We start from the raw sequence: 122707 nt of genomic DNA on the forward strand, positions 1-122707 counted from the left end.
GAACCAGGACACTTTATAGAGAGATGAAGATCCAGTGGTCAGCGCAGGGGATTGGACGTGAGGACCAGTGAGCTCTGCTACTGACTAGCTAGGTAACCCATGGACAAGCCGCCATCTCAGAGCTTACAGTGATTAATGTTTGTTGTAAGTGAGTCTCTAGAGGCTGGTGAAGTGACGACAGACCAGATTCTTTCTACTTTGAAACATTAGACCATAAACCATTTAACTACTTAGCGATGTGGATCATTCCCCTTCAGTGTATCAGATACCACAAGTAGATGAAGTATACATCTCTGAATCCTTTCAGCTCTCTAGAGCTGGATGGCCTTATGCTACATCTTCCCTTGCATGCACAGGGGATGTGAGGTGTGTGATGTACCGGTAGTAGGAGGTGAAGGTCTGAGGCTTTGAGGACATTTCTCTTAAATATCCCCTAGGGTAAAGAAAGGACATACAGCATGGGTTCAGATCACTGTAAATGGGTATGTACTGTCCCTCAAGAAGGACGGTAAATTCCCCCACACAGGAACTGTCAGCAGGATCAGCCCAAGCTAGTCAGAAGCTCTGGTTCACATGAAAACTGGGGAACTCAGTCTTGTAAAGTAGGTTGTTAGCTGGGAATACACCAAAATCCACAGATCTAACATGAGATGAAGGTGCACTTAATGGAAACCATTCTCATGAGCATTTGACTGTCCTAAATGAAATGAAGGGGGCAAGAAGAGGGCGAAAAAGCAGGCTAGGGAGAGGGGTGTTAACCATCAAGGACAGACCGACCATCTGAGCAGACTGCAAGAAGCTGCTGCTTTTTTGGGTTTTGTTTTTAAGTAGGAGGAAAAAAGCGGGATTGTTGGAATGCATTTTCTTCACCCAAACGCAGAAGGCAAAAGGTGCCTGCAGCTCTCACAGTGCCCAGTATTTGCAGCCGTCAGGACGCACGCAGGTTGTTCTGCTGCGGACACCTCCACGTAAAAACAAGTATAATTCTTACACTCTGGATTCAGGGACAGGGTATTTCTGAAACTATCAACAAATGAGGAATCAGTTCAGATGTGATGTTTGTGTTCGTTAAGGAGCGGATGAAGCAGAAATTAACAGTTTGTAAATAAACTCAAATTTTGACAAGCCTCAAATGCCATTAAGTTTGAAAAGAATGAAAAAAGAGTCCAGCAAGAAAATAAACAAGTCACCAATAATTTTTATTGATAAATAACATTTTACTTAATCTGAATTTTCATCCCAACATTCTAACGCTACACTAGTGAACAAAGTGCAAGTTCTCTGAAAGTCAATTCAAAGAAAACAGAAACTTCTGTTAAATACAAGCATCAGATTTTTCAAACTTACTGCATTCATATATTCAAGATCATGTAAACAGCTAAATTTCTCTTTAAAAGCCTGCTACAGTTTTTATTGCTAAAGAATCTGAATTAGTTGCTATAGTGTCAGAAGCAGTGATTAATTAACCTTTGAAAGCTCCACAAAATATTGAGACATAAAGTCATGAATCCATATATCAGTATCTGGTAGTGCGGTGTCCACTAAGTAGGTAACTATTTTTCGATCCCAAGATCTTGTGCTTTCATTAACTGCTTGTATCAGTGCCACTAGGGGTTTCTTCTCTACATGGTTTCGAAACACTATTGATGCTTCTTCTGACCACTGTTTGCATTTCACTCCTAGGAAAAATATAAAGCAAATAAGGCCATTTAAAGAAAAGACTGATTTAAGTGACAAACTCCCAAAACCAACGAAAGCTTATGCTCAAATACATTTGTTAGTCTCTAACGTGCCAGAAGTACTCCTGTTCTTTTTCCCCAAAATCAAGATTCTTAGTAATTCTACACTTGAAGTGGAAGACACTCAAAGTAGTGCTATTAAAGAAAGTGAAGCTAACAAAGTTCTGTAAAAACATTTCAATCCTTACTCTTGTTTCAATGGCTGTTTAGCCTCCCATGTAAGGATCATCAACTGTGTCACATTGTGGAAAAAAATGGTTACTAACCTTTCTGTAACTGCTCTTTGAGATGTGTTGCACACGTCCGTTCCAATGTAGGTGTGTGCATGCCCCAAGAACAGTTGCTGGATTTTTTTTTCCCCCCCTTAGTGATGTCTGTCAGGTTGGCTCCAGCGCCCCCCGATGTTGGATGCTCACAGTGCCGGTATAAGGGGCCACGCCAAGCCCACCGACAACTCCAATAGAGGGGGCAGTGGGCAGGACTCAGAAGGGACGTGTGCAACACATCTCGAAGAACAAGTTACAGAAAGGTTAGTAACTGTTTTTGCTTCTAGTGCTTGCACACGTCCATTCCAACGTAGGTGACTCACAAGCAGTTCCACAGGAAGTGGGCTCAGAGTTCAAGTACAAGCTGACTGCAAGACTGTGTGGATGAAGCTGGCATCATCTTGGCCCTGTTGAGTAATGGCATAGAGCACGGAGAACGTGTGCACCAAGGACCAGGTTGCTGCCCTGCAGATATCTTGAATTGGGGCTTGATCTAGGAAAGCAGCCGAAGAGGGCTGAGATCTTGTGGAGTGAGCAGTCAGGTTAGGTGAAAGAGGGACTCCCGTGAGTTTGTAACATGCCTGGATACATGAGGTAATTCAAGACAAAATCCTCTGGGAGGAGATGGGGAGCCCCTTCACTCTCTCAGCTATTGCTATGAACAGCAGAGTCGATCTGCGGAATGGTTTGGTCCTTTGAATATAAGGCTCCACGGCCCGTCTGACATCCAAGGAGTGTAGGCGCTGTTCTTATCTATATGCTTAGGGTAGAATACTGGTAGAAAAATTGCTTGATTGCAGTGGAATTGAGAGACCACTTTCGGGAGGAAATTTGGATGTGGGCACAGCTGTACCTTATCTTATTTGAAGAAGATTGTATACGGAGATTCCAATGTGAGGGCTCAGATCTCCGAAACCCTCCTGGCTGAAGTCACGGCCACTAAAACTGTCACTTTCCAGGAGAGATGCAACAGTCAGCATGTTGCCAGTGGCTCAACGGGCAGGTCCCTCAGCTTTGACAGGATGAGGTTTAGGTCTCAAGAAGGTATTGGGTCCTTCAGCTGAGAGAAACACCTCTCCAGGCCTTTGAGAAAACAGACGACCATTCTGTGTGAAAAGCCTGATCTGTTGTCGACCTTAGGATGGAAGGCTGAAATGGCTGCCAGGTGGACCTTGACGGAAGAAAGGGCCAGACCTTGTTGTTTCAAGAGCAGAAGGCAGTTTAAAATAAGCTGCAGTGAGGACTGTGTAGGGGGAGCCAGGTGGAGAATCGTTTCCACTTTGCCAGGAAAGCTGCTCTGGTGCAGGGTTTTCTGCTGCCTAGTAGGATTCTACGAACCTGCTCCAAACAAGCTTGCTCTTCAGGATTCAGCCATGAAGAATCTAGGCTGTCAGATGAAGAGAGATGAGGTTTGGGTGGAGCAGCTGACTGTGGGATCCTGGGTGATCAGGTATGGATACAATGGGAGCCAGATTGGAGGCTCTACTGAAAGGCATAAGAGGGTGGTGAACCAGTGCTGTCTCGATCATGTTGGGGCTACAAGGATGACATGTGCTCAGTCCTACTTAATCTTTGACAAGTGGAATGGGGAGGGGGGGAGGGAGGTGTAATACAGGAAGGCGTCTGTAAGGGACTCTGGGCTGTGGTCCTACAAGGAGCAAAACTGATGGCATTTCCTGTTGGTATGGGTAGAGAACAGGTCTATAAGGAGAGTCCCACACTTCTGGAAGATGTCTTTTGCAATGTCCAGTTGAAGGGACCACTCATGGTGAATGGAGACGGACCTGCTGAGGTGATCCACAAATTGGTTCTGCGTACCCAGCAGGTAAGATGCTTCTCGGTAGATTGAGTGTGTAATGCAGAACTCCCACTGTCAGATTGCCTCCTGGTATTGGGGGAGCAGGGGAGGAGAGAGAGAGAATGCTCTCCGCTCTGCCTGTTGATGTGGTATATAGTGATTGTATTGGCTGTGAGACCTGAAACTGCCTTGTCTGCAATGTTGGTTAAGAATGTCTGGTAGACCAAGGGGATTGCCCAGAGTGCTCTATGATTGATATGGCGTGAGAGCTCTTCTTGAGACCACAGGCCTTGAGTCCTGAGATGCCCTAGGTGGGCTCCTCAACCCAGCACCGAGGTGTCGGAGACCAGATATACAGATGGTTGGGGCCTCAAAAAAGGTACTCCTACACTGGTTCAGCCACCAAGTCAGTGGGTCAAGAACTTCAGATGGAATGGTAAGTACCATGTCCACATGATGTCATGCGGGTGACTACGCCATGGCCAGCCAGGCCCGGAGAGGTCAGAAATGTATCCTTATGTGTTGTACCACATATGTGCATGATGCCATGTGGCCCAAAAGGCTCAAGCATATCCGGACTATGGTTATCGGAAGTACCTGGAGAGAGCTTATCAGGGTCGAGATTGAACAGAAGCAATCCTGAGGAAGCATGGCCTTCGCCTGTATGAAGTTGAGAACCACCCTGATGAACTCTAGCCTTTGTACAGGGATAAGGGTGGATTTCAGGTTGTTTATTAACAGGCCCAATGCCCAGAAGGTCGATTGGATGAGAGGGATATCAGATTCCACGTGAGTTTTGAACCGGCCCTTGATTAGTCAGTCGTCAAGATATGGGAAGAGGAGAACTCCCTTTCTCTTGAGGAAGGCCGCGGCTACCACCATACACTTGGTGAAGACCAGTGAGGCATCCAACAGCCTGAATGGCAGAACCACAAATTATTAATGAATTGTTTCACAAATCTTAGGAACCTTCTGTGGCTTTGGAAAAGTCAGTATGTGGAAGTATGTGTCTTTTAGGTCAAAGGGAGCATGCCAATCCTCTGGATCCAATGAAGGAATGATGGAAGCCCAGGAGACCATGCATACCTTTAATCTCTTGAGATAGCATTTGAGCAGCCACATGTCTAGGATTGGTCTGAGCCCTCACACTCCCTTGGCTTCTGGGATTAGGAAGTAATGGGAATAAAACCCCTATCCCCATAGATGGTGCAGAACCTCTTCCATGACTCCCACCCAAAGGAGAGATTGGACTTCTTGTTCCAATAGTTGCTCGTGAGAAGGGTCCCTGAAGAGAGACAAGGGAGGATGGGTGGAAAGGTGCAGTGGACAAAAATTGGCAGGTGTAACCTAATTCTATTGTGTTTCTGAGGTAATATGTTTCCAGGCATTGAAGAAGAGGGACAGTTGGCTGGAAAACGAAGGGTAACTGGGTCCAGAATTGAGGGGATTGAAATGTCATCCTTGAGCATCTTGTCAAAACGAGTGCTTCAAGGTGCCTGCATGTCTAGGGGCAGAATGCATAGGCCCTGAGGAGGAGGTTGGGGGAGGGGGATCTAAACCCAAACCCCTTATTTTTCATCCTCCACTGCTCCTGTCTGGGAGGCTGTGTAAAATAGCATCCAGTCTGCTGAGGCCTGTAGTGTCTTCTGGATGCTGTTGGTGTATACAGACTCAGAAATTTCAGGGTTGCCTTAAGGGTTGTTAAGTCTGTGCAATTTGGCATCTGTTTGCTCTGAAAAGAACAAGGACCCTTCGAATGGGAGGTCCTGGAGGATCTGCTGCACCTCTTGGGGAAACCCTGAGGACTATACCCACGAGCTCCTGCACATGGTAACAGCAGTGACCAATGATCTGGCCGCAGAATTAGTGGAGTGTAAGGCTGCCTGCAGGTAGACCCTGCCTACTGTCTTCCCTTCAACAAATGAAGAGAACTCCTATTGGCATCTTGGGGAAGCATGTCCTTAAATTTTTGGATCACCTCCCACATATTAAAATCATAGTGACCTAGCAAAGCTTGCTGGTTTGCTATACAAAGCTATAGCCCACTCGTCGAATAGGCTTTCCTGCCAAACAAGTCCAGCTCTTTGGGGTCGTTTGCCTTGGGCACTTGACCCTGATAGTCCCGGTCATTGGTGGCTGCCACCACTAGGGATCCTGAAAGAGAATGAGAGAACAGAAATTCATACCCTTTAGCTGGCACAAGTATTTTCAGTGTGTGTGTTTAGCTGTAGGTGGAGAGAAGCGGGGGTCTGTCAAAGCGCCTTAACTGAATCCATGATTGCCTTGTTAAGAGGTAGAGCCACTCTTGAGGGACTGGTCCCCTGACAAGATATCTAATAGGCCGTGTGTCACCTCTTGACCACCTTGGCTTGAATACCAAGTTCAAGGCCATCCGCTTTAAAAAGTCCTGGTGAGCACTGTGGTCATCTTGGGGTAGTGATGCACCAGTAGCCACCAGCGCCTCATCTGGGGAAGAGGAGGAGGCTAAAGCTGGTTGAGGGGCCTCTGCCCCTTCCTCTGTCTTGAACGAGACCTGTGGAACCTGCTCTTGAGGTTCGGCACTACAGTCTGGGTCTGGTGTCTCTTAGTGTGGTACCAGAGACATCCTACTTTCCGAGGCCACAGAGTACAAATGCCTTGAGACAGTGCCCTGGCCCAGAGGAAATCCCCACAGGTTCCAGAAAGGCCATTGCATGGGTGTTGGTCCCCATGGTCCCATAGGCCAGCGGTTCTCAACCGGGGGGCTGTGAGCCTTTTCAGGGGGTTGGTGGGGTCCCCCAGCTGAAGCTTGGAGCCCCAATGCCCCCTCCAGGCAACAGCCAGAGAGCTAAAGCCAGCAGCTGGGAGCTGCGAGCCCTGGTGCCACGGCAGGGCAGCAGCCAGGAGCTGCGGGGCTGCAACCCTGAGCCCTGTACCAAATCCCTGAGCCCCGGTGCTGCTGTGGGGCTGAAGCCTCAAGCCTTGGTGCTGCTGTGGGGCAGAAGCCTCAAGCTGAAGCTGGGATCTGTGGCAGAGCCCACCTGCCCCCACAGGGCTAAAACTGGGAGCTAGGGCTGAATCTATGAGACCCAGTGACAGTGCTGAAGCTAGCCAACCCTCTCGGTACTAATGACTGGTGCCGTGGAGAAGTCAGGGGCTATTAGAGGGGGTTTTCCCCACAGAGTGGTCACGGTGCCATGTGAAAGCTGGGGGATGGCTCTCTGCTGCTCATCGGAACTGGCAGTGCCAAGTCCTGGATCTCCGGAGACCCTGGCACAGGCAATGTGAGCAAGTCTCTAGCAGCTGCAAATGCCTCCAGGACTGACAGTACCATGAACTGCTCAGTACAAGGCCTGCTGGAGGATGGTACTTCCCATGTTAGCGTATGCAGAGCTGGCATGGGTGCTGGGGAGAGAGTGCGAGACCCGCATCGGGCCGCTCTCTCTCAGTCCTCTTGCCTGCTTCCTTTTGGCACCAGGGAACGACTTCTCCTGGTGCTTACGGTGCCTCTTAGGCACTGGAAGGAGGACCTGTGCTGGGATTCTCGACTGGCAGGAGGCACGCTCCATACTGAAGCTGAGGTGCTTGGTGCCAAGTCCGAGCGTGGTGCCGATGCTGGTCTCAGGGCTGCCTCCATGAGAAGGCCTCAATCTCACTGTCTAGTCTTTTGGGGTGCGGGGTTTTAAGTCCCTAATGATGTGGCAACGGTCCTTCCTGTGAGCCTCCCCTAAGCATTTAACCCAGGTCTAGTGCGGGTCGCTCAATGGCATCAATCTGCCGCAGGAAGTGCAGGGCTTGAAGCCTGGTGACCAAGGCATGCCCCAGCACTGGGCAGTGGACAAGCCTTGCCAACTAAATGTGGAGGCATCCAAAACACATTAACTACTATTGCTACTATCAAACTACAAGAACTATATACACAAAAAAACAGAAAGAAACCACGAGGTAAGATTGCCTGAGCAACGAGGTAAGTTCCAGCAGCCATCACTGGCAGTAAGGAGGAACTGAAGGGACGCAGGCTTGGTGGGGCCCCTTATACCAGTGCTATGACTGAGCTGCACCTGGAAGTGCTGGAGCCAACCCAATGGATACCACTAAAGGAAAAAAATCCAGCAACTGTACTTGGGATGCGTACACACCTGCATTGGAATGGACATGTGCAAGCACTTGAAAAAGAACTTGGTAGCACGCAGAAAGGGGGTCTAAAAAAAGTATACATTATTTTCAGCTGTGATCATCCACATTTCTGGAAGAGAAAGGCAAGTGCACTGACTCTGAATAACTGCCAGCAGTGGTCTGGATAATGTGATTATTGAACATTTTACACATAACTAAGAACATTCGTAGTACGGCACTTTAAAGAGGGACAGGTACTTTGCTCACTGGCCCCTTTTTCAGGATTCATTGACCCTCCGGCTCGGGGAAGTGACATATCTTATAGCAGCCTTGTATTTTAGTAATTTCAAAATTGTAAAAATATTCTGAATAAAAGTTTATTTCCACCCCTAAAACCACACCATCTAATAAGATGTCTGCCACTTGTCTGAACCCCAAGGTGGCTCCATAGTGCAGAGGAGATGAGCAGTAGTATTCAGCAATGATGCATTCAGTGGCATTCAGCACAATGCAGCTAGCTTTCAAGTGATGAGAAGATGGAGAAGAAGCTATCCTAAAAGTGTTAGTATAGACTGGTTACCTGCTGACTGTCCCTAACCTCTTGCACAGTCGTTGATGAATTCAGCACATTACCTCACTATTCGCTAACTTTTTTATGAAATCTCTGCAGGTCACCAGGGCTACACTTCGTGGCCCATGAAGCCTAGTATGATGTTCCTCGTACTCAGTAAGTTTGGAGACCTCTAACTACCTAGGCTCATCTCAGCTTGCATTTTGCAAGTTTGTAGCCTAACAGTGACTTCAAAATTTAAATGAGCTACTCTTACTAGAAGTTTGTCGTGACTGACCTGTAAGTCTAAAATAATTCCTAGACCATGCCATGACCTGGGCCTGCTGAGGGTTGCAAAGATCAAGATCCACACGCTTTTTGAGGGGAAACCACTGCATGGATGTGGCCCCTCACCCCAACCTAGGCAGCTGCCCAGCAAAAAGGGCTACTGTGAGCTCCCTCCAGGACAACAGTTGTCTCCCTGCAGCTGAGATGAGGGACAACCAGTACAATCTCTGGTTGTAAGGAAAGCCAGTTCAGCATTGATCAAAGAGAGCCAGTAAGAAGAGGCTTGCTGCACCGCCAGTATTAACAGCCATAATCTCCCCTCTCTGAGGGACAGGAAGAGCGACATGGAGGACAAAGGACAAGGAACCCATCTCCCACTCTTGTAGCGACTGCCCTATTCCACTGACAGAAGACACATGAAAGGTTTGGGGTAGAAAACAGTAGAAAACAAGTACAGAGGAGAGTAATGGTGCATGGAAACAAGAGGGTAATGTGGGATGCAAAAGAGACAGTATTGCATGAGAGAGCACAATGGAGAAAAGAGCAACTGTTGAAGAATGGGAGGAAAGGAAATACTGACCTAGATAGTCAGATTCTGCTTTGGCCGCACAGTGCAGGCATAACTATCTACTTAGTAAATTCCTCAATGCCAGAAGACTCCTTGGATAGCGTAGGGACATGCTCAACTGGATCATATACAACCCCAACACAGGGGGATGGCCAGAGTGCGACTGCACTCCAACGGTAACCCTATGGGCACCTCAGCCCCTTGGCAACATAGCCAGCTGGAGTAGTTTAGAGCAGTCTCAAAGTCACCCTAAGCTACATGAGAGAACAGACCAGTGGAGAACCAGCTCTACGACTGGACACCCACAAACTGTGCCTTTGTGCCTGATTGCACCCAATACATACTAGGCACAGCTGAAAGTCTGGGCTACTACTTTTCAAATGAAGTGGAGAAGAAAGAAGCAACTGTAATGAAGCAAATAGTGAGAAAATGGTGAGGGTTACAGAATGAGTTGGAAATGGAAGAAGAAAGATGGAAAGGAAAAAGCAACACATTCACTCTTAGGCAAGCAAATGTTTATTTCCACTCATGCATTAGTTGTGCTTCCCTGAAGAAGTTCTGCACTTCTAAACTGGTGGAGAAGAATGGGTTGGATAGTTACTGAGAAAATAGCAATATTACTGAATACTCTACATGCCAGAGATCAGCAACCAGAGAAAGAGAGAAAATTATAATTCACCTAAATAAACTCCATTTAGGCAGGGCACAAAAAAAAAAAAAAAAAGATTGTTGGCCCTCCACAAATCCAAAAATCTGCCCTTCTCCCCTGCTCAGATTTTAAAAAGATGTTTATGAGAGTATAATGGACAATGAGAGCACAAGCTTTGCAGTTAATAGAAACTATATAAACATGGCCTTCTTGCTACATCAAAGGACCTGAAAACAAATTTTATTTCCCTTCTTCCACTCTCCCTTCTAGAAGTCACTTACAGGACTACTATTTCATCTGCCCCACATTTCATATTGCTTGGAATGTGGCTGCTGAGAAAGTTAAATTAAGATGCCTTTCAGTTTCCATAACATGTGGTTAATACAAATTCTCTCTCATTAGAGATTAATTTTTTTTTAAAACAGTAGTAATAAAACTGAATTACTAATCTCTCTTGTACAAAGACGAAGGGTGGAATAAAAAACAATGAAAACAATTCTAATCTATTCATTATTTTGTAAATTTGCAAAATGCTTACTATAAAATTTAAGTGTACACTATGCCACTATCCTCATAGCTTTATACGCCAAATATTCTTACCCACTTGATGCCCCTCTATTGTTTAGAAAATTTTATCCAACAAAATTACAAATACTTGTGACCTACCTGCAAGCTGAGCGGTTATAGCTTGAAATGGTAGTTTTTTGAACATGTCCATTAGAGGCTGTACTTTTCTGATGCTGACAAGCTCATGTTTACCATAGTCCAACTCATATACTGATACCAACCCATTTGTCAGAATTCCTTTTATTAACACCCTGTGCCACCTAAATGGTATTTAAAAAAAAGGGTGAAAAAAGAAAACAAAGGGTAGATTTAAAGTATGATTCACACAAACTGAATGCAATCAGAAAATGCTTTAACTAGAAGAATGGAAAACAATAGAACTGAATAAAAAACTCTGAACGTTTTTGTTTCAGACTGACAAAAAATTGAAATAAGAATTCAAGAGCAGGTGGGTGAGGTAAAAACAGTTCTCTCAAAGAACAATAATTACGAAAGGTAGGTGTGTTGCTCATGTCCGTTCCATTCGTGGACGGATTTTTGCCTTAGCAGTGTCCAAAGGGTTGGCTGTAGCACTCTCGAATGCTACTCCCACGTGTCGGTATATTAGGCACCACCAGCCCTACACCCTCTCAGTTCCTTCTTGCCTGCAACTCTGACAGAGGGGCAGGAGGGTGAGTAATGGAATGGACATGAGTACCAAAGGTAGGTAACCGTTTTTTCTTCTTTGTACGCTTGCTCATGTTGATTCTATTCTAGGTGACTCACAAGCAGTATCTCTGGTGGCAGGGTCAGGGTTCAGAGTCATGTGGCTTGCAGCACTGCTCTGTCAAAGCCAGCATCATCTCGGGCTTGCTGGGTGAGCGCATAATGAGATGCAAACATGTGGACAGACGACCAGGTAACGGCCTGGAGATATCCTGAATCAGCACCTGGCCCAGGAAGGCTGCCGACGAAGCCTGCGCCCTAGTTGAGTGGGTAGTCACGGTCATTGGTGGAGGCATCTTTGCCAGGTCATAGAAGTAATGGATGCAGGCTGTGATCCAGGACGAAATCATATGTGCAGACACTGGGCGACCTCTCATCCTGTCTGCCACCGCAACAAATGTGTTGACTTAGGAAACGGCTTGGTCCTGTCGATGTAGAAAGCAAGCGCCCTTTGACGTCCAGGGCATGCAATCTGCACTCCTCTTCCTATTTATGAGGCTTCAGAAAGAAGACAGGTAAATATATGTCTTGGCCAGTATGAGTGGTAGCCGTGTTAGTCTGTATCAGCAAAAAGACGAGGAGTCCTTGTGGTACCTTAGAGACTAAGAAATTTATTTGGGCATAAGCTTTCATGGGCTCAAACCCACTTCATCAGATGCATGCAGTGGAAGATACAGCAGGAAGATTATATACATACACACACAGAACATGAAAAATGGGTGTTGCCATACCCACTATAACGAGAGTGATCAGTTAAGGTGAGCTATTATAAGCAGAAGAAAAAAACCTTTTGTAGTGATAATCAGGATGGCCCATTTCCAACAGTTGACAAGAAGGTGTGAGTAACAGTAGGGGGAAAAATAAGCATGGGAATGAAGTGAGCTGTAGCTCACGAAAGCTTATGCTCAAATAAATTGGTTAGTCTCTAAGATGCCACACGTCCTCCTTTTCTTTATACATTTTGTAAACACCCTTGGGGCAGACAAGAGACCAAAGGGCAGCACCATGAATTGGAAATGGCGCCTTCCAACCACAAAATAGAGGAATTGTCTGTGACCCTGGAAGATTGAGATATGGAAATAAGAGTCCTTCAGATCAAGGGAGGTGTACCAGTCTCCTAGATCCCGGGAGGGGATGATGGAGGCCAAGGAGACCATGCAGAACTTCAACTTTTTGAGAGGCTTATTGAAGTGCCGCAGGTCCAGAATGAGTCTTAGACCCCCTTTCACTTTCAGGATTAGGAAACAGGAGTAGAACCCTTTTCCCCTCATGTCCCAGGGGACCTCCTCCACTGTCCCCATCTGCATGAGGTTCTTAACCTCTTGAATGAGGAGTAACTCATGAGGAGGGTCCCTGAGAGGGACAGGAAATGGGGGTGGGAAGAGGGGGGCTGAGAATTGAAGGGTGTAGCCCCAAGATACAAGCTCTAGCACATAACAGTCTGAGGTGACCTGCGACCAGGCTGAACGGTAGGGACGAAGATGGTTGAGGAAATGAGGTGGATACGGGGAGTCGACTGGGGCATTGCTCTCGAGCGCACCCTCAAAACAAGTGCTTCTGCCTCCCATGAGGCTTTGATGGGCCAGGTTGTGCACAGGAGCGGGAGGAGGAAGGGCAGCGATGAGACAGACTCGTGTCTATCCCTTCTCCTTGCAGGGCCCTGTCGAGGCTGCCAAGGCCTTGGCAGCGGGGGTGGCTGGAACTGCTTCCTCGTCGATTGCAGCATATGCAGACCCAGTGAGCAAAGGGCGGCCTGAGTGTCCTTCAGTCCATGCAGCCTCGTGTCAGTCTGCTCTGCAAAGACACCATTCCCATTAAAGGGAAGGTCCTGGATTGAGGTCTCCATTTCCTGAGACAGGCCAGTGGTCTGAAGCCAGGAGCTGTGCCTCATGACCACCACTGACGCGACCATGCTAGTTGCTGAATCGGCCATTTCCCACACCATTTGGAGGGAGCACCTTGCAGCTGTCGAACCCTCCTCCACCAGGGCCCCCAATTCCTGGGGCAGTGAGTCCTTGAACTTATGGAGGGAGTCCCATAAGATGAAGTTGTACCTCCCCAAGAGAGCCTGGTGGAACTGAAGGCTGGCCATCAAATAATCTTTCTCCCAAACAGATTCAGCCTCTTTGACACCCCAAAAATAAAGAGGCCAACTGGTTTGCCCATCTGTCATTCTCTTTGGCTGACAAGACGACCAGTGAGCCCATTTGAACCCCTTGGCCAGGATGAAATACTTTTTCTCAGCCATCTTGGAGTTATGGAAGAAGGTGGCCTCGAACTTAGGGAGGAATGGAAGGAAGAGTTTGCCAAAGGGCTTTTGCTACTTTTAGGACCCCATCGTGCACTGGTAGCGCAACAAGGGTGGGGGTAGAGGCCAAGAGCACACTGAACAGGGTGTCCGCCTGTTCAGTCATCTCCTCTACTTCCAAGCCCAAGTTTGTAGCCACCCTATGAAGCAGGGCCTGATGTTCTTTGAAATCATCCGGCGGGCTGGCATGGGAGGGGCCTGCCACGGATCCAGGATGACGACTGGATCACTGTGGGAGGCCACAAGGGATCATCGCCCATGGGGGAAGAGGGTTTCGGGGTGGGCACTTGCTCCTCTACCCTGGCCTCCGAGCGTGCCACATTCACCGAACTTGGTGCTGCTGGTTGATGCTCTGAGGCGGCGGACGCGGAATGGCCGACTGAGGCGTCAGCACCAGAGGCATGCCCCAGGCGCTCCAGTAGGGCCATTGCGCCAGCTACTGGCCTGGCTGCCATGACAGCATTGTGGAGGTCAACGCAGCCTCAGGTGCCCAATCGCACCGGTGTGGTCGCGGGGCAAAGGGCTGAATTCCCTTCCTGAACCAGGGGAAACACCTTCCAGTGACCATGGAGTGGCCATCAAAGCTTGTGTCTTATGGCTAACTGTTGCCGCGGGAGAGCGGTGCCTCAAGGAGCATTGGTTCTGGGGCCGGGGCGGGGCGCGGGGGGAGAGGGGAGGATTGGTACTGCAATAGAGACCGCTCCCACCATCTGGGAGACAGAAATCTGTGCTGAGGAGACAGCCTCCAGGAGGATGATTGGTGCCAGCAATATGGTGACCAGCGCCTTCCTCTAGGTGACCTGCATCAGGCGGGCGGAGACCATGAGCACGGTGCCAGCAATTTAGGACGCCCCACAGAAGACCGAGACCTGGGGCATGGAGACGGAGAGCGCCGTCTTGTCTCCAGAGACCGGCGTCATTTGCCCGCCCTCTGGGGGGTCTTTACTGCTGGTTTGCCCTCATGGGGAGCCTTTGCCGTGACCTGAGACACATGCGGTGCGGACGATGCTACTGGAGGCCTCTGCTCTCTGGGAGCCAGGAGAGCCTGGGAAGGCATCGGCATTGCCACCAGTCTGGGTCCCTTACTGCTCCCTGGAGTCAGTGGCGGATCCCTCGGGGAGAGGGGGCCCCATTTGGCTCCGGCACGGGCTGTCAGCCCGAACTGGGTCCTTTGCCCTTCTTGCTCGGTGCTAGGGAGTCAGTCTTCTTTGACCTCTTCTGAGGCATTGGTGCCAGGGAGAGGTGCTGGGCAGAATCCGGTGCCAGGGGGTGCGCTGTGCGCCAAGGCCGAGGTGCTCAGGGCAGTGTCTGTCCGGGAAGGTTCCAATACCGTGTGTAGAGCAGCCCTCCAGAAGGAGGGCCCTCAAAACGGATGTCTCGCTCTTTCTGAGTTCTGGGATGAAAGTTCTTACAGATGTGACACTTCTTCACATGGGATTCCCCCAAGCATATGAGGCAGCTGATATGAGGGTCACTAATAGGTATAGGCCTGTTACAGTCAGAGCAGGGCTTAAAAACCAGAGACCGGAGCATGCCCCACAGGGACTCTGTCTCTAACTACTTATAACTACTGTAAAAAAACCTATTTACAAGGCCTTAAGGCTCAAAGACTGAAGCAGAAGAAACTCTAGCCCTTGCAAGGCAAGGGAAAGGTGCTTTAACTAACCACCATAGGTGGTAAGAAGGAACTGAGAGAGCATAGGGCCAGTGATACCTAATATACCAATGCATGGGTACTGCACTCCAGAGGGAGCTACAGCTGACTCTGCAGATACTGCTAAGGCAAAAAATCTCACGACATTGACAAAAATCTCATTGGCTTAACAGTGAAATCCTTGATCTTAAACACAAAAAAGAAGCTTACAAGAAGTGGAAGATTGGACAAATGACAAGGGAAGAGTATAAAAATATTGCTCAGGCATGCAGGAGTGAAATCAGGAGGGCCAAATCACACCTGGAGTTGCAGCTAGCAAGAGATGTTAAAAGTAACGAGAAGGGTTTCTTCAGATATGTTAGCAACAAGAAGGTGGTCAAGGAAAGTGTGGGCTCCTTACTGAATGAGGGAGGCAACTTAGTGACAGAGGATGTGGAAAAAGCTAATATACTCAATGCTTTTTTTGCCTCTGTCTTCACGAACAAGGTCAGGTCCCAGACTGCTGCACTGGGCAGCACAGCATGGGGAGAAGGGACTAGCCCTCTGTGGGGAAAGAAGTGGTTCTGGACTATTTAGAAAAGCTGGATGAGCACAAGTCCATGGGGCAGGATGTGCTGCATCCAAGCATGCTAAAGGAGTTGCCAGATGTGATTGCAGAGCCATTGGCCATTATCTTTGAAAACTCATGGCGATCGGGGGAGGTCCCAGATGACTGGAAAAAGGCCAACATAGTGCCCATCTTTAAAAAAGGGAAGGAGGAGGATCTGGGGAACTACAGGCCAGTCAGCCTCACCTCAGTCCCCGGAAATATCATGGAGCAGGTCCTCAAGGAATCAATTCTGAAGCACTTAGAGGAGAGGAAAGTGATCAGGAATAGTCAGCATGGATTCACCAAGGGAAGGTCATGCCTGACTAATCTAATCGCCTTCTATGATGAGATAACTGGCTCTGTGGATGAGGGGAACACAGTGGACATGTTATTCCTTGACTTTAGCAAAGCTTTTGATACAGTCTCCCACAGTATTCTTGCCAGCAAGTTAAAGAAGTATGGGCTAGATGAACGGACTAGAAGGTGGCTAGAAAGCTGGCTAGATCGTCGGGCTCAATGGGTAGTGATCAATGGCTCCATGTCTAGTTGGCAGCCGGTATCAAGCGGAGTGCCCCAAGGGTTGGTCCTGGAACCGGTTTTGTTCAATATCTTCGTTAATGATCTGGAGGATGGTGTGGATTGCACCCTCAGCAAGATTGCACCCTCAGCAACTGAACTGGAAGGAGTGGTAGATATGCTGGAGGATAGGGACAGGATCCAGAGGGACCTAGACAAATTAGAGGATTGGGCCAAAAGAAATCTGATGAGGTTCAACAAGGACAAGTGCAGAGTCTTGCACTTAGGACAGAATAATCCCATGCACCGCTACAGACCAGGGACTGAGCGGCTAGGCAGCAGTTCTGCAGAAAAGGGCCTAGGGGTTAGTGGATGAGAAGCTGGATATGAGTCTACAATGTGCCCTTGTTGCCAAAAAGGCTAAGGGCATTTTGGGCTGTATAAGTAGGAGCATTGCCAGCAGATTGAGGGATGTAATCATTCCCCTCTATTTGGCATTGATGAGGTCTCATCTGGAGTACTGTGTTCAGTTTTGGGCCCCACACTACAAGAAGGATGTGAAAAAATTGGGAAGAGTCCAGCGGAAGTCAACAAAAATGATTAGGGGGCTGGAGCACATGATTTATGAGGATTATTTCGTCTGCAAAAGAGAAGAACGAGGGGGGATCTGATAGCTGCCTTCAACTACCTGAAAGGGGGTTCCAAAGAGGATGGATCTAGACTGTTCTTAGTGGTAGCAGATGACAGAGCAAGGAGTAATGGTCTCAGGTTGCAGTGGGGGAGGTTTAGGTTGGATATTAGGGAAAACTTTTTCACTAGGAGGGTGGTGAACCACTGGAGTGAGTTACCTAGGGAGGTGGTGGAATCTCCTTAGAGGTTTTTAAGGTCAAGCTTGACAAAGCCCTGACTGGAATGATTTAGTTAGGAATTGGTCCTGCTTTGAGCAGGGGGTTGTATTAGATGACCTCCTGAGTTCCCTTCCAACCCTCATATTCTATGATTCTATGAGCAAGCACACAAAGACGAAGATCTTTTATTGGTGCCTCTTCGGATCTGATCTGATCTAAGAGCTCTGTGTGGTTCAAAGTCTTGTCTCTTTTACCAACAGAAGTTGATCCAGTAAAAGATATTACCTCACCCACCCTGCCTCTCTAATATTCTGGGACTAATAAAGCTACAAACAAAACGACAAACATGAAATAAGTATTGTTTTATCAATTCTGGAGTCCTCCTCCTCTCTTTACTCACTCCCTCCCTCACTGGAAAAAGAGGAGAGAGAGAGAGAGAGAACAGAAAAATGTGGTAAAGTGGGTGTTTGGGGGAGGAAAGAAATGAACACTGTCTACCCCTTTCTTTTCTGGTTTGGAATTTAAAAAAAAATGGAGGAGGAATAGAAAAGATCCAAATCCAAAAACTGAAAAATACATTTGAAAAATAGTTTTACAATTTTCTACTGAAAAAATTTAGTAGAAAAATCCATTTTTCAAAAAGCAAAATCTGAAAAAACTTTGATGTTCTAGGAAACAAGTACACACATTACCTAGCCAGTATCAACATGTTATAGTGATATCATGGCAGAGGTGAATTTTTAAGGAGTGATTTGAATGACAAAACAGAGGCTTTGCAGACATTTACAAGGAGCTCCATGGGCAGGAGTTTCAGGCTGTTTTTCTGGCCAGGGTGGAGAATATTTTTGGTGACCCCCACTGAGTGGCAGAACAAAAAACCCCCACAGCTAGCCAATCAGCATTCCCAGGGTGCCCAGGGTCACAGACCTGCCATCTCCCTGGAGCAGCACAGGAATGCAAAGGAGACAGCATGGAAGAACCCTCATGTACAACAGTTAAATTGTTCGAACAGCATGGATGGGCACTGACTGCTTTGTGTCATATAGGAAATGATGGGTAAAATTTTTAGAAGTACTTTAGTGTTTAAGTCACATTTTTTCAAAAAATGACTGGCTAAGTTTCAATGAAAGTCCATGGGACTAAAGTAAAAAGCTTGTGAAGTGCCTAATAGCTTGGATAAAGGTAAGTCACGAATTGCCCTAAAAGGGAAAAACAAGTATGAGGCTGAAAAGGGGGAGCCAGTGGAAGGGGAATAACATGGATGAAACAAGGCAGACAGATTTCTGACTGATGATTTAGATGAATGAAAATGAACCCTCCACGAGAGCTCTAGGCACACGTACAAGATGACTTCCGAAGACTCCCCAACATGTATTTCGGAACAACAGTAGAATCTGTATAAATTGTTCTTCCACTAACTCTTTCTTACCTGGCCTTTTCAATGCTCAGACTGTAATTGTGTGTCACACTACTACTTGAAACAGAGATTTTTGTACGGTATAGCTAAATTAAAACAGCCATTTGACGGAAACAGTTGTGATGAAAAAAATCTTATACTCACAGTGATAAATAAAAAGAAAAGGAGGACTTGTAGCACCTTAGAGACTAACCAATTTATTAGAGCATAAGTCAGCTGTAGCTCACGAAAGCTTATGCTCTAATAAATTGGTTAGTCTCTAAGGTGCTACAAGTCCTCCTTTTCTTTTTGCGAATACAGACTAACACGGCTGTTACTCTGAAACCAGTGATAAATAACTAGCAATCAAGGGGCAAATAATTTTCATGTGAATTTACTGCTGGCAAAAAAGTGCTCGATTGACAGACCTGTGGCTAAACAGAGCATCAGATCAGGTACAGCAGGAACAGAAGCAGTGTTTCAACCATTGTGTTCTAACTCTGACCTGGAGGCACGTAGTCTACAACCTCATTCACCTTCCTTGGTCTCAGATTGCTGACAATCTGAAATGTGGACACTTTCCCTTGTGAACTGGAATGAGGCCAAACATTACCTAGAAATGCATAATTCATGTTAATCCAACTCTGAGAAGATTGAGCACCAATTAAGATTTCTCAGTGCATATCTCTAATACTAGTGCCGGGCATTTGGACCCTGCAAGTATCACCGTAGACAACAGCCTTCCTCAAGATAATACATATCTTTTACAAAAGCATCTACTTACTTATTTTCTACTTTAGCAGCATACAGATTGTTCTTCTTAACGGCAATGGATCTCTCCTCTGCCATGCTGTAGTACAGAATCATTTCTTCCATGAGGACTTCTAGGTTGTGGATCTCTTGCCAAGGCTGGACGACAAAGTGACCAGGGTGGCAGGCCACTGAAACATAGACATCCATGTGCTCACCGGGTTTCGGTAAGGGTAGAAGAAGTGGCATGTCAACAGTAGGCACCACATTGCTGGGTTCTGGAGCAAGCTTGATCGACCCCATGAGGCTTTTCTTGAGGCCTAGGCCAAGTAATTCTGGAGCAAGGATAGTATCACTTTTCCCTTTTATAGGACCAGCTCCACTGGGTGCAACACTCAAGAAGACATCTTTCTGATGCTTCCACAAGTCCTCATTAGTGATCTGCCGATTGATGCTCCGATCAGGGTCTGGGAAGTTCTTGGGAGTAAACAAATAAATATGTGCAATTCCCTTTGAGTCATCCAGTTTAGCAACCTTTGAAGGGAAGAAATAAAGTAAACTCCTATTATTAAATGCATCTGCACCTTCAATTTTATATGAAACAAGATTAAAGCCTTTTACAGGAGGAAAAACTGGAATGGTTATGTTAACAGTAATTTATTTTGAAATAAAAATATTGTCAAAGACTTGGCACAAATAGTTTACTGCTAAGGTAAAGCTAACAAAATATGTGGACAAAGGTTTTCACGATGGCTGAAAACGGCAAGTGCAGCAAACTGCTCAATGTGGAAGAGTAGGAGCAACACCATCGTTGAAGTTAGGCTAGAGTGACCAGACAGCAAATTTGAAAAATCGGGACGGGGTGGGGAGGTAATAAGAGCCTATATAAGAAAAAGAACCCAGAATTGGGACTGTGTCTATAAAATCGGGACATCTGGTCACTCTAGGTTGGGCTCAAATTTTGCACTTACCGCAAGAGTTCAGAGTAGCAGTCATGTTAGTCTGTATCCACAAAAAGAAAATGAGTACTTGTGGCACCTTAGAGACCAAGTTTTGTATGGAAAAATGTGTGCCTGCATCAAATTTACAGTAAAATCTCAGAGTTTAGCATTTCCAAATAAATCTGTATGAGTTCTAAACAATTAAAAATTGATCTTAAAGGTTTCATTTCGAGTCTCAATTTTTCAGACCCCTTGACTAAAAGCGAGACTGCAGAAAGACTGAAGTTTGTAGTTAGTGATAGCTCAATGGGGTGTCTCATGTTAATTTAAAAAAATATTAGTATTTATTATAAGTGAATCCTTACATGCAACAGCTAAACAGAGAACACGGTATGGGTTGGCTGCCATCATTCTCCGACAAGGTACATGGGAGCCTTTCTGAACAGTTATGGGGAGGCACAGTTCTGTATTTTGTCATCTGCCCCCACTTATGACCCCAGTAATGTTCCCTACATCCAAACAGGCAGTTGCCAGCGCATAGGGAACCACTTTTGCTACTCTTCAGGCATTTGTATTGAGATCTTCGACAAAGGAAACAGGGAGAGAAATCTTGTAATGCTAGTATCCCCCTTAGGGAAGAATTAAAGTTATGATGTTCCCTGACATATGGTGGTTGTGCATCTGTGTAGCAGAGTAGAAGGCCGCCACTGTTGTCTGAACTTTTCAATTCCTTACTTTTTAGGTTGTGTGTTAAGTTAGGATTTTGTGTCTGCTTAACATACACTGTTTGAAGTGTTAGGTATGTTTTGTGTCTTAAAGATTATTGACTGAAACACTATATATACCAATACATGGTGCAACTTCGCATCAAGAACTTCAGGGAAATTACTAAATTTTTATGATCACTAGAAGTCTCAAGAATGCTGTAAAACTGGATTAAAAGCTGCTTTTACCATTAACTCAGATTTAGTCAGTGCAGAAAACCCAAGTTATCAACAGATTTCCACTGTGAATCAATGCATCTTTCCAGCTTTTTAAAATAAGTGGAATAAAAGATAAGGTCCACAGGAAGTGAGCATTTTCGGAGGTCTGCAGGAATGGCTTGGACAGAAGTCAGGAGAGTAGAGGGGAATTTCTCCACAGTTAGACAGTGGAAGCCTATTAAATACAGGCCTAGATTTTCCAAAATGAATGCCTATAGTTAGACTTCCAAGTTCATACTTCGGCCCCTAAATAAAACTGCCTAATTTTCAAATACACTGAGAACATAGCAGCTCCCACCAACTTAGAATACCACCTTTGGGCACCCATTTTTAAAGCATTGGTCTAATGATTTTTGCTATGTTACATCAGTAACAATAGTATTCCGGTACAAGTGCTCTGGAGTGTGAATTTGGCAGTGTAGATAACTAATTTCTTACATGTTATTTTAATTTTTCAGAGACCACATATTTCAGGCCAGAAAAGTGGATATTAACACATCATACTAGCAGATGGGAGACAAGAAAAAAGCAATCTATTATGGCTGCAGTATTAATCTTCTAGCCTACTTGATGCATTTCTTCAGCCCTCATGGCATATCTGGATTCTCTAGATACTAAGATTTCATTTACAAGGCCAAGTAGATTCTAGCCTTCATGATAACAATTGCAAGAGTATCTTTGCAAGCTGAGTAATCCAAAGTAACGTTACCTTCATGAATCTGCAGAGATTGACGCAACAGATTTTGATTCTTCTCTTTCATATGCTAGTGTAAATCAGGAGACAAAACCGTGGAAAACCACATCCTCGTGGACTGACAAATGTGAACAGCCCTGCCCCAATTACTCAATGGGATGTTTCAAGCATCAGCATTAAATATTTCATAGCCAGATCACCTTAGCAGATGAAATGGGGAAGGGACTAGGAATCAAGAGTTGTTGCAGGGAGGAAAATGCAGACGGAAGAAAGGGGGTGGGGGGGAAGACCAGAAAGGAAGATATGGAAAGAAAAGATAAAACGCACTGTCCTAAGGTTGAGCATATTTTGCCGTTGAGTGATGCTGAATGCGAATTTGTTCAGAGCCAAGAAATACTAAAAGCTTAGACTGAGATTTTTGAAGACTATAAGGGACTTAGGTACACAAATCCCACTGACTTTCTGTGGGAGTTAAGTATCTAATCTCTTTTGAAAATTCCAACCTTAGTCACTACATGAGGCGGACACTCACACAAATGCATTCCGGAAGTATGGTACAAGTACCCTGATACCAAGTATGGTACAAACACACCCCAAAGATAACGAGAACACACTGACCCCTCCTAAAGAGAAGGTCAAGATGACAGTAATAATGGATAGAGATGTTTTGATCGAACCAACATGTACAAGGTAATGGATGGTAACAACCCACGTCAGGGGGAAGTAACTAACTATGGTCAAAATACTTGTTTGTATTGGTGTATAAAATGGAGTCTCAGAGGGAGTGTCTTTGGCCGGCCTGCTGGGGGTGGGGAATAGAAAGTTCCGCCATTCACAGAGCTGCGTCCACTGTCACAGGCATACATGTCTTAGTATCCCCGTAGAGTCTGCTGGATGCTATTACCTTTCTTTGTTGACAATAAACCTGGCCGGGTGCCTTCGTACCTTAATGAATCTCATGGTCATTGGGCAGTTTGATCGAGGTCTGCTGTGCCAGCTGTCTGCACAGAGCTGGGATGGCACACAGAGGGAACACACGCAGCCACACATTTGACAATATCATTTTACAATATCTACATATGCCAGACTAGACCAGCAGTATTTTAAATGTGCAGTATTCAAGACTAAAGCAGACAAGGGAAAGCTACAAAGCGTGCTTCTCAAAAGGCGCACTCATAGTGGTACCCTGTAATGAAATTAGGGGCAAGATTTTTCAGAAGATCCCCTGTAATGTACTAATCATAGACTCTGAACATTTGTTTCCCTTTGAAGGGTGCTCCCAGACAATTAGGTAAGTAGGTCACACTATAAATGGTTGACATCTACTCAGCACATCCAAAAAAATGAGTCTGTAAATGGACTGTACTAAATTAAACTACATTGTGTTAGGGCCTATTTCCTTGGCTAGTTACTACACTGCAAGCCAGGGTGCGAATCTATGGCACACTGGTTTGCCATGCCGTAACAACTGGTGTGGACACTGCTACAGCGCAGTGAAAATCCCAGAGCGTGGCTTAGTGGGACTTTCACGGCGCTGTAGCAGCATCCACATCGGACGTTACTGAGCAGCAAGCTGGCGCACAGCAGAGCCACAGCCTGGCTTGTGGGTAGTGACTTGTCATATAGAAATAAAAGCAAATAAGAACAGAAAACTAAAAGATTCCTCTCCTAGCCAGCTGGAAGAGTTACCTCCACCTGCTGGAGACATGAAAATAACTGAGCAGGGTCATCCACCCACTTCATTTTTTATGAGGCGGCACAAAAACAAGAGTTTTGCTTTTTTCTTGCCCTCATTTGCTGGTAAGAAGGAATTATACCGAGCTAGCACAGGAGAATTTGGAAGGGGGAAAATTCTCTGTCTTCTTTAAATGCAGATCCAAGAATTGTATAAAAAGGGTTTGCTGGGAAATGCAAACAAATATGCTTTGTATCAAATGTGTCAAAAATGATGAATTCATACAGAATACAAGCGTTAGGGGAGGCTACAAAGCTGTAAGTTGTCTAGTATAATCGCTTTTCAAACAAAACTAATTTAGGTAAACGTTTTTAAGTCTGAAAGAATTTTGTTTTTTGCATCAAAACCTGAATGTCTGGTGGAGGGTGAAGGTACCAAGTTCCTGTAACTTCATGATGACATTTTATTATAACTCTTCATTCATATTGCAACCTGGTCTTCCATATTTTATTGAATTTCAAATGTTTGAGATATTTACATTTACCTTAATGCTGCAATCAGGACAATTTAATACTGTATCTCTCAGCCACAATACAGCATCTGGAGTCCACATGCCAATGTTACGGGGAAGATCTGCTAAACAGCACTTCATAGCCTAAAAGACATGGAGTATGTTAATGGTACAATTTAATTACATGGCACTCTTCAACAGATTATGTTATACTATTGAAGTTTAACTGCACAGAAACTAGGTAGTTTATTACAAGCTTTAACTCAGATGGATTAAAAGATATATGATATTAAAAAAGAGTGAAAGAAGGAACCTATTATGCTGTAAATTACTTCAACCACTAAGAATGCGGTGGTCTGCAGAATGGAGTCCCTTTACCCATACAGTAAGACAACCACCACAGCCTTCTACTGTGAGCACACAAGAACGTAATCTGTATTTATTTAAAACTGTACACTATAAAGAGTTAGAATGCACATCCTAACATTACTTCTAAGGCTACATCTATACTGTGCTCAAGTGTGGTCCACAAGGTAGGTAGGTGGGGGGCAGCGAGAGAGTGTGTAGACCTGCAGAGGGCACCAAAGTGTTGTGTGTTAACTGCCCTGAGTGGATGCTGCTGGAGCAAATGAAAAGGTACATAAGTTCACGTTAATGTAGTCCAGTTTGAAAGAGGACTACGTTAACATGAACTTTGGACTACAGGGGTGTGAATTGCTAACTGCCTCCTGTGGACATTGCTGGCACAAACTAAAAGGAACCATAGTGCAGAACAGGCAATCTTAAAATGTTTTAAAACCACAAATCACTGCAGAGCACACATCTAAAATTATCAAGACTAAGACATGGCCAAGAGAGGTATAGAGGCCATCAGCTTTACTTAAAAATGATGTTTGTACCTGGGGTGGTAGGGTGATTATTTCTCTCAGGAACTGTGATGGAATATCTCGAAGCTCCGATACTTTTACAGAGGCAACTGTTCCGGTATCCATGAACTGCACATCTAGTGCACGACTACTGTGAACGCTTGTTATCTGAAATGAGAATGCGAGTGGTAAGGATAACTTGATACTAGCAAGAGAGCAACAGAGTACCTTTAAAAAGCAAATACATAGTTTAAGGAAACGGAAGAAAATATGTTGCCAGTGCATTTTATTTTCCATGTTATGATGCTATGGCTTGTTAAAATGAAATATGTTAAATGACAACACAAAAACTGTAAGATAGACCTACAGGGATCTATTTCCCATTCCATCAGCTCAAGTAAAAGATTACTTATGTGTGTTTACTATTTGAGTAAGTAGCCAATGTAAAATGATACATATGCCAAAATCAGTGTCAAAGAATTCAATGATCCAGATTTTAGCCAACCCCCAGACCTGCAAAAATAGCAGATGCTATGTGGGAAATCGAAGAAGAGCAGCAATTTTCAATTGACACAGGGAAGTTAGTTCAGTGGTGAAAAAAACATCCAACCAACCACCTGTTTCTTACCTCCACACGAGCCCATTTTCCTTTACAATGGAACACGCAGATTTTGCCACAGAAAGGTAATGAGACGAAACATTCAGGTGCCTGCTGCAATAAAGAAACAAGGGTAAATAATAACGCTGGTTTTGAATTTTTTTTTTTTTTGAAGAATGGCTACTGTTAAATCTGTTCTTGAGTATTCCTGAAGCAGACTTCAAAGAGAAACTGCTGAGCTACAATTCATTTGCAAACGTAACACCATCAATTTGGGCTTCAATAGGGACTGGGAGTGGCTGGCTCACTACAAAAGCAATTTTCCCTCTCTGGGTATTGACACCTCCTCATCAATTATTGGGAGTGGACCACATCCACCCTGACTGAATTGGCCTTCAACATTGGTTCTCCACTTGTAAGGTAACTCCCTTCTCTTCATGTGCCAATATATATTTATACCTGTGTCTGTAAATTTTCACTCCATGCATCTGAAGTGGGTTTTTTACCCATGAAAGCTTATGCCCAAATAAATCGGTTAGTCTTTAAGGTGCCACCGGACTCCTCATTGTTTTTGTAGATATACACTAACACGGACACCCCTCTGATACTTAAATAGTTTCTGTTTATCACTTTGGATCAGTCCTAAGGGGTTTTAAAAAAAATATTCAAGGTTATATTTCCAAGGAGAGAATGAGCACCAGAGCTGCCCTAAACCTTGATAGGCAAAGCTGGAAAAGGTTTAAAAACTGGTCTGCTTAACTGCACTGCCTTTTACTTCAATGTGGCATGTGGGTCTTGCAAGTGCCATGGGGGGCTTGCACCTCACCTCTACAAAAGCCTTGCCCATCAGAAAAGTCAGGCAAGAATGAGAGGCACAAGGGGATCTCTTGGGGGGTGGGGGAGAACATCTTGATTGTTTATTGAGGAGGAAACCTATTGGGTTGGTTGTAAACCGTTTTTATCCAGAGAAGCATAAAAGTGACAGACCAAGAGCAGAGACTACTACAAGAGATGGCTTGCAAAAGCTTTAGCAAGGAGACTAAAACTGAAACATTCATCAAACTGTGTATTAGAATGTCAAGCATCTCCAATATCCTGGAGCCAAAAGGGATGATGATGAAAGCTCTCTTCATTTCCATCTCAGCCCACTACAGATTTGAAAACAGATGCAACCCACATGCTTTATAGTGTAGTTGACTTTTTGGCACAAAGAAAGGAATCACAGGTTTCTGTTTGAAGTCTCTGCCTGCACATCTGCAAACTGCAGGGCAGAGGGACTCACTAAGAGAGGACCAGGAACATTCAGAAATAGGGTGGGGCAGTTGCTACACATGCTCAAGAACGTTTTTTAAGAAGTTGTAGGAGAGGTTTTCATTTAGGGCAAGCAGGCTTGAAGGTCCCATGCTATTTATCATCTGAGAATATAGCCAGATTCTGGGGGGAAAGGTTATAAATACAGGAGTTAAAGATAGCCCTGTGGACTTAATGGCTGACCCATATAGGACCAAGACATGTCTGCTGCAAGGGCTGGGTCCCTATCCCTGTCCCACTTAGGACACAGGTGAGCGCTAGTCCAGCTTTCCTTATTAAGGAAGCAGTCTATTAAATAATGTTTGACTCCAGGGTAGTGTGTTTTACAGACCTAGAGGGAGGATCTGGGAAGGGAGAATTTGTCACACCTAGTGGCTACAGAGACAATGGAACCTACATTTAGCGATTCGCTAATTGAGTTAAACTGCAATCTTGCCCCAGTTAAAGAGAGAACGGGGCAGAGCTCAGTGAGGTGATGGTTTGTATACGCTTACCTGACTTGGCTCATGGGGAAAAGCTCGTGCTCTACAGAATGAGAGTCTTAGAGATCCAGGGAATGGATAGTGGATATGCTGATCCCAAAAGCTGTATGGTACAGACTACAGATTTCTGTCTCACCAACAAGTGAGCCAGTCAACTATTAACTCGAGGGTTGGAACGCTGCTAGCTGGTAGGGTCCCCAGACTTTTGTTTGCTGACAAGGCTCCAAAGAGTTGGGCTGCAACTCAGGTTTTTCCATTTTCAAGCTCAGAAGAGTGCAGACGACACCCTATATAAATCATGGTCACGCTATAAAGACTAAAAAAAATCACCTGAAAAAACATTAGCGTGTTTGTGTGCACCAACGTACAGAAGTGTAAACGTCATGTTGAAACCTTGCATTGAAATATAGAATAGCAACAAAGTGGGGAAGTCTGTATGAGAAAGAACAGGAAATTTACTACATCCAGTTTACTAGCTTTTGTTTAAGAAATTATTCATAAGTATTCCAAAAACTATTTACAATAGTTTTTGTGTTTAATAAAGGTTTTACTAAGAAATTGTATGGTATTCTGAAGTTGGCTGGGAACAGTTACTAACAGCTACATTCAGGGTTTTAGATAACTGCCCTGTTTAATACTAATGCTTTCTGAAACGTCCTGAAAGACAGAATTCCTGCTCAGAGCCTCTGTAAAGAGTTAAGCTGAGATGCAGTGAGTGTAACACAGTAAAAAAAATTACCTCAGCATCTCCCTTCTCCTTACACACCTTGTAATGGAAGTAGTCTTCCAACTTTTGCAAGATCTCGCAGAGTTTGGCTAGGCCCTTCGATGGCACCTGGCAATATAGGGTTCCATCAGAGCAAACGTTGGTGACTCTAACATTTGTATACAAGGCATCTGCCTGCAACAAAATATTTAAAGGAAGACATTTAACAAGTTTCTGGTATTGTGCTCCTTCCCCATGATGGAACACTTCAGAATTTTAAATGAACAAGTATTACCTCATAAATAAAACAGTACCTGAAGGTGTAGTTCAAGCGATTTGTCACATAAGGCCTTCAGACAGGTGACGTTGATATTTATATCATCCTCTCCTGAGGTGTCATACAGAACAACAAGCGGAATATCACTCTTTTCCAGTATTTCCACAGCAAATATCTTGCCACAGGTTTGTGACTCAACAACTTTCACTAGAACAGGATCATCACAGAAGACTTCCAGCCCTGTGAAACAAGCAGTTCAGCATTTCCACACATTTTCCTTGAAACTTCCCACAGGGAAGTATAGTATCTCTGCCAGCAACTGGGAGCTCAGCTCCAAGAATCAGAACACAACAGGAGATGTACTGTATTCGTAAAGAGACCTCCCCCTAGTTTTCTGCAACATTCTTCTTTAGTGTAATTTTTTCCCCCCTAAATGTTTCTGTATTATACACTTTCAAGACTAATAAAGGGGATTTGTAAAGGAAAGCAATATGCCAAAGTACAAATATTCTCCATGGTCACTCATGGCCATTTTCTTATACAAGATCATGAATGCAAGTTACAGTAGGTTCTAAGTTTTAATTGCTCTATAAAAAGGGAAAACAGACCTGGAGCTCTCACTGCGGGAGACAAGACTGGCTAAGGCCAGGAACCAGGGCGGGCTGCTGTCTATCACAGCATCCCTAAAGAAGGGAAGAGTTTACATTCTGTGCATTTACTTGGGCCTTTGGGTATCCTGGAAGGGGTGGAACTCTTACGTGAGCTGGCTGGAAGGCTAAGTCCCCCCACCCTGGAAGGCGCTGGAGGCTGGGTGGAGCAGTGGGAGAGCAGAAATGAAGCATAGGTAGAACCACTGCCACACCACAGGTCGCTGCTGTGAAGAGTTTACATGTAATTTAAGATACGGTGAGAGGCACGAGGTGATCTCGTGGTGAAGGCAACTGGACTGGGATTCATACCTGATTAAATGCCGAGGTCTGCCACAGGCATGCATGACCTAGGTATAGATATTAAGGTCAGAAGGGACCATTATGATCATCTAGTCTGACCTGCACAACGCAGGCCACAGAATCTCCCCCACCCACTCCTGCGGAAAACCTCTCACCTATGTCTGAGCTATTGAAGTCCTCAAATCACCATTTAAAGGTTTCAAGGAGCAGAGAATCCTCCAGCAAGTGGCCTGTTCCACATGCTATAGAGCAAGGCAAAAACCTCCAGGGCCTCTTCCAATCCGCCCTGGAGGAACATTCCTTCCTGACCCCAAATGTGGCAATCAGCTGAACCCTGAGCATATGGGCAAGTCACTTCAGGTCACATTTACAGACGTAAATAACTGACTAAAGATGCAGACCGTCACCTAGTAGAGCTGATCATGAATATTTCCAACAAAAGATTTTTTTTTTTTTTTGTGCTGAAACTAAAATGTTTCAGATACGTATTGTTTCAACAAAATGTTAATTAGAAAGGTTTCTCGGGAACAGGGTGGAATTTGTGGACAAAAGAAAGAGATCCCCTATCCCAGAACAGCATATAGCCCAATGGTTATGGCACTCAAAGATGTGGAAAACGCAGGTTCCAGTCCCTAGTCTGCCTAAACCATGCTATTGGCCATTTTGGGGATAGAGGCCACTCCCAGCCTCTCTTTGCCCCCCTATCCCCCATCCCTTAAATTCAAGGAGTCTTGGGCTTTTTCCAACACACTGGAACAAGTGTCAAAACCTCCAAACTTTTCATGCAACAGAAAAAATGGTTACTTACCTTCTCCAACGCTGTTCTAGATACACTGCGGGCACATATGCCTGCAGTGTGCTGGTGCGCGTGAGTTCTCCCTAGCGATATGTAGAAGGGTGGCCACACCCCCACACAAACTGCACATGCTCTGGAGTGCAGAACCCTCCCCTAGTTCCTTTGCACAGGAAGTCAATGGTAGACTGATGTGTTGGAAGGGGAGGGTAGGTCACGAATGGACATATCCAACACATCTCAAAGAACAGTTACGAGAAGCTAAAGTAACCGTTCTTTCTTCGAGGACTTCCAGGTGTCCATTACACTGTTGGTGTCTCCCAAGCTGTTACCCCAGGCAGTGGGGCCTGGAATCTCATCGGAAGACGGACTGAAGGACTGCTTTCCCTACATTTGTGTCCTCCCTTGATGCAGCAGACTGTGCATACGGTTTGGTGAATGTATGAACAGAAGACCATGTTGCTCCCCTGCAATTGCCCATAACTGGGACATGAACCACAAAGCTGCTAACGTTGAATGTGCTCTAGTTGAGTGTGTTACAAGCTTATCAGGAGGCATTACCAGCACCACCATAATGCATTATCCATTTCAAAAGTCGATGAGCTATGATTGGTTGACCCTCTCACACTCTGCGACAAACAAAGATTGAGAAAGAAACTTGAAAGGGCTTTTTCCTATTGAGCTACAAAGCTAACCATTAATGAATGCCGAAGAGGTGGAGTCTTTGTTCGTTCTAGTGCATATGCACCTTTGGGAAGGACGATGGCGGCTAGATAGACTGATTCATATGGAAATCCAAGATCACATTCAAAAGGAACTTTCAGCGTGGCCTATGCTGAATCTTGCCTTGCAGAAAACTGCCGATCTCCTGCATCAGCACCTGGGCCAGACAAGCTGCCGATGAGGCCTGGGCTATTGTGGAGAGAGCAGTGAGGGGCGGGGTCGGTACACCAGCCAGATCATAGCAAGTGCGGATGCAGGACGTGATTCATGAAGAGACCCGCTGAGAGGAGACCGGGAGGCTCTTCATCCAGTCTGCCACCGCAACAAAGAGCTGGGTCGTCTTCCTGAATGGCTTCATATGCTCAATGAAGAAGGCAAGGGCCCTAAGGACATTGAGGGACTGCAGCCGCTGTTGCTGGTGACTGTCGTGCCGTTTTGCATAAAAATCTGGTTGAAAAATGTCCTGGCTGATATGGAAGGCCAATACCACCTCGGGAAGGAAGGACTGATGAGGCCGAAGCTGCACCTTATCTTTATGAAAGACTGTGTAGGGCGGTTCTGAGGTAAGGGCTCTGAACTCGGAGACACGCCGCACCGACATGATAGCAACAAGGAAAGCAGTTTTCCAGGAGAGATAGAGGAGGAAACAGGTGGCCAGTGGCTCGACCGGGGCCCCATGAATCTGGAGAAGACCAGGTTAAGGTCCCATGTGGGGACTGGCTGTCGAACCTGTGGGTGGAGACGGTCCAGGCCCTTCAGGAACCTGCCAACCATGGGATTGGCGAAGACAGAGCGGCCATTCGCACCTGGGTGAAAAGCCGAGATGGCCGCCAGGTGACCTCTGACAGAGGATGCCACCAGGCCCTGCTGTTTTAGGTCCAGGACATGCTCCAAAATGAGCGGCACGGATGCCTGGAGAGGGGGGTGTTGCGTTGAGTGCACCAGCATGAAAACTGCTTCCACTTAGCCATGTATGTGGCCTGAGTGGAGGGCTTCCTGCTGCCCATCAGCACTTGCCGTACAGACTCCGAACAGAGACATTCTGAAGGGTTTAGCCACGCAGCATCCATGCCGTGAGGTGGAGAGATCGTAGGTCGGGATGGCAGAGGCGACCATGACCCTGAGTCATCAGGTTGGGAAGAAGAGGCAATGGGACTGGTCCATCCACAGAGAGCTCCAACAGCACAGTGTACCAGTGCTGTTGGGCCATGCCGGAGCCACCAGAATCACTCGCGCCCTGTCCCTGCGCACTCTGAGCAGGACCCTATGCAGCAGGGGAAAGGCGTAAAATAGTCAACCCATCCACAGGAGCAAGAAGGCATCTGTGAGAGAGCCCGGGGAGCGGCCTTAGAGGGAGCAGAACACCAGGCATTTCCAATTACTGCGGGAGGCCAACGGGTCGACCTGGGAAAACCCCCACCTTCAGAAGATAGGGTGGATGACATCTGGTCAAAAGTGACCACCCATGGGAGCGGAAGGACCTGCTCGGGTAGTCCGCCAGCGTGTTCTGGACCCCAGGTAGAAAGGACGCCACCAGGTGAATGGAGTGGGCAATGCAGAATTCCCACAGTCGAACGGCCTCCTGACGAAGGGGGTGGAGTGGGCCCCCCTTGTTTGTTGATGTAGAACATGGCCGTGGCCCTGTCTGTGAGGACTGCCACACAATGACCCTGCAGCTGCTCCTGGAAGGCTTGACAGGCAAGGCGCACCACCATCAGCTCCCAGATGTTGATATGAAGGGAGAGCATGGACGGAGGCCATAGGCCTTGTGTCCCTGAGGTGGGCACCCCATCCCAGGGCTGACACATTCGTGACCAGAGACAAGAAGGGCTGCAGGCTGTGAAAAGGGACTCCTTTGTATACCACCCGGGGATTTAGCCACCAGCGGAGGGAGGCCAAGACCCGCTCTGGGACGGTGACCACCAAGTTCAGGCTGTCTCGACCTGGGCGATAGACTGAAGCTAGCCGGGCTTGTAACGGGTGGAGTCAAAGTCTGGTGTGCCTGGTCACGTATGCACAGGAGGCCATGTGGCCAAGAAGACTCAGGCAACTTCTTGCTGACGAGCTTGGGAAGCTTTGAAGGCTCTGGACGAGGCCCACTATAGCCTGGAAACAAGCGTCCGGCAGGAGGGCTTGTGCCTGCACCGAGTCAAGAGCCGCCCCGATAAATTCTATTCTCTGGGTCGGTTCTAGTGTTGACTTTGCCCGTTGAGAAGGAAGCCTAACCGACTAAACATGTCTGTGACCAAGCAGAGGTGGGACTGCACATGTTCTTTGGTGCGTTCCTGGATAAGCCAGTCATCGAGGTAAGGGTAAATCTGCACCCGCCGTCAACGAAGGAAGGCCGCCACGACTGCCATACATTTGGTGAACACTCGGGGGGCTGTGGAAGACCGAAGGGAAGGGCCGTGAACAGATAGCGTTTGCAGTTGACCACAAAGCTGAGGAAGTGTCTGTGTGCCGGATGAATCGCTATGTGGAAATACACGTCCTTCATGTCAAGGGTGGCATACCAGTCTCCAGGAAAGGTATAATGGTACTCAACGAGACCATGTGGAATTTCAACTTTACCATGTACTTGTTGAGACCGCGCAGGTCCAGAATGGGCCAAAGCCCACCCTTTGCCTTGGGGATAAGGAAGTATCAGGAGTAAAACCCCTGCCCCTTAGCTCCCTCAGAACCTCCTCAATTGTCCCCATGGCGAGGAGCATCTGAAATTCCTGAATAAGAAATTGCTCATGAGAAGGGTCCCTGAAGAGGGACGGGGAAGAAGGATGGGAGGAAGGGGGGGGGGGGAGGAAATGAGAGAGTATCCCATTTCCACCGTGCAGAGAACCCAGTGGTCTGTGGTTATGCGAGACCAAGCATGGTGGAAATGGGATAAACTATTCAAGAAAGGTGGGGTAAGATCCTGAACGAGGTCTGGTACACAGTCCTACGGCGGCCCTTCAAAAGGCCTGTTTTGAGCCTGATGAAGGCTTGGACGGGCCCTGGCCTTGCCCAGACTGGGGGTTGGAGGGCTTCCTCCTGCCATTACGCCCCCGCCTCCTATAGAAAGCCTGCCTCGGCTGAGGAGGAGGATAGGAGCATTGTTGTGGCTGCTGGGGTTTGAAGGGTTTCCGCTGGGTAGCCTGTGTGTGCATGCCCAGGGACTTCATTAACGCCCTTGAGTCCTTAAGGCTTTGCAGCCTTGAATTGGTCTTTTCTGAGAACAGGCCTGCTCCATCAAAAGGGGAGGTCCTGCAGTGTTTGCTGAAGTTCCGGTGGCAGGCCGGAGGCTTGCAGCCAGGAGATGGGGATCACTGTGATCCCCGAGGACAAAGTACATGTGGCGGAGTCCACATCATCCAGCGAGGCCTGCAAAGAGGTCTGTGCCACTGTTTTGCCCTCTTCCGCCAAAGCCTCAAACTCCTCTCTGGACTCAGGAGGTACTAACTCCTTAAACTTCAGCATGGAGTTCCAGGAGTTAAAATTGTAATGGCTCAGGAGCGCCTGCTGATTAGTGATCCTGAGCCGAAGGAATAAACTTTGTGCCCAAACAAATCAAGGCGCTTGGCATCCTTTGATTTGGGCGCTGGGGCCTACTGCCCATGCCATTCTTTTTCGTTCACTGATGCCACCACGAGCGAACAGGGCTGTGGGTGGGTGAACAGATAATCATACCCCTTTGAGGGGACAAAGTATTTCCACTCCACTCCTTCAGAAGTTGGGGAGTGGGGGGGGATGGACGTTGGTGTCTGCCAGATTGTCCTGGCGGTGCTTTGGATGGTCCAAATAAGGGGTAAGGCCACCCTTGATGGAGCTTCCGCAGGCAGAATATCCACCACGGGGCCTTCCACCTCTACCACCTCCTCCGCCTGCAGGTTCATATTCCGCGCCACCCTGCGCAGGAGGTCCTGGTGGGCACGGAGGTCTACTGGAGGGGGACCTGAGACTGCAGTGCCTGTCACTGCCTTGTCAGGTGAGGATGAGGTGGCCACGGGGGAAAGAGGGTCATTTAGGGCCTTTTGAGGAGCCGGGGCCAGCTGTCTTGTGCCAGCGACCTCAGGGCCTGGACCAGGAATCTGCATTGGAGGAGGTCTTGTAGCGGGGAGAGAAGCTGCCACAGTCTCCATGCCCCCCGGGGAGGGCAGACTGGCGGTAGCCTCTGGCACTCGTGGCTTGGAGAGAAACCCCAGATGGAGCACCCTGGGCCTGGTGGTACGCCCAGGGCATCGAGAACGGCCACTGAGTGAGCCCTTGAGCGGGACCCTGCTCCTGCGCCTGCCAAGGCCCAGCCCCTGACTCCAGGCGGTTATGGTCCAAATGGCGAAGGTCCAAGAAACACGACCCCGCCTCCGATCCCGAAGAACGAGAAGCAGAACGCGAAGGCCACGGTGGTGCCGAGTGGCTCTGCGCTGGGTCACGTCGATGAGGAATGGTGCCGCGATGCTGGGGAGCGGTGCCGGGACCTGGACCAGTACCGAGACCTGGAACGGTGCCTGGATCTGGGCCGAGATGACGACCGGCGTTGAGAGTGGCGTCGGGTCCGGATCTACTCCTCGATGACAACCGGCAGATAGAGCAGTGCCGCAATCGGGACTGGCGATGGGAGTCCAAGCAGTGCTGCAAGTATGCCTGGTGCTGGGACTGTGAGTGGCGACAGGAGCGGGAACCGTGCCAAGAACAGGAACGGTGCTGCAGCTCAACCGAAGGGTGGAGTAGGGCTGGCTTGCCCCGGAATGGTACTGTTCGTACAGGTACCAGTGCCTTGGCATGTGGCTGAGGGGATGCCGATGCTGTCATGGCAATAAGATCCCTTGCAGCCGCAAAAGTATCCAGGGGAAATGGAAACTGGATCTCAATCACGCTGCAAGTCGGGGAGTCTAGGGGTACCAGACTCCCCTCAGTGCCGGAGTCAATGGTGCCGAAGCCGTAGGCTGTGCCCCTAGATGCTCCCCTGCGGGACGCGTCTCCACAGGTGGTTCCAGGGAGGCTGCTCTCTGTGGAGGTGGGCCACCCTTTTCCGGTGCCGCTTCTGGCCAGGAGAATGGGAGCGCGGCCCGGCCGATAATGTCGGTTGCGGTGCCAAGGAGCACCGGTGCTGTAGGTTTCAACCAGAGTCCAACCACGGTGCTGCTCCGGCTGCTGCTGCTGGAGCGTTGTGCACTGAGGTGCTCGGTGCTGGATCGTGGCTCGCCACAGGAGGCTGAGGGCTACGAGCTGCCTCCATGAGGAGCTGCTTTGAACGGAAGTTCCACTCCTCCTCAGTCCGTGAACAAAACTCTTTGCAGATCCTGCACTTCTCTGCTTGAGACTCTCTCAGACACTTTGGACAAGAGTCATGGGGGTTGCCTGTTGGCCTGGGCTTAGAGCAGGAACCACAGGGCTTGAATCCCGGAGCCTTGGGCATGAGCTCAAGAGAAGAATTGGGAAGCAGGGGAAAGACCCCCCCCCCCAAGTGTAATAAAAGGAATGAAGGAAAGAGGGAGGGAGGATGCGGGTAACTAGCTTTCTCCATTAAAAAATAAATACTAAGAAAACCAGAGAAACTTCAGCTGATCTCTTCCTAGTCTTAAATCAAGCTTCTACCATGAAATATACATTCAAGATCCCTCGAGAATCAAGAAAATAAATTATTTTCTTCTGGTAAAACAAAAGCCTTTTGAAAACAGACCCAGCTTTAATAATCTAACCAAAATAACAGATCAAATTAATGTTTTTATTTTAACTCCATTCCTCCCTATTTCTTACCTTCATTTCCCAGGTTTCTCTGAAGTAGGCAGTAAGGTTTTGGCGGTTCTTTTCCTGCCCCAACCTCTGTTAAGTTACAGGCAAAATTATGGTACTAGATATTTAATAATTCTCTCAAAAAAGTTCATCTTACCTGCTAGTCTACATTTTGCAGCTTGGAATGGAAGCGAATAGAAGCATCTACCTAGTTTGTACACTTTGTTGTTTTCAATAATCTCACTGAAGCCATAATCAACATAGCACACCTAATAATTGAAAGAGAAACATTTATTTTTCATATTACAAGTATGTTAGTATTATTTGAATGATTTATCCAGAATACACACACTTGGTGGACTTATTTAGTGATCACATTTTTATACAGCCAGCTGTTAATATAAATTTGTTTCCCATTAACACAGTATATACTTTGAAATACCATTATATGAAAATTCTTCAAACTAATTTAATGTCAATAAAAAAAGTTTAGAAAGTGCTCCACACCCTTCTTCTCTTTCCTGAAATCACTGCAAGCTCAGCGTTAGCTGTTCCTTGGAACACCAACACTTCAAAGGGTACAAAATGACAGCGCTTCCGAGTACCTATTGTCTCAGAATGGTACAGAAGATGGCAGTAAAGTGGTAATTCTGAATTTTTTGGCTTTTGTGAGTTTAAACCAGACCCTTTAATATTATTTCAGTGCAGTTCTAGGTATTTCCTTTTTGTTTTTATAATGAGAACAGAACCTTTCCGATTCTCATTTCTGATGATTACACGGTTTCAGAATACTGCAGACTTCATACCATCTCGATAAGTAAATTGTTTAGTCAGTGGGAGCAAATGGCTGATGGTGATTGGAACAGAAGAAGCTACAGTGCTGCTTTGTATCAGCTTATACAGATGGTCTCTTGTTTTTCTGAACTATACACAGCACCATGCTAACTTCTTGAAGATCACCAGGCTCAGGGAGAGCGATTTAGAAGCCTTTCTGAAAATCTGATGTGCAAGCCAGACACTCCAGAAAGCCAGACTTCCAGATTTCTTGTTGAAGAGATACTTCAGAAAGCAGGCTATTCTTGCCATGCACCACTGGCCTCCCTACTGTGCAACCAAGTGCAGTTAGCTGAAATCTGGAGAGAAATCAGCGGGACGTTAGCTACTATTGTCCTGGCAGTTTTTCTGCAACTAACGCTAAAGCCTTCGAATACTGGACAGATTCCCCCATCTCATGACTTCCCAGCTGAATGAGAACTCTCAGTTTTGGAACAGATACTTAAAACTGCATGTGTCCACTTGACTAAATTTGTGAAAGGGAGTTGTATTAGAAGTGTGTTTAGCAGATCTTAGTGGAAGTTTGTCATGCTGACTAGGGAAGCAGAGACTGCAAAAAAATAAAAACCTACAATTTAAGGTTACTTAATATAACTACACAGTGACACTAGACATGAAGGACTTGAAATTTTTCTTAAACTCTTCCAGTTCAGTCATGTTCTAATTCTCTAAAAGTAACGCCCCCAAAAATACAACTCTGACTCTAGAGAACACAGAACAAGAAGAGAAACTGCAGCAGTGTGAAAAGTTTAATCATTTTGTTCAAGGTATTTTAGTTACCAGCATGCTGAGTACAACAACAGGAATACCCACTCAGCGTAAGTGAGCCTAAGCACTCGTGTTAACAAGCTGCAAAAGACACAGTAAGGATGGACTTGTGGTAACTGCACTAGGACTTGACTCAGGAGATCGGCATTCTAGTTATCTACTGGCACTTACAGTCTATATCTGGAAGATGGAGATACTACTTCCACGTTTCATAATGATGCACAGGATACATTAGTATATTAGAGATACCAATGAACACAGAAAAGCCTAAAATAAAAATAAGGAAAAAGGCAACAGACCATTTACTTTAGCAGCAGTGCTGTAATTATTTTAAAAGCCACACTTTGTTTTTCATGTAATGAAGAGCAAAAGCAATTTGTTGCTGAGTACTGCAGAGTGATTCTTCTGTGATAAATGCACAGCTATTACCTGTATTATTATTATTTACACTAACACTTTTTCACAAAAAGTGTCAAAAAGAAAGAGTTGCTTGCCTTTATTCGATTGTCTTCCACTGAAATTATCTGAGCACGCAACCAGGCATCTTCCTCGGCATGTACAGCGACAAGTTGTCCAATGCTTACAGACTGCATCAGCAATACTGTCGGATTCTGACTATAATATTCTTTCATCTCATCTTCCATTAGTTCTTGAGCAGCAGAATAGTCTTTGCCCACGTACCTACAGTATGTCACGGGAAACAAATCCACCAAAGGGGTAAGTACAGCAACAGAAAATTTGAGTAGATGCAAAAACAAACAGAAAAGCATACCTGTAGGTATTTAGTCACATCAGCATCTGAACTTTCCTTCTCAAAAAATGAGGATAGAGAAACAGAGTTATAGTTCTTAGAGAAGTAAAGCATTAGTAGTACTGTCTGAAGCTAGGTAAGGATCTAATGATAGACGCAATAACACTGTCTGACACAAATTGGACTCAACTGTAAGTGTCCAAAAAGAAAATTTCTCGTGGCTCAGTCCAATACCGTAAGGGACCTTACTGTACTCTTTAGAACCTGAACTTTTACAGGGAAAGTCCCTAGCACTTCTGGTAGTGAAGGCATGTTTGGTTTTATAAGCTGAGTAGTGTCTGAAGTCAGATATGATGCAACCAGGAAATTGGAACTTGTTATATTTGAAACTTTAAGGGATTGTGACCCTCCACATTCATGGAGACATTAGTTAGATCAGTGTGATTTCACCAGAGTTAAACTTTGTGCAAAGGAAATTTCCCCACCTGAAGCTTAGGGAAACTAGAGCAGCTTTCAACATCAAACTAAAGCTTTAGGCAGCAGACCATCTGCTGCAGTCTCTCTCCTGGATCTCCAGACTTGATCCCTGATACTAGGCTGCTGTCCTCCATCCCTAGACAATTTCTTTCCCAGAACAATCCATTCTTCAACCGTCTCAGATTCTGATCTCCCTGATTCCTGCTCCATCCATTTCCCTTGGCTGGGACTTGTGGAAAAAGTGAAGTTATTTTCTTTAACTGTGTTTAACTCTAATCCTTTACTCATTACTATTCACATGCTAGGCCACTGTTACTGTGCCATCAGCTGTCACACTGCTTCCTTTCACTTGTCAGTGGCAAAATGCAGTGCTGCAGTCTAGTAGACAGACTGCTACAGCAGCCCAGCTCTAAAGACAAAGTTTTCTATAAACCCAAACCAAGGATGGAAGAGTGCCAATTTCATTTAAATAACTATTACAAATTATGCCATATGATCATGCAGGACATCCTTGCTTAACTAGTTTTGGCAATATTCAAACATCCTATTAACAGGGCATTAAATGATTTTCTTCTCTCAAAGCTGGTGAAGTATCAAATTAAAGTTTATACCCAGGAGAGAGATTTCCTTTTCCTGATTCCTTGAAAGCGATCTTTACATGACATTTACTTAGATGGCAGAATCACAATCCTCCACTGTATGCCAGGGTGTCCATCTACATGTTATATATTACAAAATATTTGCTTTGTATTCCATGTAATTCACCTTTGTAAAGAGAGCCCATTACATATCAAGCCATGAAAACAGGAATTATTGCATTTTTAGCTCGAGTTCATTTCAAACATGAAATTCACTTCATTTGAAAACTGAAAATGCAGCTCAATTTTTTAAACATTCACGATAGCAGTGTGCCCCTGCTGTGTTCCTTCCAAAATAGTAAACTAATAGAATTTAAACATCTGTCTACATATAAAGAGAATCAACTCGAGTGATCAGGAAGCTTTAGCTTCAATGAGTGGGTTTTTTCCTAAGGGAAAACAACAAAAGTTACTAACTAGCTATCCTGCTGGAAAGAGTTAAATCACAAACACGTACCTACATTGTAGGCTTTATACCTGTAAATATATGCGCATACCAACCTGCCTCTGGCGGCAATAGCCCTATGATGAAGTTTATCAAGCACTTTAACCACTTCACTTGCATTCTACCCACAAAATCATGCTCACTAGGACTATTTCTAACAGTGCAAAGCTGAATATCTTAAAATCCCCATCCAGCTGCTTCAACTTCTATTCTACCCTGGTTAAATCTCAGACAGCAGGGTATCATCCAAGCACCAATCTACGCTAAACAAAGGAACAGCAGAGACACAGTCATGGTCCAAGCAAATAAAAGAGGAATCGGATCACATTGATAGCATTGCAGCCAATGACAGCATTGTAGCTTCCCTAGTGACTTCATACTCCTCCAGCAGGACAGAGACGTCATGGAATGATGAATATCCCATTGGGGCAGATGCATAATTACATAATTTCTCCCTCTTAAAGAGCAAACTATCCAAAGCACTTTCTTCTTCCTATGGCAAAGACCTGAAATCAAGGAGCAAGTCTATCTAGCTCTGAAAAGTGAATTATCTTGCCCACAAAGAGAAATATTTCACACCATTTCCAAGGTCAGGCAGCTTGGACTCAGCAGGATGTCTACCTCCTGAAACCACTTCATTCATTTACCTCTCAGATATCACTGGGGAGTAGAATGAAACCTCTATCTCCCATGATCACCAATGTGAGATTCCATTATCCCTTCATGACAAGATGGATTAAATTCAGAGGGCAACTTCCACCACTACATTCGAGCTTCTATGCTTCATCTTTTGAAGGGGACAGAAATGGAGATCAATAGTCTAGGTCAAGACTGTTGCAATATCTAGCAAGAGATGTGGTGTTCTGCCTCAGAATTCAAACCCAGCTGGGCTTTTTCACCTTACTTCATACCAGTAAAACGGATCTCATGCATCACCAGGAGCAAAGATGAGCTCTGCTTGTCCTAAACAACAGTCATACCAGGACAAGGTATAAACTCTCACTGCGCACACACCATTTACAGCCTACACTACATCATGTATGGCGGCGCAACTGCACCAATGCAGGTTGGCTACTGCAATGCTTCTGATGAAGACGCTCTAAGCAGACAGATGAGATCTCTCCGATGTAGAAGCCCTCTACACCAACACTGCACACAAAGATGGACAAGCCATCAGGAACAGTATCCCCGATAATGTCACGACAAACCTGGTGGCTGAACTTTGTGACTTGTCCTCACCCACAACTATTACACATTTGGGGACAATGTATACCTTCAAATCAGCGACACTGCTATGGTACTCGCATGGCCCCACAGTATGCCAAAATGTTTATGGTTGACTTAGAACAACGCTTCCTCAGCTCTCGTCCTCTAACGCCCCTACTCTATTTGGACTACATTGATGACATCATCATCTGGACCCATGGGAAGGAGGCCATTGAGGAATTCCACTGGGATTTCAACAATTTCCATTCCACCATAAACCTCAGCCTGGACCAGTCCACACAAGAAATCCAGTTCCTGGACACTACAGTGCAAATAAGCGACGTTCACATAAACACAACCCTATACTGGAAACCTACTGACCACTATAGTTATCTACATGCCTCCAGCTTTCATCAAGACCACACCACACGATCCGTTGTCTACAGCCAAGCTCTAAGATACAACCACATTTGTTCCAATCCCTCAGACAGAGACAAACACCTACAGGATCTCTATCAAGCATTCTTAAAACTACAGTCCCCACCTGCTGAAGGGAAGAAACAGATTGACAGAGCCGGAAGAGTACCCAGAAGTCACCTACTACAGGACAGGCCCAACAAAGAAAACAACAGAACGCCACTAGCCGTTGCCTTCATTCCTCAACTAAAACCTCTCCAGCGCATCATCAAGGATGATCCCTCAGCCTCACAGACCTTGGGAGACAGGCCAATCCTCGCTTACAGACAGCCCCCCAACCTGTAGCAAATACTCACCAGCAACTACACACCACACAATAAAAACAAAAAACCAGGAACCTATCCCCGCAACAAACCCTGTTGCCAACTCTGTCCACATATCATAGGACTCTGACACCATCATAGGACCTAACTGCATCAGCCACACCAGCAGGGGCTCATTCTCCTGCACATCTACCAATGTGATATATGCCATCATGTGCCAGCAATGCCTCTCTGCCATGTACATTGGCCAAACCGGACAGTCTCTACGCAAAAGAACAAATGGACACAAATCAGACGTCAAGAATTATAACATTCAAAAACCAGTCGGAGAACACTTCAACCTCCCTGGACACTCAACAACAGACTTAAAGGTGGCAATTCTTCAACAAAAAAACTTCAAAAACAGACTCCAATGAGAAACTGCAGAACTGGAATTAATTTGCAAACTGGACACCATCAAATTAGGCTTGAATAAAGGCTGGGAGTGGATGAGTCACTACAAAAACTAAAAACTAATTTCCCCATGCTACTTTCTCCCTACTGTTACTCACACATTCTTGTCAACTGTTTGAAATGGGCCACCCTGATTACCACTACACAAAAGGGATTTTTCCTCCTGTTGATAATAGCCCACTTTAATTGAATTGTCTTGTTAGAACTGACCCCCGTTCAGTAAGACAACTCCCATCTTTTCATGTACTTAGTATGTATATCTTCCTACTGTGTTTTCCACTCCACGCATCTGATGAAGTGGGTTTTAGCCCACAAAAGCTTATGCCCAAATACATTTCTTAGTCTCTAAGGTTCCACAAGGACTCCTCGCTGTTTTTACTGAATCTCATGATTGTCACAGTGGCTATGAAATCTTAAATCTAGAAGAGCTACTCAAATAGATATTGAATTCATCCAGAACAAGCTGCCTTAGCAACACCTAACAGCAACTGGGACAGAACTTTGGTCAGCTCAAATAGGATCTGAAATGTATTGAGAGCATCCCACTTCAACAATACCTTAAGTTTAATCCACATTACATACTCCAATGAAGCCAATTCTGGAATGGAGGTCACTCACATCTGAGATCAGAAGCAAAACAGTCATCACTCAAGTAGATTATATAACATTCTCCTCCACCTTCTCTGTGTCAGACATAAGGAATGTTCCTCTGACAAACCATAGGCAAATACAACTGACAGGAGAATGAGCTGCTCATTCACAACCTGAGCCTTCAGGGGAGGTTCTGTAGTATGTACAGGCAATGGAATAAGATTAGCTATAGATATTTCTGTTTCAGGTTGGGAATATGCAGGGCTACATAAGCTGTACTAGAAATGTAACTTTTAAGAACTGGAACAGATATGTGATGGTTGAGCATACACCCAACTTGACAGAGGATACAGGGCATATAATCCAAGACAATGCTTTCAAATTTTGAGTGCAGAAAACTACATTGATAATCAGGGTCATCAAGCAGTCCTTATCGAGAAGAAGAGTAAGTGGGTGGTGTGGATGTCAGCGTGTGTGACAAGCAGAAATTGTGTTAATCTCAGAATGCATTATTCTGATGCTCTTGGAAAGCCTGTGTTCACAGAAGCAGCGATTAAGCAGTGTTGAAGCCTCCCTAACGCTCTCAAACACTGAAGTGTTCTGTCCTGCTTCTTGTTGAGCAGGAATTTTTCCTTGCTCTTCCCACGTTGACTCCATAGAAGGAACCTAAGAAAAGGGGATCATTGATCTGAGCTGATGCAGCAAATCGGACACCCATGTGGAAGTGTGAAATGCACGGAGCCGAAGTGCATGGTGCTAAGTATGAAATGCCTGCTGAAACTGACATTGGCAAAGTGACAAAAATGGCACAACTCTGCCTCTGGAAGAAAAACCCCAAGCTAGACCCAGTACATACAGTGTAGACTTTTTAAACGTAAGCAGTTCCCAAAATTTAATTCTTCATGTCAGAATCCATCCACTTTGAAGAGTTAATCTCAAACAGGTAAAAGCGTAAGCGACACGCTCAGTGTATAATAAATTAATGCTGTCAAAATGAAAAATAAAAAGTGTTCAGCATGGTTCCAGATCTGACAGAACACCATGCGGTGGGGAGAAAGACTGTGCACCCCCCTTACTGATGCGAAGCTTGCAATCTGCATGGGTCGATTAACATTCTAGCATACAAGAACAAGTCCTTGCTTCCACTGGCCATTTCCCCCCGCAAAAAATCATCCCACAGTTGCGGCCACCAGTTCAGATTTACCAGTATCTTTGTTTTTAAATTAATTTATCTGAACAACTGAACTCTTCCAGGGCTCCCTATATTTTCAATTCCCCCGTGTAGTAAGTGTATTGTCATTTTTTAATAACCGAGGCTCAGTCACAAACTCATGTGGCCTTTTCTTTATGTTGATCAGCGATTTTTTCCATTCAGAGAAAGTCTGGTATACCATCTTGGTTAAAAGTTTTGGCACAGACTAGTTTACTGGGTTTAGAGTCAAGTTCAAGATAAAATTACAACCACCCCCTGCAATTGTAGCACTTAAATACAACAGAGTAAGAACTTGCTTGAGGTAAAGGACAATGTGAATGGTGTTAAGGCTCAGACTGAGAAAGAAAAGTGTTGGTCCTCTAGTCACATTTTGCCCATAAACCCAAAATAGATGGCTGTTTCTGATAGAATTAGCAGCATAATGGGTTAATCATCATTAGGCTTCAGAGTCAACATTCATTTAGAACAGTATCCATCTTTCTACATACCAACACCACTGTTTTGAGGCACTTAATTTTCTCTTTAACTAAAAGGATTGGAAATTTACTTTTGAAATTTAGCAGAAATTGCTATAATTGACTATATATATATATATATATATATATATATATATATATATATATATATATATATATATATATATATATATATATATATATATATATACACACACACACACACGATCAATTATACCAATTTCTGCTAAATACTAAAAATGTATAAGGGATTTGGAACCAAATCATGCATAAAGGTAGTCTATTTAAATGTTTCCCCCACCCATCTTTCCTCCTATTGCTCATCATACCTTGCATAATTAGTAAGCTCTTGAGAGACAGTCCTTCCCCCCAAAGTATTTGTAGAGTGCTTAGCACAATAGGGCCCAGATCCTGATTGGGGCTTTTGATGATTACTGGGAAAAAAATTATGAAATGTAAGCTTAAACTCTGCAGAAACAGACAGCCACGAGAGGAGTGCTGATACACCACTCTACCGAGTATCTGTAAAGTAATTTTCAAGGGTTTGTAACTCAACTTTTTTGGATGAAAAGTTGGCCGAGCGGCGGCTGTATCTGTATGTCACAGAGATTTCTACATTCTATCACAGCGTGAAGACGGCTAGTAAACCTGCCGTGGGATTCCCCGACACAAAGCAGCCACTTTAGATAGGGGAGCATAGCAGCAGCCGCCGCCCTTTCTAAAGCAGCGGAGCTATTTTAACGTTGGTCCTTGGTGGACTAACCCACAAACGAACATGCAAACAGTTCAAAGCACTAGTCGATCACTGCGATATTACAGTGCACATTTTAGTGCACAGTCATTGTTCTCATGTTTCCATTACACTGCAGTTTTCCTTTATATTGGAAGAAATACACCTCGACTAAAGGATAAAGAGTCATAGTTTTAAGAGTCAGCTATAATAGGAAGGTGACATCTGAACAGTATGATGAAGAAGAAGAGGACAATTTAAAAACCCTACTTTCCAATGACAGCTGAACAGTCTCAGCCCTTCTCTGCGTCTCACTCTAAAGCTTACGCTGGGATTCGTTCAATGAATCTTCACTGAGCTCATTTCTGTTCAATTTTGCAATCGCAAACTGAATATGTTTTATAGTATTTTAAATGTGTTAGTGTTCTTAGTAACTATTACAGTCTGTTAGTGGAGTTTTCTATTGGTCTGTTTTCTTTTGTAAAATAGCTTTTTGTGAGCAAAGTAGTGAGCAAGTTGATTGTGCAGAATGATCCCTGGATTTTAGAAAAAATGAAGAAAGAGTATGAAGTAAAGACTTGCCTAATAACAACTTCATTCGTGTTGTTCAGTTCTACCACCAATACAGATGGAGATGCTTCCGCCGGAATGATTAAAGGAGGGACCATTATACTTTCTGGACCCTGCTCTTTGGTCTTTTCCATTAACTGAGAGCACTCTTGCTCAACCGTTATCTTCAGATCTTCAGGGATATGGACACGATTGGTGGCATTCAGATTCTCATCCATGTATTTTTGTGGTTTAGCATAGAGGATTGCCTTTTTAGGGCTGTCACTTATCTGGTTGACAGTGCATATATCAGACAATAAGTCAAGATTATTCAGAGCATCCTCAGGAAATTTTACTTTGTATGTGTCTTCATACACCTTGGGAAGTGCATTAGCCCAAAGACCATTGGAATACTTAAACAAAATTTCTGCAACTTTCTGTTTGAAGTCACTATTCAGAGAAGCTGATTTGGTCTCCATAACTGGCTTTAAGAAAGGATCTGCTTTTGAAGAAGTAAGGTTCTGAGATGTTCCTTCATGGTCTATGCCACTCGTCACTAAGTGTTGCATTTTCTTAGCAGGATAAAGGAGTACATCTGTATGCCCACCAGTGCACACTTTTTCCACCTTGAAAAAAGGAAAGCACAGTGAGACATTGACCATTTGTAAGTAATTGAACCAAAATATTTTAAGAATGAACAACTATGCATTTTAGACAGACAATCTTAGGAGGACATCTACAGGGATTTAAGCATGAGCTATTTTGTGCAATGATTTCCCTTAACATCTCCTTTTCCCTTTACAGGGGGCACTGAGCAGGAAAACGGGACACACAGCCTTCCCCAAGTGGGCACTGGATCTACTTACTACATTAGGAGGTGCTTAAAAACAAGTTTCCTCTTCTCCCCCTGTGATAGGCAGAACATAATCCAATCTACTCCAAAACTGATTTTCCCAGCCTTGGACCCGAGAGCCCACTATTTTGCACGACAGTGAAATCAGCACTGATCTCACCTCCTCATTGGCGGTTTTAGCAGAGGACCAACTCAAGCATGAGATATGCTCCTCTGCTCAAGATTAGCTCGGTTCTTGGACTGACTTTTACTAAATCAACAAGTGCACTTTGGAGGCGTACCAAATCTAGAGTAGGGGCCTCAAAACCTCCTCAAAGCATTCCCAGGCAGCTCCAGGGTCTCTGAAATTTGTCCATTAATGACCTCTCCACTTTGTAGGAGGCCCCAAGCCCCTCCACAGGGGAAGAATATTAAAATATGCCAAGTCCCCATTGATGAGGGATTTGGCAGTGCATTTTTAGAGAGATTGGAGCCCTCTGGTGAGGCTCCTCTCTGGAGACTGACTGTTGCCACATAGAGGGGAGGCCCTACCTGTGGGACTGTTGAAGAACTCATTTTCAGAAGCCCAGAGATGCCCTATGCAGGAAGGGGACTGTCTAGCCCAGAGAGCCATCCTATTAATAAGCACACTGGCATTTAGCGCAAGGAAAACCAGGAATGTAGGGAGAAGAGCCAGAGAAGAGATGGAGATGTGAACAAAGAGATTCAGAAGAAGCAGAGATGAGATAGAATTGTAGAGAAAGAAAACAGACTAAGATCACATGCGGATAGATTAACTTGAGGGATTTAAGGAGCTGTTAAAACTCCCATTTGACTGAAGCAGAACCAAATTAAAACAAAGATTAAAACAGAACTGGTAACCACTGCTATACATGCGACTTTGTACAGACTCCCACTTGAAGAACCCACCATTAACAAAACAAAACACACACCAGTGAAAGTCAGCCTCAATTCATAATGGCTGAGCGACCGTGTTGTTACTCGGCAGGCTTCCGCCACCGAATGCAGAGGCTCTAGCAGCGATCCCCTCGTGGAGCATGCTAGGTCTCCGGAAGTGGCTTGCCCATTTCTGTGGGCACCTTTTTAAGGGTAGTGGTCTTAGAGGCCGTTTCCTTTACACTTGAAGTGCCAGGGAGATTTGTACTTCTATTGGAAGAATGAAGAGAATTCACACTTTTTGGAGCTCTTCTCACATTCAGGATTCCGGAAGGAAGGGAAGGTGGATGGAGTAAATCACAACAAAATTAGGTGCTATCTTTCAAAATGAATGCGGTGCAGGGCTTTGGGACCTTATACATGCTTTTCTGAGGCAGTGGCTGTGGTGGCATCTTTAACTACCAGGAGCTGGAGAAAATTTGAGGGGCCATCTGTAATCTGAATAAGGTGGTGTGGATGCAACAACAAACTTCCATCAAGAATGCTGAATTTTTCATGTAGAGTCATCTAAATTTGGCTTTGTTTGAATGACAGAGCCCAAGAATCTTGTTGACTATGGGCAACAAAAGCGCCTAGATTCATTAGTATGGCACTCTGACCTCAGGAACTGCATTTTTGGGCTGTGAAGCCTGGGAATGAGAGACAGATACAGACATATACATCCATCAATGCTTCTCCAAAGGTGCTTACCTTGCAGTGCTACAGGTAGGGCAGAACCCTTAGTGTGGATGTGCCGAGGCAACATACTAAAAAACCCTCCACAGTTACTAGTAAATAGCTTCTCTCTAGCGTTCAAGAGTCTGATTATACCAATATAATTGAGACTGTGTGCAGGTGTGTAACTGTGGTACCTTGAATACCTTGCCTCCATAGATCCATCCTGTAGTGGAAGGCTTTGCCAGCCTTCTAAAAAGACCCTATTTAATAACGGGCTCTTCATTTTAGCAAGGAAAGGTACAACGCAATCCAGTGGCTGGAAGTTGGAAGCTGGACAAATCCAGAAGGGAACTAAGGTGTAAATTTTTAACCAATGGAACAATTTTCCAACGGTGTATCTTCTATCACTGATAAATTTTTAAACCAAGATAGGAAGTTTTTCTAAAAAAGATCTACTCTAGGAATTCTTGTAGGGACGTTCTCCGGCCTGGGCTATACAGGAGGTCAGGCTAGAGGACCGTAACAGTCTCTTTGGGCCTCAGAATCCATAAAAGCAATGGCAATTGGAGATGCTTGAGCACCCCTTTGCAGAGCAGTGGTTTCAGGCCTGCAGGTATAAGACTGAGCACACCCTAAGCTGTCACTGGTTTCTGCAACGCATTGAAATATCTATTACGAAGTCCCGGCTGGGAAAGAAGGCATGGGGATTTGCACAAGCACGTATTTAAACTAATCTTCCTCATTTGACAAGGACTTCTGCAGATCCACATTCAATTTAACAGTACAATACAAGAAAAGGAGGACAGAGAAGTACTAACCGAAGCGTTCAAGAACTTCTCTCCTAAATGAGATGCTGAATTAAGAATAACTTTGCATGAATGGAACTCCAAATTCCATTGTACATCACACAAAGGGCAACACTCCATTAAGCATGCCTTGGAATGGAAGCCTTAGGGCCTCTCAAAGAGGAACCCCAGCTCTAGTGTAACGAGTCTGAACACAAGGTCCAATCCACTTGAACCAGAGTTAATCTTCATCCGAAAAACATTATCTCCAAAAACTAGAGAGCCTAGGCGGCTTTACAGGACACCTTTCCTAAATGGAAATAAAAGCTCTGTGTTCAATAAGTTTACACAAGTCTCAAACTTCTTCAGGAAGTCTTAGATTTAGGAATGAAACTTGGTGCATAAATGGAATAAATAGTTTCCCAACTCAAGATGGTGACTCTTTTCCAGACAAAGTGTTTTATGACTCCCCTCCCCCTCCCTGCATGTCCAACCCTGAACATTGGCAGAAACATTTTTTTTTAAACTATAACCATACCCGGAACTACTACTTATGTAGGTTCTAAAAGCAATTTTGATGATAAAGGTTCAAAATTTTAAAGCTACACTAAATTCCATGTGGTGGATGAGCGCGCTCATCTTGCTGAGGAAAGAAGTTCCACTGTGTTTGAATTGGGTAAATACAGACTTTAGGAATAAACGAATATTACTGAACACACACCTGCCCCAGAGATATGAGAATGTTCAAGGCTTCTGCAACTAAGCAAGGTTTTCCTCCTTCAGAGAAAGGCAAGACCTGCCAAGCTCCTCACTAAAGAAAGTCAGCTGCAAGTTCTTGTCACTGAGGTATCAACTCATCTTGCTTACCAGGCCAGTCAGTACCGTCCAGATAAGTGCACCCTGAATGAAGGTGTTGTTGGACCTACCTCTTCCTTCTGTTGAGACATGAAGGCAACAGTCCCACAGTTCAGTCTGAGGTTCCCTCATACTGACTCATGATCTTCTGATGCCTTCCTGATGAAGTCGATCAACAAGAGGAAATGCCTCCACATTTCCTCTATCAACTTAAAAAAAGCCCAACTGTCAAATTTTCTGAGGAACACTTCTACGCTGTCATGCATGGGGAGGACATTTCCTTCCAGGCCCGGAATAGGAAAAGATTTTCTAAAAATGCATGTACTGTCATGCGAGTTGAAAATACAAAAGGAAATGCCCGAAGATCAATGGCGTTGACATTCCCAGTTTAGGTAACCAGATCTGGTTGATTTTTCAAGACAAGTTTCTTCTGAAAGAAGTCATTGGGTTTATTTTTCATTGACAAGTGTTTAATTTCTAGATATGGCAACAACCTTGCACGCTTTTGGTAGCCAACACTTCAAAACACATTGCGTTTTCAAACCAATATAAGACTGTAAGTCATATTGGTCATTGTATTTTTGCATTTTCTTTTGTCTGAGCCAAAACAAACAGCTTACCACTGTCCTTGTCATTAAAGGATCCATATTTCCAAATAACCCCTTCGCCAGCACAGAGCTACAGATAAAACTGAACATAGGAAGTGTAGTACCCTTAGGCCTTAATGATTCCAGCCAACACATCGTGCACCCCAATTCAATGATGTTGATCACGGATACTTGCACTTTGCGTCATACATAAATGGATGGTTACAAGAATAACTAGTTCTTCCAAGAGACTGTTGTCTCTATATATTCATATAGGAGATGCAATCCCAGTGGGGCTGAACATGGGGCCACCTGAACCCACTCCTACAACATCAAATGACCAGAGCCAAAGTTATAAAGGGTCTTGTGGGTCCAAATGCATCACTTCCTTCTGCCAATTCCAACAGAACTCAGTAGGAGGAAAGGTGGGCAGCCAGTATGAACAAAACATTAGCATGGCTCCTCAGCAACACAGGCTATTATGAGCCCATCAGACCTGTCTTCTGCTTACTTTGCTGGCTCCACATAAGACAAAGTCAACTCAAGCCTTAGTCCCTTACCTTCAAAGCACTCCATGGGCTGTGCCCAGCATATCGGAGACCACTTAAAGCTCCAGGACAATGATTGTGGAGACCTCTGCTCCTCAAGCAAAATAAATCTATCACCAGAGTAAGTTCATCTTCTAAGGAGACAGTTTTCTCAGGGGCTGGTCCAAGATTGCAGCAAGCTTCCATAGGGACTAAGGACAGTCATAAATCTCACCATCTTCTGCTCCAACTGCAAGGCCCCTTCTTCAAGCTTGCCTTTGGTAATATAAGCATATTATACTGGATAAACAATTTTTTAAAAAAATGTTCAGTTTCCCCCAAGAAAGGATTGGAGAAAGAATGAATTACCCATAACAGATGTTGGTCATCTCACTTAATGTACTTTGGGAAAAAGTGTTTGGAACAACACTCCCGATGAGCCACAGTTACTATGGTATTTACCATTTACATCTATTCCTTGAGCTGGCATCAGTATAATCTCAGTTCTGGGTTTCTAGTGAATTATTCAACCACCAGACTAGGAAGGTGGGCTGGGAAGTACTTTAGATTTCAAGAAATGCCTTCCACCTAGGTAGGTTTCAGAGTAGCAGCCGTGTTAGTCTGTATTCGCAAAAAGAAAAGGAGTACTTGTGGCACCTTAGAGACTAACAAATTTATTTGAGCATAAGATAAGCACCTAAATGCTCAGTCAAGAAACTAGTGATGTGTAAATGCACATACAGGAATCTAGGCTGAGCACCCCTGCAGATTTCTATGAACAAGCAGGCCCTGGGACAATAAGCTTCAGACCCTGAAGTACTGACACCCCAATCAACTTCCATTTTCAGTTAGCAACATTTGCCTAGATGGAGTAGGTTGAATGGAAACGGAGTTCCTTTTATATCAACTCCCAAAGGCTACAAAAATTCCAAAGAGTAAAAAAATGCCTTATGTCATATCTCTCAAACTCAGAGCCTTATTGACATGTAAGGTATTAAAGTCTAGCTTCCCTGTGACGTAAGATTTTGGGAAGAGCATTACGAGATTGTTAGTTGCATTACAGTACAGACTTGAGTCTCCAACCAACACCAGGCCTACACACTGTACTAGGTACTACATAAAATGAAAGACAGTCCCTGCCTAAAATGTTTTACACTGCCCTGCTTCCCCAGACCTTGCCAAGGCTGCAGCCGAAACAAAAACTAGAAATCAGAAGATGATGGGCAAGTACAAGCAGGAAGTATAGACCATTTTCTTGGCTGTTTAGCACAGTCCCAGAGATAGACATGATAGGTGAAATGTTGGGGGAAATGAAGGACCCTGCGTTTTTATTTCAAGGTTGATGAAACCCCTTCTCCTCTAACAGGAGGTCTTCCACATGGCCATGAGCTGCAGGTGAAAGGCTCAAGGTTTTCAGGCAGCAGTACTGTCAGAAACAGATGATGCCACCTTATAAGGTGAAGTGTCAAACTAGGTATAGGATATGCACTACACACTCCTCAGTCACCAATTCCTTTTACTGAGTATCAGAACAACTGCAGGCAGGCATAGGGAGCAGCTTTTCCTAAAGACGAAGCTAGTACCTGGCCAGGACAGCTTGACTTTGGGCCATATGACCATTTAGCTGGATCGAGCACATTATAAAGGGATAAAGCATATTTCCCTCTCTCCTCGGACTCCAGGATATCAAACAAAGCAGTGTGTCTTTTCCTGCACAGCTAAAGTTTCCAGTTCCAGACTCTGTTTTATCAACTCCTAGACTTGTCTGAAAACATCAGGTGGTGAGATAGTTTTCTTTTATTTCCTCATGAGAGGCCAAGGAGGAAACAACCCTTCTCTTACCAAAAAGGGAGAGGTCACACATTTCCTACCCCTTCCTCCTCCTCTGAAGAAGTGCATTAGGAATACTGGTCAGAGGGGGATGATGCCACAGATAACGGAGCCATCTTTGATCCACTCTGCCACAGCCTCAGAGTTCATGACAGAGACAATGTCTTAATTTCCTTGAGAGAGAAAGGCAGGGAAAGGAGAGCATCCTGTTTGTTTTAAAGCTGTTATTTTATGAAGTCCAATACCCACCCCAAGTGGGAAAGAGGACCTTCTCAGAAGGGTCACACACCCATGTGTAAAATGAAGGACAAAGCAAAGTGGCCCTAGAAGAGATGCCCCAAATGTTACAGAAACAGAGTACTCCTCTGAGTCCACGGGAGAACAAGAGCCCTGGGATGTCAAAGCACCTCTGCTCTGAAAGCTGACCTGATGAACCTTACAACCTGTGCAAGGGCACAGAGACGGACCAGAACCCAGAGAACCTAGGCACAATATCCACAGGCTCCATTAGCGTCTTCCCAGAAGGCTGCAAGTAATTTACATATATAACATTTACTTGAATTTTGCCAGCTGATATATCCCACATCCTCGTGATATAAGAATATTTCCCCCTTAATTTATATTCTCTTGCTTTTTCTATCATTTATTCTCTTCTCATGTCAGACAGAAGAGAAGGTAGGAGGCCTAAATGCCTCAAGTGGAGGACGAACAAGCCCAAGGAAAACATTTGAAATCCAGGGTAAAACTAAAACTCTTGCTGTTCAACCAGTGAGGCAGGTCACAATTGGAGAGTGTAAAGGGAACCACCAGACAAACTATGTTCGTATTAAAAAGTCTGTCATCCCTTCGGCTACTCATTACTCTAGTTACAACTTTGACCATTTCAAGTATTATCGTTTGCTAATTCTCTCCCCTCACCCCCCATATTCATCTCTTCACACTGCTTTACTGCCCTGATACAAGTTGATTGTTTTTAAATTGGTTCATGAAAGATGATATACATTTATCAGAACTATAAAGTTCTATTATTATAATGATAATCAGGAGCATTAGTTGTCATTTTATGTCTAGTGGGACTTGTCACTTGAGAGAGCATTTTTCTCTGCTTTGTATGAATAGTTGCACTTTTTCAAACAGAGCTAAATATTCATTCACAAATCTCCTAGTGATCAATAGCCAGAAAAGTTTGGAGTATAAGAAAACACTTCCTTGAAAAAAAATCTGTATCCCTCCCTTTATGTTAAAGGAAAAAGCTAAATGTAAGAACTATTAGAAAAGGTGTTTGTCACATAGATGGTTTAAAAAAAAAAGATCAAATATTTCTATTAAAAATATTAGGAGCCTCTGTGGGAAGACCACCAAAAACTTACTGTGCAAATATGAGGCCAGTATTCAAACCGTTGGAGTAAGGCTGTATTAAGTTCCTCTTCGTATATCTCTCTGTAAAACTGTGGCATCTTCGATAGCCAGATACCATTGCTGTACTTATTCAAAACTTCTTTAACACGATTCTGAACTTCGTTTATGTTAGAATTGGAAGGGCCAGTGGGGATTCTGTGCGTTTCTGAAACTGGCTCATTCAAATTATCTGTAAAGATGGAAAAAATGAAAATTTTTAAAGTGGCAATGTTGTTCTACAATTTCCTTTTAAAGAACATAGAATCATAGAATATCAGGATTGGGAGGGACCTCAGGAAGTCATCTAGTCCAAGCCCCTGCTCAAAGCAGAACCAATCCCCCAATTTTTGCCCCAGATCCCTAAATGGCCCCCTCAAGGATTGAACTCACAACCCTGGGTTTAGCAGGCCAATGCTCAAACCACTGAGCTATCCCTCCCCCCGCCCGTAGCATTTAACTTCAGAAAGGGGAACTACATAAAAATGAGGAAGCTAGTTAAACAGAAATTAAAAGGTATAGTTCCAAAAGTGAAATGCCTGCAAGCTGCATGGAAACGTTTTAAAAACACTGTAACAGAGGCTCAAATTAAATGTATGCCCCAAATTAAAAAACAGAGTCAGAGGACCAAAGTGCCACAGTAGCAAAAACAATAAAGTAAAAGAAGCCCTTAGAGGCAAACAGGTATCCTTTAAAAATTGGAAGTTAAATCCTACCGAGGAAAACAGAAAGGAGCATAAACTCTGTCCAGTCAAGTATAATTAGGCAGGCCAAGAAGGAATTTGAAGAGCAACTAGCCAAAGACTCAAAAACTAACAGCAAAACCTTTTTTTAAGTAAATCAGAATCAGGAAGCCTGCTAAACAATCAGCAGGGCCACAGGACGACTGAGGTGTTAAAGGAGCACTCAAGGAAGAGAAAGCCATTGCAGAGAACCTAAACAAATTCGTTGCATCTGTCTTCACAGCAGGGGATGTGAGGGAGATTCCAAAACCTGAGCCACTCTTTTTAGGTGACAAATCTGAGGAACTGTCCCAGACTGAGGTGTTGGAGGTAGTTTTGGAACAAATTGATACACTAAACCAGATAGTATTCACCCAAGAGTTCTGAAGGAACTCAAATATGAAATTGTAGAACTAACAACTGTGGTATGTAACCTATCATTTAAATCATCTTCTGTACCAGGTGACTGGAGGATAATTAATGTGATGCTAATTTTTAAAAAAGGCTCTAGAGGCGATCCCAGCAATTATGGGCCAATTAGCCTAACTTTAGCACCAGCCAAACTGGTTGAAACTACAATAAAGAACAAAATTATCAGACACAGATAAACAAAATTTGCTGGGGGGAAGAGTCAACATGGCTTTAGTAAAGGGAAATCATGACTCACCAATCTATTAGAATTCTTTGAGGGGGGTCAACAAACATGTGGACAAGGGTGATCCAGTACATATAGTGTGCACAGATTTTCAGAAAGCCTGTGACAAGGTCCCTCACCAAATGCTCTTTAGTGAAGTAAGCAGTCTTGGTATAAGAGGGAAGGTCCTCTCAAGGATCAGTAACTGGTTAAAAGACAGAACACGAAGGGTAGGTATAAATGGTCAGTTTTCAGAATGGAGAGAGGTAAGTAGTGGTGTCCCCCAAAGGATCTGAAGTGGGACCAGTGCTGTTCAATATAGTCATAAATGATCTGGGAAAAGGGGTAAACAGTGAGGTGGCAACATTTTCAGGCAATACAAAACTACTCAAGATAGTTGAGTCCAAAGCAGACTGTGAAGAGTTACAAAGGGATCTCACAAAACTGGGTGACTGGGCAACAAAATGGCAGATGAATTTCAGTGTTGACAAATGCAAATAATGCATATTGGAAACATAATCCCAACTATACATACAAAATGATGGGTTCTAAAATAGCTGTTACCACTCAAGAATGATCTTGGAGTCATTGTGGATAGTTCTCTGAAAACATCCACTCGATGTGCAGTGGAATCAAAAAGCTAACAATGTTAGGAAGCATTAGAAAAGGGGATAGAGAAGATAGGAAATATCATAATGCCTCTATATAAACCCATGGTACACCCACATCTTGAATACTGCGTGCAGTTCTGGTCGCCCCATCTCAAAAAAAAGATATATTAAAATTAGAGGAAGTACAGACAAGGTCAACAAAAATGATGAAGGGTTTGGAATAGCTTCCCTATGTGGAGGGAATAAAAAGAATGGGACTTTTCAGCTTGGAGACGAGACAAGTAAAGGATAGGATAGAGGTCCATAAAATCATGAATCGTGTGGAGAAAAAAAAAAAGTGTTATTTACTCCTCCACATTGTTGGGATTTTGTGGTTCCCAATAACCACCAAATGAGTCAGATGGTGGGCAGAATCAAGGGTTCCCAATCCGACAAGACTTTCTTCAATGAGCACAGAGGGAGAGCCCCTGGTACAAACATCAGCCAGAGTCCCCCCCAGCAAGGAGCCCCTCCCATTGCTAGTTTATAGCACACAAGTTACATAACACAAACCTCTAGCCAATCACATTTAACCTTTCTACATATAGCTCTGTTCATCACATGCTTATACTTCTCCACTCCACATGTTGAGCTCGCGCCCCCCCCTTTGGCCTTTTCTAGAATGTTCCTAGGGTGGTGAACCACAGCATGCTTCTTTATGCACACATACCTTCTAAATCACATTTTGCTTAAAATGAACACAAGCATACCCTTCAACGTAACACAAGAACTGGGGTCACCCAATGAAATCAATAGGCAGCAGGTTTAAAACAAACAAAAGGAAGAGGTTACTTACCGGTAACTGGAGGTTCTTAGAGATGTGTGGTCCCTATCTGTATTCCACGTGTGTGACTTGTAGGAAGTAATCAGTGCAGAAGTGGCTGCGGGACGCCAATAGAACCAAGCTGCATCGGTCACTGCTGCATGTTATGGTTTAGTGTGCTTTGAATGTGTGGACAAGTGCCACATCGCTGCTCGACAGATGTCCTGCCAGGACAGACCTGCAAGGGAGACTGAGGCAGCAGTGCAAAATGCACTGCTACCCTGCCAGGGAGGAGGTAGATTGGAGCATTTGTAGCATTTGAGGATGCACCCTGAGACCCATTTGGAGAGTCATTGGGGTGAGGGGGGCTTATCCCTTTGCCCTTTCAGCAATGGTCACAAAGAGATTAGTCAACTTCCAAAATGGGCGAGTCCTGTGGCGGTAGAAGGCTAGTGAGCCTCGAACATCAAGGGAGTGCAGGACTCTTGTCAGCGGGGGAGGTGTGCATCTTTGGATAGAATACTGCCAAGTGGATCAATTGACTGAGGTGGAACTCAGACACCACTTTAGAAAGGAATTTGGGGTGCAGTTGTAGGAACACCTAGTTCTGGTGGAATATACGGGGGCGGGGGGAGAGAGGGAGAGATCTGCCATCATGGCTGCAAGCTCACTGACCCACCTGGCCAAGGTAACGGATACCAAGAATGCCACTTTCATTGAGAGCTGGGAAAGGGAGCCTGTTGTCATTGGTTCAAAGGGAGGTCTTGTGAGGGCAGAGAGAATGAGATTAAGGTCCCATGGGGGTGTGCACTGGTGGAAAGGGTTTGAGTAAACCTTTTAGGAAGCAGGACAGTGGTAGGGTAGGTAAATATAGATGTGCTGTCCATGGGGGTAGAAAGGTGCTAAGTGCTGCTAAATACACATGGAGAACAGAGCCAGACCCAATGTCTTGAGGACTTAGTTGAGAACGATGGCAATGGTCACCATGCTCAGAGAATAGTGGTGGCAGTGGGCCCACTCTAGGAAGCATCTCCATTTAGCTCGGTAACAGGTCCTAGTGAAGTCTCTCCTACTTTGGGTGAAGATTTGCCAAAAGGACAGAGCAAGCACTGTCTACGCTTGATGCCCATCCAAATACCAGGCTGTGAGGTGAAGAGGGTCTGGATTGGGATGGCTGAGTCTCCCCCAATCTTGTGTGAGGAGATTTGGGAGTGTGCAAAGGCAGAGTGCTGTCTGGACGGAGAGTCTGAGGAGGTCTGTGAACCAGAACTGCCGGAGCCAGAAAGATGCTATGAGGACAGTGCCACTGTCCTCGTGAATCTTGCATAGCACCTGCAGTAGCAGGGGAAGGGGGGAGAAGGAGAGAAGGCGTAGCAGAGGTCGCCCATCCAGGGAAGGAGGAGTGTGTCGCCTTGAGAGCTCTCTTCTAGATTCTTTGGAGTAACAGAGCGGGAGCTTTTGATTCCAGGGAATGGCAAAGAGATCCACCAGGGGGTTCCCCACTTTACGACACTTTGTGGCATCGCATAGCTCCCACTTGTGGTCGAGGTAGAGAGTTCTGCTGAGCGTGTCGGCCAGGGAATTCTGGGCCCCTAGTAGGTAAGCAGCCTGAAATGTCACCTCATTGCAGATGCACCAGTTCCATAGCCAGACCAACTTGGAGCAGAGGGAGGAAGACCTGGCACTGTCTTGTTGATGTATAACACTGCCATGATGTTGTCGGAAAGGAGCTGAATGTATAGGAAACGTATGAGCAGGAGGAAGGCCTTGCATGCCAGGACTGTCTGAAGTTCTAGAATGTTTTGTCACACAGCGTTGATTACCCTTGAGCTGCGTGGTGGCTTAAGTGGGCTCCCCATCTGGCGAGGGAGGTGTCTGTCATGATGGTGGCTTGTGGTGTGCCAATCATGATCTTGGAGGGAGCGGACCACCACGTAAGGGGGTCAGCATGGTCTCTGGGATGGGGACCCTGAAGTCAATATGGTCTGTTGAGTTTGTAAATGGAGAGAAGCCAAGCTCGTAGACAGCACATATGGAGCCATGTGTGCAGCATCATGGAAGTGAAGGCCACCATATGCCCAAGGAGGGAGAGAGAGTGGCAGACCATGGTGTGTAGTCTGCAACATAGGTGTGCAATGAGGGCTGTCAGCGCTGCAAAGCAGTCAGGTGAAAGGAAGGCCCAGACCACAATAAGAGCCCAGCTGCACGCAAATGAAATTTATTGTCTTTGTGGGTATCAACAACAACTTGTCCTCGTTGATGCAGATACCCAGAGATGCTAGGAGACATGAGACAGTGGATCATGGAGAGTGCCTGCAATCGAGATAGCACCATCAGGAGCCAATCGTCCTGCTAGGGGAATACTGAGTAGCCAAGGCGTAGCATCTGGGCCGCTACCACAGCAAAGACTTTTGTGAATACTCTTGGCACCATCGCTATGCCAAACAGGAGGACCTGAAATTGGTAATGGTGGTGCCCTACCCTGAAATGGAGGTGAGATGGGTGGATGCCCACATGGAAGAAAGTGTCTTTCATGTCGAGAGCTGCGAACCAGGCTCCCTGGTGCAGGGAGGGCATAATCAATGCCAACGTCACCATGCAGAGTTTGGACTTCCTGAAAAACATATTCAGAAACTGATGATCAAGAATGGGGCGGCATCCTCCACCCTTTTGCGGAATGAGGAAGTATGGTGAGTAGAACCCTCTCTCTCTGTACTGAGGCAGGATGGACTCTATTGCCCCCTCCCCCTAGAGAAGCAGAGCATCTACTTATTGTTGGAGGAGCAAATGATGGGAGGGGTGCCATGGGGGAGGGTTAGGTAAGGAGGCGATGAAATGGGAAGGAAAGGAAAGGAACTCTATGGAGTATCCATGGTGGATGACCTCCAGTACCCAACTGTCTGTGGTGATCTTGCACCCATTGTGGGCAAATAGGGAACGACAGCCCCCAAAGATGACATGGGGTGCTGCGGGTGGTATTGAGCGAGGCTTGCAGGTATCAGCCTTTGGCTGGCAGTTGGAAGAGGGTTGAGGAGGTGGTTGTGGCAGACAATAGTTGTCAGCATGGTGGCTCTTGGGGCAGATAGTAGGCAGGATAGGGTGTGTGCGGCTGTGGGCAGGTTGTATCTGCTGTCTGCGTCTAGGGGTCAGAGTATATATGCCCAGGGACCATAGTGTTGGTCTAGAATCGTTGAGAGTGTAGGAATTCGCCAGTCTTGTCGCTGAAGAGTTTATGCTCATCAAAAGGGAGGTCCTCTTTCATATTTTGGACCTCCCTAGGGAAGCCAGAAGATTGTAGCCACAAGTCCCTTCGCACGACTACTCTGGTGGCTAGAGACAGAGGATGTTGGCCACATCCACTGCTGCCTGGAGGGCCACCTTGGTGACCAGTCTCCCTTAATCTACCAGCACCTGGAATTGCTCCTTGTGTTTGAGCAGGAGTTTGTTCTTGAACTCTGCTAGCATATTGTAGTTATTAAAGTCATACTTGGCTAGCGGATACTGATAATTAGCAATACGGAATTGATGTCCTACAGAGGAACAGACCTTCCTACCCAGCAGATTTAGCCTCTTAGCAGTCTTGTCTGGAGGGGTGGATTTTTGTGGATGCTGTCTTGCCCATTCTGAAGATGCTTGGACACCCAGGGAGCTCAGGGGTGGATGGGTGAACAGGAAAGTTGCCCCCTTAACTGGTAAGTAGCGTCTCTCCACCTCCTTAGGTGTGGGTTCACACGAGGCTGGTGTGTGCCACACCGCATGCGCCAGTTCCAGGATAGCCTCATTGATAGGGAGGACTACACTAGATGGCCTTTGAGGTTGGTGGATGTCCAACAGCAGATGTTGTGAGTCCTGAACTTCTTCCAACAGGACTTCCAAGACTGCAACCACCCTCTGTAGCAAATCCTGATATTGACGGTGATCATCCGGCAGAGAGAGCTGGGAGAGGAACAACCACCTCATCCTGCAGCAAGGATGTGCTGGTTGGGACCAGAGGAGGCGGCGGTACTGGTTCGACGTCCTCCTCTTCTTCAAACACCAGTAGAGCCGGCGGGAGTACAGAGGAACCTGAGATGGTGTGTGGCATCTGTGGTAGGAATCCCAGGTTCCCCAGTATGGCCAGAAGGTGAGGTCGATCAGTGGCAGCGGGTGCCACAGAAGTGGCAACAGGTCTCCTCTGTTGGCTCCTATGCCAAAGAGTAGGGCGGGCTGGGTTGCACATCCGCACTCCGGTGTGGAACCGATGAAAGTGATGCTTCTGCATCAGAGAATTCTTAGGAGATGGAGGCCTGGTCTAGCAATGGTGGAACTGTTGGTATCGGAGGACTGTGGTGTGGTGGCAGTGGGATAGGTTTCTCTAGCAGCAGCAGCAGGGGTTTATCCTCCCGTGTAGGGATGTCATGGGTAAGCAGAGAGCCCGAGAGAAGAGGCAACTGCAAGTAAGGGAGGATTACCTCCACTACCAACAGGAAGGTCTCTGTGCAGCCAGGGGTCTGTGGGGTACCAAGGGAAACACTCAAGGGGCCTGGCAGTATCTGTATGCCCAGCCTGTCTGGCAGATGTGGGTTACCAGCAGAGTGGGTGGTGTTGCATGCACCAGTGAGCGTTCCAGAGGCTTGGATGCTGAGATAAGCGTCGGTACAGGCAGATCCTGTGCGCGTTTGGCCTTACCCTCCATTTGTGGGATCTTGGGTGATGGTTTAGCCAGCTACACGTGCATTGTCTCACCCAACCTGGCTTAGCTCATGGAGGAAACCCTGCACTCGTGAGCAGTCCTCTGCGGGACCTGCTCTTGTGCCTGAGAGAATGTTTTCTGGTCTCATGCCAGGACTTGTCCTTGGCCTTGGGTACTGTCGGTGCGGCACTCTCTGCTAGTGGTGGCTGCTGTACGAGGCAGGTTTGGGGAGGGGGGGGGTGCGGGGAGATGGGGGAGTGTCTCAGATCCTGGCCCAGCTGTGCCTGGGGCTGCATAGCTTCCGCCATAAGGTATTTAAGGAGGCAGAGCTCATGGGCTTCCCTGATCCTGGGCAGGAAAGACTTACAGATGGAGCAGAGTGCCACGATGTGTGCTCCAGAGGGAAGAAGGAGCAGGAGCAGGAGCATGGGCAGGAGGCAGGGTGTCGATCCATGAAAGGGAAAAAAGAACTTCTACATTAAGTACACTGCACAAAAACTTACCTGTAAATCTACCTACAACTATGTACAAAAAAGAGCAACTCTCAGCAGACTAAGAACGCAAAGGAAAAAGGGGGTTCCAACTCAGGCCATGCAGCAGTAAAAGGGAACTGGAGGGGTGAAGACCCACACTACCTCTTATGCCCCTGTGGGAAGCACGAGGAGATGTACTATGCGCGTGCAAGTCAATGGACATTGTTAAGGAACACTTCCAGACTCAGGAGCATGGCGCGCATGCACACACACGTGTGGGAAGACACATGGGGACCATCACTTGAAGTAGTAGTACTTCTTCACACAATGCACAGTCAACCTGTGGACCTTGTTGCCAGGGGATGTTCTGAAGGCAAAAACTAACTGTGTTAAAAAAAGAATTAGATAAGTTAATGCAGGATAGATACATCAGTGGCTATTAGCCAAGATGGCCACGTTCTGAGTGTCTCTAGCCTCTGTTCCCTAGAAGCAGGGAGTGGACAAAAGAACAACATGAGGGGGAAAGGAGTCCAGGAGAGCTGGCTGTATTTTAAAGAATCCTTTATTGAGGTTACAGGGACAAACCATCCCGATGTGTAGAAAGAATAGTAAATGTGGCAGGTGACCAGCTTGGCTTAGCAGTGAAATCCTTGCTGATCTTAAACACAAAAAAGCAGCTTAAAAGAAGTGGAAGATTGGACAAATGACCAGGGAGGAGTATAAAAATATTGCTCGGGCTTGCAGGAGTGAAATCAGGAAAGCCAAATCACATCTGGAGTTGCAGCTAGCAAGAGATGTTAAGAGTAACAAGAAGGGTTTCTTCAGGTATGTTGGCAACAAGAAGAAAGTCAAGGAAAGTGGGGGCCCCTTACTGAATGAGGGAGGCAACCTAGTGACAGAGGATGTGGAAAAAGCTAATGTACTCAATGCTTGTTTGCCTCTGTCTTCACGAACAAGGTCAGCTCCCAGACTACTGCACTGGGCAGCACAGCATGGGGAGGAGGTGACCAGCCCTCTGTGGAGAAAGAAGTGGTTCTGGACTATTTAGAAAAGCTGGACGAGCACAAGTCCATGGGGCCGGATGTGCTGCATCCAAGAGTGCTAAAGGAGTTGGCGGATGTGATTGCAGAGCCATTGGCCATTATCTTTGAAAACTCATGGTGATCGGGGGAGGTCCCGGATGACTGGAAAAAGGCTAATGTAGTGCCCATCTTTAAAAAAGGGAAGAAGGAGGATGCTGGGAACTACAGGCCAGTCAGCCTCACCTCAGTCCCTGGAAAAATCATGGAGCAGGTCCTCAAGGAATCAATTCTGAAGCACTTAGAGGAAAGGAAAGTGATCAGGAACAGTCATGGATTCACCAAGGGCAAGTCATGCCTGACTAATCTAATTGCCTTCTATGACGAGATAACCAGCTCTGTGGATGAAAGCAGTGGATGTGTTGTTCTTTGACTTTAGCAAAGCTTTTGACACAGTCTCTCACAGTATTCTTGCCAGCAAGTTAAAGTATGGGCTGGATGAACGGATGATAAGGTGGACAGAAAGCTGGCTAGATTGTCGGGCTCAATGGGTAGTGATCAATGGCTCCATGTCTAGTTGGCAGCCGGTATCAAGTGGAGCGCCCCAAGGGTTGGTCCTCGGGCCGATTTTGTTCAGTATCTTCATTAATGATCTGGAGGATGGCGTGGATTGCACCCTCAGCAAGTTTGCAGATGACACTAAACTGGGAGGAGAGATAGATACGCTGGAGAGTAGGGATAGGATACAGAGGGACCTAGACAAATTAGAGGATTGGGCCAAAAGAAATCTGATGAGGTTCAACAAGGACAAGTGCAGTTAGGACGCAAGAATCCCATGCACCTCTACAGACTAGGGACCAAATGGCTAGGCAGCAGTTCTGCAGAAAAGGACCTAGGGGTTATAGTGGATAAGAAGCTGGATATGAGTCAACAGAGTGCCCTTGTTGCCAAGACCAATGGCATTTTGGGATGTATAAGTAGGGGCATTGCCAGCAGATCGAGGGACGTGATCGTTCCCCTCTATTCGACATTGGTGAGGCCTCATCTGGAGTACCATGTCCAGTTTTGGGCCCCACACTACAAGACGGATGCGAAAAAATTGGAAAACATCCAGCGGAGGGCAACAAAAATTATTAGGGGACTGGAACACATGACTTATGAGGAGAGGCTGAGGGAACTGGGATTGTTTAGTCTGCAGAAGAGAAGAATGAGGGGGGATTTGATAGCTGCTTTCAACTATCTGAAAGGGAGTTCCAAAGAGGATGGATCTAGACTGTTCACAGTGGTAGTGGATGACAGAACGAGGAGTAACAGTCTCAAGTTGCGGGGGGGGGGGGGGGGGGAAGGTTTAGGTTGGATATTAGGAAAACCTTTTTCACTAGGAGGGTGGTGAAGCACTGGAATGCGTTACCTAGGAAAGTGGTGGAATCTCCTTCCTTGGAAGTTTTTAACGTCAGGCTTGACAAAGCCCTGGCTGGGATGATTTAGTTGGGGCTTGGTCCTGCTTTGAGCAGGGGGTTGGACTAGATGACCTCCTTAGGTCCCTTCCAACCCAGATAGTCTATGATTCATTCAATGATTGCTTGTTCAGTTCACTCCCTCTGAATCACCTGGCATTGGCTGCTGCCAGAGAACAGGATACTGGGTAGATGGACCAGTGGTCTGACCCAGTAGAACCATTTTTATGTTCTTAGATGGTACAATTATCTTGAGACAGGTAGGAAGAACACAAGCCAACTATTAATATTTGAGTATTATCAAGTATACAAATCTAAGCATAGCGTCACTTAAGGTAACACTGACTAGAAACATTGTTATTACACACACAGAAGAATACAGTCCTGTTTGCTTCATATTGAATGGGATGTTGAAGTATTTCCAAGAAATTATGCATCTTAAACAGTTAAGATTGAGAACTGGAGGTTAGTCACTGTAAATGGAAGCTCTTTGAGATGTATGGTCCCTATCCGTATTCCACTACCTACCCTCCATCACATCTTCCTTGAATCCTGTTGGATATGCAATAAGAGGTGGAACTGCAGAAGCGTCGACCCGCACTGCCTCATATATCCTTTGTCAGTGCGCAAGGAAAGCTACTGCACGTGTGCGGGCCAACGGACACTGCTCTGAAAAATTTCCAGACTTGGGCGCATGGCACGCATGCATACCCACGTGTGCAATATAGACTGGGACCATACATCTCAAAGACCCTCCAGTTACAGTTACTAACCTCCACTTCTTCAAGTGATTTTTCACATTTGCTGTCTGGTCACTCTAGATACTGGGCTAGACGGACCATTGGTTTAATTCAGAATAGCTCTTTTTATGTTTAATCAGTTTATAATTACATTACCAATTAAGCAGGCTTCCTCAGAAAATAGCCTGGGTGGGTATATTGGCTTTTATCAGTCTTTCACTGTTAAAATTGTTTTGTACATAAGACAATACAAGGCTATAAACATGGTTCAGGTTATGAATACACGCCTAATCCAAAGTGGAAAACCCACATACCATTTGAATCCACTGAAGAGCTTCTGGACAGATGCACTTGAAGTTCTTTCTGAAAACGTGGTGGAAGAGTTAATCTTTTTTCAGGCCTAGAAGATCAAAGGAAACATCTTTAATTCTATTTCCAGTCTAATCAGTACTACATCTACTCACAAAAACAATATCACAAGAGTCATTTATTTATAGTTATCTTTTTGTTCAAAATTAGGATTAAAGTAGCAGTCTCATTCAGAAGATGGATTAGGAGTTCTGCTTGGAGGTAGAACCACTCATGGTTGTCAAGCTCATACAGCAAGAGATAAGGGAATTCACTATTACTAGAAATAAAACGTATGTGTTGGAGGCAGAAAAAATGAAGAGGAATGGGAGTTACTCAGAAAATTGCGGTTCTTTGAAGAACCGCATTGTGAAAACTCACTAAACTCAATTCACTGAGACCAAGGAAGGAGCTGCCCAAGTTTCAACTGTTAATTATAGCAGGGAGTGTTTCATGTCACTCTGAAGCTGACCACCTCTCCTAAAGCATTCCCTCAGGTTCTCAAGCTTCTGCTAATCATACCTCCTTAGGAAGGCTCAACAGACTACCAATATCAAGGCCAGAGGTGGATACTCTCTCTGGGACACCAAAGATGCTTGCACTTGATATCCATCTAAGTAAAGAATGCACATCAACTGCAAGACAAAAAATATGGCTAGTTTATCCGAAGTATTAGAAACTAGTTGCCTCATTTAAAAAAAAAAAGTTCAGGAATCTTGATATTCCTTCCAAACAAACTCGAAAACGATAACGTTGCACACTTGCGTAATTTGGGTGCCTAAGTGGCTTTAGTCTTTAGCTCTTGATTTTAACTGTCCTATACACATACGCATTGTCATCTCATTATATAATCACATACTATAATACATTAATATTAGGGCTGTCAATTAATCTCAGTTAACGCCTGCAATTAACTGAAAGCAAAGTTAACGCATACATTTTTTTAATGCGTTAATTGGATACCTGTGTTCGGGGCATGAGGTATCTGTGGCGGGGGGGCTGAAACTCCAGCCCGCAGCTTCCCATGCGGGGCTGGAGCCCAGAGCGCCCAGCCCTAACCCAATATTGGAAATTTAGAAAAACCCAAAAATATTTAAATAAATAGTATTCTAATATTGTTTAACACTTGTGATTAAACTGCGATTAATTGCAATTAATTTTTTAAATCTCAATTTTTTTAAACCGCTTGACAGCCCTAATATACATAGGTATATCATGTTATATTTCTCATACATCATTTTTCAAATATCTTACTGATTTAGGGACAAATCCCGACTTCCAAGCAAGCTGCAGGTGCTCAACACATCTCAGGATTTGGCCCTTCATCCATTTATCTGGTACACTGCAGTCTCACAAACATGTAGTGTTCTTACAAAGATGTACATTTTACTAATTTTTTCCACTACCCATAATATATCTCTAGTCCCCGTGTTGGGTTAAGTGTTTCACGGCTCTTGAACTCTCATCAAAAATAATGTCATGTTGCGACTGAAGACTGAGATGCAAAGCCTGTTGGAGAGGATGTGGGGAAGCAGGTCTTTTGAACCATCTACCTCTTGCATGGCATTTCATAGGGCCTCTATGAAAGAGCTGCCGAGTCATGTCTATGTCTAAAACAATGGGTGGTGAAACTTCCTGTTACGGGCAGGGGTGTATATCCCTTTTAGGTGAATTGCAAATTCTTGTTCAAAGGAATCACAGAGCAATATCCAAATTAGTCTACAAACCGTAAAAGCAATACAATGCAATTAATAAAAACACCAATAATGAGCTAATATTAAATTTGATTCTTAATGCTACAGGCCCCTTACAACTTATACTTTCATTAAGGTTTATAAATGCAGAGAATAGGCCCTGGCATGTTCAGACTACGTAGATTTATGCATCTTCTTTCCCTATTTCAAGAGAGTTTCTGCTCTATATTTGGAGCAGTACACCACTAGGTGTCACTAGTGCTCCATACGGCTGGCCTATGACCCCATTTTATCTTTGACTTTATGCTGCTATTGTTGTATAGTATTTGGCTGAGGAATTATGTGATAATGCTGACAGCATTATAATGCTTATTAGAGTGAAATCTGCTGGAAAGCAAGCAGGAAGTTTTAAATCAGAGTGTGTTGGGTTTTGCTATAGTATAAAAGGTAATATTGATTGAGTGAGTTGAAGTAGGCCTGAGGGTTTAACCCAGCGTTGTAGAACTGTGCACTCATGCTGTGACACAAAAAAAGTTAACCGCAGAAAAACAGGTACATGGATAATTAAGTTTTAGGTGTTTTTTCAACTAGTTAAAGAGAACTGCATTGATTTATAGGATTTAGTACAAAATTAATTGGTGCAAAGAGCTTTTGTTAGTGTGAGTCACCCGAAATACCACACACAGATTAAGGGCAAGGCCCAAGCTGTTTTACGTTCACGGAAATGGTCAAGTATGGCTATGAATATGATTAGTTATATAACTCTGTGTACGCCACCATGAAATTGGGTGTGTCCCCAGCTTGGCGTCAACTGGGTCAGTACGCTGTCTTCTGAGGGGTTTCACTAACTGATTTCTTCTATCTTTGTTTTCCATGACTGTTAAGCGTGCGTAAGTATGATCATTTTATAAGCTATTTCTCTGCTGTTTGGTTGTATTAATGAGTGGACTTATTTGGATGTTAAGTAAAGCATTTATCTACTGCTGTGTGTCTCAAATAGCCTACTCAATCACCATTTCCTGCACAGCTCCCTAGGAAGAACCTGTGTTCACACAGAAAACAGTGTACTTTTCCATTTTTATAAAGATACCATGCTTCAGTATGAGGTGATATTCTTGTTATTTGCTCACACTTAATATTTTTTCATGGGACAACTCCTAATTCAGTGTTTTCACAATTCCAATACAAGTGAAAAGATCCATCATATCTGCTTACACCATTCGTCAATGATTTTAGGTTCCCATGTTATGTATTTGACTTTTTTTTTAAAAAGGTACTCAAACTACATGAATTGCTCTGTAATACCCAAAGGAAACTCAAACTCAGACTGCCTTTGCCATCGTATGAGTCAGCAGTGTGCCCTCGTTGCCAAGAAGGCCAACAGTATATTGGGCTGTATTAGTAGGCGCATTGCCAGCAGATCGAGGGAAGCGATTATTCCCCTTGTATTCGGCACTGGTGAGGCCACACCTGGAGTACTGCGTCCAGTTTTGGTCCCCCCACTACAGAAGGGATGTGGACAAATTGGAGAGTGTCCAGCGGAGGACAACGAAAATGATTACGGGATTGGGGCACATGACTTACGAGGAGAGGCTGAGGCAACTGGGGTTATTTAGTCTGCAGAAGAGAAGAGTGAGAGGGGATTTGATAGCAGCCTTCAACTACCTGAAGGGGGGTTCCAAAGAGGATGGAGCTCAGCTGTTCTTAGCAGTGGCAGATGACAGAACAAGAAGCAATGGTTTCAAGGTGCCGTGGGGGTGGTCTAGGTTGGATATTAGGAAATACTATTTCACTAGGAGGGTGGTAACGCACTGGAATGGGTTACTTAGGGAGGCGGTAGAATCTACATCCTTAGAGGTTTTTAAGGCCCAGCTTGACAAAGCCTTGGCTAGGATGATTTAGTTGGTGTTGGTCCTGCTTTGAGCAGGGGATTGGACTAGATGACCTCCTGAGGTCTCTTCCAGCCCTATTATTCTAGGACTAAAAAAGGGAAAATATAGTGCCAATCTATAAAAAGGGAAATAAGGATAACCTGGGGAATTATAGACCAGTCAGCTTAATTTCTGTACCTGGAAAGATAATGGAGCAAATAATTAAGCAATCAATAAATCTGCAAACATACAGAAGATAATAAGGTGCTAAGTAACAGTCAAGAACAGATTGCGTCAAACCAACCTCATAGTTTTCTTTGACAGGGTAACAAGCCTGGTGGGTGGGGTGGGGGGGTTGAAGGAGAAGAGAGAAGTGGTAGACATGGTATGTCTTGACTTTAGAAAGCTTTTGATACTGTCTCACATGACCTTCTCATAAACAAACTAGGGAAATGCAACCTATAACGAGCTACTATAAGGTGGGTGAAAAACTGGTTGGAAAACCGTTACCAGAGAGTAGTTATCAGTGGTTTACAGTCATGCTGGAAGGGCATAACGAGTGGGGTCCCACAGGGATTGGTTCTGGTTCAGTTCTGTTCAATATCTTCATCAATGATTTAGACAGGGGTATAGAGAGCACACTTATAAAGTCTGTGGACAATACCAAGCTGGGAGGGGTTGCAAGTGCTTTGGAGGATAAGATAGAAAATGATCTGGACAAACTGGAGAAATGGTCTGAAGTAAATAGGATGAAATTCAATAAGGACAAATGCAAGTACTCCACTTAGGAAGGAACAATCAGTTGCACACATACAAAATGGGAAACTACTGACTAGGAAGGAGTACTGCAGAAAGGGATTTGGGGGTCATGGTGGACCACAAGCTAAATATGAGTCAGAGTAATGCTGTTGTAAAAAAAGCAAATATCATTCTAGGATGTATTAGCAGGAGTGTTGTAAACAAGACACAAAAAAGTAATTCTCCTGCTCTACTCCGCGCTGATTAGGCCTCAACCAGAGTATTGTGTCCAGTTCTGAGTGCCACATTTCAGAAAAGATGTGGACAAATTGGAGAAAGTCCAGAGAAGAGCAACAAAAAAGACTGACTGTCTAGAAAACATGACCTATGAGGGAAGATTGAAAAAAACTGGGTTTGTTTAGTCTGGAAAAGAGAAGACAGAGGGGACATGATACAGTTTTCAAGTCCATAAAAGACTGTTACAAGGAGGAGGGAGAAAAATTGCTTCTTGTCCTATCCTCAGAGGTTAAGAAGAACAATGGGCTTAAACTGCCACAAGGGAGGTTTAGGTTGGACATTAGGAAAAACTTCCTAACTGCCAGATTGGTTAAGCTCTAGAATAAATTGCCTAGGAAGGGTGTGGAATCTTCATCATTAGAGATTTTTAAAAGCAGATTAGACAAACACCTGTCAGGAATGGTCTAGACTCAGACTAAGGTCAGAAGGGACCATTATGATCATCTCGTCTGACCTCCTGCACAATGCAGGCCACAGAATCTCACCCACCCACTCTTATAATAAACCCCTAACCTACGTCTGAGCTACTGAAGTCCTCAAATCATGGTTTAAAGACTTCAGGGTGCAGAGATCCTCCAGCAAGTGATCCGTGCCCCCGCTGCAGAGGAAGGTGAAAAACCCCCAGGGCCTCTGCCAATCTGCCCTGGAGGAAAATTCCTTCCCGACCCCAAATATGGCCATCAGCTAAACCCTGAGCATGTGGGCAAGACTCACCAGCCAGACACCCAGGAAAGAATTCTCTGTGGTAACTCAGATCCCACCCCACCTAACATCCCATCAGAAGCCATTGGGCATATCTACCGCTAATAGTCAAAGATCAATTAATTGCCAAAATTAGGCTATCCTGTCATACCATCCCCTCCATAAATTTATCAAGCTTAGTTTTGAATCCAGATATGTCTTTTGCCCCCACTGCTCCCCTTGGAAGGCTGTTCCAGAACTTCATTCCTCTGATGGTTAGAAACTGCTGTCTAATTTCAAGTCTAAACTTCCTGATGGCCAGTTTATATCCATTTGTTCTTGTGTCCATATTGGTACTGAGCTTAAAAAAGTCCTCTTCCTCCCTGGTATTTATCCCTCTGATATATTTAGAAGCAATCATATCTCCCCTTGGCCTTTTTTTGGTTTGGCTAAACAAGCCAAGCTCTTTGAGTCTCCTTTCGTAAAACAGGTTTCCCATTCCATGGATCATCCTAGTAGCCCTCGTCTGTACCTGTTCCAGTTTGGATTCATCCTTCTTAAACATGGGAGACCAGAACTGCACACAGTATTCCAGGGGAGGTCTCACCGGTGCCTTGTATAAGGGTACTAACACCTCCTTATCCCTACTGGAAATACCTCGCCTGATGCATCCCAAGACCGCATTAGCTTTTTTCACGGGTCTCATAGGCTATGGTTACACTGGCACTTTACAGCGCTGCAACTTTCTCACTCAGGGGTGTGAAAACAGCCCCCCGAGAGCAGCAAGTTACAGCGCTGTAAAGCGCCGGTGTAGACAGTGCTGTGCTTCCAGCGCTCTAAGCTAATCCCCTCGTGGAGGCGGAGCGCCAGGAGCGCTGGGAGAGCTCTCTCCCAGCGCTGGCATGCGACCACACTCGCACTTCAAAGTGCTCCCACGGCAGCACTTTGAAGTTTTGAGTGTAGCTATGCCCACAGTCGTCCTGTGATTAACCAATACTCTGAGGTCCTTCTAGATCATATTTAGTCCTGCCATGAGTGTAGGGGACTGGACTAGATGACCTCTTGAGGTCCCTTCCAGTCCTATGAGTCTATGATTACAGAAATCAGGGAGATTCTCCTAATTCTGCTAACTTTTTGAGGTTTACAGGGGAGGTGGTGTACAAGAGCACAGACCTAAAGGAGATGAGATTCTCATTTTTAAAAAAACTTGAGTTTCTAGCCTTCATGCTTGCAGAGAAAGGCTTGAAAAAGCTCTGGGTGCATGAATAGTTTTATTTTCATCCAAATGATTTCAGGTACTCATGCCACACTCACACAGGACCTATCCAGAATGTTTAATTTTCATGAGACTGACAGCAATGCCTATTAGGACTGCCTGACACTTTCCATAAGATTCCAGAATCCATAAGATCCTGCCTTCTGTTGCTTATAACTTTGCCAAACAATTTGAGCTGAAATTTTCCATGCTGGGTCTCGACTTCAGGTGGTTTAAAAAAAGAAAAAAAAAAACTCAGCAGAAACCGTTCAGCTGTTTCCAAAAAATGAGGTTGCCCATGTTAAAACAAATTCTTAGGACCATTTCTTTGAAAGCTTTAGAGTCTTAGTGCTTTGAACCAGGGACCTGAAATTTGGCAGAGGGTGGACTTCACATCAAGGATGTACCTTTTGCTGTTCTTGTGGAAATCCAGTCAAATTTGGCCAAGTTACCTGTCTTTGGAAAAAAAAAAAAATCAGCTCGCACATGCTTGGAGACTTTAGAGATAAGCAGTTAAAATCTGCTAATTTGACCTCACTCGGCAAGCTTGAGCCTCTCTCAGTTCCTAGTGCTGATGATGTCGCACATGTGCCATACTCACAGAGCAACTGAATGCTCCAGCCCAGGGTGGCTGGCAAAGAAGCCAGACTATCCCTGTTGTTGCTGCTTTGTGCCACGGCAGAGTTGGGCGCCAGAACTGAGAACAAGGAACCTCTTTCGTGTGCTATCAATGACTGCCCTGCTGGTGCATAGGCAGAATGGAAGAGGAAACAACCTGACTAAATGCAGAGGGGCAAGGAAAAGTTTAGGAACGGGAGTAAACTGGGAACCAGGTGAAGAAGGAGGGAAGCCTGGCTAAGAATAGGGAGGAAGATGGTAATGGCAGGTGGATGGTGCAGTGAAGGATAGGCTGGGACTGGGAGCCAGTGAGGGAAAGGAGAACACTGAGCTCAGACAAGGAGCTGTGAGGTGGGGAAATGGAGAAGGGTTGAAGGTGGGGGATAAGGAGAGGAGAGTGACGGATCAGATGGGGGAGCCTAGGGTTGGCTGGGCAAGAAAACTGGAATCAGGATGAGAAGCCTAAGGAGTGGTGACTGGATAAACAGGGAGAATGGGACTAGGTCAAGAAGCCAGCCATGGGCAGTAAAGTCTGTGCCCAGTAGAGCACACTACTCTCCAGAGCCTGGAATGGAATCCAAGACTCCTGAATCTCACCATTCCTCTGCTGCCTGCAAATGTCTATGAAACCCCCTAGCAAAATGTCCCATCCCCAACTAGTACTGATCTACAGAGGACGACATCCTACTACAAGAGAACCTCGGAGTTACAAACACCAGAGTTAGGAACTGACCAGCCCACCACACACATCATTTGGAACTGGAAGTAAGCAATCAGGCAACAGCAGAGACAAAACAAAAAAACAAAAACCCAAATACAGTACAGTACTGTGTTAAATGTAAACTACTAAAAATAAAGGGAAAGTTTAAAAAAAGATTTGACAAGGTGTTTCTGTGCTTGTTTCATTTAAATTAGATGGTTAAAAGCAGCATTTTTCTTTGGCATAGTAAAGTTTCAAAGATGTATTAAACCAACATTCAGCTGTAAACTTTTCAAAGGACAGAGTTTTGTTCAGAGTTATGGACTGTTCAGAATTACGAACAACCTCCATTCCCAGGGTGTTCGTAACTCTGGGGTTCCACTGTACCTGCCTTCAGTTACTCAGTTAGCTCAAGTGGAGAGGTCTGTGTGATGGACCTGAAGATTTCAACCCTACTGATGAAGCATGTGGGTGTCAATATAATGCCACATGATGGAATTTCTGTTATTTCTGTTTTTTTAAAAGCCCTATGAAATTACACAAAAAATCATGTTAAAAGAACATGAAGATGAGTGCTTGACTTTACCAAGTTAGGAAATGTCAAAATCAAGGATGCTCGTGCAACCTTAATTCTGCCCCCTCATGCATAAGTAATATGATACAATCTTTAATTACATGATCACATACTATTTTTCTCATAGGATCCCTGCCTCATTCAATGCACAGGATGGACAATCACTGAATGAGTAACTATTCAATATTTTTGATTTGGGTGTTCTCATGGTCCCAGACCTTCTACTCAGTCCCCTCAAGATGATCCTCTCTGCCTTGTCCCAGACCCATTCTCCATGCCTAGCCACTGTCTTCTCCTCCTCCAGGCTTTCCAAGTCCCAGCCCCCCCACCCTTTTTCACTCCCGGATGCTTTGTCCAGCCAGTCCCAGTTTCTCCTTTCTGGCTCCTCATCCAGTTAGTTTCTCTATCCTCCATCCAGTCCTGGCCTCCAGTTGTCTCCCCATCTCCACCACATCTCAGTCTCCTTCTCCATCCAGTCTCTCTCTCCCCCTCTCCCCCCCCGCCCAAGTCTTGGGAACTACAGACCTGTCAGCCTCTCTTCAGACCCCAGCAAAATCACAGAGCAGGTCCTCAAGGAATCCCTTTTGAAGCACTTGGACGAGAGGAAGGTGGTCAGGAACAGTCAACATGGATTCACCAAGGGCAAGTTATGCCTGACCAACCTGAATGCCTTCTATGATGAGATAACTGGCTCTGTGTATACGGGGAAAGCGGTAGATGTGATATCTTGACTTTAGCAAAGCTTTTGATATGGCCTCCCACAATATTCTTGCCAGCAAGTTAAAGTAGTATGGATTGTATGAATGGACTATAAGGTGGATAGAAAGCTGGCTAGATTGTTGGGCTCAGCAGGTAGTGATCAATGGCTCGATGTCTAGTTGGCAGCCTGTCATAAACATACTGCTAAGGGTACCATAAAATCCCTCCTTTACCTGCAAAGGGTTAAGAAGCTCAAATAACCTGGTTGGCACCTGACCAAAAGGACCAATAAGGGGAGAGGATACTTTCAAATCTGTGTGGGAAGGGTTTTGCTTTGTGTTTCTTTGTGTTCTCTCCGGGTCAGCGAGGAACCAGGGCAGGGAAAAATATATCTCCTAAAGCCATACCTGAACTAAGCACCTAAGATTACAAATTGTAAGATACAGGAAGGAAATGCATTAAGATTATCTTTTGTTTTAGCTTGTGAATTTTCCCTAGACTAAAAGGGAGGTTTATTTCTGTTTTTTTTTTTTTTTGGTAACTTTAAAGTTTTGCCTAGAGGGGAATCCTCTGTTTTAAATCTGTTTACCCTGTAAAATTATCTTCCATCCTGATTTTACAGAGGTGCTTCTTTTATTTTGTTTTTATTATAAAGTTCTGTTTTTAAGAACCTGATGGGTTTGTAAGACACTAAAAACCTAATGGGCTGGTCTGTGCTCACCTTGTTAACCTATTTGGTTGGTATATTATTCTCAAGCCTCCCCAGGAAAGGGGGTGAAGGGGCTTGGGGGGATATTTTGGGAAAACAGGAAGTGGTCCTTTTCCTGAATCTTTGTCTAACTCACTTGGTGGTGACAGCAGTACCCATCCAAGGACAAGGAAAGATTTGGGGAAGTTTTTAACCTAAGCTGGTAGAAATAAGCTTAGGGGGTCTTTCATGCGGGTCCCCACAGCTGTACCCTTGAGTTCAGAGGGGGGAAGGAAACCTGACACAGCCACTATCAAGTGAAGTACCCCAGGGGTTGGTCTTGGGACTGGTTTTGTTCAACATCTTATCAATGATCTGGATGATGGGATTAATTACACCCTCAGCAAGTTTGCAGATGACACTAAGTTGCGGGGAGAGGTAGATACGCGAGAGGGTAGGGATAGGGTCCAGAGTGACCTACACAAATTAGAGGATTGGGCCAAAAGAAATCTGATGAGGTTCAACAAGGACAAGTGCAGAGCTCTGCATTTAGGAAGGAAGAATCCCATGCACTGCTACAGGCTGGGAACCAACTGGCTAGTCAGCAGCTCTGCAGAAAAGGACCTGGGGATTACAGTGGATGAGATATGAGTCAGCAGTGTGCCCTCGTTGCCAAGAGGCCAACAGCATATTGGGCTGTATTAGTAGGAGCATTGCCAGCAGATGGAGAGAAGTGATTATTCCCTTCTATTCGGCACTGGTGAGGCCACACTTGGAGTACTGCATCCAGTTTTGGTCCCCCAACTACAGAATGGATGTGGAGAAATTGGAGACAGTCCAGTGGAGGGCAATGAAAATTATTAGGGGGCTGGGGCACATGACTAATGAGGAGAGGCTGAGGGAACTGGGGTTATTTAGTCTGTAGAAGAGAAGAGTAAGGTGGGATGTGATAGCAGCCTTCAACTACCTGAAGGGAGGTTCCAAAGAGGATGGAGCTAGGGTGTTCTCAGGGGTGGCAGATGACAGAACAAGAAACAATGGTCTCAAGTTGCAGTAGGGGAGGTTTAGGTTGGATATTAGGAAACACTTTCACTAGGAGGGTGGTAAAGCACTGGAACGGGTTATCTAGGGAGGTGGTGGAATCTCCATCCTTAGAGGATTTTAAAGCCAAGCTTGACAAAGCCTTGGCTGGGATGATTTAGTTGGTGTTGGTCCCGCTTTGAGCAGGGGATTGGACTAGATGACCTCCTGTGGTCTCTTCCAACCCGTATCTTCTATGACCCTATGAATCAGATTTTATCTACTAACCTCTAAGAAGTCTGAGCACGCACAGACAGATTTTTTCAATGGCTTATAACTTGGCCAAAATTGGGCAGATTTTTATAGGAACAAAAGGCACATCCCTGACACAAAGAGAAACCCCTGCTAAATTTCAAGTTCCTCCTCCAGAACATGAAGGTGTAGAACTTCTAAAGAAACATCTTTATTTATTTTAAACGCTGACGAGACAATTTATTTTTCCCTAACATTCTTGGAAACAACTCAACTGATTGGGTTGAAATTGAAAAACTACCCACCAAAAAAACCCAAACAAGAAAACAAACCCCTGCCTCAGGCAAACACCCAGCACAGGAAATTTCAATTTTAATGGTTCAAGTTTGACAAAAGTTATAAGCAGCTGAAAACAGTGTCTTATGTGATCTACCAGGCAACTTTAATAGATGGTGCTACTAGTCTTGCCTACAAAAGTGTTACAGCTGACATGGCAATCTCTGGGTGTGCTTTACACCAGCAAAGCCTACACATGCTCACCAGGCTATCTGCATTGCCCTTAAAGCAAGAATCAGGATTAGATAGGACCCCATTTTCTGAAGAGTGAAATTTACTGCTGTTAGTTTCTCTGCTCCTCCATTCACTGATACACATGACTTGCATATGAAATCTGAATGGATAACATTCTTGTGGGTTTTCGGTCTTTTGAAAAATATTTTTAGTGAATACAATTAAACTGTCGCACTGATATGCATTGTTAACATTTATGCCTTAGCGGAAAGTAGCATACAACTCATTTTGCTTCATGTCAATGCTTAGTTATAAAACTAACCATAATAATACATTGAGGATTATCAAAGTAATCAAAGCTATTCTGAGACTTAGTCCAACCACAATGATAGAACGAGGACATTCTCTGTATCATTTGATGACCCAGTTCAGCAATAAACGTTACATAAAGAGAAATGATGGTGCAGCAGTTGTTTTAGCCAAGCTGGATTTTAAATAGTCAAAGAATAGCTGAAAACCAATGGGTAATGCTAATCCAGCAAAAACAGAAAAGAACCCTCCTCTGAATTCATCCAGATCTAGCCATGCAGTTGCTGGATTCAAGTGCACTAAAAACTAACCCTCCCCCCACAAAAAGACACTGTACTGTATTAAAATTATACCAGCTTTTAATAGTTAACTTTTCCTTTAAAAAAAGGTTCATTTGAATTCTCAGCTTTCAGAGCCAGTTTAAATCAAAATGCAAGCAGAAACACCACTAGTCTCTAGTGTTCTGACAGTTACCCCAAAAGATGAACTAGCACGGTTTCCTATGAAGAGGGCTGTAAGTCAATCTTCATGCTAGTTTAGTGGAAGACTCTCAAAATTGTAGTGGATACATGTAAATTACATGGCTGACTTAGAACAATGCTTCCTTAGCTCTTGTCCCCTAACACCCCTACTCTACTTGGGCTACATTGATGACATCATCATCTGGACCCACGGAAAAGAAGCCCTTGAGGAATTCCACCATGATTTCAACAATTTCCATCCCACCATCAACCTCGACCTAGACCAATCCACACAAATGGTCCATTTCCTGGACACTACTGTGCTAATAAGCGATGGTCACATAAACACCACCCTATACTGGAAACCTACGGACTGCTATACTTCCCTACATGCCTCCAGCTTCCATCCAGGACACACCACACAATTTATTGTCTACAGCCAAGCTCTAAGATACAACCGCATTTGCTCCAATCCCTCAGACAGAGACAAACACCTACAAGACTGCTATCAAGCATTCTTAAAACTACAGTACCCACCTGCTGAAGTGAAAAACACAGCTTGACAGAGCCAGAAGAGTGCCCAGAAGTCACCTACTACAGGACAGGCTCAACAAAGAAAACAGACCACCACTAGCTGTCACCTTCAGCCCTCAACTAAAACCTCTCCAGTGCATCATCAAAGATTTACAACCCATCCTGAAAAATGTTTCCCTCACTCACAGATCTTGGGAGACAGACCAGTCCTCGCTTACAGACAGCCCACCAACCTGAAGCAAATACTCTCCAGCAACCACACACCACAGAACAAAAACACTAACCCAGGAGCCTATCCTTGCAACAAAGCCCGATGCCAACTCTGTCCACATATTTATTCAAGTGACCCCATTATAGGACCTAATCACATCAGCCACACCAGCAGGGGCTCGTTCACCTGCACATCTACCAATGTGATATATGCCATCATGTGACAGCAATGCCCCTCTGCCATGTACATTGATCTAACTGGACAGTCTCTACGCAAAAGAATAAATGGACACAAATCTGATATCAGGAATCATAACATTCAAAAACCGGTAGGAGAACACTTCAACTTCTCTGGCCACTCAGTAAAAGATTTAAGGGTGGCAATTTTGCAACAGAAAAGCTTCAAAAACAAACTCCAATGAGAAACTGCTGAGCTTGAATTAATATGCAAACTAGATACCATTAACTTGGGTTTGAACAAAGACTGGGAGTGGCTGGGACATTACACATATTGAATCTATTTCCCTAAAGTTAAGTATCCTCACACTTTCTTGTCACCTTCTTGTCTAAATGGGCCATCTTGATTATCACTACAAACGTTTTTTTTCTCCTGCTGCTAATAGCTCATCTTAACTAATTAGCCTTTCACTGTTTGGTAACTTCTAACTTATCTGTGTATATATATATATTTTCTAACTAAGTTCCATTCTATGCATCTGATGAAGTGGGCTGTATGTAGCCCACGAAAGCCTATACTCTAATAAATTTGTTAGTCTAAGATGCCACAAGTACTCCTGTTCTTTTTGTAAATTGCATGTGGTGGTTTTGTAACACCAGAATGAAAGAACTCAAAAAGTTGACTTTTTCAGTTATATACTCAATTTAAAATAATTAAAAAATCCGTATTTCCATGCTGACAGTGCAATGCCAAGGGAAACACTTTCATGGAGTATCAGTATTTACTGACAATAGCATGGAGCATTTAGTAGTGTAATACTGTAATTTCTGCTTGACAGACGATCCCATTTTTATTTGCAATCCTCCCAGACACACTTCTAGGTACAGAAGAGAAACTGACATGTTTATTGTGCAATTTTTGTATAGATGCATTTTTCAAATACAGCTATCAGTTATCATCCCATACAGAGATTAGAGATATACATTTACAATTCAAACACTAATTTATGGCCTGATTTCCAGAGGTGCCAACTTCAACAGGAGATGTGGGTCCTCAATACATCTGAAAATCTGTTAAATTTTTACTAATTAAAAATATGTACATGTCCACCCCATAAGGCTTTATGGAAATATGCTTATGAATGTTTATATGACATAACTGGAATATGTTTTATGCTACATATGCCATGTAATGCATCTCTGTAAAGGTTATGCTCTACTGAATCTATTCATCCTATTTGTATGCATGTGTCATTGTTGTATTCAAAGTTATGAATATTGGCTGTGTACTTGCTTGATTTCTAAGTTGCCTTAGTAAAGCATTTGAGCGGCATCTTGAGAAAGGCATGTGTAAATTACATGCCCAATCAAGAAACACTTAAAGGACAATGAATCTTGGAAGGCTCCAATCTACATAAGAAGCTCCATCTTGGAGCTGGACTTTTCATAGGAGAGAGGAGGGGGTCTCCACCCACAAGAGAAAGTCTATTTAAACCCATGGGAGACCCCTCCATTTTATCTTTAGCTCGCTAAAGAGAGAGCCTCTCCACCATCCAGGATACCTGAAAGAAACTGGAACAAAGGACAGTAACTACAGGGTGATTGCTGGACCCAGACTAGAAGGAGACTAGTCTGTAAAAGGAAGCTTACTTGAATTCCTCTAAGGGTGAGGTTTTTATCTGTATTCAGTTTTCTTACTGTATTAGACATAGACTTGCATGTTCTATTTTATTTTGTTTGGTAAATCCTACTTTCTTAGGATTTAATAAAGTCACTTTTTACTTATAATTAATCCAGAGTATGTATTAATACCTGGGCGGCTATCATAACCATAGGGGTAGCCTAAAATTCCTCCTTACCTGTAAGGGGTTAAGAAGCTCAAGTAACCTGGTTGGCACCTGACCAAAGGAACCAATAGGGACCAAAGATACTTCTGGGGTGGGAGAGGCTTTGTGTTGAGTTCCCCCCCCGCCCCGGATGGTTCGCTCTTGGGACTAAGAGGGACCGGACATCAATCCATGTTCTCCAAATCTTTCTGAACAAGTCTCTCATATTTCAAACTTGTAAGCAACCGCCAGGCAAGGCGTATTAGTTTACCTTTGTTGTCTCAACTTGTGAATTTTCCCCTTTGCTAGAGGGAGGTTTAAGCCTACAGCTGTTAGGGGATGTGGTTCAGACCTGGGTCTGGGTTTGCAGCAGGCTAGCGGGTCTGGCTCAAACCAGGAAGGGCACTGAAGTCCCAAGCAGGGAGGGAAGGGAAAGCAGGGGCAGAAGTAGTCTTGGCACATAAGTTGGTAGTGCCAAGGAGGTTTCTGTGATCCAACCCATCACATCCACAAATGAAGTTACCAACATTACTTGTCTTCATCTTAGTACTACATTTTCATGTTTGTCCCTAAGATGTCAAAATACAATCAAGCAATCTACTCTTTACTCTTGTGTGTATTAAAAAAAGCCACCTTCAGTAAGCATAATCATTTGAAGTCTAAATGCTTTCACAGCAGCATGCATAGATTAAAGCATAGCTACAGCTCAGGTCAGAAAAGAGACATCTGGCAGAGGGAAGAGGATCACAAGACCACTGGCTCACTAAGTAACCTTGGGCAAGTCACAGACATTGTGCGTCCGTTTCCCCACTATACAATGGGGGTAAATAATACCCCCCCCTCCCATTTTTGCAGAGCATTGTGAGATCTACATGTGAAATCGCTAAATATTACTCTTAAAACAAATCTGCATCCTGTATATAATCCTGGAAATAGCGGCTTACTTTTTGACAATAAAACTTTATTCTTCATAGTACTTCAAGGCCAAAGTGAGCAGGAGTCCTTTCTGGCTCACACATCAACAAAATTGTTAACTATGTTCCCATTGCAGAATCTTTTACATCCAATTATGCTTAATCAGAACAACTGTCAAGCCAGGTTCTCATTCCAGACTCTCTTTGCAAGGCTGGAAGGTAGCAAGATGGAATCCTCTCTTGTAAACAGAGGAAAGTTTTAACTGCAAGTTATTGAGATCTTAAAGAACTGCATGTCATTTTCTTTTTACAGTCACTTTCAGTCTCTCACCAGCACTGAATGGAGATTTCTGCTCTATGCAATGCCCCTTTATGAGACTGAAAGCAGTCACCACATTGAACTCAAGCATGTGTTCTACCTGTAAAAGATATTTAAATTATACCCATGGATTTCCCGGCAACAGCATTACAAATGCCATTCAGAACTGAAACAGGTTGTTTCTGATATTTACTTTTTTGCTTGTGGTAGGTGATTGAAAGTCTTCATAAGTATTTTTTTTTAACTAACATTTTTTGAATAATCTTTTCAGGAATTGAGTTGTGCCCAAGATTTTGCCGTATCCTTTCATAAATTTAAAAGTGTCTGGGGGATATTATTTGGCAATTTCAAGCAACACGCCCTCAAGCGATAATTCATCTCTGTAACACAAAACATGGTATATTAAGATAGTGGCATAGTGACACAGAGGAGACGAAAGGCAAAGTGCTTTCATTACCCCACATACCAGAAGAGTATTCTGGTATAATCCCACTTCTTGATAAGAATTGTTGCATTTACACTTTTTATTTTTTAATAAAAATAAGTTTCGTAAATGTGGACAATTCAGACAATTCAGCTGTTCCCTGAAGGTCCACAATTCAGGACTTTCAGCTTATCAAAATTGTTTTTTTGTCCAGCACATTTTATAACTATTACACTATAAACACTGACCTGTTAATCATTGTGACATGTCTCTGCATTAGAACCTCTTTGGATAGTCCACTTCCAGGTCCCGGGGGCAAAGCATATTGAACAGTTTCTATGCTGGGTTTCACAATTCCGTAAGAACTTCCTTTGCTTTTTGGCCAGGGGGGTGTAGGCCTTCTGCCTTCTAGTGCAGCCCTTAATCCTGGCTGTCTCAAAGTTGCTTTTGGCTTTCCTATAACATGGGCAGATATATAAAAACCAGAAAAGACTATTATAATCTCAATTTGAAAGGTTCCTTCACCCAAGCATATACTTTAACAATAGTAAAAATATATCCCTAGAGAAATTAAGCTTTTGATGCTTATTTTTTAATAAACCTTTTAAATCTCATACCTAAAATGTTCATTCCTAGGCATAGTCTTTGAGCAATCAATATCCAGCCAAAACACCATAACTGATATTCCTCATCCAACAGCAGAGCAAGATTAATTAGGTAGGTTTATAGGGCAATAAATGGTGTGCAGTCTCTGGGTGAAAAGACAAGCCAATTCCAGGCTAAAATTTTTGTGAAAAAGTTCTCAAATGTGAGCTACTGTATATCATTACAGCCAGCACAGCTGAGCATTAATAGCAGCAGGTTTTAGCAAACCATTCTCTCAGATGATATATAACTACTAGCTTCACGAAAATGGTCTTGAAACTTTGTGTCCTTGTTAAAAAGGGTTCTCTCCTCTAAAAAACCATTTAACAACATTACATGCTACCCAGATAGCATGTAATTTTTGCTGAATGAAAGTTCTCATTTAACTCTATTTTGAGGCCATGTCAGCTTTTGGGGGGTAACATTCCCAAGACATTTCAAAGTGTCATTCTACTTCAAAACAGTCTAACTGCTGGAACATGTATGGGAGAAATTTAACATTAATTCCAGCATCAGTTAAGATATATAGTAACTTACAATACAAGTTAGAATCTCAAGAAAGTATATACCTTAAATTGATGTGCTTCAAGCCATTTGTACATTGTATGGGAGCAAAAAAGCTCAAACTACAACTTTTTTTTTTAATACATTATAGTAAAACCAAAGACCTTTATATAGTTAAGGCTTTGTGCACCAATTTCAATAACTGGAAGAAAACTTTTAAAGCTGAAATGTATTTAGACTTTAGCGTTGCTAGCTGAAGTGCTACAAAGTCAATTATACTGATAAGCTACTATTTTGCTAGCAGTAGAGCCAAAGAATGTTTAAGCTGGCTCGCTGCACTGTATTTTGAAGTTATATCTTCATATTTATTTTTATTAAATTGCTGCCATCAACAAAATTTAGGTATAGTCAAATAACTATTCAAAATCCAATTACTGCGTTATCTCTCAGATCTCTCATCTCAATGAGCAGTTATACATACATCAAGTGCCACTAGTGTACAGGTCATGAAAACTTTGAATTCCTGTACAGCATGAACCTGTCTGCAATCTGATGTATGCAGCTGGAGAAAAGCAAATACTAGACTCACAAGCACAATTGTTGGTTGCTATCATAGATTTAATCTGCCTCACTTTTATCAAATGAATCATTAGCAGATGTCTCCCTGCTACCTACCATCTTTATCCCACTCACAAACACTTTTGGGAAAGGTAAATACTAGTAACCACTGAGATAGTAAAAGGTTAAAGGTTAATTTGGTTCAGCTGACAGATACCGGTACACAAATAAATTCATTTATTTAAGCTATTGGATTTTACCAGAAAGATCATTTAATATCACAACAACACTTCCTTCCTGTAAAATGGCTTCTGTGTATTTCCATGTCACGAATTAAGAACTAAAGCATTTTCCCTGCTGGCAAAAGAACAACAAAAAATTTTCCATCTGGAGCACCTCTAATCACTGGCACTCCTGCATCAATTTAAACATTTCTCCTCCCTTCTACAAGCTCCAGGGACAAAGTAAGTGAACTAATTTAGGTTGTCTCCTACACTGGTAAAAAGTATCAAAACAATATATTACAGGTAGAAGACAATCATTTAATACTCCCTTTGGAAAGGCTGGAATTCACAAGTGTAAGCCTACCCAGAAAAAAATAAGGAAGCTACTGAATAATTCTGTGCAGAGCCCTGCAATGTAGCTCACGAAAGCTTATGCTCAAATAAATTGGTTAGTCTCTAAGGTGCCACAAGTACTCCTTTTCTTTTTGCGAACAAACAGTAAGACAGTCTCAGTGAATAAGCACACATCCAGCTTGAAGCAGCAGGTGTGTATAGACAATCACCAGAGCCTTGAAAAGTTTCTCAAACTACAGTTCCCTATTTAAAAGGCTTATGAAGAGAGAGACAGAGAAGTCAGCTCAGCCAAGCAGTAGACTCCGCCAATCAAACCAAGGATCTTGAGTCCACCTATTCGGGGACCAGTCACTTTTGCAAGGAGATCTCCTCATGCCTGAAGATCCTCCCAGCCCCCATTAATAAGTCTGATGTATACTCTCCTGATCTTTGCAGATCTAGATGATGCTCACAAAAGCATCTTATCCCTTTTCATTTAAAAAGCTGACCAATTAATAAAGATACCCCAGAAGGAGGAAGAAAAAAAAACAACAACAAGGGAATCGCTGAGGATACTGGGCTGTGCTCCAAACTCACTGCACGGTCCGGTCAGTGGTAGAGAGAAACTGCAGAGTTGGGGCCACCCCCGCCTTTGTACCTTCGGAACCCTGCATGGTGGTGGGGGGGAGCGAGGAAGGAACGTGTGGCCCAACGGACGCGGCTCTAGAATGTTCTGATCTCGCCAGGCCGGGGAATGCCTATCCCGGAAGCAGGTGCGTGCTGAGGCCACCTCAAAGAACATCATTTATCTGGCAATTCTGCTTCTCTAGATCTATCATCTCACAGGAGTGACAGCTCCTTGGCATAAGGCTGGCAGAACTCCCCCAACTCTTAAGATGTTTTGCACACACAAGGCCCCTAATAGCTGTTGCTTGACACCTTCTGAACATCCCGGTCAGTTTCTTCAATTGACTAGAAGGAAAGCTCCAAAAATAAACAAACTCCTCAAGTTCATCAATGCTAGACCGAAAGTTGTGCTTCAGATACAAGAAAAACCTCAAAAAAGGTAGCCCCCAAACGGCTGGAATATGCACAGGCAAGAGAGCATTCTACAAGGTGGTAGCTTCAGAGAAGCAGTGTTACAAGGCAAACAATTTTCCTGTCTCTAAAGACACCCCTATAAAGGATTTGCACTCTTGGAGAATACAAAGCATGAGGGATGTCCCAAGAGAAAAGTGAAAAAAAGCTGCTATCCTTTTCTTGGCACCTAAACTCAGACTTCAAGGTCAGAGGGGACTACCTTGATCATCTAGCCTGAATTCTTGCACATTACAGGCCACTCTACCTCACCCACCCACTCCTGTAACAGACCCCTGACCTCTGGCTAAGTTACTGAAGTCCTCCAGTCATGATTTAAAGACTTCAAGTTCCCGGGAATCCACCATTTACTCTAGTTCAAATCAGCAAGTGACCTGAACCCCATGCTGCAGATGCAGCCAAAAAACCCAAGGGTCTCTGTCAATCTGACCTGGAGGTAAATCCCTTCCTGTCCCCATATCAGTTAGATCATTTAGAGCTTGCACATTATCAGTGAGACCCACTAGCCAGACATCTGGGAAAGAATTCACTGTAGTAACTCAGACCCCTCTGAGACACCCTGGCACCCCTTTATTCACCTCTGTCAGATAATTAGGGTATGTTTTGCACAAAGTACGCTTTATGAGGTAACATTCTAAAAGTCTTGACCTGCTAGATATTAATATCTCATTGGATCGTATGTGCTATCATCGTATGTGAAGTTATGAAGTTTGGCTACGTATGTGTTACTGAAACACGTTGTGAGGTTGAACACACCCACAAGCAGCCTTTCAGATACAACAGTAAAAAGGCCAAACAATGTTAATCGCTTATTGAGGAAATGCACACATGCACAAGGATTACCCCAGGAACTGTGTACAATAGAAACCTCTCAGAGATAGCACTGCACAATGGGAACAGTTTGACCCAGGTCACAGCAAAAGAGCTTTCCAGCAAGTGGGAAGAAAATATGAAAGAGGGAAATGACATCATGATGGGACCTCAATCTCTCTACAACAACACACCTGGAAACACCTAAGGAACAAAGACTAGACTGGGGGAAGTGATGGTCCCAGGCTAAAGGGACTTCTAGCCTGTGTATGAAAACCTGGGAAACCCAAGCTGCAAAGCAAAGGCAGCTTGTACCTTAAGAATCTGCCAACCTATTTATCACTCAGAGTGAGAATTTGCTAATCCATATCTAATCTAGTATATTAAACAGAGTTTGCTTTTTGTTTATTTACTAGGTAATCAGCTTTGATCTGTTTGCTATCACTTAAAATCTATCTTTTTGTAGTTAATAAACTTATTTTATGTTTTAATCCAAACCAGTGTGCGTTTGACTCACAGCTTAGGAAAATCTCAGCTTGGTCACTACAAGTGTGCATGGTCCCCTTTACACTGAGGGAAGAGGCAGACTGGGTAGTAAACCCACATACTCATCAGATTTGACCGGGGAAGGACGGTACTGCTTTGGGATCCTAGGCTGGTGGTTAGAGAGCCTGCATGTAACTGAAGCTGGGTGTGTCCCTACCTCCATGAATGCTGGTGAAAGTGTAAGCTTGGAGGGCTTTGCAGCTTGTCACAGCAGCACAGTGTGAGAGGGAGCCCAGGCTGGTGGGTCAGAGGGCTCAGTGGTATCCCAGTTCCAGGTGGCACCCCTGCGGGGAACCCATCACACCCTCTCCATATAGTATCCCATCTCCAGCCTTTGGAAATATTTGCTACAAAGAGTAGCAGATGAGCCACGTGCCATTGTAGGTACTCCCATCATACCATCCCCTCCACAAACATCTCAAGCTGAGTCTTGAAACTAGTCAGGTTTTTTGCTCTCACTGCTCCCCCTGGGCAACTGTTCCAGAACTTCATTTCTCTGATGGTTAGAAAGCCAATAAGCCAATCTCATGCTGAATTTGCAGGTTTCGGTGGAATGCTTCAAATTAAGTTCTTGTTTCTTCACTGCTTGGTGTGGCATCTGCAAGCACATCTGGCACCTCTAGATGCTGTGGTCTCCTCTGAATCACACGAGGCACCAAATGTGGTTTTCAAGTCTTCAGTGATGTTCTACCTCGTGGACAAGATTTGAAGCTGCTGAGCAGACTTCCTTTCTCCTAAAATGTCATACCCAAAATAAAAAGAAAATGGGTACCACGTGTGCTGTAGGAGTCACCAGACCAATATACACAGAACTAGTGCTGAGCTTAGCAACACTGAAGTGCCTACCAAACTTTGTCCCTGATGGAGGGGTTTAAAAAAAAACCCCCCAAGAGAGAAGACGACGACAAAGACAGGCCTGAGAACTGAAGCTGTATAAAATCGCTAGAGGAAAAAGCCTCATATGTCAACAGCCATAATGGAACTGACTGGAAGGTAGGATATAGCAATAAGGAGATAAAGAGCTGAAGCAATGGCCAGACAAAGAGCAGTCTCTAGCTAGCTGCTTGTCATGACTGTGGTCAAGAAACAGCTAACAGTAACAATGAGACACTGTTTCTACTTGGTCAGGTGAAGGCTAGTAGGGAGCCTGATTCATAGTCTAACTTTTTACTGCCATTGTGAAGGACCAAAAACCTTTAGAGGTAGGAAAGTTTTGACAGTAAGAAGCAAGAATCCTGCAGAGATGATATCTTCAGAGAATCTCATGTTACAAACTAACATGATTCTCATTTTTTGTCTGTCTTGCAGCTTCCGTTCCTTCCTATTGATCTGCTTCTTTGTCGACCTGTTTTTGCTTAATAGAATTAAACTAGCAAAAATCATGTTCATTTTACTATTTGTGATGATTTTGAGGTAGGAGTATTTGGGAAGAATAATAGGCAGGGTAAAGTTTTCTACATTAATGTTACACTGAGGCTGGACAAAATAAGCTTGAGTTACTACCTTAGTCTACTCCCATAAAAATGTACAACAGTCCCTGAAAGAGAGATGAGGATTCTTATGGTAATTCTCAACTGAAGTGCAGTTTATTCCTAGCAATTCTATGATGTTCACTGTAGTGTTAGTACCTCATGCATTTATTAAATTAAGCCTCAAAACTTTTGAGCTAAAAATGGAGTACCCACCTTTTTACAGATGGGAAACAGAGGCAAACAGAGGCAGACAGGAACTACATGACTTCGCAAAGGTCATATACAAAGTCTACGGTAGATGGAACTCAATCTTCTCCCAGTTCTCTACCTTAACCACAGGTTGATTCCTTGCTCCCTATTGTTCTACTCTGGAAAGTGTGTTCTCCATGGCTAAAACTTTCAAAAGTGGGTGCCTAAAGGAGGATTTAAGAGTCTAAGTGTTTAAAATTTCTGATTTTTCAGAAATGCCAAGTACCCAAGCAGTTTCCACTGAAGTGATCATGGGAGCTGCTGAGTGTTCAGCAGTTCAAAAACAAAAAATATCAAGCTCCTTGTTAAGGAGCCTAATTTTTGGAATTTTTTTTTTTTTTTTTTTAAGTCTCAGCCCACCTGCATTCTGTCATATCTGCCATTTTGTCCTAAAGTTTTTACTTTTTAAAAAATTCCTGGTAGAACTGCTGCTGGAAGACAGAAATTCTATACTTTTTTCTTGCAAAGCTTGTTTCTAAATTCCAATTGGTTATATCTGTGAAAATCCACAAGGCAATGAGGTTGGCCAGATGCCTAATTTGGCCTACCAAGCTTTTTTACTGGTGATATCTGAGACAAGAAACCAGAGTGACTTCTGATTCAGTGTTAGCCTGTGGGGCTGGCATTTGGGAGGGGTGGGAAGAAAAATTTTTTTTACTTGTAAGTCACCAGTTTTAATATGAAAATAATTGAGACAAACATGAAACAGCACTGTACTTAAAAGGGATAATGCAATTACCGGGTCTGTCAGAAGCAAGTCTGAATATTTTTTAGTGAAAGTCTCTTTAAGGATTACTATAAGAAAAAATAACCCAGGTGCTATAGATTCTTCTAATTTGAAAGTTCTCTGAAGCAGCCTGGTCTCAATCAATGCACAAGGTGTGAGCTCAGTGAAATAGGGCTCCTCCTTGTGCCATTACCTCACTGAAAATGTAATTTGCGCAAAAGAGCTTGAATGAGGCAGGCCTCCCAAGGGGGGCAAAAAAACCTAAATGTGTTTATATAATTAAGGACTATTATAAATTTATTCATCCAAGGGAAGAGTTAACTTTCACAGACCATGTTAGCTCCGGTATTTTTGACTACTTCACTTTGGATAGTGTTCTTCTAATAGGTTTCTAATTAAAAAAAAAAATCTGAGCCACAGCACATAGAAAATGATCCTTTCCTCCAATGGGTTATATTGGAGTTCTGATGTGAATTTATAGTTGTGTAATTATTTATGGACTTGCTTTATTGTGACCACTTCAGATGGTTTTATCATTAGTTTTTGGAGGGGGGAGGATTAAATCAAATATGGTTAATTGTATTATCTTAATGCATTAAGATCATTTATACATTAGACAATATAAGATACACAAGGTAGTCTCAGGAGACAGCGCTGAACGTTGACAACCAGGGAATCATAGAATCATAGAATATCAGGGTTGGAAGGGACCCCAGAAGGTCATCTAGTCCAACCCCCTGCTCAAAGCAGGACCAATTCCCAGTTAAATCATCCCAGCCAGGGCTTTGTCAAGCCTCACCTTAAAAACCTCTAAGGAAGGAGATTCTACCACCTCCCTAGGTAACGCATTCCAGTGTTTCACCACCCTCTTAGTGAAAAAGTTTTTCCTAATATCCAATCTAAACCTTCCCCACTGCAACTTGAGACCATTACTCCTCGTTCTGTCATCTGCTACCATTGAGAACAGTCTAGAGCCATCCTCTTTGGAACCCCCTTTCAGGTAGTTGAAAGCAGCTATCAAATCCCCCCTCATTCTTCTCTTCTGCAGGCTAAACAATCCCAGCTCCCTCAGCCTCTCCTCATAACTCATGTGTTCCAGTCCCCTAATCATTTTTATTGCCCTTCGCTGGACTCTCTCCAATTTCTCCACATCCTTCTTGTAGTGTGGGGCCCAAAACTGGACACAGTACTCCAGATGAGGCCTCACCAATGTCAAATAGAGGGGAATGATCACGTCCCTCGATCTGCTGGCTATGCCCCTACTTATACATCCCAAAATGCCATTGGCCTTCTTGGCAACAAGGGCACACTGCTGACTCATATCCAGCTTCTCGTCCACTGTCACCCCTAGGTCCTTTTCCGCAGAACTGCTGCCTAGCCATTTGGTCCCTAGTCTGTAGCGGTGCATTGGATTCTTCCATCCTAAGTGCAGGACCCTGCACTTATCCTTATTGAACCTCATCAGATTTCTTTTGGCCCAATCCTCCAATTTGTCTAGGTCTTTCTGTATCCTATCCCTCCCCTCCAGCGTATCTACCACTCCTCCCAGTTTAGTATCATCTGCAAATTTGCTGAGAGTGCAATCCACACCGTCCTCCAGATCATTTATGAAGATATTGAACAAAACCGGCCCCAGGACTGACCCCTGGGGCACTCCACTTGATACCGGCTGCCAACTAGACATGGAGCCATTGATCACTACCCGTTGAGCCCGACAATCTAGCCAGCTTTCTACCCACCTTGTAGTGCATTCATCCAGCCCATACTTCCTTAACTTGCTGACAAGAATTCAGAAGCCTGCACCACCACTTCATTTCTTAGGAGTTCAGAAAATACCAGAATCTAATCTGGTATAACGCACTCCAGCACCCATATTATTACCCTTTTCTACCAAGCAGGCTGGTCTGCCACAAAAATGGCAGCCCTCTGAAGAAAATCACCACATTCCAGGAATGAATGTGGCAGTTAAGTAGGGAGGTTTTTTGTTTTTAATAAAAAACAGGGTAAGAGTTTTTTACATCAAATTTCATTCCAGAATATTTTAAAGCATCCTAACAAACCTTGTAAAAACTTTGTGCTACTTGTAGGTGGATCAACTGGTTTGAATGCTACTACATAAGCAATAGAGCTCCATTTTGACACTTTAGCAAAACATGACCAGAGGGCTACTACTTTACTGTACTAATTTGTTTTACAGTTTAAGTTTAGTATGAACCTTTGATTCCCGGCTCTTGCAGGGCGTGCCACCACCAGTTTCTTGTCTGCCTGCTGGGCAGCCCTTTGATCTGCCACTGGAAGAAGAAAGGAAGTGAGAGCTCTGTCCAGTTTACCCTTCACCTATCTTACAGCTTGAGGCACCAGGGAAGATGAGAGGGGCTTGTTTGACAGCCTGTTTCCTCTCCCTTCCCAGCTGGGAATCAAAGAATCACTCTTATAGAGGGAACACCCCAGTTACAGCTCTGCAGCACAGAGATCAGAGGCAATCTGTGTCCAGAAACAATGAGAATAGCTGCTGCTCTCCTCAAGGGTGGGGCTTACTCCTGTGTCCAGGAAGAGACCTTAAATAATTCTTCTCACCCCTGACTCCAATATCTTTTAATAACTAGTGGACCCACACAGGCTAAAACTGACCTGATTCTAAAGTCTAACAAAAAGGGTATGTCTACACTGCAATTAAAAACCTGTGACCAGCTGACTGAGGCACACAGGGTTCAGACTGTGGGGCTGTTTCATTGCAGCATAGACTTATGGGCTGCAGCCCCAGTTCTGGAACACTCCCATCTCACAGGGTCCTAGAGCCCGGGCTCCAGCCTGAATCCAGAAATCTACACTGTAATGAAACAGCCCGGCAGCCAGAGTCAGCTGGCATGGGCCAGCTGCAGGTTTTTAATGGCCTTTTAGACATACCCACAGACAGCTACCCTTCAAGCCTGTGCTCCAGTAACATCGCTGCACATTTGTAAGCAAGAGCACTGTTTACCTACTAACTTTCTCATGTGTGTTTCTTCGAAGTACTGTCAAGCACAAATATATATTTCAGCACTGTTTTCTTCTAGTGTGAACTGATCAACAGCATACACAATTCATTGTAATCAGAAGGTTTATAAGGGAAAGGCTCTGCCACAAGAGACTTCAGTTTTAATTAACAGTATTTGTCATGAAGCTGTCTTCCAGCTTATGAATTCTTACCAACTAATGTGAATGGAGCAGTGTTCTTTAATCTCATCTGGCAGTTCACCTGTCGTCCCATTTTTCTTTTTGAACTTCTCTGGCAAGCTACCAGTTGAGCAATTCGCACAGTCTCAGCGGAAGCAACAGCATGGCAAGTGATCTGCTCACAGGGGGAGAAAATGGACATACGGAAATAATCAGGTCCAAACTTCTCTGTACTCCATGAAAGAAGTTACACAATATCTTATATTTACTGAAATGCTATTATCTTTAAAATTGTAGAAGTTCAATATTTATAGAAAGACTACAGTGAGCTGTTCATACTTTTGATGCCTAAGATATTTACTAGATCTTACACCCTCCCAGGAACTGCCTCTCCTTCCATGACCTGACTTTGGAACTCTGATAAACCAGCAACCCACTGCTGCGAGACCCCACGCTCAGGTTGCTGCAGACAGGATGTAGAGCCTTTCCCGTACAGGATCCTACATTATAGAATATCCTCCCACAGGAGACTGGGATAAATCCAACTAAATGTTGCCAAGTTTAAGACATGCAGCAAAGTTCTCTTTGCAAACAAAAACTAATGACTAGAACATGGAAAAGTACTGATGTCCTCCATGCAGACACATTATCCAACTAGTCTGTAAAACATCTACCCCCAATTCAGGGATTTGAAAAATAAATAAGTAGAAACAAAAACTACCATCAAGACAGAAATTGCTGTACATGGTCTTTTAGAAGTGTGTGTGTCTCCCTCTCCCACTCTCAGAGACACACTCACACAGAGTTTGAGAAATAATGAGACACAGACTTATTCAATGAATGAGGCTAATGTCTTCCAACTGGGGCTGTCATTTCAGTAATACTTACTTTACAAGGCCCAGTTTACCATTGATATAGTTCAGGGTAGCTGCACCTGTATTTCCCCTTCTGTGGTTCACCAAGAGCACCTACCCTTGGCTTATGGATCCTCAGCTGTCACTTCTCCTGGGCAGAGACCCATCTCTCTCCCAGTCTTGACGGGGGCTTTTCCAGGCTGCACAGTTCCCTCCCTACACTGGGATATCCGCAGCAAGCCAGACTGCCTAAACAGGCGAGTAGTTGCACTTGGCCTCCTCTCCGAAGGCTTATGAATGGTGTAACTGCCAGCAGTTACCACATAGCTCTTTCTAAGCTAGCACATTGATTCTTAAGGTGAAAACATTCCGAAGGAAACATTAAAAACAATCTGTGTTTCTATATGCATGCTAAAAGGTTACCTGAGGTCACTCATCAAGTCTTATGGAGCCCGTAGGTCAAAGTCCTTCCAGAAAGGATTGACCCCTCCCCCCGGACAGAAGGTCCGACTGTCCATTTGATGGATCAGAAAGAAAGTCCTCTCTTTATCTGCTGGTCTCTTGAAAAATCCAGTCAGAACCAGTATATGTGAACTTCTCCAGGTGGTGGCACCCCATTGAAAGTGTTACAGCCTAAGTGAATTTGACTAATTATATCCCACTGTTCTTAGTTTCTGGACAACTGTGGTCTTCCTCCCCCATACAGTCCCTGACCCACAATACCCAAGCTGAATAAAGTAAGATATTCTAAAGATATTGCAGGAAATTGCCATATTTGTCACAACCACCATATTATCTAAACGCACTCAGAACAAGACTAAGCCATATGGTAAAAGATTATGACACTGGTGCTCCCACTGTTGCTGCACTCGTCGGAAACACTGTTGCTAGACCAAGAGCGCGAGATCTCCCTAAAATCTTCAGCACAAAGCTAGAGACCCGCAAGCCTTACAATGAATTCCCAAGCCAGTTTAACAAGCAATCTGAGAAAAGCCACCAACTGTATAATTTGTTACAATTCCCATGACATTGTTATGAAGCTTGTCTTACCTCACCCATTTTATTAATTTCTATTCTGACAACTCCTGGAACAGTCTTCAGGTATTCTTCCAGCGTAGAGTGTCCTAGCTGTTTGAAAGGGATCCAATCCCCAGTCAACGATTTGTACTCCCCCTGCAGTCGTGGCAAGGGTATTCCATTTTTACTGGACTGGAGAACAGCTCGAAGCATCTTTGCAACTAAGTCAGATTCCGGCATCTTTATCTGTAACCAAAAATAAGCATTTACATAACGAACATTTCACAGATTCTTGCTCTCCTTGCCCACCGATTCACATACAGTATCTCGTATGCTAACATAAGTGGGAAGGGAAGAAGATGACCAATGATGAAAACCCTGACTTTTGAGGCTAAAACATCTATAAAATGACTAAATAGAAGCAAAACCAAATACTGTCATGTCGTGGCTTCCACATAACAGACTGGTGAAAGAACAGCAATGCAGAATAACCAAAGCAACAAAATAGATACGTTTAGATTATAGAACAAGAATGTATGAACACCACTGGTGGATCAACTCAGGCCATAAGCTGAGTTATGGAGGTCATTCCAACAAATACCAATAAAACTTTACATCATCATGGCTTTTATTTATGCCATACACTTTGGAAAAATTATATTTTTGGAGGACAAAATGTTTTAAAGCATATTGTAATATTTTGTATGATTCCCAGACAAAATTATGTTATAATTGAGTTATGTTTGAAAATAGAGATCAGTAATTTAAGGTAAAATACATTACAGGGTTGAAATAATCCAAAACCAAGCACTTATAAACAAAGGAAATTCAGAATTAATGGTAAACATAAAAAAAAATCAGACATGTTAGGATATGGAAAAGCACAGTTAGGGCACCCAGGGCAGCCTTATCTCCATTCTGTATTGACCCCATACAATAACCATAGAATTATGATTAAGGCATTATAGTGTTTGTGACCCCAATTTGGATTAATCTAATGTCTCTTTAAAAATAAGTCTATTTCCCCCTCCCCCCCAGTGTCACTACAGTGCAGGGTTAGGTGTAGAAAGGCACAGTTACGGCTGTTCCAGTGCCCTATCAGTCATCAACATAAGTCTGGCCCATCCATGTGATTTGAAGCTGCTGAGCAGCCTTGTGTTGATTAGGAAGGCAACATACAACGCCAATACTCAGAACATACACCAAAGATAAAAAGGGGGCACCCAGGTAGTGCTTCTCTTCATCTCTGACACAGGTGGTGAGACAGTCTCTGCAAACACAAGCATCCAAACAGTTCAGATACTAATGCCAGGCTGCGAATGCTGATAGGCAGCAGAGTACAGTGCAACACAAGCGTTGATCCACTGAGAACACCAATACTAAGGCAGGGCCCTGAAGGGCTGCCAAAATAACTCACTCTTCAACAGGTGAATAGCTAAAAGATGCTGAAGTACCAAGAACATTGGAATGGAAGCAGACACCAAAGCACAAGCCACAGATATAAACAGATGCAGCTGAGCATCAAACAAGCCGCATCTCAAGAAAGGTATGCTAAATGGTATGGCCATAACTGAAAGGAAGAGACTTACTAAAAAAGGATCCCCAAAGGCTTTGAAGCAATTGAGAGAAAAAAGAGCCGGATCAATGACTGGCAGAACCACAGCTCCTGAAGATCTTCTTTGCTGTACATAGTCAAAAGGAAGCTTCTGACCAGTTTCTTATGGCAGCAATTAAGCTGAGTGTCATGAGACCACCACCAGTGGATCAACCTCCATCCTGTTCCCACAACTGTTGGGGGCCAAAACTCTTTACAACTTGTGCAGCTCTGCCAATCTCAAGCTAAGAATCTGATCCCAGGAGTGAAAATCCTAGCTGAGGACATCTTTAAAGAAGCAATATTACAGGGCAAGTTGTGATGTACTCAATTGCCAACAGCTGTTATAAAAAAAATATAGCTAGCTAGTTTTGCCATACAAGCTCATGTTTCTATGTTAAACCCCAACCTGCAAGTACATAACACTACTCAATATATCACCTCATATTGCACCTCAAATTTAATGGGCTAAATGGACACACCCCTATTATGCTAATTTTTAATCCTGCTCCTAGTGATAAAACAGTCTCTCTCAGGGATTGTCTACAATACTGCATGAGGTCCATCTAAAATACACAACTTCAGCTACATGAACAGCATAGCTGAAGTTGATGGACTTAGCTCTACTTACCACAGCATCTTCACTGCAGTAAGACGACAGCTGACACTCTCCCATAGACTCCGCTTGAGCTTCTCGTTCTAGTGGAGTACCAGAGTCGATGGGAAAGTGCTCAGTGGTCAATTTATCACATCTATACTAGACGTGATAAATTGATCTCCGCCGACCCAATGGATAGTGTAGACAAGACCTCAGAAAGAATCTCATAGGGCAACATTGTGCTCCAGAACAACTGATTAGGATATACATTTAACAGCTTAATAATGGAAAGCTCACAAACATGATGTGGGCAATACAGCCAATTATCAGTTCATAACTATTGTCCAACCCATTCTCTTTCCAAACTTGTTGGTGAACATATTCGTCAGAAAACTATTTGCCATGTTTCAAAGTACTGGGGGAAAAGAACTGAAAACTCTCTCCCCCACCATCCCAAAAAAAGAAGAAAAGTATTTATCCTCACAGAACCCAAGCCAGCTGAACGGATTCTCCACAAAAAAACCCCCAAAAAACCAATACCACTTCTAGGGAGAGACTAATAATTAGTAAGTTTCAGATCAAAAAGTGTCTCTTATAAAGACGAACATGTGGAACCAGAGATAAATGGAAACTTCTGAAGCTAACCATCCTAGATTTTCCCCCATAAACCAGCATTTTATGTCCTGATGTTTTTGAAAACACTCAGATTTAAGGTTTTCGCTCCCCAGCTGTTTCCCACTCTGTTCATACACAGTTGAATAAAGCTCCACATTCCCAGCATGCAGCACTGTAAGTAAAATGTGTATCTCATGCACTGAGGTGTCCAGCTACAAGAGATACCATCAAACTTGATGAAACAGGCAGATTGGTGAAAGGTTGTTCATCCCCTCAAAAGAAGCTTGCTACCCACACAAGATCTAGGAAATTCAAAAGGTGCGTAAGCATCTGTAGAAGCCTGGCTTTGCTTGTCAGGCTTTAGACTAGGAGTATAAGGGTCTGTCTACACTACAATTAAAACCCTGTGGCTGGTCCGTGTCAGCTGATTCAAGCTCCAGGGGCTCAGGCGAAGGGGCTGTTTAACAGAGATGTAGATGTTTGGAGGGGGAGTCCCAGAGCTTGGGCTCCAGCCAGAGTGTCTACAGTGCAGTTAAACAAGCCCTTAGCCTGAACTCCATGAGCCCAAGTCAGCTGACAAGCTAGCCACGTAACCGTACACGGAGAGCCTGTTCTCCCCTTTCCATACTACGATAGGCCCATCTTTACACTGCCCGTGCTGAAGACAAAAGGGAAACTTAGACCCACCATGTTTGGGGAGCTCCAATTTCAGGAGCCCTGAGATGTTTATATGAAGACCAAACTTATCAAGCACTTCACCTGCCTGGGCTGCATTTCATGAGTTTCCCCTCAGAGTACTTGTAGTCGAAGTGGTCTGTCAGACTCAGAATCTGATTAGGGCTCATCCAGTTCACAAACAAAATGACTGAACATACAAAAAATAAATTACAGCTGAGATTGCTAACTGCAGCTCAGGAGAAGATCATTAAATACATCCATACTAAAACAGATAATTGGTTATATAAATCAAAACTTGTGATTACCACAATTTGACATAGTCCTTAACACTCAGCTCACACAGCCAATCAAACAGAAGAGTTCAGTATTTTACGACTAGGGCTCTGTGTTTGTCACGGAAGTCATGGATTCTGTAACTTCCCACGACCTCCGTGACTCCTTCAGTGGCCAGTGAGGCTGACCCCAGGGCCAGCTGCTCAGGTGGTCCCATGGACAGCCACACTGGCCACTGCTGGAGCAGCTCTACAGCCAGTGGCAGGCCCTGGGGCCAGCTGCACCGACTGCCACTCAGACAAGCCCTCAGCAGCTGGTCCCGGGACTGTCTGAGCAGCAGTCCCTGGGGTGGCCCCTGGCAGCTGGTGCCACTGGCCCCCTCACACACACCCTAGCAGCAGCTCCTAGGCTCGCTCCAAACAGCGGCCCCGGCCCCAGCCCCAGCCTCTCCTCCCCCGCCCCAAAGATTTAGTCAGGGGATTTATAATATAAGTCATGGACAGGTCACAGACAGTGAATTTTTGTTTATTGCCTGTGACCCACCTATGACTTTTACTAAAAATACCCCTGACTAAATCATAGCCTTATTTATGACCCAATCACATTTCCACTGAAGTCAAGGGTAGTAAGATTTTCAATGGAAAGGTACCAGGCCTTAAACCAGGGGAGGGTAAACTATGGCCCACGGCTGTATCCAGCCTGTAAGGACTTTTAATCCGGCACACAGGATTGCCAGCCCTGTGGCACAGCGGGGCTAAGGTAGGCTCCCTGCCATGGCCTGCTCCACGACCCTGCGGCCCTGGAGGGCGGGGGTTTTGTGTGCTGCTCTCGGCCCCCAGGCACTGCTCCCTGAAGCTCCCACTGGCCTGGGAATGGGGAACCGTGGCCAATGGGAGCTTTGGGGGTGGTACCCACAGGCACAGGCAGCACCTCCTTACCCCCAGGAGCCACTTTCGGACATGCTGGCAACTTCCAGGAGCAATGCTGGGCCGGGGCAGGCAGCGAGCCTGCCTTAGCCCTGCGGCGCCCCACTGCCAGACAGGGCAGAGCCCAAACCCTGAAGCCCTCCTGCACCCCACACCCCAACCTGAGCCCCCTAACCCTCTGCCTTACCCCAACCCCGAGTCCCCTCCTGCATCCCACACCCCTCCTACACCCCAACCCTTTGCCTTGAGCCCCCTCCTGCACCCCAAACCCCCTGCCCCAACCCTACATTCATGGCCCTGCATACAATTTCCCTACAGGCCAAAAAGTTTGCCCACCCCTGATTTAAAGACTACAAGTCTAGATAACAGCGTGTATATATTCATTTATGTTATTACATCTGATGATTTATGATACAGGTAGCTCATTTTACTGTAACATGCATTTTTATGCTGTGCTATGACGTAAGAATTTCCTTTTGTACAACAGCTGTATTTAGAAAGCTATTTGTTTAATTAGGGTACATGGAATTGTTTTGCTCAGAATTAAGGCACTACTATCAAAATGTGCTTATGTACTACTGTAATGGTGCTAGAGAAACCTGGAGATGTGATCACTACTGTGGGCAAATTGGAGAGGAGGTAGAACCAGTGTCCTAACCCTCACTTCCCCAGACAAAACTAACTCATAGAGCTGCATGGAAGGACCCCAGGGAGAGGTACAGGGTACGGGCTTACACTTTTTTTTTATTTTGTGCATTGAAAGCTAAACTTTTGTATGAAAAAAAGCAGGTATTAAAGACATATGAAGTTTTGGGAGAAGGCTAAGGGATGAACAGATACTTTTCTTTTAGACTTTTCAGCTATGATTGATTTGTTACACAGGCAGCATTAAGATTGTTTGGATGTTCCTTACTGAGAATTTTTCTGCTTAATTATGTATGCGCAGGAACTGGTTGTCAAGGTAAGTCAGAATTGTTTATGGATCTTCACTTTGTAAGTTCTAAACTTTTAAAAGTATGGCATTTGTCTTAAGGACAAGTTTAATGATGCTCTTGAATTGCATTCAGCGGCCTTAACTGGAATTTGATGAAGTTATGCTATTTCATGTCTGTGGTTCTGTTTTTATAAAGCATTAAATAGGTAATCAACAAAAGGGGTAGGGGAAGAGAAAAAACAGGATTTTGGGGGAAAGGTTGGGATCTTGCTATTTTTCCCCCCAGCTCCACAGTTGATCAAAGAAAGATGGAAAAACTGTGAATTAGTTACTTTTCTCCTGTTTTTAGTTCATATTCCAACAGACTAAACTTCCAAATTTCAACCAGCTCTATCACTTATTTTGAATGATATTAAAAATGTAGTTAAAATGGAAGTAGAAGCCAACAGAACTCTATATAAATTATTTCATATATGGCATTTGTTATCTGCTGTTTCATCCAGTAAATCCAGATGGCAAATGTTACAACACAAGTAGAAAATTACTACAAGTGTTAACTTAGGGGGGGCAGGGGGGGGAGGAGAAGACAACACAGCCAACCACATTAATAAAGTTTGAATTTAGCCTTATTTTAGATTATTCCAAAATAACTTCAGGAATTTGCTAGAGGAATAAATAAGACTCACAAAAAAGTATTTTATAGCCCTGTCATCCAAGAAATTATGTAACTCAGATTTGCTTGACATTCTCATACAATTCATTCTGTACTTGATAACAGCTGAAATTTTGGGAGGATACCATAATATTCACACATAAGTGTGTGTTCATTTGTGCACATTCTAAGAATGGAGCCACAATGGCACCTCAAAAAAATTTAATACATGCCATCATTTTTTAGTTCCTGCTCATGCCACTCAAGCATTTTTCCAAAATCATTGTACCATTTAAAACAGATTTATTAATTATACTTTTATAGTTGACCTGTCTGCACTTCTACTAAGAGTAGTTACTGGTGTCATTGAAGCCAAGAACACAGTAGAATTGAAAAAAAAATTAGACATATATGGATTAGAATGCCTCTAACTGCTGCTTAGGAAGCATAAGCTGCTGCAACAGGTAAAAGATGCAAAGGATCTTTTTAGGGAGGCCTCAGTCTTTCCATCAAGGGAGTTCTTCAAGACTTAATCTTCATAAATCTATCTTCTGGTTATCCTGGAGATAGCAACATACACTCTTGAATTCTCTATGATCACCTCAGAGTCTAATGATCAGCAGAGATGGAGCCTCCATATGGACCTACTTGGGGTTATTTTGGCCAATCACTGTCAATCATTTCTTGCATGTGAGGATGTCCTGGCCTCACGTGAGATGTGCTATGAGATTGACTCTAGGGAGTCCTAGGTAACAGTGGGCTCTCTTCTTGCACTTTCAGAATCTGTGCTGTTCTGGAGTTGAACATTATCAGGGCTTCCCTTTAGAATATGAGGCAGGGTTAAAAAGAAGGGAAGAGAGAAGTGGCTGTTAGAAAGTAGGAGCATTTCTAAAACTTTCACAGGAGCTTCTATTTTCACATATCTTAACTAGTTAGAGCAGGGGTGGGTAAACTTTTTGGCCCGAGGGCCACATCTGGGTGGGAAAATTGTATGCAGGGCCATGAATGTAGGGCTTGGGCAGGGGGTTGGGGTGCGGGAGGGAATGCAGGGTATAGGAGGGGGTGCAGTGTGCAGGAAGGGACTCAGGGCAAGGGGTTGGGGTGCAGGGTCTGACCCAGCGCCGCTTACCTTGAGCGGCTCCAGAGGAGGTCAGTGGCATGCAGCAGGGCTAAGGCAGACTCCCTGCCTGTCCTTGTCCCGCTCCAGGAAGTGGATCCTGGAGGTGGGGTGGGGCAGTTGGCTCTGCAGCATGCTGTCCTTGCCAGTGAGTACCACCCCCAAAGCTCCCATTGGCTGCAGTTCCCCATTCCTGGAAAATGGGAGCTGCGGGGGGGGGGGGGGGGGCAGTGCTTTCAGGCAAGGGCAGCGCACAGAGCCCCCCGGGGCCGCAGTGCTGGCCGCTTCCAGGAGCGGCGCTAGGCCAGGGTAGAGAGGGATCCTGTCTTAGCCATGCTGTGCTATGGGGCTGGCAATCTTGCGGGCCGGACTGAAAGCCCTGATTGGCTGGATCCAGCTCATAGCCCACAGTTTGCCCTCCCAGGAGTTAGAGACTAATATAAAAGCTGAAGTGCCATCCCAGTCCCCAACCAACAACCCAAGAAAAATAGCCTTAAGGATCCCTGCATCCTCCTCCCCTGCAGTTATTTGAGAGGCTGGGTAGGGGGAAGAGAGAACAGAGTTCTTGCCCTGAGCAGTACCTCAACATCTTTTTAGTAGCCTCCCCCTGGTAAAAAGGGATAGCTCGGTGGTTTGAGCATTGGCCTGCTAAACCCAGGGTAGTGAGTTCAATCCTTGAGGGGGCCATTTAGGGATCTGGGGCAAAAATTGGGGCTTGGCCCTGCTTTGAGCAGGGGGTTGGACTAGATGACCTCCTGAGGTCCCTTCCAACCCTGATATTCTATGATTTTTTTCTATGAAATACCTGGGAAGTTAAACCAGGTTCTTCTGAATTATGGGCTTCAAGATCTTTTACAGTGCCTAACTCAGCTCCATTAGATACAAAGCAGGGGCCTATATTAGTCTTTGGGGGGTTTTTTTGGGGTGGAGGGGGGAAGAGAGAATAAAATCTCAGCTTGACCACTGAAGTTCATTCACACTTTTTTTTTTTAAAATACACACCATCTATGTGGTTATTCCCCAGACATTACTTGACCAACATCCCAAGGATTCCACAGCATTAAGTTCTTCAAGTTAAAGAAATAATGAGTTTAAACTATTAGATATGCCTTTGCCAGAAAAGGGTCTTACGATTTTACTATTCAGCCCACATGATCGCTTTCCGAAATGATACAAAAGGGAAATATAATCGTAGGAAGAGAGTTAACGTTTCCAGTTGCTACGAAGATCTAGGCTCATCTCGACCTGAGAGCCATTTAGCCTGCTGGGTCATTAAGCCCACGGGCAGGCTCTGGGTGACCTGGTGCTTCAAGGGGGGACACGCCTGGGGGGACGGGCGATTCCGCTCGCGGGGTTTTCTGGTGCCACCCAGGCAGGCAGGGAGGGGTGTGCACATGACACCCCCGGGGGAGGAGGAGGACAGCGAGCTGGAGCAGAGCTGAAGCGATGTCACACTGGTTTAGAGACCGGGGAAGCACGCCCCCCTGCCCCAACAGCAGCGACCCAGCCCCCCCCCCCCCCGGTACTGCCCCAACCCAGCCCCCAGACAGACCCAGGGGTCCCCACAGCCCCCCCTGCCCCAACAGCAGTGACCCAGCACCCCTGTACTGCCCCAACCCAGCCGCCAGACAGACCCGGGGTCCCCGTGCCCCCCCGTCCGTACTGCCCCGACCCAGCCCCATCCCCCGCCCCCAGACAGACCCAGGGGACCCCACAGCCCCCCCTGCCCCGACAGCAGTGACCCAGCACCCCCGTACTGCCCCAACCCAGCCGCCAGACAGACCCGGGGTCCCCGTGCCCCCCCGCCCGTACTGCCCCGACCCAGCCCCATCCCCCGCCCCCAGACAGACCCAGGGGACCCCACAGCCCCCCCTGCCCCGACAGCAGTGACCCAGCTCCCCCGTACTGCCCCAACCCAGCCCCCAGACAGACCCAGGGGTACCCGTGCCCCCCCCGCCCGTACTGCCCCGACCCATCCCCATCCCCCACACCCAGACAGACCCAGGGGTCCCCACAGCCCCCCCCGCCCCGACAGCAGCGACCCCGCCCCGCCCCCCGGTACTGCCCCGACCCCGCCCCGGACAGACCCGGGGGTCTCCACAGCCCCCCCCGCCCCGACAGCAGGGACCCCGCCCCCCGGTACTGCCCCAACCCAGCCCCCGGACAGACCCGGGGGTCCCCACAGCCCCCCTCGCGCGTACTGCCCCGACCCCGCCCCCGGACAGACCCGGGGGTCCCCGTGCCCCCCCCTGCCCTGACAGCAGCGACCCCGCCCCCCGGTACTGCCCCGACCCCGCCCCGGACAGACCCGGGGGTCCCCGCCGGAGGGGCGCCGCCGGGGCCAGGGGAGCCGGCCGGCCGGCGAGGCCACGCACAGGCACCGCGCCCGAGACTCACCCCCGGCCCGCCGCGGGGCTCGCCGCTCCTCGCGCCTCAGGGCGGCGCCGGGTCCCCGGCCTCTTAACGCCGCCCGCGACCCCGCCCGGCGGCCCGCCGCGCGCATGCGCCGCCTGGCCCAGCCCCGCAGCCTGCGGCCCGGGCGCTGCCCCCACGTGACTGGGCCCAGCCCGTGCGGCGGCCCCCGGCGCCCGTCCCCTGTGCGCGTGCGCGCCCGCGCGGGCCGGCCCCGCCCCCCGGGCACCTGCAGCGCCCCCGTCACCGCCCGCCGGCCCCGCCCCCCGTCGCGGGCCCGCCGCTGGGCCGGGAGCGGCGGTTGGAGGCGCCCGGCGGGGCTCCGGGTCCCCAGCCCGCGAGCGGGGGACGCCGCCCGAAGCCCGGGTGCCCTCGAGCCCGGGGCGGGGCCCATCGATCCGCGGGGGGGTCCGCGGGGGGCCCGGGGGGTCTACGGGGGGCCCGGGGTAACCGGGGCGGGGCCCATCGGTCCGCGGGGGGTCCGCGGGGGCCCGGGGGGGTCTACGGGGGGCCCGGGGTATCCGCGCCGGGGCGGGGCCCATCGGTCCGCGGGGGGTCTACGGGGGCCCGGGGGGGTCTACGGGGGGCCCGGGGTAACCGGGGCGGGGCCCATCGGTCCGCGGGGGCCCGGGGGGGTCTACGGGGGGCCCGGGGTATCCGCGCCGGGGCGGGGCCCATCGGTCCGCGGGGGGCCCGGGGGGGTCTGCGGGGGGCCCGGGGGGGTCTACGGGGGGCCCGGGGTAACCGGGGCGGGGCCCATCGGTCCGCGGGGGTCTACGGGGGGGTCAGCGGGGGGCCCGGGGGATCCGCGCCGGGGCGGGGCCCATGGGTCCGCGGGGGGCCCCGGGGGGGGTCTACGGGGGGCCCGGGGTTACCGCGCCCGGGGCGGGGCCCATCGGTCCGCGGGGGTCTACGGGGGGGTCCGCGGGGGGCCCGGGGTATCCGCGCCCGGGGCGGGGCCCATCGGTCCGCGGGGGGTCCGCGGGGGGCCCGGGGGATCCGCGCCGGGGCGGGGCCCATCGGTCCGCGGGGGGTCCGCGGGGGGCCCGGGGGATCCGCGCCGGGGCGGGGCCCATCGGTCCGCGGGGGGTCCGCGGGGGGCCCGGGGGATCCGCGCCGGGGCGGGGCCCATCGGTCCGCGGGGGGTCCGCGGGGGGCCCGGGGGATCCGCGCCGGGACGGAGCCGCGCGCGGCCGGCGGGGGAAAGGCGCGTTGGCGGCGCCCTGAGGCCGCGCCCCGGGCGTGCGGCGAGATCCGGGCTTCTGGGCGCCGCCGCAGGCGGGTCCTCCCGGCTGGAAGCGGGGCCGGTCTCCGGGCCCTCCTGGCTCCGGGCTTTCCGCCCACCGAGCCCGCCCCGCCGGCTGCCCCGCGCGGGCCGCACCCGGCCGCAGCGCCGCTCCCGGCCGCCTTGCCCCGCTCGGCCGCCGCCAGCTGCGTTCCCTGCAGGCCCCGCTCCTGCCTTCCAGAGCCGCTGCTTCCCGGGAGCCGCCCGTCCCCTGCGCTCCTTCTTCCTCGCATTTCACTGTCTTAGAGCACTTGTCCAAATCCGTCCGCTCTACCAAACAATCCAGACCTGTCCTCACCTTGATTTCCCACTTCATCAATCCGACTGTCACTTGGACACTTGAGCAGTGTTTTTATATTTTCTTCCCACTGATCAATAAAGATATGGAACAGCATTACTTACAGTACGCGTCCCATGCAGTGAGCTGTCGCTGCGAAAGCTCGTGCTCAAATAAATGGGTTAGTCTGTAAGGTGCCGCACGTCCTCCTGTTCTCATTACTTACAATAAAAATCATGAAAGCTGGCAACACTATTTTAAGTATACTTGAAATATATGGGCAATATATTATGATAATTCCTCCTTTGTGAAAAGAGGTTTAAGGTTCCAGTAAAAAACAGCTCTACCACTTCTAAAACTTGGTCTTGATTTAAGGGACAAGCTTTTAATGTTTTGTCGTGGTGAACGTTGTGTCATCAGGATCATTATTCCAATGCAATGTCATGAAACGAGTTATTGTATAACTTCACCAGGTTGCAAGCAGGAAGTATAAAAGATGTTTATTTTAAAGGGGCTTCTCGCTTCCTGCAAGACCTTGCTGCAGAATACAGAACAGATTAGGGAGACGACGACTATTGTGGATTTTCAGGGAGAGCAGTGTACACATAGGGTTTAAAGCTGTTGTGCATTTTCATTGTTAAAAATAATATCTTTAATCAATATGGTAAATAGAAAAATGAAACAGGAAGTTCCCCTTGTTAAATACACCTGGTTGATATGGGTTGCGGGCTAAAGGTGGAAGCAAAGAAAGCTTGATAAAGCATAGCACACTGATATATATCATTTAAACTTCTAATTGTATGCCTTTTGCATTTATTTTCTAGCAATCTAAACTGAATATTTCCAACATGCCTCTCACCAAAGGATCATTTTGGAGTCCTGTTCCTAAATGATGTGGTCTCATTCTCTAATCTTCGGTGTAAGTGTCAAATGTAAGAAATAACTCTTAGAAGAGACTAAAACTTTGAAGGGTTTTTTTTTTAAAAAAAGGAAAGTAACTCATCTATACCATGTCCTGGATTTGGCTAACTGAAGCATGGCTTCTCACTTCAGAGTCTTAGGGAAGTTCCACTTCCAAAGCATCAGTGTGTGATGATTTGTTGTAACAAACTGAATACATAATAAGAAAAGGAGTACTTGTGGCACCTTAGAAACTAACCAATTTATTTGAGCGTAAGCTTTCGTGAGCTACAGCTCACTTCATCGGATGCATACTGTGGAAAGTGTACAAGATCTTTTTATACACACAAAGCATGAAAAAATACCTCCTCCCACCCCACTTTCCTGCTGGTAATAGCTTATCTAAAGTGATCACTCTCCTTACAACGTGTGTGATAAATCAAGTTGGGCCATTTCCAGCACAAATCCAGGTTTTCTCATTCCCTCCCCCCCCGCCCCACACACACAAACCCACTCTCCTGCTGGTAATAGCCGCTAGCCGTCACCTTCAGCCCCCAACTAAAACCCCTCCAACACATTATTAAGGATCTACAACCTATCCTGAAGGATGACCCAACACTCTCACAAATCTTGGGAGACAGGCCAGTCCTTGCCTACAGACAGCCCCCCAACCTGAAGCAAATACTCGCCAGCAACCACATACCACACACCAGAACCACTAACCCAGGAACCTATCCTTGCAACAAAACCCGTTGCCAACTGTGTCCACATATCTATTCAGGGGACACCATCACAGGGCCTAATCACATCAGCCGCACTATCAGAGGCTCGTTCACCTGCACATCTACCAATGTGATCTATGCCATCATGTGCCAGCAATGCCCCTCTGCCATGTACATTGGCCAAATAGGACAGTCTCGACGTAAAAGAATAAATGGACACAAATCAGATGTCAAGAATTATAACATTCATAAACCAGTCGGAGAACACTTCAATCTCTCTGGTCACGTGATTACAGACATGAAAGTTGCTATATTACAACAAAAAAACTTGAAATCCAGATGCCAGCGAGAGACTGTTGAATTGGAATTCATTTGCAAATTGGATACAATTAACTTAGGCTTGAATAGAGACTGGGAGTGGCTAAGTCATTATGCAAGGTAACCTATTTCTCCTTGTTTTTTCCTCCCCCCCCCGCCCCCTCAGACGTTCTTGTTAAACCCTGGATTTGTGCTGAAAATGGCCCACCTTGATTATCATACACATTGTAAGGAGAGTGATTACTTTAGATAAGCTATTACTAGCAGGAGAGTGGGGTGGGAGGAGGTATTTTTTCATGCTTTGTGTGTATAAAAGATCTTCTACACTTTCCACAGTATGCATCCGATGAAGTGAGCTGTAGCTCACGAAAGCTCATGCTCAAATAAATTGGTTAGTCTCTAAGGTGCCACAAGTACTCCTGTTCTTTTTGCGAATACAGACTAACATGGCTGTTACTCTGAAACCTGAATACATAATATCATATAACACTGTCCTCTAGTGGCAAAATGAATTAATGACAACCTCTCTTCTAAAACCTTTAAACTTTTTTCTAGCCTATATTTACCATCACCGTCTGGTCACTATTTTGTTTTGTTTGCATCTAGCTACAAACACCGTTGTCCCTACTTCATAGTACATTTGTTAGCAGTTTTACTTTTTCCCATAGCAATACAGTGCAACATTGTTTTTATATACCATTTTTATACAAAGCATTATATTTAAGTGAGAGGATAAATAAAAAGAGAGGAATTTACAGAGCTGGGTACAGTGCTTTCAGAGAGAAAGAAAGGGAAAATGACAGATTGGAACTGATAACTTGATGATGTTTGTGGCAGGTTTTAAAGCAAGTTTTTACTTAAGAAAAAGTAATTTATAAAGTAAATACAGCACTAATGTCACTGTAATCTAGCCTGGACTGTACTTCTGTCTCTGTGTCTGCCACTGGTTTCTGTCTCTCGGCCTTGTCTATGCTCCAGCTTCAGTTAGTCTGGGAAGAGACATGTTTGTTTTATAATTGTGTGGAATGCTGCGGACTGATCGTCACTTAGATACTGCTTTTTTCTGCAACACTGACCTGCCCACCTTGAGAAAATATTTTGGCACCAAGCACTTCAAAGAGAACTAAAAGCACTGGTACATCATGCATTATTTAAGAGTGTTGATGGTGATCTCTTCTCCAGCTCCTAAAGAACCTGTTTGTGAACTGCAGGGGTGAGGTCCCCTTGTTTCTTATACAATATTGTTTTATACTTTTCCATCCCCATACACACCCTCTGTCTATCTGTGTATCCTCATACACCACTCTATCTATCTATCCCCATACACCCCCTCTAGCTATCTCGCCACATCCACCCACTCTGCCTATCCCCATACACCCCCTCTAACTATCTATCTCCTCACACCCCTCTACCTATCTACCCTCATCCACCCCCTCTATCCATCTATCTATGTATCTACCCTCATCCACCCCCTCTATCTATTCACCCACATACACCCCATTATTTACCTACCCCCATCCCCTTACACCCCACCTATTTATCCCCATCCACCCCCTCTACTTATCTGTCCCCATCCACGCCCGCTATCTGTCTAGTTATCTCTCTGTCCCCATACACCTCTTCTATCTGTCTAGCTATCCATCTATCCCCTTACACCCCCTCTACCTATCTATCCCCATTCACCCACTCTGTCTATCTGTCCCAATCCACCGTCTCTATCTATCCATCCATCTATCCATCCCCTTACCCCCACCATCTATCCCTTTACCCCCACTTATCTATCTATCCCCAACCACCCCCCTATGTATCTGTCTATCCCCTTACACCCCCTCTACCTATCTATCCCCATTCACCCACTCTGTCTATCTGTCCCAATCCACCCTCTCTATCTATCCATCCATCTATCTATCCCCAACCACCCCCTCTATGTATCTATCTATCCCCTTACACCCCCTCTACTTATCTATCCCCATCCCACCCTCTATCCATCTATTAATCTATCCTCATCCACCCCCCTCTATCTATCCACCCACATACACCTCCTTTTCTACCTATCTATCCCCTTACACCCCCTCTACCTATCTATCTACCTATTCCAATACGCTCCCTCTATCAATCTATCCCCATCCACCCACTTTATCTATCTTTCTATCTCTATACACCCCCTCTATGTATCTGTCTATCCCCATACTCCACCTCTATCTATCCCCATCCACGCCTTGTCTCTCTCTCTCTCTCCAAACACCCCCTCTAGCTAGCTAGCTATCCTCATCCACTCACGTTATCTATCTATCCATCTATCCCCATCCATCCACTCTATCTCTCTACCCCCATACACCCCCTCTATCTATCTATACCCATATACCCCTTCTATCTGTCTAGCTATCTATCTATCTGTCTATCTATTCCCATCCACCCACTCCATCTATCTGTCTGTCTATCCCCATTCACCCCCTCTATCCATCTAGCTATCCATGTGACGTTGCATTCCATAATGCTTTATAGAAATATGCTTATGAATGTAAATATGACATAATTGAAATATGTTTTATGCTACATATGCCATGTAACATATCTCTGCAAAGGTTGTGATGTACTGAATAGATTCATCCTATTTGTATGCATGAATCATTTTTGTATTAGAAGTTATGAATATTGGCTGTGTACTTGTTTGATTTTAAGTAGCCTCAGTGAAGCATTTGGTCAGCTTCTTGAGAAAAGCTATTCTCAGAAAATGCCCAATCTAGAAACACTTAATCTGACAATACACTTTGATAGATGCCAATCAACATCTGAGCTTTCCTGGGAACATTCCTGTAGAGAACTAAGTCATGCATGGACATGTGACTTGCCCAGGTGATTCCAAAACTCCATCTTGTAGAGGGGATTCTACACAGGGGGAGGGAGGGGTTTCCACCCACAAGAGAGAAACTACATAAAGTCCTGGGAGACGCCTCCATTTTGTCTTCAGGTAGCTCAAGAGATAGCCTCTCCACCCCCAAAGAAAGAAACTGGAACAAAGGACAGTAACTACACGGGTGTGAGTGATTGTTGGACCCAGACTAGAAGGAGACTAGTCTGTAAAAGAAGCTTACTGGAACATCTCTGAGGGTGAGATTTTATCTGTAATCACTTTCTTACTGTATTAGGCTTGCGTGTTTTATTTTATTTTGCTTGGTAATTCACTTTGTTCTGTCTGTTATTACTTGGAACCACTTAAATCCTACTTTTTGTATTTAATAAAATCACTTTTTACTTATTAATTAACCCAGAGTATGTATTAATACCTGGGGCGGGGGAGGGGGGGGCAAACAGCTGTGCATCTCTCTCTATCAGTGTTATAGAGGGTGAATAATTTTTGAGTTTACCCTGTATAAACTTTATACAGGGTAAAACGAATTTATTTGGGATTTGGACTCCATTGGAAGTTGGGTATCTGAGTGTTGGAGACAGGAACATTTCTTAAGCTGTTTTCAGTTAAGCCTGCAGCTTTTGGGGGATATGGTTCAGACCTGGGTCTGTGTTTGTAGCATGCTAGCATGTCTGACTCAAACCAGACAGGACACTGAAGTCCCAAGCTGCCAGGGAAAATGGGCTCAGAGGTAGTTTCAGCACATCAGAGGGCAATTCTCAAGGGGCTTTCTGTGATCCAACCCGTCACATATCTATCTATCCCCGTACCCACCCTCTACTTATCTATCCCCATCCACCTGCTCTATCTTTCTATTTCTCGATCTATGTATCAATCTCTCTCTCTCCATCCCCCCTACCTATCTTTCTCTCTATCTATCCCCATAGACCCCCTCTGCTTACACCCCCCTACCTCTCTGTCAATCCCCATACACCCCCTTTATCTATCTTTCTATCTATCTATCTCTCTAACTCTTGCCTGACAGGGGATAGATAGATAAAGTTTAGCTAATAGCAAGACAGAAACCGGTTACAGGTCCATGCTGGAGCTCTTTTGCGATTCTGGGACTCCATCATGGTCACCTCTGCTGATGAGCTCTGCACTCACCTGCAGCTTGCCATGCTGGCCAAACAGGAAATTGAAATGCAAAAGTTTGTGGGCCTTTTCCTGTCTACCTGGCCACTGCATCTGAGTTGAGAGTGCTGTCCAGAGCGGTCACAATGGAGCACTCTGGGATAGCTCCCGGAGGCCAATACCATCGAATTGTGTCCACACTACCCCAAATTCGACCCAGCAAGGCCGATTTCAGCGCTAATCCCCTTGTCGGGAGTGGAGTAAAGAAATCAATTTTAAGAGCCCTTTAAGTTGAAAAAAAGGTCTTCGTTGTATGGACGGGTGCAGGGTTAAATCAATTTAACGCTGCTAAATTCGACCTCAACTTGTAGTGTAGACCAGGCCCCCATGTGTAGGCACGAAAACCAGATTGAGAAACCTGACTGCACCTCTTTGTCTCTCCCCCAGGGATGACGCCGAAGACTTGTGGTGCTGGGAATGGCCCCAGGAGAACGGGCTATAGGAACACAGCCAGGGTGGGGGAGGTAAGGATTTTCTGCCAGGGACTCCCACAGCTCAGGGACTGGGGCTGGCTGGGTGTCCTCGCAGATCCTGGAGACTGGCCATGATTCTGCTACTTATTTTTAGCTCCTAGACTTCCTCGTTCATCCAGTTGGAGAGGATGGCATTAAAGTTCCTGGGTTGGAGCTTGGCTAGTGGTTGTGTGTTCCATGGAGCCATTGCTACATGGGATGAAGAGAATCCCTGGGTGGGTGAGATTTTGCAGGATTGTGTCTCTGGGTACCCAGCTCCTGTCACTGTCTCCCTGGCAGACCCATGGGTGTCTGAGATGGGAGCCACTGCGTTGGTGAGTGGGCGGGACTGTATATAGGAAGGTTGTTACCCTTCCCCTTATATTTATGACACGCCCCCCAAATCACAGATAGTGTCGGACAGCCAGTTCAACACTGGCTGTGATTTCTTGCTGGAGCTCTAGGAGAAAACAGAGTTAATAAGACACATGCACCTCTAAATATACTACCAAGTGTATAAAGACTAACAATATTTTACACATCTCAAGGATGGTTTTAACCAGTTGATTCTGGGAAACTCTCAAGGGAGAGTGCATCAGCCACTTTGTTAGAAGCTCCTGAGATGTGTTGTATTTCAAAATCAAAATCTTGGCAAGCTAAACTCCACTGAAGAAGTTTTTTGTTATTGTCCTTGACGGTGTGAAGCCACTTCAGTGCAGCATGGCTGGTTTGTACTTGGAAATGCCGTCCCCAAATGTATGGGTGTAGCTTTTCCAGAGCGTACACAATGGCGTAGCATTTCTTTTCGCTGACTGACCAGTTGCTTTCCCTCTCAGACAGCTTCTTCCTGAGAAACACGGTAGGATGGAATTCTTGATCCGGTCCTTCCTGCATTAAAACTGCTCCCACACCACGCTCGGATGCATCTGTGGTTACTAGGAACGGTTTGTCAAAGTCTGGGGCCTTTAGCACAGGGTCAGACATGAGTGTTGCTTTAAGCTGGTTAAAGGCCTTCTGACACTCTTCGGTCCACTGAACGGCATTTGGCTGTTTCTTTTTGATTAGGTCTGTCAGTGGGGCGGTGATTTGGCTGTATTGCGGTACAAATCACCCGTAATAGAGGGCCAAGCCTAAGAAGGATTGGACCTGTTTTTTTTTTTACTTTGGGACAGACCACTTTTGGATAGCATTCACTCTGGCCTGTAGGGGGTTGATAGTTCATTGACCCACCTGGTGTCCAAGGTAAGTCACTCTGTTGAGGCCTATTTGACACTTCTTAGAATCATAGAATCATAGAATATCAAGGTTGGAAGGGACCTCAGGAGGTCATCTAGTCCAACCCCCTGCTCAAAGCAGGACCAATCCCCAATTAAATCATCCCAGCCAGGGCTTTGTCAAGCCTGACCTTAAAAACTTCTAAGGAAGGAGATTCTACCACCTCCCTAGGTAACGCATTCCAGTGTTTCACCACCCTCCTAGTGAAAAAGTTTTTCCTAATATCCAACCTAAACCTCCCCCCCCTGCAACTTGAGACTATTACTCCTTGTTCTGTCATCCACTACCACTGCGAACAGTCTAGATCCATCCTCTTTGGAACTCCCTTTCAGATAGTTGAAAGCAGCTATCAAATCCCCCCTCATTCTTCTCTTCTGCAGACTAAACAATCCCAGTTCCCTCAGCCTCTCCTCATAACTCATGTGTTCCAGTCCCCTAATCATTTTTGTTGCCCTTCGCTGGACTCTCTCCAATTTATCCACATCCTTCTTGAAGTGTGGGGCCCAAAACTGGACACAGTACTCCAGATGAGGCCTCACCAATGTCGAATAGAGGGGAACGATCACGTCCCTCGATCTGCTCGCTATGCCCCTACTTATACATCCCAAAATGCCATTGGCCTTCTTGGCAACAAGGGCACACTGCTGACTCAACAAGCCTTAACAGTTCTTAGCCTTAACAGTTAGTCCTGCCTCCCTTATGCGCTCGAAGACTTTTTGTAGATGCTCCAGGTGTTCTGCCCAGGAATGAGAAAATATGGCCACATCGTCAAGGTAGGTGACTGCAGATTCTCCCAATCCCTCTAGGATACCATCTACAAGTCTTTGGAAGGTGTCGGGTGCATTCCGCAGCCTGAAAGGGAGTACATTAAATTCATACAGCCCGACATGTGTGGTGAAGGCTGACCTTTCCTTGGCGGATTCATCTAGCGGTACCCACCAGTACCCCTTGGTTAAGTCCAAGGTAGAGATGAACTGGGCCCGTCCCAGTTTCTCTAATAGCTCATCTGTGCGTGGCATTGGATAGTTGTCTGGGCAAGTCACAGCATTTAGCTTACGGTAGTCCACGCAAAAACGTAGCTCCCCATCTGGTTTGGGAACTAGAACCACTAGAGATGCGCATGCACTGCCAGGGGGCAGATTACACCCATCTGTAGCATGTCCTGGATCTCCCGTTCTATAGCAGTTTTGGCTTGAGGAGCCACCCGGTAAGGTTGGACTCTAATTGGGTGAGCATTACCTGTGTCAATGGAGTGGTATGCCCGTTCAGCCAGTCCTGGGGTGGCTGAGAACGTCGGCGCGTAGCTAGTGCACAGCTCCGGGATCTGCTGTCGCTGTATACACCCAAGGGTCATGGAGAGGTTCACCTCTTCCACATCACCAGCACTTTTCCCTTCGTAGTAGACACCTTCAGGCCACTGCGCGTCGTCTCCTCCCTGGGCTGTAAACTGACAAACCTTTAATTCTCTGGAATAAAAAGGCTTTAGAGAATTAACATGGTACACCTTAGGCTTTAGGTTTGAGGTGGGGAATGCTATGAGATAATTAACAGCTCCCATTTGCTCCTGGACCGTGAATGGCCCTTCCCACGACGCTTCCATTTTATGGGCCTGGAGCGCCTTCAAGACCATGACCTGGTCCCCTACTTTGAAGGAACGCTCTCTGGCATGTTTATCATACCAGGCTTTTTGCTCTTCCTGAGCCTCTCTTAGGTTTTCTCTAGCAAGGGCTAAAGAGGTTCAGACGGTGTTTTGCAGGTTGCTTACAAAATCTAGAATGTTAGTTCCTGGAGAAGGTGTAAACCCCTCTCATTGCTGTTCACCAACTGTAATGACCCCTTAAGCTCACAGCCATACACAAGTTCAAATGGTGAAAACCCTAAACTGGGAGGAGGTACAGCTCTGTAGGCAAAGAGCAACTGCTGCAACACTAGGTCCCAATCACTGGAGTGTGCATTTACAAATTTACGTATCATGGCCCCCAATGTTCCATTAAACTCCACCAGGCCATTTGTTTGATGATGGTAAGGGGTGGCAACCAAGTGATTTACCCCATGAGCTTCCCAAAGGCTTTCCATGGTTCCTGCCAGGAAATTAGTTCCTCCATCTGTGAGGATGTCGGAGGGCCAACCTACCCTGGCAAAAATATCTGTTAATGCCTAGCACACACTTTTAACTCTGGTGTTGCTTAGAGCTACTGCTTCCGGCCATCGGGTGGAAAAATCCATGAAAGTCAGTATGTACTGCTTTCCTCTGGGTGTCTTTTTTGGAAAAGGACACAGAATATCCACAGCTACTCGCTGAAATGGAACATCAATGATGGGGAGTGGTTGGAGAGGAGCTTTGACCTGGTCTTGGGGTTTTCCCATCCTCTGGCACACCTCACAAGACTGGACATAGGCAGAAACATCCTTGCCCATTCCCTCCCAGTGGAATGACCTCCCCAAATGGTCTTTCGTCCTGTTCACCCCAGCATGGCCACTAGGATGATTGTGGGCTAAGCTCAAGAGCTTTACCCGGTACTTAGTTGGAACTACCAACTGTCTCTGCGGATGCCAGTCTTCCTAGTGTCCACCAGAAAGAGTTTCCTTGTATAAAAGTCCTCTTTCTAGAACAAACCAGGATCGATTAGAAGAGCTGAGAGGCGGTGGGTTGCTCTGTTCCTCCGTTCAAGCTCCCCGGAGGCTTTCATCTGCTTCCTGTTCGGCCTGGAACAGTTCCCTTCATGCTGGAGACATCAGTTCCTCATTGGATTGTGGATTTAGGCTTGGTCCCTCAGGAAGCGATGCGGGGGACGGGGCCGGTTCTGGGGAAGGTGACCTGCTCTCCGCGGGTGTGCTAGGTTGGGGTTCAGGCTCCGGCTGAGCCTTTTGCGTAAGTTTAGCGCTGCTGCCGGTGCGGGCTCGGTGGGGTCCTCTGGTGTTGTGGTTGCAAGCGCTGGACTTAGTGCTGGCAATGGTTCTGGTGCTGGTTGCTCCACTGGTTCCGGTTCTGGGACTGGCTCTGGCTGGGTCTCTGAGACTGGATCCACAACTGCTGTCGCAGACGTTGGCATGGAGTCCAGTTCCACCACCTCAGTTTGGCCCTTGTTGAAGTCTCAGGAACAGAGCTAGGTGTGACAGCTCGCTTAGCCTGGCTGCAGGTGACCATTCCCACCCTCTTGGCTAGCTTCACATGATTGGCCAAGTCTTCCCCCAGCAGCATGGGAATGGGATAATCATCATAGATGGCAAAAGTCCACATTCCTGACCAGCCCTTGTACCGGACAGGCAACTTTGCTGCAAGCAAGTTTAAAGAGTTTGACATGAAGGGTTGAATCGTCACTTGGATCTCTGGGTTGATGAATTTGGGGTCCACTAAGGACTGGTGGATAGCTGACACTTGTGCTCCAGTGTCCCTCAATGTGGTGACCTTCTTCCCGCCCACACTCACGGTTTCCCTTCGCTTTGAGGGTACCTGGGAGGCATCTGGGCCTGGGGACCTCTGGTGTGATTCCAGTGCAATGAACTGTAATCTGTTGGGGTTTTTGGGGCAGTTGGCCTTTACATGCCCTGGCTCGTTACATTTAAAACATCGCCCAGCTGACTGGTCACTGGGGGGAGGTGGGTTGCTGGAGAACGGTGTGGTGGAACGATAAGGTGTCTGGGGTTTTCCTTGGGATGTAGGTGGGGCCTTGGATGGCCCCTGGTAATAGGGTTTTGTTTCGGGTTGCCCCTTCTGATGCAGTAGTTGCTCCAACTACTACTAGTTTTTTTTCTTTTCTGCCACCTCCACCCATTTGGCTCCAATCTCCCACACCTCGATTACAGTTTTGGGCTTCCCATCTAGGATGTACCTTTCTATTTCCTCAGGAACACCCTCTGAGAACTGCTTCATTTGCATTAGGAAAGGCAACTCTTCCAGAAATTTAACACTTGCTTCTGATATCCAGGCATCCCAATGTTTCACAATGTGGTAGGCGTGTCAGGTAAATGACACATCTGGTTTCCACCTTAGGGCTCTGAACCAGCAACAGCAAGAGTTACAAAGGTGTCTAGATGCCTTTGTAACTTGGACAGAGCCCAGATGTTGGCAGGCAGGATGGAACCTGGGACCTCTGGAGCTTAGTGCAGGAGCCTCGACCACATGAGCGAAAAGCCAAGAGGCTGTTAGCTAAGGCTCTAGAGCAGACTCCTTTTCTCTGTGCCTCGAAGTGGTCCTGGTGCCATGAGATGGGCCAGAACACCACAGCCAGGAGATATGTGGGTTACCCCTACAAGGGCAGGGATGGGCCTGGTCTGATTTTCAGCCGTGCCCGTGTGCCATGGAAAGTGCATCAGAATCAGGCACCTGAGTCAGGCACTTCTGCCAAACCCATGAAGCACCTCTGGACTTCTTTAGGGGCCTAAACCCCTTTGTCAAACTGGGCCTCGTTCAAGCAACCCACAGAAACTCGTAAAGACTGGCTGGAGTTGATCATACTTGTCGAGTGTTTCTTTTCAGCCCCCTGAGCAAGGGGCAGGTAGTTCTGGAAGAGATACCAGCTCCGGGAGATATCCATACACACAGCAGGGGATGCTTTCCATGAGCACAGTCACACAGTGTCATTACCATCGTCATATGGGAGCTGCATGTTAATGAGGGGCTGGGAGTGCGCTCTTCTGGGCTCCCTTTTTCCCACTTCCCCTTCAACTCAGATGGCTCCTTCTTTGTCCCTGGAGCAGAAAGAAACATTCTTAACATTATGCTTTTCCATGTCTTCTCCCTGGTTTACAGAGGATGGAAGTTGGGCACAGAGCCCTGAAGCGAATTGCCCAGGGTCAGTCTGTAGGTTGTTGGCAAAGCTAAGCAGAGAACTCCGCTCTCCTGACTCTTAGCTGGGGGCTTTTACCACACGAGTCTTCCTCTTAGCTAGGGGCCAGTTTCTTTTCAATGGTGTAGTCTACTCTTAGAATCATAGAATCATACAATATCAGGGTTGGAAGGGACCTCAGGAGGTCATCTAGTCCAACCCCCTGCTCAAAGCAGGGCCAATCCCCAACTAAATCATCCCAGCCAGGGCTTTGTTAAGCCAGGCCTTAAAAACCTCTAAGGAAGGAGATTCCACCACCTCCCTAGGTAACGCATTCCAGTGTTTCACCACCCTCTTAGTGAAAAAGTTTTTCCTAATATCCAATCTAAACCTCCCCCACTGCAACTTGAGACCATTACTCTTTGTTCTGTCACCTGGTACCACTGAGAACAGTCTAGACCCATCCTCTTTGGAACCCCCTTTCAGGTAGTTGAAAGCAGCTATCAAATCCCCCCTCATTCTTCTCTTCTGCAGACTAAACAATCCCAGTTCCCTCAGCCTCTCCTCATAAGTCATGCGTTCCAGTCCCCTAATCATTTTTGTTGCCCTCCGCTGGACATTTTCCAGTTTTTTCACATCCTGCTTGTAGTGTGGGGCCCAAAACTGGACTCAGTACTCCAGATGAGGCCTCACCAATGTCGAATAGAGGGGAATGATCACGTCCCTCGATCTGCTGGAAATGCCCCTACATATACATCTGAAAATGCCATTGGCCTTCTTGGCAACAAGGGCACACTGTTGACTCATATCCAGCTTCTTGTCCACTGTAACCCCTAGGTCCTTTTCTGCAGAACTGCTGTCTAGCCATTCGGTCCCTAGTCTGTAGCGGTGCATGTGATTTTTCCATCCTAAGTGCAGGACTCTGCACTTGTCCTTGTTGAACCTCATCAGATTTCTTTTGGCCCAATCCTCTAATTTGTCTAGGTCCCTCTGTATCCTATCCCAACCCTCCAGCATATCTACCTCTCCTCCCAGTTTAATGTCATCTGCAAACTTGCTGAGGGTGCAATCCACACCATCCTCCAGATCATTAATGAAGATATTGAACAAAATCGTCCCGAGGACCGACCCTTGGGGCACTCCACATGATACCGGCTGCCAACTAGACATGGAGCCATTGATCACTATCCATTGAGCCCGACAATCTAGCCAGCTTTCTATTCACCTTATCATCCATTCATCCAGCCCATACTTCTTTAACTTGCTGGCAAGAATACTGTGGGAGACTGTGTCAAAAGCTTTGCTAAAGTCAAAGAACAACATGTCCAGTGCTTTCATCCACAGAGCTGGTTATCTCGTCATAGAAGGCAATTAGATTAGTCAGGCATGACTCGCCCTTGGTGAATCCATGACTGTTCCTGATCACTTTCCTCTCCTCTAAGTGCTTCAGAATTGATTCCTTGAGGACCTGTTCCATGATTTTTCCAGGGACTGAGGTGAGGCTGACTGGCCTGTAGTTCCCAGGATCCTCCTTCTTCCCTTTTTTAAAGATGGGCACTACATTAGCCTTTTTCCAGTCATCCGGGACCTCCCCCTATCGCCATGAGTTTTCAAAGATAACGGCCAATGGTTCTGCAATCACATCCGCCAACTCCTTTAGCACCCTCGGATCCAGCGCATCTGGCCCCATGGGCTTGTGCTCGTCCAGCTTTTCTAAATAGTCCCGAACCACTTCTTTCTCCACAGAGGGCTGGTCACCTCCTCTCCATGCTGTGCTGCCCAGTGCAGTAGTCTGGGAGCTGACCTTGTTCGTGAAGACAGAGGCAAAAAAGCATTGAGTACATTAGCTTTTTCCACATCCTCTGTCACTAGGTTGCCTCCCTCATTCAGTAAGGGGCCCCCACTTTCCTTGACTTTCTTCTTGTTGCTAACATACCTGAAGAAACCCTTCTTGTTACTCTTAACATCTCTTGCTAGCTGCAACTCCAGGTGCGATTTGGCTTTCCTGATTTCACTCCTGCATGCCCAAGCAATATTTTATACTCCTCCCTGGTCATTTGTCCAATCTTCCACTTCTTGTAAGCTTCTCTTTTGTGTTCAAGATCAGCAAGGATTTCACTGTTAAGCCAAGCTGGTCGTCTGCCATATTTACTATTCTTTCTACACATTGGGATGGTTTGTCCCTGTAACCTCAATAAGGATTCTTTAAAATACAGCCAGCTCTCCTGGACTCCTTGTCCCCTCATGTTATTCTCCCAGGGGATCCTGCCCATCAGTTCCCTGAGGGAGTCAAAGTCTGCTTTTCTGAAGTCCAGGGTCTGTATTTTGCTGCTCTCCTTTCTTCCTTGTGTCAGGATCCTGAACTCGACCATTTCATGGTCACTGCCTCCCAGGTTCCCATCCACTTTTGCTTCCCCTACTCATTCTTCCTGATTTGTGAGCAGTAGGTCAAGAAGAGCTCTGCCCCTACCTGGTTCCTCCAGCACTTGCACCAGGAAATCGCCCCCTACGCTTTCCAAAAACTTCCTGGATTGTCTGTGCACCACTGTATTGCTCTCCCAGCAGATGTCAGGGTGATTGAAGTCTCCCATGAGAACCAGGGCCTGCGATCTAGTAACTTCCGTGAGTTGCTGGAAGAAAGCCTTGTCCACTTCATCCCCCTGGTCCGGTGGTCTACAGCAGACTCCCACCATGACATCACCCTTGTTGCTCACACTTCTAAACTTAATCCAGAGACTCTCAGGTTTTTCTGCAGTTTCATACCGGAGCTCTGAGCAGTCATACTGCTCCCTTACATACAGTGCAACTCCCCCACCTTTTCTGCCCTGCCTGTCCTTCCTGAACAGTTTATATCCATCCATGACAGTACTCCAGTTATGTGAGTTATCTTCCCCTCCCCTTGTACGCCTTTCCTGTCAGTGATGGGCAACAGGCCTCATTTTGCATTGAACCCCCCCAAGAAGGAATGACTCAGCTCTGGTACGGTTCCCAGCTGTGACCTGCTGAGACCTCTGGAGCATTTTACTGATGAAAGGGACCCGATCCAGGAGAAAAGAAATGATTTCCTCCAACGTCCAGCCTCTCTCTTCTCTGTACAGCCTGGAGTAATGTTAGTAGTCCCCACCCCACCGTGCCAGATCCCCAGAGGGGGGTGACCTGACATTGTCAGCTCTCCCCACCTCAGCCATGGACCTCTGCCACCCTCTGCAAGAGGATCGGGCACTAAATGGATTCCAGAACCTGAGGTACCCATCACTGTCCCATGAGATGGCCCTGATGTTGAAGGCTTGTCGAGTGACTGGTGTGAGTGTTCCTCACATGCTCCTCTCAAACCACGTGGATTGAACCATCTCACCTGTAAGGTCCACTTCGACTTTGTCTGTTATCTTCTGCAGCTTCACCTCCTCTGCCTCCACCTGGGTCTCAGCTGCTTTCTTTTTCAGGGACAAGTGCGTCCACCTTCTAGGAGAGGAAACTGTTCTCTCCTCATCGCTCTCTGCCATCGCGCTGTGGGATTGGCAACAGACACAGAGTCTTTTCATGCCCGACAGGATGGTCCATGAGCATTTTCTTCTCTGGGGTTTCTCTGGCAAGGCCTGTTCTTGGGGGCTGAGGCCAGAGC

At 45.5% G+C, this 122707-nt stretch overlaps 1 protein-coding gene and 1 long non-coding RNA gene across 9 annotated transcripts; one reads left to right on the forward strand and one right to left on the reverse strand.

The window, feature by feature from the left end:
• Positions 1-1180: 1180 nt before the first annotated feature.
• Positions 1181-106994, reverse strand: TDRD7 (tudor domain containing 7). Of its 8 annotated transcripts, none has more exons than XM_073346061.1 (17): positions 106730-106994; positions 95277-95489; positions 93406-93547; positions 83299-83506; positions 66246-66331; positions 54777-54994; positions 46410-47002; positions 38602-38788; positions 36663-36774; positions 28368-28570; positions 28114-28248; positions 25585-25668; positions 24990-25124; positions 24124-24234; positions 19321-19820; positions 10620-10780; positions 1181-1679 (listed from the first exon to the last, which is right to left on the reverse strand). In XM_073346061.1, the coding sequence occupies exons 2-17, from the start codon at positions 95481-95483 to the stop codon at positions 1459-1461; spliced, it is 3303 nt and encodes a 1100-aa protein (XP_073202162.1). In that variant the 5' UTR covers positions 95484-95489; positions 106730-106994; the 3' UTR covers positions 1181-1458. The 8 variants fall into 8 exon arrangements, with proteins under 8 accessions (XP_073202162.1, XP_073202159.1, XP_073202160.1 ...); XM_073346058.1 differs by having other exon boundaries at positions 106626-106994; XM_073346059.1 differs by lacking the exon at positions 106730-106994 and adding an exon at positions 105028-105117.
• LOC140911913 (uncharacterized) lies at positions 106217-111810 on the forward strand. Its single transcript, XR_012159193.1, has 3 exons — positions 106217-106785; positions 107429-107523; positions 111516-111810. It is a non-coding gene; the product is annotated as an uncharacterized lncRNA (long non-coding RNA).
• Positions 111811-122707: the final 10897 nt, after the last annotated feature.

This window comes from Lepidochelys kempii, chromosome 5, assembly GCF_965140265.1.
Source record: "Lepidochelys kempii isolate rLepKem1 chromosome 5, rLepKem1.hap2, whole genome shotgun sequence".
Lineage (NCBI taxonomy): Eukaryota > Metazoa > Chordata > Testudines > Cheloniidae > Lepidochelys > Lepidochelys kempii.

Coding starts and splice junctions, on each gene's coding strand:
- TDRD7 (XM_073346058.1), bottom strand. Junction 93,548..95,276: donor AAATTAATAAAATGGGTGAG/GTAAGACAAGCT, acceptor CCCTGTGAGCAG/ATCACTTGCCATGCTGTTGC. Junction 28,571..36,662: donor TGCAAAATGTAGACTAGCAG/GTAAGATGAACT, acceptor CTTGTTTCACAG/GGCTGGAAGTCTTCTGTGAT.